Source organism: Myzus persicae, unplaced genomic scaffold (assembly GCF_001856785.1).
Source record: "Myzus persicae strain clone G006 unplaced genomic scaffold, MPER_G0061.0, whole genome shotgun sequence".
NCBI lineage: Eukaryota > Metazoa > Arthropoda > Insecta > Hemiptera > Aphididae > Myzus > Myzus persicae.
This window is the reverse complement of record NW_019101948.1, coordinates 274153-418331: the sequence shown is the minus strand read 5'-3', so window position 1 is coordinate 418331 and position 144179 is coordinate 274153. Positions and strand designations below refer to the sequence as shown.

Sequence of the window (144179 nt, the reverse complement as noted above, 5' to 3'; positions counted from 1 at the left end):
AAATGAATACGCATAATAAATATCAAATATTATCTAACAGTGAACGAATTAATAAAAGACTTGTGTATTGTGATTTTTTTCAAGTACAATTTTATTTTAAGTCAAATTATTCATAACGAAATCACTGTAGTTACCTAATGAAATTGAAAAATGTGAGTTCCGCTATGATTATCATCCATAATAATTTATGAGCGTATGTATAATCCACACTTCTTCCATTGCGAGTACCTACCTATTATAAGGTATTTAATCATCCATTCATAATAATATCCACTTTTATTTAATATGTAAGCAAAACATTTACAACAGCTTAGGCAATACTTTTAAAATCATAATCCTTGTTGGTGGTAGTATTTCACAAACTTTTTCTTTTGATACACGTTTGCTCATTTCATAGTGGTGTGTTTTTGTAGGTATACAACTGCCCGCAAAATGTATAAATGTGTAAATATTACATTTCGTCAGAGCCCTCGCTCAGATTAACTACACAAGCATATTATATTATCCTATTAAACGACATTATGAAAAAATGCGATGTCTATATCGTATAGGTAAGGACATTTAACCCTGGGACGATTCAAATTTACTTGATTTACTGATTAATTTATTTTATTTCGTCATGCACTCCGTGTTTGCTAAATCATATAGGCAGGTACGGCAGTTTTTAGTATTATAAAAAAGAATCTATCGTAAGGAAATAAATAATGATTATGAAAATATACGTTTTTATTTATCATACTACCGGGAACGATACGCGGGGTCTTTAATCCTCTGGGAATTACCGACTACGTTCCCAGGAACCTCCAGAGTTCCGATCATATTAAACACGATACGTACTTAAATGATACGGTAGTTTCTACAGAATTTCTAGAACCTTTTAAACTTCTAAACACACTACGGCGTGTAGGCGTATAGGTTTTTTTAAACAAAATAAACACAAATCAAATTTATCGAATCACTGTAGGTATATGTTGTGCAAACTTTGAGGAATGCGATACGTGAATTTGACACCAATAAAAAAAAACATCAAAACTTGGTTTGATTGCATGATCAAAAAAAAAGACAACACGCAATTGATGAAAAATTATTAAACGTAGGCACTCGAATCGAATCGAATATGTTAATTTATATTTTGTTCCTTCGTTGTGAAGTACATGTCATGTTTAAATGGATCGCTGTAGTTGAATTCAAAATAATATCCGGTTTAGCATAAAACAAAAAACTACTTACATTATTCAATACAACAGTGAAATATTGTTTTCGAATAAGTAGTGTCCAAGTGATACGGATACGCCGTATGCGAAGTAATAATATCGTTCTCCGGATTTACTTCCTTATACTTTCTATTTCAACGATATCGCAGTGCGTTCGCGATATTTTAATTTTTTAATTCTTCCCGCCAACGGGCGTGTGACAACTGACAAGACGGTATAAATAATTATCACGAAATTCGTCGTACCTACACATTCGTGCGTCGTCGTAATTCCCTTATAGTGTTACATATACACCCTGCAGGACGTGTACGAGACACACCGCGAATTCCCACCTAAATTAATATCGTTTATTTACGGCTGTCCTCGTCCTGGCTGTACATGTATACACAGGACATGCCATTCCGAAACACTCGGCAAAATGATTTCAATTGTTAAATTGACAACGGCGCGCGTTTTTTTTCTCCTTTTTAAATTTTTTAACTCGAACTTAGGAGAAAGTCTCTTTAAACTTATCGTTTAACTCGGTTTTATTCGTTTTGTTGTTGTTGTTGCTGTTTTTTTTTTTTTTTTTTGTATATATATTATTTCACTGCGACTACGCTACGCGCGGGCTCCGTGCGCGGCCTAAACGCCAGAGTTTGGGGATTTTTATTCTTTTTAAAGTTTGGCCGTTAAAAAATAACAGCGAAAACAAACAAACAAACAAACAAGTTTTTATACTTAGACGAAACGGAGTAATAATAAGGAGACGCGCGAATAGCAGCGTTTCGTCGGAGGTGCAGGCAGTGTTAACCACCGCCGCCACCCCACCAGGTCGTTTCGGGCGCATAATTTATTTGCAGTCGTTATAAATATAAACTGCGTATATTATGTACACAAATATAGTCATCATAAAAAATTATAATTATATTATACTCATAATTATAATATATTACGTAAACTGTGTGCACTTTAATGTACTATTATTATTATTATTATTGTTATATTATACAGACATATTAACTATTATTATTATAATAATATATAGTTACCTACTACTCGCGTTCTGTAGTAATAATAATGACGTCGACGGTGATGATGATAATAATAATACTCACAATATTGTGTACGACAGTCGTCGCGTCGGCCTCGCGAAACGCAAACGATAGCCGAAAACACACACACACACACACACACACACACACACACACACACACACACACACACACACACACACACACACACACACACGCACGCACGCACATCAGACGAAAGGGGACTTAAATAAATACGTCGTGGCCGGGGAAGCGCGAGCCCTAGCTGGCTTGTAAATAAACAATTCTTAATTAAAAAGAACCCTTTTCTCGGCGGCTTAAAAATGAAAAACATAATTTTACGCAGAGGTTGACCTACGACCGGGTAACCTGTCACACGCGACTCCGGAGCTCGTTGGTATATTATACCCAATACACGTATGACGCGGTGTATAATATGCGTATACTCATACACGTATATTATAATAAACATAATGCACTTAATTACCGGCCCAGAGCAAATTTTGTGCATATATATATATATATGGTTTATATACTACCGCGTATACCTATGATGGCACCTACGCACAGTAATTTACATGTATATAGATATACATTTGACTCGGGCCTGATTACCGGCGACCACGATATATTATTATTATATACGAGTATTACACGAGCCATGTATTTTATGTACCGCAAGCTCGGTAATCCGATATCGGTTTGTACTTAATAATAATAATGTGCGTTGTTCCTGAACATACTTAACGGTCTCCGAAAACACGCGAGCACAAGTTGTGGTTTTTTATCAATCGTGCTCACGACGACTTCGCGGTGTAAGTCGATTTTGATGATCATCGATCTCGGACGATAAATAAAATAAAAATAATATTTATTTGGGTACGTCGAAATGTATAGTAATAATATGATAATATTATACACGTTTTTTCTCTAAAAACGGTGTCGCCGTTCAATAGGGGTGCGCTACAATACGGTATCAAAATAGTATTATAATAGTGTTATAATGTCCTATTACTTTTCAATACAGTTGCGTATTGTGACCTTACGCGTTCGCACCTAATTAAATCGTATTAACGTTTATGAGTTGCACGCGAAGGGATGAAAACTAAACCGTCCCGAAAAGATAATAATTCTCATCAATATGTCTGAGATTCAAAGGTTGCCGCGAACGTGATTTCTACACCCTCTGTATTAATGAGTAACCCCGTCGTTGCGCCCAAGTTTCTTCAGTCTGCAAGCCGGAAACATTTGGCCACACACGCGCACACACACACGCACACACACACACACACACACACACGCGCGCGCAAAACACCATCGATGTGAGAATACGAACTTACGATTGGGTCTCATGTTCTGCTGTCATATAATATATCCGATGTTCGACGCAGTTGAGTTATCACATTACTATACTGCAGCACCTACCGGAATGGTTACGAATTCAATACCTCAAACATCATTAGGTGGTGTTCAGGTGTCGTAGCATCAACGGACGAGATGGCAAATACGGTACAAAATACACAGACTACTGTGTAAAATCAACTCAGTTTTGTTTTGTTTTGTTTTATCTCATTGTTGCGGTTTTCCGAGTGTATTGCAGTTTTTGTTGGTGATAAAAACTGATTTAATGTCGTATACATTAATTTAAATTAAATGGTAAGTTGCAATTGCATACAAAAAATGATTTTAAGCGGAGGGAGTCTGTCAATCTATTATTCAATTATTTTAAGGATATTTTATAACTAATTTATATTACTATTATTGAACTAATTTTGGCCAATTAATTGCGTAATATATTATTTTAAACTAAATTATTTCACATGATAATACTTTATTTCATTATCTTAACAGTAGATGATTTATAGTTTTTTTTTCTCTAAATTCCGATAAAACAAACTTATGAACAATCTTGTACTCAGTTTTTAATATGAACGGGTAGAAATCGAATACATTATGAATATTTTACATCAAAATGACATAAAATACACACATATTTGGTTGATTTCAACGAACTTTGTAAACATTTTAATTTTAAATCTCAATGTAGCTAAATTGTGTTCATTTTGATTACACAAATAATAATTATTAATACCGTTGAAAACATTGAATAATAATGATATTAGGCTTTAATATCAAATTTGTTTTATGCAGCTTGGCGAGGCGCTGTCCAACTGCGGAAACGCTCTGAGCGTACTTACCAGTCGACGTTGCTACCTCCCGGATGGGTGACCGCCCGGGTTTTTAGCAACACATCTTTGCCACACATAAGCGAAACACGTGTTACAATCATACCAAATAAAAACCTACTAAACCTATACAAAAAATACTCCCTACCGTACCAACCCACACCCAATGTGATCGATGTTGGCACGGGGTTCCCCTAATAAAAAAAAAAAAAAAACATTTAACATTTTACAAATGAGTAATCGTGCATTGAATAAAAATTGTGTAACGAAATTTAAAATATTATATCAAAGGCAATGTAGACAAAAACCGAACGGTGTTTGCACTTTTGTCGGCTTAGTCATCGTGCAATAATATTTAATTGCATTTTGACTGATCAGACAGTATCAATAAACAGTATTATATTGTCAAACATATAACCGTAATATTATGGCAGATAAAACGCTATTCAAAAAATAGTATATTAATAATATAATGATATAATAAATTGTAGCCTGTAGGCACATAAATCAAAAACAAAAATACTCACAATCTGACATCATAATTTTTCCAGAGAAAAAATGTTGATTCCTACATTGGCATTTATTATAAACGGACAGCTTTTAGTGTGTGTATGTGTGTGCATATTGTATAGATGTTTGCTACGATGTGGATATATTTTAATGTATTTTGCAGTAACGCGTAGACCACCGAGTCGTTTTTCTCAAACTCATTCTGATTTATAGGACGGTTTTTCCTCCCTTTTACTGCACTGGTAAAGCAAATGCCGCACAAGGTTTTCACTGGCCAACAATAAAGTGTTGCTATTTATGTACCCCTCGGTACAATAACTGTTGGATTTCACATTAAAAGGATCTGGAAAAATCTAGCAGACGGTTTTTCCTTCTTTTTTTTTATATCAAAATTATGTAAAATAGTTTTATGATTTTTGTACCGCCAAACGGGTGTTCCGACGGTAGTTATTTTAATTGTTTTTTTTTCCATCCACTGTGCGTCTGTAAGTCTCAAAACCTAAACGTTTGGATATTTAACTGCGGGCCAACGTTCAAGAAAAGTCACGTAACAACTACATGTACACTTGGACACCACAATTAAACATCATTGACTAATGACTTGTCCCACATAAATAATATTATGATACAACTTGTGAGACGGATGAATGTATAGTAATTCCATACACTACCATGTCTTAGAATGGTACAATGTTTATCATTTGTGCTCGTAACAGCCGAAAAAGTTAAAGTTTCACCAGAAAAATATATTTATAGAATATTATGTCGGAAATCAATGGATGGCGTCACCGATGAAGATTTTTCAGACCTCTCGAGTGTTGTATATTGTCGCAGAGTGCTAGTAGAAGACGAAACATTTTTTCTTTCTTTTTTAATGTAAGGAAAACGCTTGTCAAAATGGAAATATTAATCGATACAAAACTAGTAAAATAACTTGAGACCGTACAACAGTCGGCAATAGAAAACAGTTTGAAAACGTGTATTAACTTCTAACATTTATGTGATTAATAGACCAGCTGTGCCACCACCGCCACCACTCTCACCACTGCCAGTACCGCCACTATCGTTTTAATACCTAAACAGACATTTGGCATTTGGGTAGCGGAAACTAGTAAAAAAAATGTGTATTATTACGACAGTCGGTGGTTGCGTTAGATTTCAAACAAAATATAATTCCTGGTGGACGGTGGTATACAGACGACGTCATAGATTCACACAGACTGTGTACAAGCCTGAATTTCATAAATCATACTAATAGTAATAATATTTTCAATATTTTAAACATTGTATAACATGTATTATTAGTAATTTGTGTACTTTCAATTTGTGGTCAAATACTGGAATTATACTTTAACACGGCGATTTAGACAGGCAATTTAGCTACACCAATGTCTTGGGTTCTCATTTTTCAGTTACACAAAATCGTATATTTTTGTACTACACCTTACTATACTTTATCTGACGATTGTCGCAAAATAATTTAATTGAAAACTAAAAAATATGAAAAATGAAGAATTACAATGTTGTAGGTGCAAACGGGTTTGCATGGAAGTTTTAGTTACTAATCACCTTTCAATTCTAAAAGTTTTGGTAATTTAACCTCTCGCCCACCCACGCCCTCCTCGGTCCAACGGCAAGCACGAAACATGTACACGCACACATACACAAGCATACCAACAACAGTAATACGAACAAGTGTATAGTAAAAAATTAAAAATGTAAATATAATGTTATTATAATTATATTATTGAGCTCAAGTACCATGAGTCATGACACACATACCACGTCAAGACGTTCTCGCTCGACACTCCGTGAATCTGTTTCGCGGTGTACTGTTATTATTATTACTATTACCATTATTATTATTATTATTATTATCATATCTAGGAGGCTGTACGACCGAAACGATTCGTGCCGACGACGAACAACGTCTGAACAATTGTCCTGTCCCCCTCCCCGTCACCGTGATCGTGACCAAAATCCTAGATGCTATACGATAATATTTCTCCGCGGATAATCGGTGGCGTTTTGGCAAAAAGGGACGGCCGCGCCAAACGTGACTTGGCCCCGCGCATTAAATACCAACGCGTATACGTTTAAACATGCACACGTCCCACTGAAATAATAGTAATAGTACCACTACTACTACAGACGACTATTACTACTACTAATACTAACACTACTACTACTACTACTACTAATACTACTACTACCACTACTACTTGTACTACTACTAATAATAATAATAAAAACGTATAAACCGCATCGGGTCAAGACGTCCCGATGTGACCAGCAATAGCTGAAATTTAGTTGTAAATACCTGACTTGAATTGCCGACTGGGTGACCAAAGTGACCGCAATAATAGAAATTACTTATTTATGAAAAAAAAAAAATTAAAAAATAGTTTTATAATTAATTTCTTTATTCACGTATTTTGTTTACTAATGAGTAATGACCCAACTTCGTATTATTATTATTATTATTATTATTATTATTATTATTGCGTATTCGGGTGATGTAATATTTTTTTTTTTTTTTTAAGCCAACGAGTAAAAGGCTGGAAGAATTTATTACTTATCACTGGGAATTGGGTACGTGATAAATGTAAAGAAAATGGTAATAATAAGGAAATTATTATTAGAATTTACTTAGAATGGCTTTTAAAAACAAAGATATTGTCATAAGTGTTGATCACATAACTACAATCACAATAACAATATGTACTAAAAAATGTTTAACGTTTCGTGTCTTAAACAATTTTGATTTTATATTATACATTATAATTTGAAATCATACATTTTATTTTTACCAATTTAGTAAATTTCTTTTATTTATCTTTGTTGATTTAATATTTTTTGATTTGAAAAAATGATTTAAGTTCTGTATTATAATTAATACTAGTACACTGGTTTATGTTCTAAATAACACACCAGTGAAACTTCACATAAATATATATATATTTTTAATATTTGTTTTTTGATTTGTATTAAACAATATGCATTGATATCATTTATAGCAATAGTACAATCTAATTTTAACCAACCATCAATTAATTTTATGATTACCTAATAAATAGTATTTGATTCATGTTGATTTTAAAATTTTTCAGGAATATTCTCGGAAATACTCAAAATTACATTACCAGAAACTTCACTAACTAAAATCCCTCATTTAATCGAAAGAAAAGTTATATGCATATTTAAACATTTATTACGTTTGAAAAAAGTCATGCATTTTTTTTTTAATAGTAAAAGTTCAACATAATAAAAAATAGTCTTTTGTTCAATTTTCAAAATTAATACTACGAATCTAAAACAAAAAAAATATTGCAGAATTTCTCAAATTTTTAAGATTCTATATATTTTATCCCAAAAAGTTCAGCTCAAAGTTCATTCGAAAATGTTATCACTTCTGTGGAATACTTGAGTAAATAACTCATAAACATTCTTGGTTCAGGCTTATTTTTTATAACTTATTTTTATAACAAAAAAACTAAAAAATATTTTTGTACGAAAAGGTTTGCAGTAAATTTCAGTTTCTATTTCAGTTATGCTTCGAAATTTTTCTTAATATCTGTTTGTGAACAAATTATAATTTTAGTATGATATAATAAACACCTTATTGTACTTGTACCTTTGGATAACCTACTATAGTTTGATGTATTTATATTTGTTATAGTACCTAATATACTTTAATTTACCAAGGTACATTTAAGTGAACATTCAAAAATAAAATGAAATTAATAATTTAAAAATAAAATTGCACTAAAATATTATCATGTATGATAATATTAGATAATATCTCTGAGGAATTTTAAGACCAATATTTTATCGTTTCGCTCAATGTCTAATACATAACATACGAATCGCATTTAAATAGTTACACCACGTTATGTTTGAAAGTGACTTAACTGAATACCAACGATTTAATATATTACCAATGTCCAACTCTACCTAAATTGATAAATTTGAAATACGAATTTCCTATTGTATGGTTCAGAAAATTTTCGAAGCAACGTTTATAACGGTCGAATTCGATTGATTTTTATAAAATAGAAAAAGAAGTCAGAGAAAAATGTATGAAAAAACTAAATAATAAACACCACATCACACTGATGACATATTGTTTTTATTATTAATTTAACAACAGTATGCATTGTGTATAAGTTTATATGTTTGAGCAAATGTACTGTGGTTATATAATCGGTTATAATTTAAATATAAGATACTAAAAAAATAATGAATAATAATATAGTAACTCGTGAAGAATACGATTTTAATTGATATCCTGAACTTACAGGAAAACTGAAATAAATCCTTGTCAATATGAAATAATCGACATTGAGCAAAAAAAAAAAACTAATGGAAATGAATATACATAATACAGTAGGTAATCACATTATTGACTATAGTAGTTTTTATAAAAAAAACCTCCAGAGGTATACCTTCATATATTAAATAAATAATGATTAATTTGCTAAGTATCAAGGGACGTTTTCTTGTTATATTTACAAAAAATAAAATAAAATATTTCGTTGGGTTTTTAACTCCGGTTTCTCTATACACTCATTTTGAGCAAAACTGAAATAATGGTGAACACAATTTATTTGATTAAAAAGACCTTATTATAAACTGCCACCTAGGGACATTTTCTAACCCAGGAATTCATTACAATGAACATTGTTTATAAATGGAGTTTTACGCCATGGCATTTTCAGAGGAGAATTGACACTAATTTAAGAGTTAAAATTCGATTATTTTTTAATCATCAAATTATTGACCGACATTATCGAGAAAAAAACAAATTTAAATTGATCGTTTTACTATTTACATAAACAGTTCCTGTTATAAAGTATAATCATATTCAACATCATACTGTTCATTACATGGAAAATAAAAAATATATTATATTGAAATCGTGTAATTATGAGATAGAGAAAGAGGCGAGAGATACTTTTCTATACAAAAAACAATTGATTTTGCATATTTTCAATGGCTACAATTTTCATTTAATTTTGTTTTGGTTAATGCAGACATGCAGACGACCTAAATTGATTACTGTTTTGGGTAAGTTAATACCCAACAAATAACAATTTAATAATTTCGTACGTTGAATAGACCACTATTTTGGTTTGGCCTCAGAGACAGTTCTGTTATCAATGTACAATATAAACCGATTATAATCGTATTTAAAACAATATAAGGCAGTATTTTTATAGCATATTTTTTATAAATCGCGAAAAAAGATTACTAGCTAACCGCCTCATAAATATGAAATTTTAGTTGTGTATCGATGAATACATACTAAAAATTTTAATAATTAGAATAAGATGATATGAACAATACAAGTAAGTATGTGACTAAAATTTATATGCTTACGTTTTTAAAAAATAAATAAATATTTTCAATTATTTCAATATCAATATTAATAATTCTAATCGAGATTTCCTATAGGATAGGTGGCATAACTAAAATTTGAACACGTTATATTATCATATAAGCCTGCATCGTGCCCCCACAGATATTTGAAACGTCTACAACTCATTGACTCGTTTTGAGAACTTACCGTCTCGTCTGTACTCTTACTTGTCACTATATATTATAGAGATCGACTATGATAGTACAATGTGACGTGGTGTGTGTCTGCAGAAGCTACGGGTTTTGTTATTTTTATTTTAAACCCATTGTTTCAAAAAAAGCTTTTACAGTGGATAAAGTGTCGAGGTCATCGTTTTCAGCTCCAGAAAAAGAAATGTTGCTATTCATCAGGAAAACACGAACGCGCCCGAGTTCAAGGCGGCACGCCGTTTTCATTCCTCCTGTACGGCGATACGTTTTCGACGATAAAAACGAGACCAACAAGACAGCGTCAATAGTGTTGTAAACATCGTACCATAATGATCGACATGGACGGAAAATTCGAAAATCGGAGCAAAAATGTAAGTACATTTTATACCTCGCCGGTGCGCACATTAGTATCTCCGATGTTGTTACCATTATTATTACTATAATATTCGATCGTTATATGATCCATAACGATAAACCTAACGACAAGACTCTACACCGACTTACGTAGAGTGTTTACACAATGTCGTTGGATTGTTGGGTTGTTACAGTACGGCGGACGGACGCGATAATGTTTGAAATTCCTATGGGTGTAGATCGCGTTTTTTTTTTCAATCCCCAACCTCCGTTAATGTACGACATCTTGTATGACTACAAAATATTGTGTCGTTAAAAATATGAACACAATATTACGAAATTAAACGTACGCAACTAGAGAGCATAATAATTATGGTCGGGGGAAATAAAACACCAGCTCCCAATGTCGACAGAACATTATAATAATTATTACGTAGTATTATGTTCTAGATGCCAGCCAGGTAGCGGTAATAATGTAATATTAAACGTTTAAAAACATTCACAAAATTAATTATGTTCTGACCAAAAGTCTTAATTATTGCAATGTACACTCGTCTCTTTTCGCTCACATCGGCTCTGAGTGATGGTGGTGTGCCGTAATTATTAATTTGAGATGGTAATAATATTATATTGTTATGATCGTGAAAATATTATCACCGCATTCGCAACACAACTCAACTATGATGCCCGTGTAATGTAACATATCAATTTGGGGTAGGCGTGGACAAACTATGTACATAAAACTATTTACCTATTCCGTTTTTCAGTAAAATAGACATGAATTTTAGGCGGATCCACATAAACTTATGAAAATACATATAATATTTTTGTTGAGGTACAACTGATATTCGTCAAATATATACCTAACCTAACCTACCTACGGCCTATGGGCGCAGTAAACACCACTTTTAGAGTATTTGAATGGCAGACTTAACGAATAACGAATATTCACCTGCACAAACAAAATACACAATAACGCAATAAAATATATGGCCGTGATCAAATAGCGAATATTAATTTATAGAATTATGGAGTGCTTTAATTATTTTAAGACAAATGGTTGTCAGACACACGTTCCGTAAACCTTATTCGAGGAATTATTATTATTTTAATCGTTGCACAGCCGCGGTAGCCGTGCGGCATAATATTCTGGTCGGAAACGATTTGAGTGGTTATGTGGTTAAACCCTTGGAATTAGTTCAAAAATATTTTCCATAATCTGATTGAAATTAAATTCATTGAAAACTTAAACGTTTTGTTTTTAATACCTACCTCATGTTTACGGTGGGCAACGGGATGAATTGTACGAATCGTGATACACAAAACAAAATTGATAATCTCCAAGAGTAATTCAAAAGTATTAATTAATTCTGGATGTGCGTCTAAATAAATTAAATTTAAAAATGTACCTATTATAATACAATTGTACATGCACGTGAAAAAAAAATGTTTTAAAATCTGATAACGTAATGAGATTTTTAAGTGTCGTAATTTTCAGTGTCCCAACACACAAATTATACATTTAAACAATAAAAGAGTTGAATACATTGTCGTCATTACCTACTATGAGCTTGAGCTAAGCAGTTAGTTGTAATTAATACTTAGCGTGATGGACTGCTTGACATTCATTCAAAGACATAAAATCAACATGTTCAAACAACAACTATTTCTAAGACACGTTTCCTCGTTTATTTTTGTAATACCGCCAGAGTTATTATAATAAACAGAAGACTGTTTACCTTGCCAGATAATAATGTTAAGCTTCAACGCAATATTTAAATAATTTTATGTACTCCAACAATTATTTTAAATTATAGGATACGCGTTTGGGATAAATTCACATAAGCCCCTTTGGAATATAATAAATGCACATTGTTCAGTAAAATGTCAGGTCAACAGCCACTGGACTTAAAAAAAAGATTATTTTTCATGTTCCTATTATGTTTTGAAATGTCAACAAATTAATGCTTAGAGCAACCACAAACAAAAACATGGCTTTTTGGCGGAAAAAAATCAAAAAAAAAAAAATACAAAAACATTGTTTGCTTGATTTATATTGGATGGTATTTCAAATCAAAACTTAAGTTCAAGCTGATCCTACACGATTTTTTCACTAAAAGAAAAAACTTTTAAAGGGAATACAGGGTGATTCTATTTACGGTAGAAAAAAGTCTCAAAAATTAGTTTTATTTTGTTTTTATTATGTACAACAATTTATATTACGAAGTGTTATTTCAATTGAATTAATTACCGTATTCTTCTTAACAATATGTTATAATAACAGCTAACGAGAAAGAAACATTGGCCATTATATTATGAACATTATGTACTATGACATGCATCTCCTCAGTACTTAAATTAATATACAATTGTATTTGTATTATCAATGCGATAATATTATGGTGCAATAAATTAATAATAATTAGTTTAAGTTTTGTTTTATTTCTTGTTAATTTAATTAACATTTATGCTAATTAAATGTGCATGTGAGTGAGTTGGTAAAATAAATCACCTATCTAAAATCATTGTTCGCAATGTTAATAATTGTCGTGTAATTTACTATCTGTGAGGTTAGTTTAGTGTGAAATTAAGTGTGAAAAGTTGATATATTGGCCAATTCAATTGATATCCTGATGACACAGACTTAGACATTTTGACCACCCATCGGTGTGCTCTATAATTCTTCCCTCTCCCTATTGTGGGTATAATTGTGAAAATTCACAGTTATATTGAGTAATACGTATGTCTATAACATGGGGTTTCCTCCGTTTCGTTTTTATTTTTATCGAATACAGCACCGCAAAGGATGTTCAAATTAACATCGACCTTCAGAATAGCAGTGAAAGAGTTTATTTTATATAGTATAATTATTAGCCACTTCGAACGAACTTCAGCCTACACTCAACAATATCATAACGAATGATGGACGTTGATTGGAATTTTAAATTAAATGAATGACCGGCGAAGGACTTGCTTTTAATTAACCTGCGAGAATACAGACTCGCAGTAAGGATATATCTTCTAGAAAATATGCAAATACGTCGTAAGACTTCAATAGGAGCCACTCTCGAGAATTTCGTCAGAATAATTTGTACCTACATACCACAAAGGATGGCCCACAGTGTTTTCCCTATTTCTCATTTGACCCGACCTGACTGAAGGGAACGGGAAATTATGCTGAACCACCCTGTATACAATAAACTAAATTAGTAAACCTACCTATATAATATATTATATTTATGCTTAGGTACACAATATTATACTATATATACAATATACATAATAATATATACAAACTTTCTTGCCCTTCTTGATAATCTTCCTCCCGAACGGTCGTCGTGGTTCTGAGGTCAGAAAAGATAATTTGATACCCCCCTCCTCTCCTCCACCAACCACCTAACATCATGGTGGATGAGGAGCTATCGACAAAAACCACGCTAGAATTGTGGTGATAGCGGCGAAGTTCTGATATAGACATGTAGGTATGTAGGTATATAACACCCGTTCCTAAAATATATCTATTTTAAGCGGAACAAGTACAGATGAGAATAATAGTAAAAATAATAAATAATAAATCTTACTTTGCGGCGCACTGGTATTACGGTGAAAAAAATAAAATGCACTCTACGACACTAAAATGTGGAAAGGGTGTTAGTCGGAGTTATTGGTTTGTAAAGTTAGAAAATCACGATATTTTTTTTTTAAATTTTTTTGCACACCACGTGCGTATTATATATTTATCGTTTATATTTATTACAGGTTAGATGTAATTAGTTTATCGGCCTCACGGGTAGGTAAGTTGGTGTATAAATACGCAGTGGATATTTTATCGTATCAGACGTTTAACGGATAGTCGGAGCGTTTTACGTCGTTTTTATACCGTTTGCATATAAATCTTTGCTGCGGTTTTCGGCCGAGAGACGTATTTATTTTCCATTGTTTTTAATATTTATAATGCAATGTAAAATTAATATTATGTGGGTTTGATGGCGTTGGCTTTTAAATGTGTTTTCACGGATTCGTGTGTTATTCTGACGTCACGGATACGATTTAAGATAGGTTTTTATCGTAATCACAAGATAATGGTGTTTCATAAATAATATATAGGTATATAATATTACGTAGTCAATATTAATGTATACTTAAAAACTGGATGCTATTTTATCATAATATCCGTTGTAAAGTCTGTGTTTTTTGCTCACATTTTCTGCTTACTCAAAGTAGTAAATTTTATTTAATGGCCAACGTTTTCTATCGTGATCTTTGTCTCTGTGTTTGACTTGGCATTATTTCTTACGTTGTCTACGGATATCATATTATTTTCCGGAGTGTCGAGATTTTAAACTATAAACCTTTGAAAACGGGTCATAAGTGATTTATGTTTTATAGTGAAAATGTTGAACTGTTTTAGAACCAAATTCGATTAAAATTAATAAAAAGTATAATGCGATTAAATAGGTACTGCCTTTTTGCTATTATTAGAATATTATACATCCACTATTGCCGTTTTTCAAATTTCCTAGTGGAAGTTTTTGGAAGTTTACAATTTGCAAAACAAAGTTTTCGAGTTTATTTTATTTTGTGCTAAAATTTCAGAGCTTGATTGTATGGTTATTAATGATGATTTTACAGTACTCTAGTAGGTTTCACGACATTGGTTTGTTAGGTGAAGGTTTGGACAAGTGATCAATAATTTCTCAGAAACTATTGCACTTAAAATCAATCTCATAAAGAAAACTATGAAGTACCTATGCTTTTGGTTTTTCAGGAACTAAGCGAGTGTATGATAATTATATATGACGTATGATGTATATGTATAAATATATATAAACTTTCCAAACACTATCGTATCACTGGAAATAAACAAGTAACACATTCATAACAAATATTTGATTTGAATTACAATTTGAGTATGTTATTCTCAACAGAAAATTGTATTTTATTCGAGCTATTTCCAACTAAAATTAAAAAATACAAAATCTATACAAAATAGATGATTGTGAATGGATTAATAAGAAATGCTACCGAGTACTATTACACGTTACATGATACATGTATATCAATCATGCAAGTTTAATATTGTGTTTTAAATTAAAAAGGAAATTCCGAGAAAATTCCTAGATTTCTATCACCATAAAGTAGTAGGTACTATCCGACCCCAGCTGCGCAGTGAAAAAACCAATAGAAATCCGATGAATAATGTTTTTTAAATATTGCAATTGTATTAAAATAATTTAAACCTGCAATTATAATAGCGTTATTCGCGTATTCGTTTACGTATATTCGTTATTTGGAAGTACAATAGTCGTCGCCTAATCGGAAAAATAATCAAATGTGAAAGCTGTGACAAAAATATTTTATTACACTTCTTTCATAATGTAGACACTCGTCTGCAATTGCACGACTGATCTAATGCGCTTAAGGCTTATCCATGATGATGCACATGGTGTACATTATACACAACACGTGGATGTATAGTAATATTGGAACACAAAAAAGAGCCGTCGCGAGATAACGAAAAGTTACTCAACATTGATTTTATCCGTTGCCAATAAAGCTGTTTGGTTTCCGACCTGTTAAATTGAAAGCTGATGTCTAGCATATAGCATTATGCTCGTGTTGTTATTATGGATCTCGTCCAATTATTGTGTTCAAATAGTCTTATAATAATATTGTTTTGATGGTTGAACAAACATTAAGTAATATTTAACGATCCGTTTAAATGCACTGAAACACTAAATCAAAATAAATGTCTCTTGAAAATAAAAAATAAAAAAAAACATTCCCATTAATAATTATTATCATAGCCCAATAATCCAGATTAGAGTAAAACAATATTAATACATTGGATTTGTGCATGATTTTAAGCCTCCTTCGTTCAGTGGGCCAGCGAATTAGCAAAATATAATAAATAATAATATTAAGTCGAATAAAATCAGAAGACTGTCGGAGATAAAAACACGCTTCACACTGGCCATATTGTTGTAATATGGTGTATGCATCATCAGCGTCGATGCACTTTAAAATACTGAGTATCAACGACACATTTGACAAAAACCGGAATATAAAGAAATACTCGGTAGTTGATTATCGTAAGTCAATCATAGTATTAATAATTATCACAGTTTTATTTTTGTCAATCACGATGCGTGTTCAAAACTGTTATGTTTGACACACGATATTTGTAAAAACCATTTTGAACATTTTTATTGCGTTTCGTTTGAAACGTTTTATACAAATATTTTCAAACCAGGAAATAGTTTTTTTTTTTTTTGGTTAACAAAATTTTTCTATTTAATTAAACAAAAATAATAGTAAATAGTATTACTGGTAAGTTACTCAGAATCTGATTTATATCGCAATAGGAATTGCATTTAAATTGCATACAACACATACGGCACTATATGTCTGCATCTTCTATAAAACCTACGGCAAAAGGATGTGTGCTTTTGAAAATTAAAACATTTAATTCGTTCCAATACGTGTAGAAAAAAACAATAAGGAATAACTTTTCTAATGAGATTCTAATCATCAAATGTTTCATATTTAATCCCGAGATAGGTGCAGATGATCCGTCATTTATATTATATATTATGTATTTTAATATTAGATAAGTTAATTGATTGGCACTCACAACCATCACGAAATTATTTCCTAATCTTAATCGGTATTTTACAGTAGACAGTGTGGAATGGGGTGCAGCAAGTAGGATTCAAAATCTCATTTTTCAATATTCGTTCATAATCTTAGTTGGGTACTTATCATTCTTAAAACAAATAGTGATGCATGCAGACTATGAAGGAAAAACACGAGAGTGCAAAATGTATTTTTTAGGTGAGCTTTTCCGTACACCTTTCCAACACAAATAGTTACCGTCTAATGATTTGGTGTTAATAATCTTAATCTAATCATTTTATATGTTATGTTGTTTATATACTTATCGTAGTAGTCGATACACAGTGGCGGACTCAAGGAAAAATACCCAGTAATCAAAATATATTAGTTACTAACTGCTAATATATAAATCATAATATAAATATGTGTACTTTTATTGCAAATACTAAGGGGTCAATAAAATAATAACATACCGATTTTACTCAATGTCAGAGAAACGTTTTTGTTTTCCAATAAATATTTCCAATTAAATAATTACCTTGATTTATTATAACTAAACTAAATTGTATACGAATTAATTATGTAATATTGACTACCTACCTATAGAATGAACAATATCAAAATTATTGTAACTATGTATTTCTAATTTTTATTTTAAGTGAAATATTCATATTGAAAGAACACTTTTGGAAAACAATAGTAGATACTCAAACACGAATAAAAAAAAAATGTTATTTTTTCTTGGATGTAAGATTGGAAAGTTTTTCCTGGATTTCTATTCTTATTGTGAACTATCGGCCATCTATAATATTTGGTATTACAGATATGATATTATAATACATATATTCATTAAAAATAAATGCATGCATGCATAATGTATAACTCAGGTAGTCAATACGAGGGTACGCGCTTAAAACAAAGTAAGCCTTAGTAGCTTGTACCATAAAACAAAAATGGTGTTGCTCAAATAATTACCCCTCATAATACTATTATACCGACCTATAAAGTATCTTATTTTTCTTTTATCCATACTTACCAACCCACCCATGTTTAAGGTGTTGCCTGAGCAACACTTGGACCCTATGTTATACAAAGCTACTAAGTTTGGTAGCTACTAGTTATTACTTATTGGCACAGTAAATACACCATGCGCCAATAGACAAAAACGTTTTCCGTTGAAAAAAAAAGAAAGAAGGCTCAAGAAAAATAGTTTGAGGGCCCACATGGGGAAGGGTCAATTCGATGAATGACTATTTTATTATATTATTATTGATCTCTTAAATCCACCACTGGCGACGCACACACACAGTGTTACTAAAAACACCCTAAACACATGCATGAAGCAATTTGCACTCGTGTTCCAAAAGCAAAAACACGATATTTTCAGATTCCGGAACTCTGTCTGAAATAGTGACAGATAATAATGTAATATTATATAAGGTACTCACGTTCGCGTAAGACAGGCGCGGACTGCAGTTTGAACTGGTTTTCGATCTTCGCGTTGCAACCTGTAAAAATACAAAACATAAAACATTGGTAAAAATTTCGAACAAATTCAGAGAAATCAAAAACTAGTTCACCCCATGGAAATCCCTCCCACCATTAATCAGACACGAAAAATTAGTTATATTACAAGGACATGGATTGGACACTTTTGTTTCACACACCTGTAACCAATAACCAAAGAATAACGTCCAACCTGGGAACTATGTGATTCAACATTGACTATCAAACCTATTGTACTCAAATGTCCTAAGTATTTCCAGACGAACTCTCGGGAACCCAACCACTATGAAACAAACGCTTGGATTTTTGACGGACATATTATATCTATCAAATTTATTCTGAGACAATTTATACTATCGATTCCCTCAAAATGTTCAACATGATGTATCCCCAATGAAATTAAGATAACTGTAAATTGTAATGAAATATTGTGATTGTATTATGTACACTTTTTACGCCAAGAACCTATGTAATTATAATAATAACCAATAAAAATATATTGTGTGATCAATGTGGATTTTTAATTTCGAAACAGGGAAGACGACTCTGCAATCGTCTACCTAACCTACGAGACGTCGTCGGCGAGTGCGTCAAGTGTTGATGTAGTCAGTCGTGAGGAAATACGAAGATCACCGCAGTAAAGACAATAATATAATAATAATTTACATTATTTATATATATATACACATCGTAGGCACCTATATAGTAATTATATGCCGCTAAAACGGTCGATTATCTTTTAGTTTCCGGTTTCTCACAAATACCCGGAACGAATCTGTTTCCGGTCCGCGAGCGGAGACCGCGGCTGTAGCGGGTCTTAATTGAAATTCACTTTTGGTAAACGCACCGGAATAATACACTTTAAACGAATCTCTCTTATAAGTGCACTTCGACCGTCCGCCGCTTTTGCATAAAGACTGCACCGTTATTATGACGTATACACAAGAAAACATATAATATAATAATTGTAATATTATTGTGCAGCGGTAGATCGCATGCAGACGAGTAAGTGCATGTAAGTACACGATTGTACGCGTAAAGGCGACACAATAAATATTGGGACGTGTAAATTGTTATTGAATTATTATTTATTGCGTTATAGTATTTATGTTTCCACTGCTGCACCAGTCTCGAGACAATAAGACACTCAATTGTCTTTACTATTGTTGAAATTAAAATTCTTGGAAGGGGAAATACGCGAATGTTTTTTATTTATTTTTATTTTTGTTTTAGATTTAAATTTTATTTTTTTCTGGAGTTCTTTGTTTCCATATTATATGGCAGTGGTAGTATTGTGTGACCTCTCGTCCCCGAGTGGGTTTGGGGCAGGAAAAAAACACGAAAATGCAATAAGCTCACTTCGTTGACTACAACTACAACTGCGGTGAACTCGTCTGTACATATACATATATATATATATAGGTAGAGTATAATAATGATATATACATAGACACACGAGAAAATGCTGTCGGCGACGGTGACGGCGAAGGTGCAGGTAAATTTAATTTAAAGTACCCTCCCAAAAGGGCCCCGAGAAATGAATATAATAATAATAATAACACTAATACTTATCCACCGTAAACATTAATATTATCATCCCGGCGAAATAGATTTGAAGTTACCGGAAATTAATTCGACGAATAAAATAGTGTTTAGAATATTATTATTAATGTCAGTTGACTCATGACAATGCAGATGATCTACTTTTTTTTTTTTTCAAAAGTCTGCAAACAGTTTATTTCCATTTCATTACAAGAACTGACAATGTTTTTAAACTGCATATGTACATCGTTTGAAGAGTGAAGACATTTAATCTGTCCAGGGTGATAATAATATTCTAATTTATTAAAATAATTTATAATGTATGAAAGTACGGTTGTTTGGTTTAATTTAACTTCGTGAAGTCCATAAAAAAAAAAAAACTGTATAATTTTAATATGTATTGTGCACGATAAGTGTTTGTTTATGCATATTTTTAATGACTAATGAGTAATGTTTGTCCATTGAATAATATTATGCACTGATATATACATATACATACATTTGAAATACGCAAATTTTAATTTTTTATGGTTGGTTGAAAAAAAAAAATACTTTAGAAGTATGATTTTTTTAATTTTTCGTTTCATTCAACCGCGTGTATCATAGTACAGTGTACACCTATATTAAATATTAGACATACCAACGGATATAATGTATTACATTATATAATATTTCTTTACTGGGAATCAAAAAGTTTAGCTTTTAAGCAATATTATCTACTTCCGACGTTTTATTCAATGGATTTTTTTTTTTTTAACCGTGTGCATCATTCGACGGACATATTTAATTCGTTAAACTTCTTTCATTTTTTTCCCTTTTTTTTTTCATCACACACGACGGGGTAATAAGGTATATATGGTAAATATTATTTTTTCCAGTCCGTTTCACTTTATTATCATTACCGTCGAGGCGGTAAATATATATCCGAACGACCTTAGACTGACAGCCGCTTTCAGCCGAGCTGCAAAGCGAACATTTTACCAGTAGGTACCTATATCTACCTACCTACCCACCTACTTTCTGTAAACAAAATGTTCACGTACGTTTTAGTTTGTTCTTTTTTTTTTTGCACACGTAGTGTACATTTGAATATGTATATTATACGAATGCGCATGTTTTTATTATTATATTTTGTTTTGTTTTTTTCGTTCTACCCCGCCGGTGAAAAAATCTGGAGATTTAACCTTTTGTCCTGGGGGCGGCCGATAAAAACCGCCGTGTATACCTACCTGCCTGTCACGGCGTTCTCTAAATCAAATTATAATCATCGTGTAATCCGCGGACCATATTTTAAAACTGGAAACGGATTTGCAATATTTTTGTGTTCTGCGGACGGCCGATGCTGGGGAGGGTTAGGCTCCGGCGGCGGAGGGTGTGATGCGAATAAAAATTATATTATGCAACGCATGCCACAAAAACAGAACAAAACATTAACTGTACGTATATAATTATATTATGTACGTGTATAATGGGCTCGGGTGTGCGCGTGCGTGCAAGTGTCTGGGCGTGTGTACAGTGTTCACCCTTCGTTAAAAATTTGCGTGGGGCCCGAGGTACAAATACTTATAAATTATAATAATAATATTATCATTACTCCGTTATTATTATATACGGTTTATAAATGCACGCAATGTTGACGGACCTGTCGCCCGCCACCCGCCACCCCACGGTTAACGAGGGTAACATTGGACCGATATTCGACTTTATAATAATTACAATTAATCAGTACGAGTGTCAAATACGAAATGAAAAAATAAAAACAACCGTAACGCGTGGAAGAGAAGACCGAGTGCTCTCGGAGTTTCATAATAAATGAACATTTCTCGAGAGATCATTAGACAAAAACTGTGAATATTATAATATTATTAATGTTATGTGTGCATATTTGCAACAGTAAGAGTACTCCGGACGGCGGCTATTATACATGTATAAAATGTATACCTAACCCGTCCTGTCGAGACACGAACGTTTTAATAATTGCGAGAGTTAATCAATACATATAATGTTATTATATCATAGTCTGTTTAAACTTCGATCAATACTTTGGGTTAAAAACCTAGAAGACTGATAATAATTTGTACGGATAACGCCTTCGACTGACTACAAAACATTTTCTGCAATTTAAAAAAATAAAATAAAAAACGAGCATCTAAGTAACATTCTATTTTGAAACCTGATGATTGAACGAGTATTGGGAATCTTTAAATTTGTTGTCATTTTCATCCATTTAATATTTCACAAACACATGAAACATTATTTTTTTTTAACACAAATATTAATGACATCAATGCATTGAGTGCCGCAGTCAACATTATTTTCTTTGCGGTTTTTGTGACATTTGTTCAGTATTTTTGCATGTGAAGGACTTTTGTTGAATAATCTTTACATGGAAACTTTGTATACAATAATAGCGTTAAGATACCCCTAAGATCATTTATTGTGCTGTAATACCTATATGTCTTCATTGTTTTCGTCTAAAGCAATCCATTTAAAATGATTTTTGTACTATAAAACGTATTTAATTTATGGTTTAATAATTAGAATTTGATCGCTTACAAAATAACGATAGCACAGCATACTATTTTCTAATCCATTTAGTTTCCACTTTAACGCTATTCTTTAGTGTGCCAAACCACTATAAGAGTAATAATTATGGGTACTTTTTTTTTACGACATTACGTAACATTATTATGTTGTACATAAAGGTAAATTCGAGAACAATTTAATACTAATAACAAAGCTTATGGATTAGTTAACCTTCGTCGATCGTCATTGTTTCTGGAAAAGAACGTCAGAAACAGTTTAAAAATACTAGGACGAGTAATAAAAGTCGTTTGAGCGTCAATGTAGAACGCAAAAACAACACAAAACAACTCGGGTTTAATTAAGTAGATACCTAGGGTAAAAAAAGTAAGTGACTGTCATAAAATAACAAAGGACGTCGAGTAGTGTAAAAAACAGAAATCACAATGTTTTTTTTTTTTTTAATAAAACTGAATTACCTACATGAGGTTTAAAAATTAAGTATAGCGTGCAATTCGGACGTCCACTTCCGATATACCACCGATGAGCGTTGCATAACTGCCTAACCCGAGTTAAAGGAAACATAGTATTATATTAGAGGTATAACACCTACGGACCAAAATAATATTGTTAATGAAACGCAATAATAAGTATCGACAAGCGTATAATGTTATGTATAGTACGATTGTATGTGCGTACTTACATCTCGACCGCTGGAAAACGATAGATTTTCTACGTATGTACAGTATTATAGTTTGATTTTGTCAACAATATAATTAGGACTTGTGATTTTCTTTAGACTTTTCACAGGATTTAAAGGATTTAAAAACGCGGTGTGCGCACTAGTACGATACATAATAATATTATCTGATTACGTCATACAATTATTATAAAGGTTTTTGCTAATAGGTATTGGGTTTCCCCGACGACGATTATTACTATAGTAACAACAATCGATTAATTATCATAAGTAAACAAAGTATTACATTGGTAACGACTGCAGGCAGTGGTATAATAGGATAAATAGAGAATTTCTTTTCAACAATCGCAGCTTGAAGGTTCACTAGAAAATCCAATTTTTGAGACGACGTGTCCATTATTGAAAAACTGATGTTATTTTAGACATTTTTGTTTTTTTGATATACCTACACACTTATTTCGTTCAACAAATAAGTTTGTGTGCGAGAATATATTTTTAATACAAACAGCGATATTGTAGTTACAAAATGCACACGTCTTACGCGATGAGGGGCAATTGGTTTCAAATTTGTTTTTAAATGTATGGCTATCGTAACGTTTGCAGCTTATGGCAATTTTAGGGAGTTCATTAATGATTATCGTATAGACACAACAATTCCGATAACGAACACCAGTCAGTAAATCAGTATTCGTGGTGATGATTTAGACTGAAAATAAAAGCAACGTCCGGTCTCGGCAGCTATTATATGTATATCTACCCGCAATCTGTTGACGGGCAAGCATAGGTAGGTACTAAATGATGCATGCGACCATCCCATTATATTGGTAACATTTCGTGGGATATCCCTTTATTATTACATTTTAGCATCGATTCTGTTGTGTGGACGTGATTATATTATGTCGATGTAGATATTGTAGATTTCCATTAAACGTTTGGTTATTATGGTAACTAAACAAATCATTTAATTATTATATCGTTGTATCTGTTTTGGTATAACATTTTTTTTTTATAAGTAACGCCTTAATTTCACTGTTCTCCATTTGTTGAGAGGGTATTGCAATTCATTTAAAACATTATGTAGAGCGCCTATATGCATCCACCTCGTAGGTATAATGGCCCCCAACAGTCAACACATAAAATATGTAATATTAGTAGACAAAAACATTCATAGAATGAAATATTGAAAAACGATCACATATGAATGGTGTTTGTTATTGATGTACTTGTAAGGCATCTCTGCTTCATATTCTCTTTATATTAGTATCATCTTGTCGACTATCATCCTTTCGTTATTGGACTTCAGTGACACTGACTCCGTTTTGTTGACATGATTACATTTTCCAAATCGATGCACATACTTCAGATTGTCGTTAGACGTTTAAGACAAGACTCTAAGATATTTGGAGATTAAGGTCACCACTCAAATAGTTTTAATATTATCTGTTCTATTTTTTTTCATCAATGTTTAATCGTTTGTCGTCAACTGTTTAGCTCTTGACAGTTGACATTTTAAGAGTAATTTTCAATACTTTTAAAACAGTATAGAAACTTATATAGAGTATCTAGGTCTTATACACTTTTTTCACGTATTGGCCATCAACATTGAAACTCTGTAATATTGGGAGGCAAAATCTTAATACAATATCACTTACGATTGGTGCGTGTTGTTGAAGCACTTGAAAAGTATCTCCCCCCCCCTTCAATACACAACAAGATAATTACATATATTACTACACTATAAATTTAGTTATAACAAGGCGTTATACACAACCAATAGTATGAATTCATTAATGGCTTATATATTTATTACCATTAGAAAAATATGTTAAGAATGATTACAAAAAGAATTGACGTTTTTCTCATTTAATAAAATAGTTATATTCTGAAGTATAATGTGTTATCTTTATAATGTATGTATTATAATAATACTTCAATGGTTCAATGATAAATTTATATTTTCTATGTATAAAATATGTTGTGAGGTAACACAGTAAATTATCACTCATTATTATCAATCTGTGGATTTATAATAGTAACAATATGTAAGCAGAAATTATTCTTAGTCGTCTGTCATTGTCAAATTAATCACATATTATTATTATTATATCAAATAATTGTATTAATTAAATAAGTGTTCTTTGATTCATAAGAATCACAGCGATTTGTAAATATGTACCAAGGTAGTACGTACATTTCTCGCATGTGCATGAAGTGTACATGTGAATGAATTTCGTGTAAAATAAATACTTTTATAAATTTCAATCTTATTTAAATTTAATACTATGATAACGTTGTATGTATCAGACAGGTAACGAAATTAAAGTTTCCATTCCTGCGAGTAAAAGACAAAGTAAAATATAACATTTAACCAATCAACGTTACAATATTGTGTCAATTGCCATCAATTAGTGTCATATGCAACGATATTAATAACATATATTGATGGTACAAATGTATAATGTTCATTGTAATATGTATCGTATGTATATTATGTAAATGTATAATATACTCTATTACGAGTATAATTCTTTACAATTCATTTAAATCAACCCATGGACAATCAAGTGATGTTTCTGAAATGAACAAACTCTTACCGACGTTGATCGTATCCGATCGTACGCGATCGTATGTGATCGTTATATTATATGTTGTAGTAAATTGTATATTAAGTAATCGTGTTTCCAAAAAAAATCAATGATACCTTCAAATCATATATAAAACAATATTATGTATTACATTTTATAAACGGTGTAACTTTACGTAGGTACTTGGATAATAAAAATACAGCGTGAGACACTAAAATGGTCTGCACGCCATGCACGTACTTACCTATTATCTATGTGTCGAAAGAATTTAGTATTTTTTCGATATTGTCTTAATACGTCATAGTAAAATTGAAAGTTTAATTTGTTTGATATTTAGATACATCTAAAAAGAATTTTAAAATGTCAATATTTATTTAACATAGTTTGTATATTTATAAGCGTTATGCATAAACTATCACATTATAATATAATGGTATATCGCATGGGGCTGAAAATAAAGTCCATGGCATTACACAATACTAGATTAACGTGAAGTTGCGGTTTACGAGGAAAAAACGGAGAAATCGCTCTACAACATAATATGCAATTTAAAAGACGATCCTAGGCAAACTCAGTTTTATCCTATATTTAATTTAAATTGTTTTTGTATTGATTTTAATAGTTAATTTTTCTATTAATTAAACGTAAGGTTGACATATTTTTTTCCACATGTGTTATATTGTTATAACTTATGATATTATATTAATATCACATAAATAAACGAATATTTACAATTTATAATTATTGTTATTAAATTATAAGTCAATACCTAACAATTTTCATTTTTTTTTTTTCATTTTCATTTAATTCATTATTACTTTGATTCAATTCAGGAGTGTTTTATTTTATATTGCTCTAACCACGTTACCTAAAACATTCTGTGACAAAAAAAATAGACACTACCCTCGGGTATCATGAAATTTGACGAAAATATGTAATATTATAGTAATAGATTTGTTGTGATTATTTGATTTCTACCATCAAATAAATGCAAAAATTTGAATCTGGATCATAATATTATTATGTGGATTAAAAAAAACTCATTGGGTAAAGAAAAAAAATTGTAATAAAGGATCATTTAATAGTTGTTTTATTGTTTATTAATAAACTAACTATCACTTACTATCAATTACTCTCAAACGAAAATAATTATTATCGCATCGATACTACAACTGCAGTTTTATATTCACAAAAATAAAAACATTTTCTAATGTTTTTTTTACGGCATAGAATTTATTAAAAAAAAAATATATGTCATTATTTGTTTTATTATTGTACATAATGTAATTTAAATTTCCAAAATAATGTCCCTTTTTATTTTGATACATTTGGGGAAGATAAAAAAATCATTTCATATTTTGTTATTCGCGGAGCCATATTTGGCTTCTATATGGTAATATCACTAATATTTACTGTGATACTATGATAATATAGTCTCATCGAAATTATTTTCAAAATACTTTATAAAGTAATATAAAGATTGTCAATAGGAGGGTGTAATTATGAAGGTCCATAAACTTTTTAAATTGTGCGAGTATACAAAGGAGAACTAGAGGGTTTTATTCATAAAGAATTTAATAAATACTTATACAATATACATATATTGCTAATAATTAATTTCTCCTTTCATTTAACCTGGAACGTAATCGAAACGGAAGTTGAATAATTAACCTCAAACCAAATTTAATCATTAAGCAGATTCTGTTGTATAGTGATAAGTCTGAAAGAATGTGCATTAAACATACGTTAAATATGAAACATGAATATGATTACGACATTAAATATTCAAGTGTATAGATTGAGAAAGCTTTAAGTAGTAATCATGAAGGCATAAAGGCAGCAAATATCGTTGAAACTTCGTCCAAGCGCATCTCTGGTTCGGTTGTCTTGCATTATAAATGGTCCAAATTGTTTTATGACTGTAATATACGGGAATATTCATGAGTATAAAATGCACCGATTAGTACATATTTAAACAAGGAAAAATGTCAAACGGCTTAAGTAACGACTCGGTGACGGTCTCGGTTCGAGACGATGATGAGAAGTAATCCGATAAAAAGCAGAGCGTATATAAAATATGACGCGTACTTACAGCAGTCGTTTGAATAATAGACGTTATACCTGCCTACCTGCCTGCCTGTCTGCCTAACCCGCCGCACTGAACCCACTTTAAATCCGACCGACATATTTTATATTTTATGTTCCGCGACACAAAACCATACAATACGCCGACAACGGAAGTGTGAAACAGTGTACACGATTTAGATACTTTGGGGTACGCTGAATTGTCAATATTCTAAACAAGCTGCGGAATTTAAAGAGTTCATAGGTGAAGTTCTCAATTACGAGAAAATATGTGTTCACGAGTTATGCCTAAAACTAGAATCATTACTCGGTCACATTGACAACCGTTATTGTTTTCATTTGTTCTCGTATTCGATTTCGTTTTCGAAAAAAAAAAAAATGAAAAAATAGGAAAAAGATAAAATCAATAGAAATACTATTTGTTTTGTAAATTAATTACCGAAGCGAAGCACGGTGGTATCTTGTTGACCTAACAACATTATTTTTTTTATAAAAACTATTATAAAGAAGTCTTGCCAATGTCATCTTCTAATGTAATGCACACCTAATTTGAGTTTAATAACCAATTAATTACAATTTTAAGTTCTAACGCTAACGAACAATAATTAATGTAAACTATTTTTTAAGAAACTAAACCCGAGCTATGAGCTCGGTCACCGGGTACTTTTGCAATAATTATTGTATACGTTTTATTTAAAAAATGATTTTACCACGACTTTCTAGGTGCGTCTGATGATAATATTATCGTGTGGGTGGGCCGGATAAAATATTACAATAATTATAAATGTAAACGCGTCGGAATAACAATGCCAATTGGAGCGTGATTAGTTATACGATTCGGCCTCGGTGGTTGTTCGTTTAGTGGTGTATTATTTAATCTGCGAAAAGGGTCGTGCACTGACGAGTGAGTAGCTAATAAACTAGTTAGGTGTGTGCGTACCTGTATACACTCGCCTACTGCAAACGGCTCAGACACACAAAATTTACCAAAAACCAATGTCCTGTTAAACGCGTGGTCACCGGGTAGTACACGGTACACGGTACATGGTATACCCAGAGGCTCGGCATAAGCGGTGTATACGAGTGCATGATAATTATATCGTTTCGACCGTCGCGGTGTGTACACACAAACACCGACGGCCACAGCCACAATCGGCATAAATTGTTATACGTCATAATGAATAATATTACAACCTCGTCACACCGCACCGCCGCCGTCCGGTCTATACGGTTATAAAGACTTTTGTAGGATAATAATAATAATAATAATAATAATAATAATAATAATAATAATAATAACAATAATAATAATAACAATATATTATAATGTAGTGTGCTGTAGTTATAGTTGTAATGCGTACAAGTGGGCGGAATACGATGAATTCGATTATGTCGAAAAACACATTTAACTAAACATTGTTGGCGTTAGTATAGGGTGGTTTGGCCAAAAATTAATTAGGTCACCTACTAAATTTAGAAAAAAATAAAAACTTAAACATCTATCGATTGAAAAAATTATAATTCTATAATTAGTTGGTTATTTTTCAACTCATTTAACCAGTACCGTATTAATATGATAATATTATATTGTAGGTACTCGAGACTTGACGCCAATTATTCTTGAATGCATTCTTATTATTGTATTCGTAATTATTGGGATACAAATTTCAACTAAAAACATTATGGGATATATATTTTTTTTTTTTTAAGTTTTGAAAATATGTTTACTGTGGTTACGCCGCAATAACTTACCATTCGTTTTCCGCAACTTCGAAAGTCTGTTATTAGACATTTTTACTTGAAGTGTTTTCATGAGCACCGATTAGGTTTATTATTTATTTCATAACCGAATTTGATTACCTACTTCGTTTATTCTTAATTTAAATTTTTTATAAGGCTGGATTAATTTATTATTTTAATTTTCGTTTTATATGGTTCCAATATCTGATGTTTTTCATTGTATGAAAACCTCAAGAGACAACCTTAGAATACTAATATCGGGACTTTTTTAGTTTAAACTTATATAATCTCTATGACATATTTGGAATTTTTATCAGTGTGTTCAAATTTAGTTTTGTTTTTTGGTTAAAATAAAGCAACTGTATCAATAAATCATCACATAAAATGATAATATTCTCATCATGTTATATGAAAAAATTGAAAAACTGTAATAAGTTGTTTTCTTGGGCATAACTACTACCCACTGTATTATTGATGATTAAATCACTTAAAATCAGTCTTTATTTTATTAGTCATTTTGTTCATTCATTGACACTGTAATACAATTGTTTTTAAATTATTCTTGATAATCCAACAATAATTCAGTTCGACGAGGTCATGTTTTGATGTGTCCCGTAATTTAAAATGTTTTGCAAATTTCCTAATCCAAAGTTGTAATAAATTGTTATGTCGAATATACTTTAAATTATTAGGTTGAGAAACATACACATTTTAAATTGTTTGAAACTATTTGGAACTAAAAAAAATGTACATAACTTTATAAAACTCAATGAATGACGTAAACATAAAATAAATTAACGGCATTTTGATGAATTATAGTGATTTGGCTGACATCCAATGTATGAGTAAAAGACTACAACTATTGGCATCTACAGGAAAAATAATGGTAATATATTATTAAAAATAAAACGTAAATAACAAAACAAAGTCTAAGCCACAACATATAATATATATAAATATAGCTATATGAAGTAATCAAATGTATTTTTATGTATACATGATAGGTATGAAAATAGTAAACACTTTACCGAAGATGCACTATTCTTACTTGAATACATTTAAATCCATTAGCATGAGTAGAATTTGAAATGCATGGACAGACATTTGTCAGTAATATGATAAAATATTTCCAAAATATATTTTTTAAATGATATTAATAGATACCCGCTTAACTCAAGCTTTACGGTCTTTAAACATAGATTTATCTTATTTTATATTTATTAAAATTACTTGTGTTGTATTTTTTTTATGTAAGTACAGATACTCATTTTATTAATAAGAAAAATACCAATATTTGTATTTATTTAAAAAGTGTATTTCAATTTAATCACTCGAATTTTTATGAATGACCTTTGTATTTGTATTTTAAAGTAAAATGCTTTTTTCATTTTCTTATAATTGTCCTAATAAATAAAACATACTTCAAAGGTATAATATGATTAAGAATATAAAGAAAATAAGATGCTTAATTTTGTATTGAATTCTGGTCACAATAAAAATAAAAAATAGTTTTTAACTTAAAAATTATTTCTTCGAAGTACCTTCTAGATAAATATTGTACATTTAATGGCATCAATTTCCGATGAATACATTTTTTACGAATTATATTTCATTAATATTGCACTAAAGTAATTAATGTATCAGTGATACATATCTGGATGATTATATTATTTCTTTTGCTGTTCGATTCTATACTCAGGAAAAGTTAAACTTTTTTTCATTGGCACTTGAGTGAAATTTTTAATAACTAATTTAAAAAAAACGATTGCAGTTATTTAAATTGGTTGTAATATACGTAAATTTAAATATTCTCCAATAATTAAACTCAATATGTTTTTGATTTGAAATAAAATAGAGATAGATACTTAATATTATTAATAACAATACCTATTTAATATTTCGAGTTCTAGGTATTTAAGCTGGAAGTTATATAAAAAAAACTCACAATAACTTTAAAAATGACATGCAACAGCCATTATATATATTCAATATTGCATAGAATCCGTCTAGTCTTTATATCCTTATTTACCAAACGTCATCGAAAACATTTCATCCGAACACGCTTCAATATCGTGAGTCAAATGTTATAAAAGTACTACGATACTAATTATTACAGAACACCTACCAGTTGATACCCTAAGTATTGTGTACATGCGACTTTATAATAACTTTCGAGAATATCTGATTGGGAGTACCACTTTTCCGGATAAATATATAACAATTTACAAAATAAACTAGGTGTACATTATATATTTCTACGTGATTCATAGCACTCCAACCAATTGAGAACATTGCATTATTTGTTATATGACCTAATAATGGTTTACTTGTTATGGTATACCATTTGTCTAAGTCTCTATGACTAAAACCACTATTACTATGACTCTGGTAATTGAGTTATAAAAAAAAGCAAAGTAAAGGGGCGATGTCATCACATCACAACCATTTTCATTTTCCACTCTGTATAATTAAAAATTCCTCTATGTCATGATATATCAACTCAATCTATATTTATATTTTGCAACAAATTTCTAACCAATTATAATCTTTAAAATCATAGTTTGTAGGTAATTTATTAATTGTCGAACAGTTTTTTAAATTTATTTAGATTTTAACAAAAACGTAAATAATGTACATTGATAATTTTTTTTTTAATTAGTTGAATATTTACCTGTCTCTTACTTGGTAATGGTTTCAAAATGGTAGCTTGGTGGTTCATTACAAATTTATACAAATGACTTGCAAATTCACATAAGTGAAAGATTGAAATGTTTACTAAGTGTTTGAGGCTGAGTGTGGGCGACATCTCACTTGGGGTAGCTTGTAAAATGAGAGTTTGACGTCATATCTCACAAGTTCATAGAAATGTCATACTAAAGAGTTAAGATATTGCCAAAAACTATCGATTTTTAATATGAGTCGGGCAGCTTCACGTCTGACGTATGTCATTTTTTCGGTATCTCGTGAAGTATACATTTTTTTTCATAAATATCAATTTCAAAATCAAGACTTAACTTGGTTTTAAAAACAACATATTTGGGCATACCACAATGCAAATTTATATTTTCATGTAGCTATTAATCTATTGTTATGATATATTCACAATAGTTCAGTTCGACCATCATATGTATATTACACTTTTGCAATCTGAGAAGAAAGTCACAACAAACGTGCGCATGCGAGCACTGCGTTTTTTATCAAATGCAATGCATCATGTGGCTAATGAAGTATTCGATTCCAAACAAATACAAACTATAGGTACATACTTATACCTCCGACTCCGTTGACCTAACAACGTCACATTGACATAAAAAAAAAACAATCTGCATCCGAAGCGATGAACACCACCCGAATCATAGTGCAACGGATCTAATTTAATGTATAAAACAATTAGATGAAAACAAAAAATGAAACACAGCAAGAGCATGCAAGGAATATAGTAAAACAAGTACCTATCATTTTCAAAATAATAATATTTTATGCGATGTAAAAACGTGTTGCTTATTACATAGTTATTGAAATTATTTATAATACACTGCAATTTTCGTACTACGAACTTCCATATTCAATACAAAAATGTTCTGTTTAACGAAATATTTTTTAGAAATAAATTTATTTAATTTTGTTTAATGAATTTCACTATGTTACGATTTTTTTTTTCGTTGCCGACAAGACTTCCTAATACGAAAGTTTCACTGAACTACCTATGTTTAAAAACACTATTGTATATATGTGAGTTTAACGACATAATATAGTGATAAGTAATGACCAATTCTATAGGTTTTCCAAATACATTTATAATTATTTTTAAATCCTAAAATCGCACTTCGCAATATTATAAAGTGTTATAATATTATGTTTTAGATGTCATCCAATACCTACGTGACGGGTGTTCAAAGTTTGATTTTACTTAGCAGAAACGGCGAATAATTATTGGGTCAGAAAAAAGGACTGCTTATAAAATATATAAATTTGTGTAGAACAAACTAGATCGATAAATCGTTTGATGCATTACCTACCAATAAATCTACTAATTAAAATTGACTGCTGTTGGCTTCTCAACACTTTAGTGGCTTAGTGTAGAGCTTCTGAACTCGGTTTGATACATCTATAAGCATCAAACTTAATCGGCATTATAATAATTTGCTGAATCCTCAGGGTTCGCGTATACCAATCAACGCCATTTGAAGTGTGTTCGCCGTGTATAAATAGTAATTATTAAAAAAGATGTGAGCAAAAATATAAAATAATAATATACACATAGATTGACAAGTATGAATGTGTGTGTGTGTAGGTACATAGTAATATAGTATACTGACGTATAATAATTAGGTATAAAAAAAAATTATCTCAAGAGCAACCTAACCCACAACCTTGGCAAATTGCAAGCGGTAAACACGTGATAAAGTTTAATAACCGTATTATTTGTTGTTGTAGTGTTCGTGCGCGCGTGTGAATATGGCGACCATGAGAAACCGTACCGTGTTAAAAATTCAACAAAATATGAATATTTTAAACAAGCCGGCGTAAGGAAAAAACGTGGTTTTCCTAGCTAATGATTATAGTATTGGAAAATTCAATATATTTTCTAGAATGAAAAATAATATTTTGCACTACGTTTCAAAGTTAATTTCAAAAAATGGGCATCGGAATTCGGGAGCTGTAAGGACAACAGGTACTGTAAAAGTAAAATCTAATATAATATAATATGACAAACTTAGCAATAATCGTGTCTATTTAGATAATCATCAGTCATCAGACAAATCATGTGAAAAGTAAATCAGCTAAAATCTAAATTAAACTTGCTTAACTATTATAATGCAGTTTAAGTAGACGGGCATTATCATCTGATTATAAATATTAAAATAACTGAATAATTCACTTATTTTTGATAAATACAAACAAATTAAAATAAGCAAATTTAAGATATTTAATAACAAATAAAAATATTTTTTTATATTGTATAATATACTTAATGAACTTTATACATTATTTCCAAAAGTTAATTTTTATAATTTATTATGTAATAGATAAAGTTAAAAACGTTAATTAATAAATCAAAGTAATATTATTATAATCATTGAACCCAGTGTGATCCATGAACTTACAAAAAATATTATAATGCTAGAAAAATTAGTCTGATGAGTGTTGCTACTCTGGTGTAGAAAATTTAGTTTCTTTTTTAACATAGACATTTATTGTGCCACATGAATTATCGGTACCTATACTAAATGTCCAATTATGATCAAGTATAAATGCATAATACAGTTTTTGATTATTATGTAATTTTTAATTCTTAATGATAATAACTACTATCGACCGACTGTAAAATAAAAATAAAATCGTTGTTATGATTGAGTTTTATAACATGACGTCATGGATTATCTAATCTAATTGTAAAACAATGTATATTTTAATATATATCCAAAACATTTTTCAATTCCTAAATGGGTCTTAAATATTTTATGTAGAAACAATGATAATAAAATATATGATTATGAATAAAGGTATCTTTAATAATTAGGTAACGTGGTAGGTATTTATAATATATTGTGATTTGCGTACTTACCTAATATCTGTTAGTTTTTTAAAATGTAATACAATAAAGTTTTCCAAAGTGGATAAACAATGTAACCATAAATTGAATTTTGTGAATGATTTATTTGAACCTTATTATGAATAAATATATGAATATCAGTTTCTGGAAGCAATTCGATAAATTATTGATGCGGTTATTAGACATAACATGTTCAACAAAAACAAAGTACTATTAAATGATAATACATTTGCTCACATATTTACGAAACAAAATATATTGCGTCATAGAACTGTCTGTACAAATACATTTGAGAAAATCTAACCTTATCGACGACAATACAAATACAAACAGAATGAATAAAGAATAAAACAAAATCCATTTCAAACATTTATACCGACCGGATCTTAACAATTATGGTTGTGTTTGATATTACAATTATATATATAAACTCTAATAAGTTGTTTATATAGTTAATTGACGGGTAATGTATTTTATTTTTTTGGTTTTTTTTTTTGATGATAAACTTAATTTTAATTAATGGGTTTGTGTAAATTCAAAGTGGGAAAAGCGAACAAACACAGACAATTTGTCCTTAAATAGTAGAGCCATTATACCAATTTCTTATTATGAGAAACGTATATTGTTCCCAAACCAGTGATAACACTTTTAAACAGAAAGGCTGTCTTTAGTGTTTTAGTCGATACCTAATCAACGTCTTAACTTTTTTGATGCATACCTACCTACTGAAGCTACTACACGAAAGAGAAGTTTTTTTATACAGCTGACAACAGTATATAAATTTCAATTAAATGAATTTCAATTCGAAATGAAAATTGAAAGTTATCTTTATTATTACCAACCGGATCCAACGGCTGAAATAGTAATAGTAATAGTAAGTAATATTAATATATTTTCGTTTAAACGAATATTTTATTTTTTATTTGTTCTGTTTATTAATTTTTTTGACAACGAATTAAGATTTTAAAAATGTACGCGAAGTAGAGGATTTTTTGACAGTTGTTACGGCTATGGAAGCGGTAAATCTAAAAAACAGTAATGTAAGCGAAATTATTTTAAGTTAACATCGACGTATTATTTCGTCTTCGAGAATAACGAATTCTATAAATTACACTTATGTGGTAGTAACGTTAATTTAATTTATTAGAAATGGCAGGATTAATTGTGGAAAAATTAATAACTTTTTAGAAATCTTTTTTTATTCCATTAATTTGATAGTTATTACGTTTATTTTATATAATTATATGAACGATGTGATAATATGCTCACAGTCAGGCCGACGGGAAGAAGACAATCGTTATAATATGGCGTTTTTTTATACATATAATATTTTAATATAATATAATGCCATTAAAAAATATGACATAATGAACGAATCTACAACAATTTAATGGAGATTTTCAATAAAAGCGATCTTTAGATTTGAGATGGATAAAATATTTTAATCATTTATTTAAGTAATATCGCGTACTCCATGACACGTAATTATTGTCCCGTTGAAATCACATAAATTTCGTTTTGTCTGACAACTACTGCCCTCTTTCCCGTCGATTTTTTGGCAGGAGTAAATGTTCAATGTTAATACATTGTGTTTAATAGATAATGGTTGGTTATTTGTCTTAACGATCAACACCCTTTGTACCTACTTAAAAACATAATATTATATTATAAACTAGTTTTTACATTATCTTGTTATACAAATACGTAATAGTCCATAAACAATTTTCGCGAATGCACCATCGAATTTTAATTTTTTAAACGGAAACCAAAATTTTGAATTTCATATTTAAAAGTATCATATTTTTCTAAGTAAATAAATAAATGAAGTGTTGAATGTTGGTGTGAAGTATCTTACACTGAAAGCGTGTGATTTTAATTCAACTTAAAGTTAAGATAATTTTTATAGGCGGACACCAAAAGTTAATAAGCGTTAAAAATTAAAGTTTAAGAATCGATAATTCGTTTGTAAAATACAAATGTCTTTCGATAACATATAATTTCGTCAGGTTAACTCTACACTTACTTAAATAGAAGAAATAATGTCAAAAACTAATTTACTTGATATTATTGTGAGTATTGAGTTTTCAAATATTTATAAACAATTTGCCGTAGAAATTGGGTAATTCATAATACCTTTTGGTATACGTACTCAAAATTGTTATTCTATTCTATAGCTTATATATGTAGTGTTTACATACGAAATTAGATTGTTTCACTAATCCTAATTTAAAAAAAAGAAAAAACAATTGATACCTCAATGTATCTCGAAATAATTTTGTGTCAACATTGAAAAAAAGTTTTTTGAGATATTCTTGAGTTCTTTAATGGAAATCATAATATACTACGATTCGATGTAAAAAAAATGTCTCTCACGTACCCCACCGCAGGACATGATAGTATTCAAACCCGAAGAGAAGGATACACAAAGTATTCGATTCATCAAAGTTATAATTTAGGTAGTTTTTATATTATTTAAGAACTCAGGAGGTTGATGCATGAAACGAGTTTAAATCCTTTTAAAAAATAAACATCTTACATTTTATTGAACTTAATAACTTTTCTATAATTTACGAAGCCACTAAAAAAACATTCAGGAGACCTCTGCTTTATGAAATTATAATTTATGTATTTCAGAAATCAGAAAAATTAAGTGTCGACACTTTAAACTCATACGCCGGGTTGCATAAATGATCACTAAACATTTAATGAATCAATAGTGAACTAATGATCTCTTCAACATGATTTAGAAAATTAACCATTTTGTCAGGTAACCCAACCACAGACTGCTATTATTGTGTTGTGATAATTAAACAATTATACGTATTATTTAAAACGTGTAAAAAAATTCCGATATTATCTTCGAGTTATTTAGGTATCTAGGTTATTCTATTATACGACATGGACTCTCCTTATATTATTGTAGTATGATCATTTAACTATAGGAGAGTTAACATATTATCATTTAATGAAAAATAAATTAATCACTACAAAAAAAACCATTTTAAGTACAGTATTTTTGTTGTACCTATTTTTAATTTTTTATTATGTGTAATGATTTAAAGTAATATAAATTTTCAAATTTATATAGCATATTCCGAAAGTTTGCAAATAATTTTCTGTTCACCTACATGTCAATAATACATCGATTTAAATTTTAAATATCGTCAGACCTTTGGATTTTATTTTTTTTTATCGCCTTAATATTTCAAAATGTAATATCAATTTCACAAAAAATCAAAATTTTTAACCTATATTTTGCAATGTTAAAAATTATATTTTTCAAACTAGGTAGTTTCAGTTTAATGATTTTATTTATGATTACTAAAAATGACACAATATGCCTCGTAGTTTTTGAAAATGTTCTTAGAAACTGCTGAGAACTCCCAATTTTATTCGTTTAAAGTACTACATCTGTGTCCAGTTTACGATTGATTAAGGGTCATAACGAAACTTTTGTAGTGAGTATTTTATTGCTCCAAAAGTATTAAAAGAAAAAACATATGGTATTAAATATATGTACAGTTTCTTCAGTACCACTAGGAATTTACTTGAAACTTATTTTTCATTCTTACCCTTATTTAGTATACACCATATCAATGGAATGAGACGGTAAGTATTTTTATAAAGTATGCTCATAGTTTCAAAAATGTAGTCTATATTTTTTAAGCACAAAGGCATCGAGAGCTAATATATATATTTTAATGTTTCCTTTATTTTTAGAAGAGTTAAATTTTTTAAAATTCAAATTTCCAAATGTATTCTAAAAAATAAATAACATTTAACTTATTTGATAATTTTATTATTGTTGGTATTTTGAAAAAAAGGAAATTTGATTAGTTTTGATTTTGTGTAACAACTTTTTCTTGCCTGACCTACTCAACAACATATTATTCTATAATAATTACTATTATATTCTTAAAATTTGAACACCACTTGATATATCGCTAATACAATGCGAAATGTATATCTTATGAATAATATAAAAATATCCACACTATTGCATCATTTTATAAATTGATTAGTCTAGATTTATTGTTCTTATATAATTTATTGTTTGAAATTAATCGTATTGAAATAATATTATATATTATGTCTACCTATATCAATTGTTCTGTAATTTTCATTTTATTCAGCACAATACATAAAAAATAATTTCAATTGTTATCCATATTTTACTTTCGTCGAATGCATTTGCAGCTATTGTAAATGATTATTAATAGTGTTAAAATAAACACAGAACATTGTTTGAATTAAAAATAAATAATATAACAAATTTTTTTGAATTTCGCATACAGTTAAAATTGATTAAAAAGTATTAATTGCTCAGAACCTATATAATACAACTTGGCGATACTTATTGAAGTCGTGGAAAATATGATATTTTATCATTCAAATGAATAAATTATATTTACAATTTCATAATAATAAATTATTAACAAACTTTTGAAAAACTTTGTTCGAACAATAAGTGTAATTATAATTATTATAAGTAATATGTTAATACTTTAATTAAATTTATATCATATTTTATAATACAATAAAATCGTTAATAGACATACTATTACTGGTTTCTGAATGTATTGGTTTTACAATGATGTGTATTTATTTATTTTATTTTATTTAAGAGTTTTAGACTTTTTTATTTTTTAAAGATACCTGAAGCTTCTATTTCTTAAGACTGTATGGAAGTTTAATGTTTAAACTGATAATGACTTTATATATTAAGTAGTATAGTATGATTATTTTTATATCTGACACTGTCGACAAAAATAAGTTTCACAAATAAAATACCGCATTACTTCTGGAAAAATAGATTCCCTAGTAATAGTACTATATATAAATTATAAAAAAATATCCTTAGAAATTAAGACAGCCCCGCTGCAGACAGCACCCTATGATCTCCACACAGAATTGATTTTTGTATGCAACGATTCATCATTGAAATCAAATTCAACACATCCATGATTACAGTGACCTACTCAATTAAAAGTATTAATTTACCATTGCAGTTACTCAACACCTTCTATAATAGAGTGGATCAACTTCTATGTGTATTGTTTACGCAGTTTAATCATATTGTGTGCCGTTTTTATAGGTTTTTTATAATTGTTTTTTTTTCATGTATACTCGTAACAACATAATATGATAATAGAGGGTCGCCTTTACAGTTTAAATATATAACACCATTAGGGGATAACACTTGTCTTTAATACGGCTTGAGTGACTATTCGAATACAACATGACACGTGCATAATATAGTGCGCTCATATTAGTTTTAATGAATTCATCGGAAACAGTTTTATGTCTGCATAATAACGAAATATTTTGAGAAGAATTTTGAGCACCGATGTGGGTGATTTAAAAGCACATTAGAACACGAGTAGCAACTTGAACATTTTAAATGAACAATAATCGATCTTCCAAGTGCACCGTGCGCGCACGTATATTTTTAAATAATTAGTGAGAATTGGTCCCATTAAAATTAAAACTAAAATAGGAATGGCTCCGTAATAATACACGGATGAGCTATTCGATATAATAATACATTGAGGTACATTGTGCAGTATGTATATATTGTATATATATATAGGTTCGATTCGATGCAAGTTATTTATTATTTTTCTTTGTGCCGATTCTGAAAAAGAAAATAACGACGAACAGATGGTTGTTTTTTTAGAAATAACGTCTGCAGCAGTCTCGAAGGAAACACGATAGACGGTTTATATATATATATGTATAAATTGTTAATGTTTTTAATTCAAACACTTCACGTGATCCAACAAAAATAATCTAAATAATCTTACCTAATCTCCAACGCAGACAAGTATAATACGCGTGTATTAATAACTAGACAGGTATTTATTATTCGGTAATGGTAGGTGTTGGGTGTTCATATTATACTGAAATATTGTCGAATCTCATCATCGTCAATAACCATATAAACTCTCGAAGAACACATTATACGCTTTGATTCTATACCAAAATGTTATAACTGGTATATTGGATTCGTTTCATTGAAGCTTTATTTTATACGATTCCTTAACATTCGTACTTATTGTAAAATACGATCGAAAAATACATCGCGATTCGAGTATACAAAAAAAAAACAGAAAGGAAGAAAGAAAGAAAGAAAGAAAGTTTTTACTTCTTAAGAACTTATTGTGGTGTTTGGACACACTCTCTCTCTCTCTCTCTCTCTCTCTCTCTCTCTCTCTCTCTCTCTGTCTGTACAAATAACCCCTTTGATATATTTTATAATAGTTTTTCACGGCCGAAACACGGGGAACAACGTAGGCAATGAATTGTATATTTTTATAAGTTGCTATATTTCCGTGACAAATGTTTTCGGTTACCTATTTGTCTAAGTTCAGTTCTATCATCTTAAACCACCGGGTGTAATGCAGACTTGGTGGGTACGTGCAGGCTTTTTATCCTCTGATTCATTCGGTCGATTTATTTATGTTCTTTAAATTCGGTACTTTTTCATTTGGTCGCACAGACACTTTTATCACGACGTAAGTGCCTAAGCCGAAAATTGGACAAACGTTAAAAGTATCAATCAACTTGGATTTATTATTTTCGAAAACAGTTATCCCGTGGTGATGCTCTTCAGATCTGTGTCACATATAATAACAAAGTACTGTATCGCTTTGTGATACCGGCCGGATACCGCATACCCGGTCGAGAAGATAATATTACAAATGTTTCATGTTATCTATAATATGCCAGTGTCATCGAGTCGAAGTCAGACGTAGGTAAATGTAATGTCACAGATGCCAATGCCGCCGTAATTAGTATGGTCGGTGAATGATTAATTGCAACTCCATTGTCATGGTCCGTTTGATGTTACCTATCAAACTCCAGTTGTATTGCTAATAATATTTAATTATGACAGAGAAACGTTTATTTTTGATCATCCTATTTTGTTATTTAAATGGTTGTCTTCATTTGATACATTGGGTGTACATGAATTATTTTCAGGAGTTAACGATAGTTTTTCAAATTACTTAGGTAATAATTATAACACGACCAATTCAACAAAACATTAATCTGGAATTACAATCGTTATTTAAGTAGATGTATTATTTGAAAATTCCAAAAATCAGATTTTAAACAACTGCATATTTCAAGAAAAAATGTCGGGTGATCGTGCTTGATCACACTGTATATAAAATGTATGATATATATTTTTTTTTTCGTGATCATTAAAAGTTCCATTATTGGACTGCTTCTTTTCGTGTCATAAAAATGTTATATTATGTAATCAGCAATAACTTATTCTTAAATATTATATAAGCAAAGATTGTTATTATCCTAATAATGCAGTTTTCATAATTTTATTTAAAGACCTTTCATCGCAATCCAATTATTATTTATAATAAACGTGAGACGACTTTACAATAAAATAAAATGATAGAAATAAAATATTTTTATCTGGACAGAAATAGTAATATATACATTTATGTAAAATGTATGTCAGTTTTCGATTTCAAATTTAGGTTTATCGCTTGTGACTATAATATAGTCACAAGCGATTATGGTACATATTTTACTCTAATAAGATTTTTGGGCACATTGTCCATAGTGAAATTTAAAAACATTAGTTGATACAACATACATGTTTAACTATGTTGGTTTATTATCAAAGCACAGTAAATATATTTCATAAAGTAATATTTATATTAATATTAATATTTGTATTGCCACAATTTTTTTTTTACAAATTTGATTTTAATAAAATACTGTAAAATGACCCCCATATTATGATTTCATATAATTTATTTATATTTATTTTTTAGAAGTTATGAAAAAAATATCTAATATTATATTTTCTTTTTCAATGTTATTTTAATCAAATATTTTTAAATGGCCCCCATACTAAGCTTTTTCGTTATTATTTTTGCTTCATTTTTAAATATTATGACATAATAATATTTTACTACAATAAAATGCCACGCAATAGTCAGTAAATAATATTATTCCTCGATTTACACTTCGTCCGCAATATTATCTAATTTATAGTAAGAGCTATCGGTTTTACTTATCGAAAGCTTACGCCAAATGGTAATGTTGTATTGCAGTCACTGTTCACAGGTTATTAACATCTTGTAACTGGAAATGACATAGTATTGAGTATAATAATTTCTGTGATGACATATTATCTTAATGTAAGACTTTTATTTTTAAATAAATTGCCTACACAGTCACCTAATAGTGATTTTAAATAACCGAATATATTCGATTATATTATCAGTGCGCTGCCCGTTGAATGTAATATATTTTCATTCTACGTGCAATACGACTGTATTAACATTTAACGGTCGCGTGATAATAATATGAAGGAACATTGTGGTTCGTTTGAAAACCACCCACCGGTTTCACTGCAGATTTGCCCCCAAATGAATAGCGGCGGATCGCCAGCTATTATTCTGAATAATCGTGGCGAATCATTACGTTTCATACCAACGACCTCGCTGCAAGTTCACCGGCAGAGACGCTGATCTGGAAAACTAACATTGCATGCATAATGTACAACTACACTGCGCACAGCACCGGCCGCACTCTGCAGACGAGTCTTGACGAAAAATGTAAATCGTTGAGATCTCCGGGTCGGGCTCGAACAAACAAATGCGTTTACGGTCTGTGTGTATTGCTTTCGAAATTGCTCGCGGATTTATTCGACATCGATTTACATTAATCAGTTGTTCTGGTAAATAATTGCCATGTTTTCGCGGACCGCGTGACGGCGCGGCGTAGGCCTCCGACGAAACAATCCATAATATTATTGAGCAGCAGCCAGCAGCTATTGTTTGAACGCGAATCGACAGCCGAATCGTTTTCGTGCGTTAATTATATTGTTATTATTGTCGTTATTGTAAATATTACATCGATATAGTCGATATAGTAATATCACGACGGGACGTCCGTCGTTAATATTCGTTGTTGTTCAGCGTCCGTTAAATGATATTATAATTTAACAGTCGTTACCGCACTTTTTTCGTATTCCGCGCATCGTTACATAAGAATATCGTGATAACATTTTTTTTTTTCTTATCAGTGCGTATATTTCATAATGTGCTTGCGCTCGCACAAATATTACCGTATTCTCGACTCGCAACACCTCCGGGGTCACAGCGATTTTTATCATTTCGGTGCCAGGCCGCGTATCGAACACTATATAATGTCATTATATATATATACACACCTAACCCACCTATCTATGACAACAATGCGTAGTATAAAGTCGGACTGCGAGCGTGGAGGTAGGAGCAGATATACGAGTATGAGGACGGAACGATTTTATTTCTTCTGACGATTATATTGCGTATCATGGGCAAAATCGTGCTATACTTTATAGCTATATGTACATGTACCTGCAGTATGTACACATATGTTAACCCGTGACGTGCATACGTACATTATATATAGTTATACACATATTATATTATGCGTGTGTGTGTGCGCATACACCTATATAATATAATAAATACATATTGTATTATATACATTCGTTCTAACGCATAATTTATAATATATACGCACGCACGTATATAATATTGTATATGTGTGTATAGGAATTTATGTATTTACTTTGTGTATGTATGACTTTCAGATACAACGTTTTGTTTTTCACCCTTTGGGCTGTGTAATAAATTGTGCGTTCTCGCGTGAGCTTAAATTTTTCAAAACAAAACAAAAAATAAATAAAATAAAAATAACGAAACAAAACAAAAAAAAAACCACTAACTTACATTGTTTATAATCAGTCGATATAAATATCGAAGGAAACACAAACCACACACATCACAATATTTCGTATTCTCTATTCACCTGCAATACAAATTTGAATGTGACACGTTTGGCAACGGTAAACAGCGATATATTGTGTGCATGCGTGAAAACGTTACGATTTTTCGGTGACATAAAACTTGAATGCTACGTATACAGTATAAATGATACATAAAAGGACAAGGAAGGAGTTCACAATAATAATGAAAACGAAAACTTCGAACAATAATATCTAAAAAAAAAAAAAATACATATATATATATAAAATATAATCATCCATATAGGTCATAAACTCGTAACAATAAATTGATTCTATTCACCCGACTTATGTTGTATCGTATGCTTGGAAAAATATTTCCTACCGTTTAATAAAATATATTTTCACGAGAGTCACGCAAAGCAATGAAATAATAAAAATAAATCAAATCGTGACGTATTGTTGTTATTTCATTGGGCAGATGTCAATGAAATTGATTTACATTTTAGAAATCAAAGGCATCCATAAGGACAGCTCTAATGTTTAGTCAAGGAATAAAATTACTATATATAAAACAATTAATGACTATATTCAATAAAAATAACAATAACAATAACAATAATAAATTTAAAATTCCACACATGATTTAGAAACCTAATTGAAAATAAAAAAAATACTATTTTAGACATATCTCTACCAGTAGGTACAAGTTTATACATAAGTGCTAAATTTTTAATTATAAGTTTCCAAAATTAATTGATAGAACATATTTTTTATTCGTTTTTTATTTATCTACTATCGAAACAAATAATTCAATTTTTATTATTTTCTTTTTATTGAAATACGTTAAGTGCCTCTCCCTCGAAATGTAATATTTATGAAAACTATAAAACAAAATATCGTATATTTTAAAATTATTGTATATACAGGGTAATTCACCAAGACAATACTTTGAGGTACTTAACATTTTTATAGTCTGTGCCAATACAAACGTAAGTATTTTTTTAATATAGAACTATTTTTCATTTGCAATTGTTAAACAGATGACTTTTCGAAAATTTTGATACGTATAAATTTAATTTCAAACGAGTAGTTTTTGTTAACCACAAAGAATTAACGATACTAGTATAGTATTAGATATTAAATATTTCACACTTATTAAGTACATACTTATTATGCTTAGTAAATTTTCACAAATTATTAAAGGCCAACACATTATTATTAATAAAAGATTATTTTATCAAAATAGTCATAACAATCATACCTGTGTATAATGGATTAAAAACACCTTTAGACAAATAAGAGCAAAAATATTGAGTGACAAAGTGAAATTTTATTTTATTGAAAAAATATGTGGGATGTGCATTATTGGTTTATTGTTCCGCGAGGAAAATAGACAATTTTCGTTTAGCTACCTACGGTAAATACCTACTCTATACAGTATACATGTATACAATAAACTTGTTTTATCGCGGAAACCAATACTCCAAAAAGGAGTTAAACACAACATATTTATTGCATATTGTAGTCTGTCAGAGACATTTACAGATTTTAATTTTAACTAACGGTTTTCATCGAGAAAATAGATATTGTCGTTATAAAATGCTTTTTTTTTGTATTCTATGGTGCCTCGGTTATATATTTTTGCTTGTCGAGCTAAATAACCCCTTCTACCCTCCCTCCCAACGCCGAAGAAAGTTTAATAATACCCACTTAAAAAATATTTCGGAAACAATTTCAAACAAATAAAAGTTATAGTCGCTACCACGGCTATTAGCAGTTGTTTAATTTAATATTTATTATACCTATATTAATATACTATTCAACATGGCATCATATTAGAAAATTTGAATGTCAATATTAATTATTGCAAGTACTATATCTATAAAACCATTGATCAAGCCTTATAATCTGTTATGGACAGTTAATTATAGCTGTATAGTTATACTACATACCTAAATTTTAGTTTATTTTTCCAAATATCATAAGGTTATTACTTATTAAATATCACATAGTAGATCCTTCTTCTCCTTGTGTTGGAGCGAGTAAAAACATTTTTAGGNCCCCCCCCCCCCACTTTAACTTTTGAAATTAATTGCCGAGCCTACAACACCGTCACACGATGGTTCGTCAGTCGTCACCATGCGAGTCCACCAGTACCACAATCATATCAATGTTATATTGAAGTGAAGTACCTATATGCATCACACAAACGTAACAAAATAATAATAATAATAATAATAATAATAATAATAATAATAATAATAATAAAAAATTCATATTATATCAATCGGACGGGACTGCATGTAACGAGAGTGCTGCTGCACAGCAGGTTTGCCCAGGAGGTTTCGGAAAAAGGTATTAAATTATTAATAACAGGTTAGTTTAATATCTATTTCTGGCACGTCTCCGCGGCGTAGGTAATATACGAGCGGGTCAAGATACCCGGCACACAGCGGACCGGCGGGACTTAACTCACTCGTGTTTATAATGCACACGCACGCATATAATATAGGTACGACGTGTGTAGGTAAGTACCCTCCGGATATAAACGGATGCGTTTAAACGAGTTCAAATGGCCGGTGTCAAGCCCCCGTGTGCGCAGAGGTGTCTTCCCATATTTGTATTTGCTTAATCATTTTATTACGACGTTATATTATTATAACTATTATTATTATGACTATGTCACAGCGTTTTGATTACAGGTGTCGATCCATAGCAACACTCTTGTGGGAGGGGGGAGAACAAATTGTTTTTAATGTAAAATTACAATATCGGAATCACTGTCCGCCATGAAGTATAATAATATATAATTTTCTCAGACATATACATGTGATTTTAAATACAGTAACATCAGGATCGGTAGAATTATTAAAAAAATTTGAAAAATAATATGTCAGGGGGGGGGGCGCTGGGCCTGGGCCTGGATCCGTCCCTGAGGTGTCTCGAGTGTACGCACTGGAAAGGTATAACGCCTACGAGTGTCTCGCAAGTATTGCTCTAGCTTATTATAGTGAGTTTTGTACGATAACATGCGAAAGACGAAAAAAAATTATCGAGGAAGTAAATAAAAAATGTCCACAATAAAATCCTGATATTAGAACTCTGCACTGTGTATGCACTTTGCGGCAATCGTCTGTGGATCCAAGCTGTTATTGTAGTCTGTAGAAAATCAAAAATCATTTGGCCTATTACCTATTATGTAACACGTCTAATTTTTCTTTATTTTTAAAAGTTTTCCTGACATTATATCATCTAAATTCAGGTGTATAGATTTGCAATTTCTGACATTTGAGTATCACGTAAGGAAACGAAACAAAATCGGGACAAAATCGGTACAAACGATGACCGTTTTACAATTATTCTGGATTTCGTGTTTGATGAAAATAAAATAGAAAACAATTACTAAAGAAAATCGTTGTGTTCATATCTACTCGTGAAATCGTAGTCTGTACAAATGCCTGATAAAATACTGTTTGAATACCTAGTACAACAATCTATTGTAGTACATCCAAGGAAGCATTAAAATAATAGTAGAAGACTTAAGTTATTGACTGTTATTAAATCAATTATTTATTTATCAACGAAAGGAGTATATTTTCTAACTGCTAGTCTACATCGGCCCATGACATAAAATAATTTTTCTGCTAGTTATAAAACGGTAATAAATAAGAATAAACATGACTACAAATATCTAATAAATTTATTCGATTGATTAAAAATTGCATCTTTTATATCGTGGTGTTTTTTTTTTAAAATAATACAACAATAATTTTGTTTTATTTAGTATAGTCTTAGGAATCACAACATAATATGCAATAGATATCATAATATTACATAATTAAAGGTATATTATTTAATGTCTGGCTCAAAAAGCTATCATCACAATGAGGGGAATTGCTATGATATACATAATGTTCACTTGTAGACAGTCCCGGTTCCAGAGACTTGAAATTGTGGGGGGGGGGGGTTCGGGGACTAAATCATAATTTTTATAAACTTTCGATATTACAATAGGTTTTTTTTTTAAATTTTGTTTTTAACAGTAAACAATTTTTAGAAATAAGGGATCGGGAGGGGCTGGGGCCCTAGCCCCACTCCCTGCATCTTCCCTTGTGTTGTATTACAATTTTCAGTGGAATCCCAATAAATATGGTTTAAAAATGATTGAAAAGTGTCTAATAATGTAGAGAAATTCATCGAAGTTTCATCTGTTTGAAAAAAAAATGGTTTGTTTTAATTTAATTCAGATGGACATGACAATCGCATGGATTAATTAATTAAAATGAATCGGAGGTGAAATATTAATTATTGTATTTAAAATTATTTTGGTGATTTTGGATACATTTTTCTCTGAATGTGTTGTTGTTTAAAAATTAGCAAAAAAAGATTAAAATCTTAAAATAAAAAAAATGTCTATTATTATTTATTTTATAAATTAATATAAATTGTTCATTTGTAAACCCTGAAGTACCTAAGTACTAAAACTTAGATAGCTACTTCTAATTAGAATCATTCTTGATATTCATTTTTTAGTAATTTACAATTAAATTAAAATTCTAAAAAACATGTTATTTTGCGTTATTTCGGAATGTATTCAGCACACGTTTTATTATAAGGTTGGTATGTAAAAATATTAGCTTGTATGAACAATTGTTAGTCATTTTTATTTAAAATATTTAGATATTATACACTGTATTATGAGCTCAGTGTCATTTGGAGAGTCATAAAAAGACCTATAGTTGTTGTTATGTTCTACATAATTATATTTTTTCTCTTCTATAGTCTTTCCACTTAAGTTTAAAGATAATTTCAGCAGAAATAGTTGCAAGTAAATTATGATATATTTTTTTTTTTTTTTTTTGTATACCCGTATCCTTACAATGATTGTAAGCATTATTTTAATATCATTTATTATTTATACAGTTATTGCAAGATACTTCATCTCAGTGAACTTTATCGGAACTCTATATTATTAAAATTCAACAACTTCCTGCTGAGAAAAAATTTGTATTATGTAATATTTTTATCTTTTCCACACAATCAAAATAGAAAATGACTAGAACATCAAACACCCAAAACGATTCAGAATATGGTGTGCACTAATATCATATTTTTTTAAACAATAAGTTACAAATAAAATATAAGTAATGTACATTTACCATTAAGTTTCCTATTCTACTCTGATGCTACACGGATTTATTATATTGGTAGAAATAAAATATTAAAAATAATATGTTAATTGTTTACTGTTAAAAATAATACCATATTTAAAAAAAAAACTGTAATCGAAATATTTCCAAAGTAATTAATTTTTTACTTAATAATTATTTTACGTTTGATTCTCCTCGCAATGCACTGTCTTTCGAATAAATTAGATGAAATTTGTACCACAAATGTATATCATACTATAAGAATATATCCAAGTTTCAATAACCGGAATAATTAGCTTTTTAATAATTGATTTTAACTACTGTCCAGTTAAACATTGTATTTGTATTTCAATGATTTTAATTAGGTTAATTTAAGCTGTTGTATTTGTAAATATTAATCATACACATTATTTTTTATTCTAGCGATACTATAATATTATATTGTATTTTCTTTGCTATGACGTTTTAAAGTCGATTCAACCACTCTAAGTACGATTGTTGGATATATGCTGTTAGTAAAGAATTCTTCACAAAACTTTTAGATCACTTGAAATTTTAAAAATAATACCACTCGAAGTTAACATATTGAGGACAATGACTGCCAGTCTATCCCTTGAGTGTTTCCAGAGATACAGACGGCAATAGATAATTTTTAATTCAGCTAAGTGTAAAAAATAACCTTCCAGTCGTATATTTTGATACAAAATTATACAAGAACACAGTTTTAAAGTTTCATAGAAATAATATGTGAAAATTGTTAGCATTTGAGTTAATTTTAAATAAGTGTTTCGTCTCTTATTATAAGTTTTAAGAGGATTGCAATTTGATTTTAAGATACGTACTTCGTAAGAGTATATGCATCCGTTTTTGAAAAGTTTCGTTTAGATCTCCCTTATTTATTTCATCTTAAATTTTCGTACATTCATTTACTTTCGAGCAGTTGTGTTTCTATTCATTAACTTATCAAGAGAGAAATACTTTAAATCAACTTGTCATATTTCATTTTTCTACCATTAATTAGGTATTATACCTGTTACATAATTGTCAAAAATAACATACAAAATTAAAATGTATTAATTTTGAAATGTTGGCATTCGTCGAACACATTATCAAGTTCGGTTGATTTATATAAAGTATAACAAGTATAAACAATCCATAATATGCCATAATAATATCATGTTATAGGTTAGGTTTGGTCAAGAAACATTTATTGCACCTCACTAAACATAATATTATGTGTATTTACTTTGAAATTATATTTTCGATAGAAATAATCATTTGCCAACTACTTTAATTTGATTTTAAATATTATATTTCTTTTTTGTTCTCATAAATGATGATAATGTTAGAAGCAGTTTTAAAACAAATGTGTAGTATTAAATAATATGTTTGTAGCTTGGCCGTCTGCTAGTGTAATAAGGATAAAAAAAATACTACTTCATGAATATTCTAACCTAAATTACAATCAAATGAGCTTAAGCTTTCATAATTGGCTATCATGATGGCGGATAGTTTGTGTGTATCTATTTAATTTCTTGCGAATTTAAAATTATGATGAATACAATGTAGAAACATAATTATTTGAATATTTATAAGTACTCGTTATAACACAAATGCATTTCATTAAATTGAATACATATGACTTGTAAAGTAAAAACTTTTGTGTCACATATTATTTTCCTATATGCTAATAAATAATATTTTTAAATATTTAGGTTTTTATTTTATTAAGTTATGAATGATATAGGTATTAAAACTAAGAACTCGTAGTTAACAAACAACTTTATTTTCTATCACTATATTATATATATTTTTTTTATTATCGAGTTATCCGTAGCAATAATTTATTTTCATATTTAACATTCGGAAAATTAATTAAATATTTAAATATAATGTGACTTTTGTATACAAATCATTTTTGAGTACATTTGATTTGAAAGAGCATACATTTTTTAAAGAAGAAAAAATTTTCCTGAAAAATAATAAGTAGGTACATGTTTGTTATGAATAGATATTTTTAAGAGTAACATTCCTAAAAATACTTAGTAGGTACCATACATTTTACTGCATACTTAGAAAACATTTGTGTTTCATGTTGATAGTAATTGATACGTTTTTAAGGAAAAAATTTGTAATATTTATTGAATATTATACATATAAAACAGCCAGATGAATTCCCTTTTTACAAGTTTGATATTTATATGTTATTTTCTTATAAGCTTAAATATAATCGATCTGCATTATAAAAAAAAATCACAAATAAACTTCAAAACAGCTCTGGTAAAATTCATTTATAAAATGATTGCTATATAATAATAAAAAGGGAGAAAGATAATAACAGTCATAATAATAACAATAATAATAATAATGAATTATCAAGGGATGGGTATAATAAAATCATAAACATTAAACTCTTAAGAACTATGCAACTATAAAACGTATAATTATACTATAAATATATTATTATAACACACTATGCACTATAAATTATTCGTTGACCAGTAGGTAAAATATTTTATACTACTTTGTATGTATAATTTATTCCTCTGATAACAATATTTTTGAGACACGCAAAATATGTTCTCTTCATTGTCATAAAAATAAAACTAATCGATCGAACGTCGTTAGTCGAAATTTCACTCGAAATGGTTACACACGTCTGGGCGACGAAATAACATTTTAAAACACCGGGGAAAACGAAAACAACTGCAATAAAATCCGATCACAATAAGTCGTACAAAAATGACCGCTGCGATGAAATAAAAGTTAGGCGAATTAACATACCGTTCGGTAGGTATATTATTATCCTGCTATGAATAATTCGCACGACAACTATTTCACGCTGAGCTTTCGAGAGGTTTAAACAGCTTGACTAGATCGATGAACGAGTATTGCAAAGCTCGTAATCAGTAGGAAAACTTAACAGTATATGTCGTTATAAAATAATACCATCAGAAATCTAAAGTAGGTATTATGATCTTCAGTGTCAGTGGCGCCCAAGGGGGGGTCAAGGTGGTTCAATTGAACCAGGTATATTTAGGGTGGGGTGTCCTTAAGTTAGGAAACATCACAACATGTTTTAGCATGTGAAGTGAATATCATCGAGTACAATGTTGTGGTTATAAACTACAACACAGGCGACAGGCACAATGTGTTTACATTCTATAGTCGTTCTAAATAGTGGTACTGTAGAAGAGACGTAGAGTAAGTAGGTATTACAGCTAATAGCTATAGCCAATAGGGAATAGGATTATAGGAAATAGGAATAGGCTATAAGCATAAACCGTAAATCACAAACATTAATGGGAAATCAAGAAATAATATTTAAGAAGATAGGTACATTATTATGGTATAAAATATTATGCAGTTGCAGTTGCACGGTTAAATCAGTGTTTATGAAAAATAACATTTATCGGTGCACTGCTAAAGTACAATATTTTTAAGTATGAAATAAGTGCACCAGTGTTGAAGTCGATGTCCCTATAAGAGATAGTTAGTAACATAATATTTTATAAATAGGTCATAACATAATAACATAATTACATAATATTTTGTTTTATTTTTGAATTAACTATTATCTGGTATTTTTTTTTCATACATATATATATATACATTAATATACAAACAATAAACATGTAATATAAATATGTATTTTACTTATCATATTAGGTACACATATTACACTGGTTACTTTGTGCTTACTCATTATTCTATGCACATACGAGATTTGAGCTTTATACAATAAACACTTGTCATTCGTTTTCAAGATCCAAAACGTATTTAAATTAAACAAATGAGATCAAGGAGGAGGGCAATGAATTATAATTAATATTGTTTTAGTGAATTCCGGTTCACAGCGTATTATTTGAATCAAGTTTGTTCGGCACAAGTAGAACAATATTGTAGTTGGCAATTAAGAGAATTGTCACTATAATATTCGTACGGCACCATTATGCAAAAAACTATTCGCTTTTGAAAAACGTTAAGGGTACCTGATTTGATATTGATGTGAGTTGAATATCATATTTTAAATTATGTTTTGTTTCAAACATTGAACCTTCTCTCGGACACAGACAGTCATGAAAATAAAACAGAAATTCACAAACAATTTATTTATGTCGGCAGATGTTTAAATGGCAGATACTGAAAAAGTCCATTAAATCGTAGATTGTTTAAACAAAAAACATTTCAAATTTCACATGATGATTTATTAATTAACTAGCATTCCCTACCTAAGTCTTCATTTAATTTCAATACATCATTGTGTCAAAGTTTGACACATCAACTGGGTTTTTTTTTCATAACTAAATGTTAACTTTCAAACCTCTGTGTGAGCATTGTATTTTGAAAATATAGTAGGTACCTATAAGTGTACAATACATATAATATGTATAATATATATGCATAAAATGTATACTGCAGCACTATAGCAGATAATTCACTAAGCAAGCTCACACTCATTATGAGTTTATTTATCAATACTATTCTTTTAAAATAAAAAAAAAACTAATATTAAGATATTATTATTAAAAGTTTCCATGAAAATAATTTTGTAATTATTGCAAAATACGAAGATACTATTTTAACTGTTATTATTTTAATACCAGCTTGAAAAATTGTAATATCATATAACTGAACGTTTTCTGAATGAACAGATATTATGCTTAAAAATAGTTATTATTAAGTACGAAAGTTATTTTGATAGACGATAATAAATATTAGATTATCACAGAAATTATAAAATTCTATTTTTTTAAATTAATTATATTATATTTGTTCACAGTTACTATACACGTCATGTGGAAGCTAATTCCAATATTTGTATACATACCACCATATTGGTACGATGGACGTATTCCATCCTTTGACTTGTTTATTGAAAATAAGTGGAAAACGGATAGTAACTTTAATTACTGATTTTATTGGATTACCAGCAGTATTCATTAATATAAATTTATGTTACTGTAGGTATTCGAAAAAGAGGTCTACCGCCTTTGCAATATGTATTACATTTTTTTTTAATTTTTGAAAAATTACTTGAAACTGATAATCTGAATTATAAACATAATAAGTAAACAAAATTATGAACACAATATATTATTTTATTACAAACATAACATAGAAGTACATTCTACGAGGATCAACATCATGTAATCGAACACTTTAAAACAGAATTTTTAATTCAGTAAATTAGTTTAAGAAGTGACGGCACCAGTGCCTTATAAGACAACGTGGTGGGTCATCAGAAGTGAGCTTGGTGACGGATAAAAGACTAGAGAGTTAGGATGTGGTGGGAGTTTTGAGTGAATAATTCAAGTGTCGCTTGTTCGACAGTTTCTATTTATTCGGTATTAGTGTAAATATTCATTGGTTACATACTAGGAGCTATAATTTGAAAACTGATTTACTAGAAAGCTTGGATAGTCCGGGCTTGGTATGGAGTGGCGAAAATCCCGATTTGCATACCAAACCCAAATGTGCCTCAGGAAAAATGTGTAAGCTGTGGATTTTGTGTGGATCGATAGCTTGAATCTAAACATTAGACGAAATAGATGAAAGTAGGTAGTTATTAGAAATTTTGCATTTGACTTTAGGTGAGGACCCCAAGAAATTCGTTTGTCCAGTATAATTCCTAAATATTTTTTCTAAAACTAACACCGTTCAATGATTTGTATTGAAACTAAAGTTGTATGTGGGCTATTACATTTTGTATTGTATAATTTGCATAATATTATCTTTAAAGGATTAATGTTTTAAATATTTCTTTTAAAACTGGCCGTTCACTAAATAGGTTTATAACTATGTAGGATGGTGGTGAGTGTTTCAGTGTATATGTAAGTATTATTACTATGGACATTTTCCAAATTAAAGGATATCAAGAAAGCCTCAGAATAAAGTTTTAGACAAATATGAGAAGTACTAGAATTATATTAGGTAAGTGTTTAAGTATCTTGTTTGTAATAAGATCGTATCAAGGCGATTTCTCTACTTTAGTTTGTTGATTATGTGTCTTAGTTTAGTCGGGGCTGTGTGTTTTGCGAAAAGACATTGCTAATGTTTCCTGGTGGTTGGCAGAAATGTTTACTAAGGAAGCTACTAGTTATATTATTGAGGTGTTCTGATTCGGGACTTATATTTGAATGTGGCATATATATATTTTTGATAGGCGCTTCCCGAAATGATCAACTTTATCCTTGTCATAGACAGTGAATAATCCTTTTGGTTTAGATCTTTAACCATGAGAATATGTTTAACTGTTTTCAATTGCTTTAATTATTTGAGTGCTGTATACTTCGTTTTTTATCACACTATACTCAATAATTTGTGAAAATTACATTTTTATTCTTTGTCTAAAAATAATATTTTGCCATTTAAACGTTTGAAATTATTAAAATACAAACAATCAATTGTTTTTAATTACACTTTAAATTGTATTAATCAAATTAAACAATGCAATTAACTTAACTCAACTTTTTTGAATCTATGATTTAAAATACATGTAATGTATAAAATATGCTGTGTTAGGTCTATGTACAGAAAAGGGACTTTTATCATTTTCCCAACTACATTTTAAAGCAAAAAATATTATAAACAACGACATACACAAATATGGATTTCCACGAACTTACCTTCCTACATAAAATTATTCAAAAGCATTTTTGAAAAGGTCTTTTTAATTATGATCAACTACCCTGTAATAATTTGTTGTACTTCGCCTGTACCCATTTTAAAATTATTTTTGACAAGTAAACAAGAAATAAAATGAAATTTATTAATATAAAATAAAAATAAATGAATATATATATATATATTGGAGTGAAAACATACCTAAGTAGTAAGTAAGTATATATAAATAAGTGCCTAAAATGTTCATGGGTGTAATACATAACAAACTAATCATACTTATATAAATGGTGAAGTAATTATTGTTACGATTGTCGCCTAAAACAAATAATGGGATCTTAAAATAGTACCATAGGACAAATATTGGATAGTAGAAAGAATCTTGCATGTAGCGTGGTGCCGGTCTTGCTTTTAAAATTTTCTGTAATTGTTTACAATTTAAAATTTATATTTTATATCTTAGTTACCATCTTAGCTATGATACTTTTCCACTAGTCTATTGCCCGATACATTTCTTAGAGGGAAGGGTGAGTGGGTGGTATGTTATGTTGAAAGAAATTACTTCTCAGGAATAATTTGCAGGCATTGTTGAATTGTTTGATTTTGTTAACTATTATTTTGCCCGAAATAAGCAGACTTCCCCTACTGAGAAATCGGAGTTCAATGAGGCATGTAGTACATCACCCTCTATTAGTTAAAGAAGACAACTATTAAAATTGGTTGATTTAACAAAGCAGGATCATTATTCCCACAGAGAGTATTTCTGTGAACAAAATTACACTATCTACAGGCGGCTTTAGGTAAAACATAATACCTACCCAGTTCTTATATATATTTCATTATATCATACAATTAAAATCACGTTTCAGTGTTAAAACCAAATCTCAAAATAATTCAGTGTGAAATATATGTCCATTATAATATTAATACAGTATATGCTATGTATTGTATATTAGTGGCTATAAATAATTTCATATTTTTTATTGAATTAAAATCGTTGGTTTATTATTCAGGTCGTCGTTAACTTTTTTTATTCAGCGTGCTGCGTACAAACAACTTGATTTTATTTTCCCTGAGCCTCCAATAAATCTTGTTTCGTTCATTATTGCATGATAATTAAGGTATAACATACGTGTTATGAAAAAAAAAAAAAAATTAAATAAAATAAAAATTCCCAATCAACCCGTAACACATATAACACCATTTAATAATAATTTATTCATCAACAACCATTTGATTTGAGTAATGAGTTTTACGTGCAAAAAATATAATTATAAAAAAAAAAAATACACACCTATAGGTACATTTATTACTCTATGACACATTGCATCGACTATTGTGCTCTAGGTTATCTCAGATTTCTCCTGTAATTTTTTATGTACCTACTCGATCGTAATATTATGTGAATGGAAAAATTAAATTAAAAAAACATACAATCAAATTTTCTACCTACGTTGTATTATATACTTTTCATAAAATATATTTCTTTGTTGCATTCACGTTGCACTCACACAAAACGTATTGTTTAACCATTACACTTGTGTCGAAAAGTTATTAAAAACGAAAAACATATTTTTACGTTAAATTATAAATGTCACCGAATAAACCAATACAAAATAAAATTAATATAGATCCTACCGCAACGTATCATTATAATATAATATCCTCATCATTGTTAAAACACGCATTATAAAACATTTGATGCGTTTACTATTTTTACGATACATTATTTTCGTGAACTTATTAATAAATAATTGCTTACCTCTGGGGCAATAATTGTTGTTCCTCGTTTTAGCATACATTTTCGGCTCCCCGCTATCTTATATCATCATTTGCTCAGGTCAAAAGTGGCAACATAATTTCCACCCTATTGGGGTATATGTGTGTGTGTGTGTGTGTGTGTGTGTGTGTGTGTGTGTGTGTGTGTGTGTGTGTGTGTGTGTGTGTGTGTTATGGTATATTGCTGAACTATGACACGCGATGGCTAGTAATGGCCATGCGGTTGTTGTTGTGTTATCATATTATTTAAAATATTCTATCGATTNTGTGTGTGTGTGTGTGTGTGTGTGTGTGTGTGTGTGTGTGTGTGTGTGTGTGTGTGTGTGTGTGTGTAAGTTATGGTATATTGCTGAACTATGACACGCGATGGCTAGTAATGGCCATGCGGTTGTTGTTGTGTTATCATATTATTTAAAATATTCTATCGATTAATTTAACAGTTGAACCAAAAATTAAAACGGCATGAAATTATTGTTTTGAAACATTGAAAATGGTCGAATTCAAAAAAAATTCTAAAATGGAAAATACGTTTAAAATTTAAAGATTTATTCATGGCCACTGACTACAACTGTCAATGTTTACATCATGTAAGCTGCAGGGCTATAAATAGTAAAATATTTCCTAAACGTGTAATAGACTTTTACAGTCGACTATATCCGTATGAGAACAAACGGTATGAAATTATGGAACAGTAAGTGTTTAAAATCGGTTCATGATCCGAAGGGAAAACATCATCGACTTTTGGTAATCGTCGCATCATGCGAGTTGAACGTTTGTACAGTAGTTGTAGTAGATATACTTATTTTACTAACCGACTTAAAATCGATACTGCGCTAAATCTAAATATTATAATATAAATTATGATCGTTTAGTGCAAAGTCAGTTTTCAATATATTATTTTCTCCTGAAAAATAAACCGGCGCGGCATCAGCTAGTAAATGTCTCGTGTGGAAAATTCCACGTATTTCTTGTCATTTCCCTACGGCATTGTATTACGTTTTCCATTTTACTTATCCCGTGATAAATCCGTGTACAGCCGTCGCCCCCGTCGGAAGGGTGATCGTTTGTGTGTGTGTGTGTGCGTGGGTAAAAAAAAGTAAAAAAAATTGTCGACACGTCAAAACGTTTTTTTCACTTTTAATATCACGTTTTGACAGCGTTATCGATATTGACGTCAACGCCACAGTCCTGGGGGCTAAACATTTGTAAATTACCATAATAACGCGAATGCAAAATGTCAATAAAAGTCTCACGCAAGCGACAGATATATATATATGTGTATATTATATACATCGGAGTTACTACCTATCGCTTGTGGTGAAAAACTCTGATGTATATATAATATATAGGTTTTAGGTATATACGGATACAGGAAGGTCGCGTTGTTAAATGTGTGATATGTTCGATGTATGACAAGTGTTTTTTTTATTTTTATTGTTATTTAAAAACGACTCCTCCATGGCGAGAAGGTAGTGTGACATTTTTGTTTTAAGATTTGTCTGAGCGACGTTGAATATGTATTATTATTTTTATTGCGTGGAAACTATTGTCTCCACGACCTAACCGTTTATTATAAAATATGTAGGTACCCATACAGTATACATGTGTGAGTTACTGCTGGGGGTGTGTGTGTGTGTGTGTGTGTGTGTGTGTGTGTGTGTGTGTGTGTGTGTGTGTCTTTCTCAAATGCTAATATCAAGAGTTCGAAAAGAATCGCGCCCCCGGCATTACGACTGCAGCTGAGATCGTGTAAGAGAAGTGACAAACGATATAATATACATATTATATATATACACTCAAATTCTCGATCCGCTATAATATAATATGTAACTGCCACAGCGGCGGCGGAGACAATTGAAATATACTCGTCAATCTGGGATAAGACAATCGACTGGGATGTCAAAATAGATGCGATTTTCTACAACGCTATACGAGGTAATGCTACCAGCTATTGCAGTAATATTGTATTGATTACAGTAATAAAAATTCATGAAAAAAAAAAAGCCCAATAACGAGAGCAATTATTTTTATTGAATTGAATTAAAATGCCATACCTGACTTGCATGTAAGCGACTTTTGTACCTATGTATTCCTACATGCACATATAGGAAGAAAATATTATAATTTCGACTATAGATTGACGCTCAACAGTTCTCGTGATTAGTCATCAAGCCTTACATTTACATACAAGGACGTATGCACGAATAAAATCAACTTAACATAATATGATAATACAAATAAATTTACCTTCATAATATTATAACGCATGATATATTTATACAATAGTTGGTCCAGATAGGAAAAGTTAAACATATTATTATTATTGGCTATTGACGTCATCCTCATTATAGAGGAGCTTTTTTTTCGCTAAGTACGTTCGACTTCCCGGGAACATGAATGTCGAGTTGTTTCAACAAACGGGTGAGGTATGCGTCAAGGGTTGGTATAATTAGTGCATATTAATAAAAGGACATTTCTAGACATTACGGCGGTGACTTTCAGACAATAAATCCGAATATTATATCGCTAGTAGGGCTGTAATAATAATAATAATAATAATAATAATAATAATAATATATTTATACAACCACGTGCAACGAAATCATAATTATTAGTCGAATTCTACAGTTTCCTTTCTAGCACTCGGAGTACGCATCTTCGGTATTATGCAATAAATAAACTTTTCGTATCGCCTCCGTTGAGATGTCTTATAAGACGAGTAAAATTTCCGAGCGTTTCGCGAGTCGTTATTAATCATTTGCTTTAATGAAATTTCATACGTCTCGAACGACTGTTGCGTTTTTAATCACTCCGTACTGTAATAATATATAACATTATATTATGTCGCACATTATGAGAACAATTTATTATTTTACATGCTCCGGTGGTGATTTTTACGATAACAGTTATTCGGTTAAAAAATTATTAGCACGTGAAATTGAACATAATATATGGGTTAGAGAAAAACTTAGTAATCATACCCAATGTGCAGGATAAATATTATTATGTACCTACTACATATTATCAAACTGTTTCCAATACTTCATAATATGGGTTTCGACCAATTATTGTTTATGTATATTTTAAGCAGTGGGTTTATGAAAACATAAATGAAATGGAATATTTCCTGTGTTGACTTATTAGAACAACAAAATAATATTATGCTTGCAACACAACATCTAAACACATGTGAATGCTTTTTTAGCAGTGGCAAAAAAGTTGTACGAAAGATAGGATGGGAATATCAAAACAAATTATTCAAATATTATTCATCAAAAAACAATATAATAATGCAGGTGTAGCAACAATAGTGAGGAAAATTATTTATAGAAAACGATACTGTCGTGAAAAAATGTATGACGAACCTGCAGTTGGTAAAAAATGAAGGTTTCGGTGATATTCAGCATAATGTTATGTTGTGTCGGAGATTAACTGAGTTTATTACCTAATATATGCCCATTTATTAATGGTTGCCAAGTTTTATTTTAAGAAAATGAAAAAAATGATTGAATTAAACGATTGTATTTTTCCAACAAAAAAAACCACCGCAGTAATATAACAATGTTTGCATATTATTTTTCCCGTAGTCAATCACAAATAATTTGAACAAAGGATTACACATAAGAGTAAAATAAAGTTGTCTTTAATAACATAATAAGCTATGTTCGTGTATCGCTTAAATATTTGATATTTTCTATCACATAACATAACTATATAAATTATAATATTGTTATTAATTCGTTTACGAATGCAGTTCTTGTTTTGTACTCATTAAAAGGATGCTGACAGCATGCGCTGTCTTCTTCTTCCAAGTGTGTAACACACAGCAAATTTATGTTCAGCAGTTCTCGTTAAGCTTCATTAGTCTTAATACGAGAGTATATTAACCTAATGTCACTGCATTTTCTATAATTGGAAGAGTATTTGGATATTTTAATTTTGAAATAATTTAAATTTTAAATGTGTAAAATGTTACAATTTGAAAACACTCATAATATTTTCGCATCGATATCGAATATTCGAAAGAAAAAAAACACCCTACCGAACCACTGTAAATGTTATTACTTTTAATGACTGCAGGTAATTTCACTCTAAATATTAAAACTAACGAAGCTAAAATTAAAATAATCGTTGGGAGGGACATTCTATTAATGTTAAAACGATAAATTGTGTTTGGTTTTATAATAAATAAATTTGCGCGAAAATGTTTCAATTTTGTTAATTGATATTATCCCCAGTAATAATAGTAATCGCTTGCATTAAATTATTTAATGCTCTGTGATTGATCACAAATTGCGGTATTTACATTAATTATTTGATATACTTCATTAGTATTTTAGTGATTTCGATTTAATACTCGTAACGTTGCAATGTACAAACAAGAGTTTTAAAATACCAAAATAATTGCTCATCTGAACTACATTGAATAAAATTAATTAAATGAGAATTTATTTTGTTCTCAACTAACCATTATTATTTGGTTCTTAACTCGAACATTTTAGTCTCCTTCTGTATTTATCAAACGCAAAACGCACAGTGCGCAATATAATGTATATACATAAATATTATAATTTGGAACGACAAGATGAAACTTATATATACTATTGAGCCCTTGTATTCCGGCCAAAAACACGCCTTTTCCCATAGAGCCCCTAAAGTGGATTTTAATTATCTCCTATTTATCTTGGTCCCTCAATTTCGGTCAAATCATACGGATGCTCGATTTTTGACAACACTGACTTGATATCGTTTGTCTAAAATATATTCAAGGAGACATCCCTTTTTGACTCACATAAAACAACGGCCGCAGTGTGCACCTATGTGTAATTATAAATTTTAAGTCTCGAATATTTTAGTATACGTAATTACAAACCTTCGTCAACAACGATAACAGTGTGTCGAGAATATAATGTACGACCTGCGATTGCGACGGATACATTTTTTCTTTTTTCAATGAATTCCGTACGAAGTGGGTTCCTAGGTATTCGATTGCGCGGAATACCTGCGACGAGTGTATTAGGCAATACATTATTACTTATTACTTATTACATATTATAATACTTGATGACTTTAAACCTTTATTATTTTGGTAGGTACCTTACCCAGGTTATATTTACAAAAATGGTCCCAGAATCGACACAGCCTCGTAAACAACCACACTATATTATCATCATAGTACAAAAGCACCAGCACCAAAGTATTGATTAAAACCGTTTATTAATTTTGTAATATCTCCAAACATAGTTCAAAGGAGTTGTCAAACACAATTTTGAATTTAAAATAATTTTAATATTATAATTTATTTTACTGCCAGTGTTATATTTTTTACTGTACCATGCCATTTATAAATATTACCCACACTGTGCTATCTGATTTTTAAACACGAATACAATTAAAACTTCGTCCAAAATTAGGTTTTCCTTAGAATACACTTTACGTTAAGACAATTATATATTATCCGATACCTTGTATATTTCAAGTCACTACAACTCACTGCTCGTAGTATTTTGTGTCGATAATCAATTTACATTGTCAATAATGACAAAAAAAACCTCCCCACGGAGATACAATACATTGTTTTTGTTCGAAACAAATACTATATATTTTGACGAACCACAATATTTAACTTGTTGTACAAAACAGTAATCGATGCCGGTACATTTCAACAACAGAAAAGCACTAAAAACCTACATTGAATCAATTTATATTGAAACAACAGTCCGCCCTTATATCAGTGCCGATGACGATGTCATAAATTGCGTCATGTCTCTTTTATTCATTACCCGTTTAAAATGCAGCGTATTTCTATGAAATCCATTACCATTGTGTATACTTAAGGGTCGACGCGATTTTTAGCACAAACTCGATTCATGGGAAAACCTCTCACGCTTAAATGAAATAATCAGATGGTTTTTTTTTCGAAAGACGAAAACAATGATGTCCAGGTCAAGTTTGGACCATTAAAAACTCCGTTGGTAATAATGACAATATTATCTCAATGAGCACTCGAACAATTATGCGTTTTGATGAGTTTTTGTCTAAAACGGTTTCATTTTATTTTTAAACCAGCGTAGTTGTATTCCCACTGCTTGCCATAACTAGAAATTGCCCGTATTTATTCCCGTAAAAATAATATAGATGCACATATAATAATACCCACAAAAAGCTCATATAATTATAAGACCGATGCAATAATGTCGTCAACTGTTGTAACTACCAAAATATATTGTTATAATTCCTTTTAACAATTAAAATACATAGTACTCTAAAATCACAGCTAGGACGGTACTTCAAATTCCAAAACAATTAAAGTAGTTTAAAATCAAATCTGCGTCTGGTTTTTCCCTGACAGTTAACGGACAAAACGAGACATTGAAAAATAATCAACAAATGGTGGTTTACTTTCAGCTAAATGTAACCAGACATTCAGGAGAATTAAATAATTCAATGTTTTCTTGTAATCCAATCACTGTTAACTCGTGTGTATCCTACTAAGTGCAAGGTGTTACTCACGTCGGACTCAATGTTTCGGTATTTCATACGAAAAAAAGTAAATACTTAGTTTCCCAATGTGTTTTGTGGTTTGAACAATCTAAATAGTTACAAGAATTAAAGAAATATTAAAAATAAATTGTTTTATTCAAATGCCAATCAATAGAAATTCGTGACGACATTTTCTGAAATTTCACATAGGTAACTGTTTGAGTTGCAGTTGTTTACGTACATATTTTTCACTCCTACACAATGTATACCTATAACAATATGATGTATTCCCTTTTAAATTGACATAGTCAACAGTGCCGTATCGGCAGTTGGTATTTTCAAAACAGTAATGATTTTCTATTCTGAAGTATTTCTGTCGCATTTATCCTATCTGCTAGTTTTGTCATCCAACACCTATGTGTAAATGCCATTTTTTCAAAGTGTAGTTGCTTGTATTCAATTGGCTTGATTGTCAGTAAAAAATGTGAGTTGGAAAGTTCTGTGAAATATCTATAAAAGCCACCTAACAGCAATAGAATATACTTACAAATAGGTATTTCACTATAGGCAACAATTCTAAAATACCTACTTTTATATGTTGTGAGAAGGTATAAATATAAAAATCATAAAATATTTCAAATTTAACTATATAGGTATGTATAACTATTTCATAATATTATAATATTTTATTGAGTTCGATTTGCTATAGCAAAATAGACGAATTTATTATTTATTTATTTTGATACAAATTCAACATATTACATAGTGTATAATAAAATAAAGTGTATAACGTATAATGGTTCCCATTGAGAAAACTCGTGTGGGCGGACAGAATAAGATTTTCTTTCTGTTTTGACAGTGTAGATAATTAGGTAGATGAATGCTTTTAAAGAAACTTAAAGATTATTTGGTTAATTAATTTTTGAGTCATACTTATGTAGACTACCCCTATCTACATCAAGTGAGCTTTGATATTCAGGCACCTGTGACTGTACCGAACAATCAACCAACCCAACAATATAATAATTATTTAGGTCTAGACGCACGGGAAAGCGTTTATCAAGATTCAATGGTTTTCCTAATAACATTTATCTTCACATCGAAGGTATTTTTTTTCATCAAACAGTAAATACATTTATTGTTGTTTGACATTCAGTGTAATCGTTTGTCAATAAAAATGTGTAAACATATACACTCGTATAATATTTTATATGATTTATTATTTAGCGTTCATAATTTCTATCATTAACAACCTGAACAACAATAACAATAACAATAAAAAAGAGTTAACCAAGTGACACAAAATTAAATAGGATGATAAATGTATTGGCTGAACAATTATCTATGTGTGTTTTTCAGCAGCTTCGATTTCGAATTAATGAATAAAATTGAGTCTAGAAGTTTTGGTATTTTAAATGTGCCGTGTCTCTTATCCATCAGCAGTTTTCCTGATTTAAGAGAAAATCTACTAATGTACAATTATTATAATACATTACATAACAAATCAACAATGACAGTTTTTACTGAGCGTTGACACTTCTGGATTTAAGATTTAAAGACTTATAGTTTCTTCTAATTAATGTATTACGCTATTTAAACACACTATTACAATAGAAGGGGAGGGTGATGAGAAGTAAAACAAAAAAGCTACCAACACGTTCGGCTCTGTATTTCATAATCAGGTATAGTAGACCTGGTATACATTTCAAAATATTTAAATAACATTTTTTGGTTTAAACACTAGAAAATATAATGCGAAATTATTTATGTTATACTATTTTAACTATTTCTAAAAAATTGCTGAATATTATTTTAATAACAATATAGGTAACTCAAAAATCTAGAAACCGTTTTATTGACAATTTAAAAATATTTGAAGTCGTAACAACAGAGCATTTTGTCATGTTTCAAATTTCTTAAAAATATATTTTAGATGTGTGCATTATTAAAATGTTCAATGTTCATGCAATGGTTTATATAAATCATTTTATCCTATTTTTTTTCTACAAAAAAAAAAACCTCAATGAACAAAAACAGATTTATTGTTTATAATCTATTTTTTTATTTTGAAAATTTAAATACGGTAAAGTTTAAATATTTCTACATTGAGTTCAATTTTATTCTCTGGATTTAATTTTATAGTGCACTATATTTTATGATTAACTTTGTACATTATAGCACATGATATTATAATTTGAAATTAGAATACGGGGTTATTAATGTAATTATATGACCGTGTAAACCATATTCGGTATACACTTTGAACATTATTAATAATAAAATCATTAATGCCAATAATACTAAATGTGCTCTCTCAATATTCAAAAAAATATATTTTACAATGTTGATAAGGCCCCTAGCTTCTATAGTAAATACTTATATTTTTGAATTCTATAATCAATCGTACATTAGTTCACAGATCTTCCTCAATGCTTAGTCAACTGATTCGTGCATCTAAATCTCACTTTTTATACTAAGACACAGCTTACACGAATAAAAGTTGTTAAATTTTTGTATTTTATAGATAAGAATTAAAAAATTGTTGTTTTATTTTAGAAAACAGTTTTATATTTAAGATAATTATATAGGTACATTATTTTTAAAATTAAAATTGAAACACTTATTATTTACTTTTTGTCCATTCTATCTCTTTTGAGATTAGCATAGACAAATTGATATAACGTGGCAGTCGGAATTCAAAATTAATGGTCTTACATGCATATATTAGTATGCATAAGTAAATAATCTTAATTTAACTAATGGTTCCAAGTTTAATAGTCTGAATTTAATTATTAAAGCGGTATACCATGCTATGGGTATAAAATGTATAAAATGTACACATATAAGGTATCAGTCTTTAGTATGCACATTTAAATAATATATCAATCGATCAAGCAAAATAAATGTATCTATTCAATATGGGTACTAAAAAATGTTCGTCATTTCCGGCGGTAGTAATAAGTCGTAATAACTATATCATTTATATTATTCATTCATTTTTTTTTTATATTTCGTTTTACGTTAGTCAATTTCAGAGTAAATGGCCCTTCTCCAGTGTACGGAATCCAAATTGTTCTTATATAATATTATATAAGAGAAAAAAATAAACGTTTATCCAAACTCATACAACCTTATTCAAGTGGCTCTTATATTACCCATCAGTTCAGTCAACCATGAACATTTGTTTTTCTCTACACAAACCTATAAAAACATGGGCAACACAAAGATATTGATCTATTTATAAATCTCTTTAAATTTATCGCAAGTATTAAAGCAAATGGATTTGGTAGAGTTCATAAATGAAGAGGTCAGATGTTCTATAAATCAACATTTATCGAGGTTATATAATACAGGTTATCCAAGGGGATTATTTGGCATTGCCCAGGTTTAATTTAATTATTTCAAGCAATAATAATTGGTTGTTAGGCCATAATGATATTATACTGTGTGCTCGAAAAATCTTCGTTCCTTTACATTTAGGTGACTTTTAAAATATACATTTTTTAAAGCCATTCTGACAAATGAATAACAAATGGCATACTAATAACCCAAGGAATTTCATTTTACGCGTTATACCTAGAAACTAAAATAAATTTAAAGCTGTCCCAATTAACTAACAGTAACCGATTTCAAATTTGTGTAGTGGATATGCAACCAAATTCTGACCTAGGGTTCATTACATTTTTTAGATGTTTTCAAGAAGAAGTCAAAATCAACTAATGAAATGTCCATTATGCAATCTTGCTTTAATTTTTTTCAAAGACTTTTTTTATAACTTATAATATTATGTTCCAATTGTAATTCAATTATATTTTGAGATGTTAGTTTTTATAGGTTACTTTTGATTTTATTTGAAGTTTTCTAACGATAAGGGAACATCGGATAAAAACATTAAATCCTAAATTATTATTTCTCTCAACAAGTGGGATTTTAGTTGAGTAGCTAAACGCAATGATGTTCATTGTGTTAACAATTTTTCACCCTTAACATTGTATTTTTGAAAGCAGTTATTCATCATGATATTTCAAACTTATGATTTCAATACAATAATATTTTATTCTAGTCAAGTTAAACGAGACGGATGCCAAATACACAATACGGAACACTGTGTATTCTCGTATTCAATATGACGTTTTGTATTTAGTAATATTTTAACTTACTGTTGAATTATGATTAACTACCTTTAATGGTTGATGTAAAAGGAAAAATAAAATAAAATCGTTATCGCTTAAATCAATTTAGTTACCTAGTTTAATTTATTTTTATAGTATTTAAAATACATATACTAAAACTATACGTATTTTGAATAACAAAAGATAATATTATAACTATACTATTTTTCTCACTAAGAATAATCTAAAAAGTCTACATTGTTCTCAGCAACCACGTAACTGAAAGGATTCCAAATAAAATAAAATAAAATGAAGCATTTTATGCATTGATCATTTAATTTTTCTATTAATGTCTGATTTTGAGCTCGCTTTTAAAATGATAAAAAGTCAAAACTATTGAGATAATGTATAATTTATTAGATATTCATTTATTCGTAATTCGTATGATTGAATATTTAACTTTTTTTCTTTAAATAACCCAGAATTATCAATGATTTTTTCCTAATTTTATCTCAAATATAAACAAATAATAATAATAATAATAAATATTATCCATAATTTTTTTTTTTGAGATAGTTGAACTGTTTTCTCCGAATTTTTACACCAATCGTATGAACCAATGAGAGATTTGCTTATTTTGAAAAATAAATGATATTCTTATAATTCTTTAATTATATTGAGCGCTTATGACGTGTAGTAATACGTTTTGATGATAAACATTATTTTTCTATCATGAAAGTTTTACAGTAAATTGTTTAGGTAGGTAGGTATAGGTAGTGTATCTTTATAGTATTATCAACAAACTATGTAACATTATAAGTATGTATAAAAGTGTTGTTTACTTCAAAATATCGGGAAAATGATATCAACGATATTAAAGTAACTTTCTACCCTTTTAAAATCCATTAACTATACAAATTTGCTGTAAATACTCGTATTATATTGTAAGCTACCTACTTCAATTTATTTATATGCCAGTATTGTTCCTAACTCTAAAATATTTCTACTTAAATGTAAGTGGTAGGTACGTTTAGTAGTTAAGTAACCATTTATTTTTTAATATCTTTTTGAACGTTAATATTGATATTTTCAATTACATACTACACAATAAATAAAGCCAATTTAAATTATTTTAAATGACTTATTATGTATGTAATTAGTATACAACTGTCGGGCTCGGTAAAATTATTTGTCATCGTACTGGCACGATCAAACGTCAGATCATAATTAATGACGTTATATAACACATAAGAAAAAATAAATTGAAAATAATTATAACTTAAGTGCCAATACATATTACTGAATGGGCGCTGTTGAACTAAGGTGAATAACGAGTACGTTACCTAGCCCGGTTTTTAGTTCAAAGTATCATTAATATCCTTTTAAACTTTTTATTATTATTATTATTACTAATAAAAAATGAAATGATTGTTACTATTGTTAGCTAACACGTTATTTCAAACAATCAAACTTATAGTTTCTTTATTCAAAGTTGTACATGTTTTTTTCGAAGCAATTACCATCATCGACGAATTTATGTAGTACCTAATAATGATATTTTTATTGTATAACATAAGGAAGAAACATTTTTTTATATTTGTTAGTAAACGATACCTAACTGAATGAACACTACATGTATAAGTATGAGTAAGTACCGTATTCAAAATATAAAGGATTACATTCCCAGTAAAGAATTTATCCAAGTGAAATATTTAAAAACTTGATTAAAATACTTATATAATATAGTATTATTATGTGAGTTATACAAAACATGTTATGTTCAATAAGTACATACAAAGCAAAAATAAAATACTTTATAAGGATAATAATATTCAAGACATTAAAAAATTAAGATTCTTAAATCTAAATGTAATAATAGTATGATCATTTTTTCATGTTCCGTAAATCTGTAAAAATGAAAATGATCTTAATTTAAATAAACAAATGCTTTCTCACGAAAGAATTTGTTTCATTGTTTTTATATTTAGTACGAATTTCATTGTGTTAATACGATTTTGATGTACGGTAGAGATGTAGTTAATGTTAGTTCTCAAAGATTTTTTTTAAACTTATGTACCGAATTAAGAGTGTATACGAATTAAACTCAACAAAAAAAATCAAACGGTTTATTCGTGTTTTCTGTTTACTGTTTATTCACTGTTAATTTGTCATAAATGTATGTAACCAAACGTAAAAAAATAAGCAAATTACAATTTGCAATAAATTCATTAAAATTAGGACTTTAAAAAATAGTTTAAAAGTAATATTTTATTTATATTATGAACATATTATTTTTACATATCGATTTAAAATTCACAATATTTATGATACCTACACTATTTTTTATAGAGTAATTCATATTATACTAGTTCACCTTTACGTCCTATACAACTAACAATAATGGTTAATTTTACCCGACGTCGAAGTATGTCCACTAAATCCTGTAAAATATGTCTAAGTTCTTATCACACAAATAACACACTTGCATAATAATTTTGTAATATTATTGTACACTGTAAAATAATATTATGTAAGCATTATTTTTTTGTTTTAAGAGAACGTCATTCCTGCAAGTCTTCACTGCGAACGCATTATATGATTGACCAATTTTATGTTCAAAATAATACATTTTACTTTGATATTTTTCATATCTCAATGAATTGAACTGATTTCAAATTATAAACAAAAAATATTAATATCTAGGGTCTAAATTAAAGGGGTTTTGTGTTTAAACATTGAAGCAAGTTATAAGTATTTGAACATTTACAACTTATGAATACTCAATAAGTACCTGTTTGCTTCAATATTTAAAAAAATATATCAAACACATCGGGCCCCATACAAAATTTCACCTTTAAAGTCAACACCAAAAGAAAAATTCGAAAACTCGAATGATGAGTTATAACTTTTCAAATGTTTATTATGACAGATTTTGTTCTAAAATTTGTTTGATTTGTATAACGCAGGTATATATATATTTTTTTTTTTTCAATGTAAATTGTTATTAACAATCAAATTTTTGTTGGATATAGTTAGATCAACATTTTTATCTTTGAATCACTATTCTAAGTTAATTAAAAAATTCACAGAACCAAGAAAAAATACGATAGTGTTAGCATACGCTAATACGATACCAATCATGATACAGAACATGTCGCGATTCCGACGACAGGTTAAATTTGATAATTTATTAATTCATCTTAATATTAAAATAGCAGAAAAATGGATTATTGAAATTGTCTATTTTATTCATTCGCGAGACAGATGACGGTGACAGTGTGTTAACTTGAGAGTGTGACGTTATCTTAAAGTCATTAATAAAAACAAATATTTAATATCATAAATATAAATATTAACAAATGCTAGGAGCAGGTATAGTTGTTGCATGCAATATTTACTGGTAAATAATATAAAAATTAATTAGCCGCTTTATTTGCATGCAATTTAACGTTTTATATATTTATTTACTTTAAACATTTTTAAAAGGAACTATAATTTGTTTGTAATTTAAATGTATTATTTACCAAGTGATATGATAAAAAATGTTCATGTTCTTACTTTAAATTATACATTTTTGTTTTCAATCAATTCTAATTTTTAATTTAAAAAATCATAAAAGTTAATACTGCTAATAACAAACAATATTTCAGAATCACAATATTTTAAAACATTATTTCACTTTGTAAAAATACATTTTAAATACAAATAATAGAATAATTTTTAAGTGTAAAATAATTTCATCGATCTTTCAAAAAAGAAGTTCTATGGACAAAAAAAAAATACTTCTTTTTGAAAGAAATAAGCCAAATACTACTATTTCATGTATTACGTGATATTATATTTAGAATTACTAATGTTATATATATTTAACGAGTGAGTGAAACTTATATTTTACATATTACTATACATTGTGCTTTAGGAATTTAAATCAAAACAGTTTTAAAATATAATTTTTAATTTATTTAAAACACCGGTGAATCATTAAAATGTATAAAAAAGAATTCAGAAATTATGGATTAGTTTTAAGCTATAGGGTTTAAACAAAATTGAAGAAAACATTATATTATTTATATTAATCAAATATTATATGATAAACTTAATCCGAAACAATTTATATATTGTATATTTAATTAATTGTAGTATTAAACTATTAACCTGTGAAAATTAAACGATAACATCAACTTGTAGGTGTATATATTATAAATTAGACAATTTAAGGCTAATTTTTTTTCAAACAAACTTAATAAGCAAAATATGCATTTAAATCAGTTTTTCTTAACCTGTTGGTCAAACCCATTTTTTGAACTATTAAAGTAAAATGTAAAAGTTTAATTTAGTTATACAATTATTATTCAGTTGACCACATGCGTTCATAACTTTGAACCATTACAGAATTAAAAAACTTATGAAAGCTCTTTGTTCTATTTTGTTCTAAAATCTAAAAACTGAGAAAAAAGCGATCCTTTTTTTCGAGGAAAAAAAGGTTGAGAAACACTGATTTAAATATTATTACCTATAACAATGGGATATTTCAAAAACAAACTCGTGCGTTCAACAAAAAACTTTAAATGAAAAATAATTCAATACTCACGCTAACCCGATGGTCAGATATTATAATGTCTAAAATTCACCCGATAAAATATTGTATTGGTAAAATAAGTGAAAATCAAAAAATTACTTTCACCACTAGACGGAACAACAAATGTGGGCTTATTCGAACTGTGAAGATTTTCATCCGCAAACGGTCGAGGGTTTGCGCTGTGTTCCTTACCTACGTGTGAGTTCGCGACGAAAATTATTTCCAAGGAAAATTCAAGAGAGCCGGATAATGATGTCCACCGTTAATTATAAAAATTATTATGATAATAACAATAATTAAATTACTGCTTTTGTACTTACCGACTGCGAAGAAAAACGGCCACATCAGAGCGAGATGGTTGCACGCGATTAGAGCCAACACGATTTTCCACGTCCAACCGGTCAGTCTCAAGAAGGTGATCCCATGTGGAGCCATTTTCTGTATTTTTTTTTACCGGCGTGAAGTGATCAAGCGGTTGTTGGTTTTAACAAACGGTTTTATTTTTTATCTTTCGTCTGAACTTTTATCTGGTATCGGAGAAAAAAAAATTGCCTCCGTTCGCGCGGCAGACGACCACTCGGCGAGTGGCGGGTTAATGTTTGTTGACAACTGCGGTATTATCAATACGTGTAATTTATTATTTTAACTGACCATTCGATCGGATTTCACAGGGTCTTGGTAATAATTATTATTGCTGCAGGATCGCGCTCGCTGTCGTCCCGTCGATAATAATGATATTATATTTGAATATTATTGCGATGAAACGACATCCTTACGATCGCTAACGCCGAGCAACTGGTGCTCGAAAATAATGATAACAATTATTATTGTTGCGATAAAAAGTGCGCACTCCGTCTCATGGCAGGTACGTAATAAAAATATATCACGACACAGCGGTGTGCGGCCTCGTCGTTCTCGATCGGTGGACGATATACGGGGGCGGTTTTTTTTCGAAAAAAACTATTAACACGACGGCGGTGACCGCGACGGAGAAGACGACAATGTTTTTTTGGGACGATCAAATGATATTATTATCTTCGACGGGCGCACACCGGCGTTCAGACCAACGGCGGACAGTCCACTGAAAAGCCGAGTCGCGTGCTTCGGCGAGAAAACGCGGGCCGTCTGTCCGCTCGGCGGGCGAGAAAACGCGGCGGCGCACGAACCCCCGAATCGTCGGCGGGTGGCGCTATGCACTCGCCCGCCCCTCAAACCGGCAGTGCCATCTGTGGTTCGAGACGCGCGAGTCGTAATATTATAATGTTATACGCTCGTCTGCACCGCCGTCGCGGACGACAACAATGCGGGCACGCGGACGTTTGTTTTCGGATGGGGAGGGTCTTGAACATTTAGTGTCAGTAGCGAGAACAATGACAGTTGCAAGCGTACGAAACGAATTTCGATTTGTATGGATTTTAAACCGATATTCGAATTCGAACACACCGTTTAACCACACGAACCACCTGACCTATCCGCCGACGAACACGAAGGGCAAACCGGACCCGAGCGGACTGATTCGTGCAAACGAGACTTTCGTGTGGCACAGACAGTCGACAGTCTTAACTATTATACCATTCCTTGTAGAAGATCAAAGGCGACAGTTGAAGATCCAAAGAAATCACTATTTAGAATACGGTGTAGGCTATAATTAATATGAGTTCCTACGTCTTTCTGTATACTGTATTACATATTGTATCGCATTAGCAGTAATATTTATTACTAACTAATACATATATCATATAAACAGAAGTATTCATGATTATCGTTCTCAGTTATCGACTAGAGGCGTACAATAATTTTATCGAACTAATTTGTATTTTCTTACGATTAATATTAATTGTAGGTGGGCGAATCTTCAGAAATATCTTCAGTATTTATTTGAGAACAGTTGCCACTGTTTCTTACAACAACAAAAATAAGTAGGTCGTTAGGTACTCATCTCAAGAATGAGGTAATATTTTTTTTGTGAGATGATAATATGAGTCGTTGGATTCAGTTTTTTATTGGCTGGTCAGAGCATAATAGGGAATGCCGATGCGCCTTGAATTTGTGCTTTTTTGACAGTATACTCTCCTTAACGTGTTAAGTACGATCATTATAATCATTAATTTTGTTTCATAAAGATCTTCATGATTGATTTTATTGAAAGTATAATGGTTAATACATTTTATAAGATTAAAACGAGTTACATATAAATTGCATCATATTATTGTTATAGTAAATGTGGGTAGGTACATCACGCTATCATGCATCACTATAACAGGGTCATAAGGTCACTTATATGTAAAGCCGACCAAATGTACTCGGTGATTACTGCATTATGTTATTGCCCATGTGTCGGTCGTGTTTATCTCACATAGTGCTTACATTGCTATAATAGACAATTTACTTTTCGTACTCAGATAATAAATATAAGCTGGGTATACTGAAATATTAATTATTACAGTTGCAACTAATTGTGTTGTTAATTTTATCTTTAACTTGTCGGTCCACATTATAATCTTTTTTCGACAGACTTGACTTTACCTCAAGAAATGCGACGTAGTTTTTTAATTTATTATTTTTTAAAAAGTCTAAAAACAAACTGTCACTCATATTCTGTTTTTGCACCTAACATTGTCCATACGATTGAAAAATTAATAAATATCATTTGTATTCCCAAAATAATGACTGGTTTATTCTGAGAGTATCGCTCCATCAATGCGTAGGTTAGGTTATATATAGGTAATTTAACTAATTATAAATTAGTTTATATTTACAGTTTTTCTCATATTTTAAGACAATAATTTTTTCACCATTTCTACAATAAAGTACACCGATATTCGTCCAGTCCGGTGAAGAGCGACACGTTCTTACAATTTCATAGTTATTATGAAATATAAAACTTATACTCTCTTACTTAATTGGACTGGGCATAAATTAACAAACAGTTTTGACGTTTATTGAGACGTATTTATTTGACGTATATTATTTTTTAGGTATATTGTACAATAATGTACACGTCTTGGATGTGAAAAGTCTTTTAATTAGTTTCGATTCCAATATTTATCCGTCTTATACATTTAAAATATAAAATATTGATCTACATAAATAACGAAATTATATTTAATGTACAAACGTCATTCTCGTTCAAGTTCTTTGGAAGATGTAATAACAATTTGGCGCTAGTCTTCTTCACACTTCTAAAATTGTACCTACCCAATAAAATTATCGACGGCTCAATAGTTGACCTCCGATTGTAGCGTGGACCACCACATGTAGGTGACGTACAATGATATCACATTTTATCTCATTTCCCAATTTAAAAAAAAAAAACGATTTTATCATAGGTATACACTATTTCATTGCGATTAGACAATTCAATTTTGTTTTAGGCATATATCAACAGCAATATCTATGAACACAAAATATTACAATATTATAACAGGCTAATAGCTAATATATATTATAATATAGGTATATATTGTACATTATACAATAAAGTGGTAATAATATTTAAAAATTGTATTTTCTTGAAAATTGTATTTAATTGTTTTAAATCAATAAATATTACAGTATCTAACTTTATCACAAAATCAAGCCTGTTGAATTAGTTTTCCTCCGTCGCCACAAAACGGATCAATTTCTACTCTACCAACTTAACACTATATCTTCATGAATGTACTTCAGGACATTGAGTACAAACGCACATATTTTATCTCATCTTTAATAGTAATCAATGGTAAATATTTAAAAACGAAAAAAAATGAATTCTACAATGAATCTCAAAATCTTTTTGTAAATATCTATTTAAAATTCAAATTTTGGGAAATCCTTTCTCAGTGCACCATTTACATGGTGATAAGCGTGACTACCGTCAAAATGTAAATTCTCTACGACTATAGTAGCTTTGCTCTATGTTAATCAGTCAATCAGGACACCTTCGATTATAATATTTAGATATTATATAAGGTATAAGTTAACGTACCCCACACTTACACGTCGATCATTAGGCCCTCGTTGTGCTCATCAGGCACACGGAATATTATTCCTTCGTTGACGGGCAACATCATATAATTCCTAGGAGTCACTAGACGATTTTTAAAAATAAAGATTCAGAGATTGGGCAAATATTTAAAAACTTTTTCGGATTATTTTCATTGCCACCTGATATAATACAAAGCGTTGATGTTGAGTTAATGAAATCTGAACTCTGAGGTATGTGACACACTTGATGTGATTTTGGATTATATAATTTTAAGTCATATCGATGACATGAGCAGAATGTTCAGAAACATCAGAACGAACTATAGTAGGTTTGTATGCAAACTGTTGGGAATCGCTTCATAGAAAACTAAATTCACCACTTTGTTCAGCCTACAAAATATGTTTTTTTATTGATTGAACAATTAAAAGAAATTTAAAAAAAATCGAAACGTAAATGTGATAAAAAAAAGCTCACATAAATTAAAATCAAAAACAAATTACTAAAAAGGAAAAGTTTATTGGCTCATGGATTTTAGTTTGTTATAACACCGCATTATTATGAATGTAAGAAAAAAAAATATAAAAAACCTATTATATTATTATTATTAGCACAAGTATTACTATTGACGATTACATAATATAAAGCGTACATATAATGTATACAGCTAACTGAACTGGGAAGGAAGTTGTAGCCGAGTGAACATATCATAATAATTTGAAAAGTTAATTTAACATAGTTGTATCATCATGGAAGCTCACATATTTGAACCATTTCGAATGTTACCCGTAAACAACCCGGGAACCAATTCAACAATTAGGAACCAACTATCGTAGTCTTCCGGTCTTGTGACAGACAAAGGTTGTGCGTTTAAATATTACTTGTCAAGCTGCTGCAAATCCGGAAACAATACAGATTCAGTGTTGAATTAGTGATGATTATAAGTAAACTCACCGTGTAACGTACTGCTGTGATGGTAGGTAATGCTGGATAATTAATTGACTGAGATGAGTTGACTTAGGGGTAAGAGTATTGGGTGCTTATTCCATCTTGATTTAAAGATGAATACTTTAATCGATGATCCGCTCTAATGACATTCCCTTTGTCCAAAAGCGGAGCGAATCGTATGACTGTGGTCGGTGTGACAACTAATTTTGAAGTCACGAGTTCATGATAAAATTCAGCGAAATGGACTAGTTGAGAGCACTGGACTGCCGTCAGCAGAGCACGTTCAAACTCTCAATAATCTCGAGAGTGTGATGCCCTAATAGTATTTACTTGAAATTTATACCATTTGTTTATTTAATCAATTCATATACTTGAAAAAGTGTTAAAAATATATTGACTTGTTTTAAGCTGTTGACGGACGTTTTCTATTGTCTATTTTCGTTTTTTTTTTTTCTATAAATGTCAATAAAATCTTATTTGGTTGGGTCAAAAAACATGAAAAATGTACACAAGGCTCCTGATATATATTCACAATATCAGTTGAAAAATATCAAAAATACATAGACCCGATTTTTTTTATAAATATTTTTTAGTTCAAATGTTGACAAGATTCATAACGATAAACATTTACAAATAATTGTGTTGTTAACATTTTTTTAAATTTCAACTTTTATAGCTATGGGTTGAAAAATTAAAACAATGTTCCGCCCAAGTAGGTTATTTTGTATTTAAAAAATCTTAAAATATATTAGGTAGTACAGTTTTATTAATTTTATGTTCAAATGTTGACGAAATTACATATTAAATAACCAAGAATAATGATCTATGTTAGCTTTTTGTAAATTAAAACTATTATTCCTGGGTGCTTGAAACTTTTAAAGTATATTGGTATATTTTATACTCACAATGACATTTTATATCTATTTTCTTGGCAAAAATCGATTTAATCTGCTGTAGTACTAATGTTTGCTACCTAGACACCTAGTAGAACAAATTATTTAAATTACAATAATATCATCAAATATTTTAAATTAGTGAGTATTATGATAGACTGGCAGACCAACTTCGATCAGAATCGTTTTCCGTATAGGTACAATAATTTAATACCATTGAACTCAAATTTAACGCCACCCATTACAGTGACCGATTGGTAACCTACTGTACTGCAGAGCGACATCCACTGAGGTACCCACTTTTTAATTATTGTAAGTTAAATTTTGACGATATTGGACATTTAAACGATTCTAGTTATTTCGTTGCGTTTCAAAAATATTATTTGGAGGTACTCAAAACTTTTTCGTTTATTATATATCTCAGTATTTTAATACCTAAACACGATACTATTTAAAAAAAATTTAGGCACATCGCGTCGTTCTTACAGGAAGTTGGTATTGACGCAAACTAATTTTGTGTAAGTATCTACTACTACTGTTGTAATAATTAACAATATAAAGTCAAATACAATGCTTAAATAGATATTATGTTTTTAATAAATGTCCTGATAAAATTATATATTAAAACGTAAAGAATTTCCGTTCCAAACGAATATTGTTATTTCAAAAAATGAAGCTTTGAAAATACAAATTACGTGTACTCGTAAGCCATATTTCTTTAAAGTTGAATAATAACATGAGAATATATTTGAAACAAAAGTTATTTGTACAAGTAAAATGTGTCAAAAACTTAGAATGTATATACATATACATTTCTGTTTTTTCTTTATAAATGACAGTTTAATTATACACAAAATAACGGTCACAGAAGAAAGTTATTTGGTTGTAAATATGTATATCCAAAAAACATTTTTCAGGTTTATATAATTAATGTGTAGACTTCGAGAATACTATTATTATTATATACATGATATTTCTTCTTCCATTTCATTCAAATGCATTTTATCTTGAAATTAAATTGTAAGACAAATCTTCTTCGAAAGTAGAGCTGATATTAACCTGTTATTTAAATGTGTCGATTTAATTGTAATTGAACTTGTGATTGAACTTGGGATTTTTTAACGATTGTGGATCGATGAAATATGACTTCGGAAAATTAAAATTATTTTAACATCATTTTTTTACATAATTTTTTATAATATGTTTCAAGTGGTGGGGCACTGAAACAGTCGATTTTCAAAGATTAATTATAAAGTAAAAAACCAAATAAAAATTAATTATTATTTATTATAATTAAGTTTATAACATGTCATTTATTTTTTAAAAATTATTTTCTCAAGGCGATGGCCTTCTCTTCTCAAACACTCTTCTAGCCTACTTCGTATATTTTCCACCTACACGGTGTATCACGTCCAAAGGCTTATTGGCGATTTCATCCATTATTTTGTTTTTTAGTTCATCAATATTTCGAGGTTTCTGTGCATAGACTTTACTTTTTGAATACCAACACAAAAAAATGTCACATGCTGATAAATCAGGGGATCGAGGTGGCCAATGAAATGAACGCTGTGGGCATACGTAACTGTCATAATTTTTGTAAAATGATTTTATCGCATAAGTGCGTAATTTACCACACCACTATTCCATGTTTACTAAATGGCATATTGTCTTTGAACTAATAATATTTAGTGAGAATTCTTAGTTTCGACTGAGAAAATCTATTTCTGTAGTCTTATACTCTTATAATAGGTATTCAATTATATAATCAATAGAAATGGTAAAAATTTTATAGCTCGGTATGTTTGAATTATACTTTTACACATCATTTTTTAATTTCAAATATTCGAATAAACATTTAAAATTTAAAGATAAACACAGTTGTATACAAAAATATTAGTCATTTCGCATTCGTATATATAATGAACTTATAAGATGTATTTATTTCATAAAAAAACTTATAAGTTGCTCAATATAATATAATATATTATACACAATGTTGTGATCAAACACATCATTATTGAACTGAACTCTACGTAAGTATTTTCATAGTATTTCTTATGATTTAAATACCGTATTAGATATCACTATAATATTATAAGAAATAATTTTTCTGATAATAGTATTAAAATATTTTATGTCTTAGTGTATTATTTCGGAATTAAGAAATGTCATTATGTTATTTCTGATTCTTCTTATTCCTCTTAAGTGCTTACCCTTATCGTCGACTTAAGTGATTTCCCTCTGCCCTTATTTATAATAACATGAGTTTGTTACTATTTTCATATATTTCTCTGTCCCACTTAACAACTATACCTTAATAATCTTCGTACAGTTTGTTGTGGGTTCATCGTCAATGCTAAATTATCTGCACAACTGCACTTCCTATTCAGTTTAATCGTATTTTGATCATTTGTTTTCCAGAATGTTTTTTTGATGTCTATGAACTTCTTGAATGTGTGAAACACTTCTGCGAACATATTTTGTCGAGTAAGATGTATTTGGCTTAGTTATGAGAATATTATTTGTCATTCGGATGGATGACTTTCTTTTTTAATAACAAATTTTAATGAGATTTTTTATGGATGGTTCTCCTGTCTACATAATATACTGCCGACAAAGTATTTTCGTAGTTATATTTCTTACCTGGATTATTTTTACAACTTTTCATATTTTTGATTTTTGGTTTTTGTAGATATGATTATTAATAATTTAATAGCCTCTTTTTGCAACTTTTTGTCTCGTTGTGACTTATATACTTCTCCAATTTTTTATATCATTTTTTGTTTACACAGTGTCTTTTAAATATTACAAATTAAAATACATATCTTTGGTTTTTAATGTTTCTGTCGATGAAAACTACTCTTGCTCATGTATTGTTTGTACTTACCTTCATCTCTGATATGTTCTATACATTTTTAAAAAATATTTTAAACATTGCACCATAAAATGTTTATGTTTTGCATCAACAATTGCACAACAAAGATTATTTTTCAGAAAATCTACTATTTCTATTGATTTATTAGCATTCAGGTATATTTAATTTTGTAAAAACTACAAAACAATTAATAATGTAATACTAACTTATATCATGGTACCAGAAGCATTAAAACAATAATAAAATAAGTATGTTTAAAACTACTTAGTAACTTACTTATTGGAAAAAAAAAATTAAAAAAATTCCCACTTGTGAGAGTATATAATGAACGATGTATATTATATATCACATAAATTACATCTCATTTGACTCTCTAATTGCCACTTATGAATTTTATTTTTTAAAGGTTTACTTGAATTGCCTTCCAATTTTAAAAATATCATTCTACTGAATTACTTCCTATTTTATGCAGTTGGCACTCTTAGCCTGAATTTGACTCCGATGGATGAATTAATTTTTTTATTGTTTGAATCCCAAATATTGATTAAGCGCACACGCGGTGGTTAACCCAGTATGGTTTAAATCTGCCTTCGCATAAAAAGAAAAATTATTAAATTTTCTAATATTATCCACTATCAATGTGAGATGGTTTTAGCCGTTAGGCGAGTGTATCCAATTTGGTTTATTCTTTTCTATTGAGTACTTTGGGAGTAGCCTACCATTTATTGATTATGTGAGGGATAATTTAGTTAGGTTAGGTTATTTCACGTCTTTGTATGTGATGCTATTTAAAGTTGAGGATGGTATTGAGGTGATTTCATTAAGTGCTTCGAGATCAGCTCTTTTATTTAAGGGAATGCTTGTTTATCCAGAAATATATAATAAGCTTTGTGATTAGCTCAGTTAAATAGCTCAGTTGGATTTTCTGTATTTGTGATAGGTTAGGTTTAGAAGTTAAGATTAATTATTGAATTTTGAACTTTTTGATCGAGTTCGAGTTCCACAACTACCTCCGTAGTATATATCTTTGTACAATATATTTTCAATTATCAAGTTAGAATATTGAAAATTGAATGCATTTTTTCTCGTAATATAAATTTTAAATTGAAACACTTGAAACACTTGTAAATGTATATGTTGACTGTGTAATTTTAATATGTTTTAATAAATATATGAACTACTTATAAAGATACTCAAATTACATTTTCAAGCTATTTGGAAAAGCATAAATATTCTATGACGTTTAGTAGAAAAAAAAACCTATTTCAAGTATCTATAATTACTTCAAAAAAGGTTTAAGTATGATGGCACAACATAGTATTGACAGAGTTGGGTCGAACTCAAATATATAGTCTCAAACCGAACTTTTCATATGCCAGACCGAACTCGAACCGAACACGAACCAATAAATTCAGTGTTTATGTCGAGTTATTTTGGGGTTCGGGTTAATTATATAAAATTTGAAACTTTTTGTTTGAGATTGGTTTGGTTCGATGTTTTGAATTTCAAATAATTTGACCGAGGTCGATAATTTTTGGATATAAATACTTCACGTTTTCCTTCAATTAATAATGACAAATTGACAAATACTATTTGTTTAAGATATTACGATGGTTAATGCACATATTTTGTTTTTGCATTGTGCCATGTCAAGTAAATATTTACACTCAATCAAAGAGATAAATACTTTTTTAGTATAATATCCTAGATCTGGGATGGCAAACCTTTTGAACACAGCGAAATTAGTAATAACCTTTTTTTTAGAGCGTTCCATGAAAAAAATATTATATTTTGTTAAACTATAATTCGATTGTATAATTAATGTGTTAGTATAAAAAGGTTAGCTTAAGTTATTATAGGTCCTATAATATTATATATTATGTAATAGTAAATTTTCGCCTGCCCACAAAAGCTTTTCGCGTCACCTCAGGCACGCGTGCCATGGATTTGCCATCCCTGTCCTAGATACACATAGGTAAATAAACACTGTACCAATTTAATTAAACCTCCATTCAAGTGTGCATAATATTGTGATGACAAGCGTCCACCTCAATTTAGCTATAATAACAACTATATGAAACATTACTATCGAAATCCAATTATTTATTTATGTGGATTTTTAAATTGAAAATATTGAATTGGTTTTAGTATATAATATTTATAGATGTGTGAATGTGCTAGAACGTATTAATAATATTACGAATATCCGCGGATTTAAATTTTAAATATCATCACACATTTTATCGAAAATAACATTTCAGGTGTTGGAGTAAGTACCTAACGTACACCATAGGAGTGAGATAAAGGAACCGTATAACAAACTGGCATTTAAAATAATATGTATATATTATATTGTAGTTTTAAAATAATTATTTATTTTTTTTCAAAGTATACAACTTTATTTACGTTTGTAAAATGTAGATTTAAATATTAAATTAAAATCTGTAACTTTTCACAACTTTTAGTTGGAATATAATACGGTACACATATTATATCTTTACTAAATTATAATCATAACAAGATGAGTAGTAGAAAAGTACTCAATTTCACATTAAACTGTGTCTTTTAATTTAAAGTAATGCAACATTTGCAATTTCGTACATTGCATTATATTTAATTCTTTGTTTAAAATCAAAATATATGAAATAACTTAATCTTAACAAATTACTACTTAAAAAGACTATCCATTAAAAACAATTTGTTGTAGATAAAATTATGGATTTCTCTCACGAATTAAAATACCTCACCTGATACAATGATACAAATATACAATTAATATACATTTATATAGGTAAAATGTAAACATGACAATACAAAGAATAACTTAAACTCGAAATCATCCAAAAATATTAGGCTATTAAATTGTATTTTCAAATATACTATCTGACACTGTTTCTACTAACTAGTAAACTATATTAATAATAATTCATTAAATCTATAATTTTTTTTTTAAATTGTACATTGTTACACAATATGACTTTATATCATTAATAATAACAATTAAAATAATGTTTATTCGTACAGACATTTCTATCAGTTATTAAATTAATTGATAATAAACTGATAACATATACTCAATTCGATAATCCAAATCCATAGCATAATGTGTTAAGTCATTACTAAATTATTGTAAATGAAAAACTATTTCCAATATTGATACTGTTCACCGACATGTGCTCGAGATAAAAATACATAACATCTTTAATATTATAGCAGTTAAATGTTTTGTTTCGGAACTTCTGGTTCTTCGTCTGTGTTTTAGTTTTCGTCGTATACTTTATTTCAGCACAAGAGACAATCGTTTTATTAACAATAACATTTGCAGACCGCTAGTACAGTTAATTTATGCTTAGCGTGTATGGTAAACTTAAATCATACGTTTAAAATAGCAATAGGCGGAGAGCGGAGCGATAGACGTCGTCGTTGTGTCGTATACGCTGCACGGAAATAACTTCCGCATCGCCTTGTAGCACATTATTTTAATGTGTCGACGCCTAATTAAAGTGCGCGACTAAAAAAAAAAAAAATTCTATGTTCAGTCACACATAATGCCTTTATTGTTGTGTACTTACATTGTCATTCGCGACCAATCGTGTTTACAATAATATTGTACTCACGTTCGCGTGACACAATGTTTTCGTATCGCCGTGCCTGGTCACTATGGTGTTTTGGATGGACCCACCTAAAATTTGTATGCCTTTTGTTTCAGTATCGCCAAGCGTCGACCGGTTTTGTGTGGACGTAACTCGTTTTCTAAACCTTGTTAATCATACTGTAGACTGTAGAGCGCGAAACAACACGCGCCGCCAGTACGGTAAAAAACACTGTACTGTCGTGGCATGAATTCTTAATCAATTCCCGATGTGACTCGTAGTATAAAATATAATATGACACAATTAGTTAATTAATTTTTTGTGGGTGATTAACCGATCAATTTCCTTCAAAATCAAGTCACCGTCAGCTACGACTTACCGTCAACTCGATAAACGACGTGAGTACTTTGATTTTTTGTTATATTATTTTCCCTATTTTTACTTGACATTAAATTATTGATAAGCCAAATTTCCAAAGGGTGCACCATGCGCGTCACGAGCAAAGTAAACGTTTATTTTAATGGTGGGCGTTTAAAGCACCTATGCTAGGCCCGAATTACGAGGACCGGTTGTGAGTGCTTAGTCGTAATTTTGTGTTTAAACAATGATCAGAAATTAGTTGTACAGGTTAGGTTGAATCCAACTATCAAACCGTACATATTTTTTTAGCTGTACCTAGCTGCAATCATGCGTCACAATTCCTTAACATCGGTAGTACCTTGTCTATTTAGGCACTGCCTGCTGCCCGATTTCGATGAAAAATGTTTGAAATAGCCAGCCTGGACTATAAGGAATTGCCTAGTTCATGCCACAGGAAAATGTAAGCTACCTAGACTCCCTACGTTTCTTAGAAAAACTTAATTTTTTTAATATGCACATATAACATTCAATTTTCCAACACAGTTTTTATTTTATTTTTAATAATGCTCATACATTTTAGTTTTATAATTTATTTAATTTAATACATTTATATAATATATTATATTTTACAAATATAATAATAATATTATCAATGTATTACATAAAATAAATACAAATTGTTTTAAATAAAAATTAATTTCAAAAGATTATTAACTCGATGGCATTTAAAAAAATATAACGTCATTATATCATATATTACGTATTCATCATCGTATAGTATTAGCGTCATTTAAATTATACGTGTATACCTATAGAAAGTAATGATATGTTTAAACACAGGTTCCTAGATTCTTTAATATTCATTGGCTATTTTAAAAATATTAGAATTGCTAATTCACATGAATAAGTCGAAAGATTAAAAAGTATAATGTAATGTCAACAAATGGCTTTAGATTGCACATAGACTCATTGTAATATCAGAAAAACACACATACTCGTATTATGTGTTTGAGATTTTAAATCTTTAGAAAATTTAAATTCTAAGTTGTTTTTTTTTTTAATTTAAAATGCTATTACAACATAAACTACATTGTTTTTAACTACATTTTATATAAAAATACTGAAATACATATCAAAAATTACGTAGAAATAAAAATAATAATATCAAATTATGAAATAAGTAGCAAATGAATTAGATATTTATTTTTAGTCTTTACTTTTTTTAAGTGTGTGTATTGATGCATATTTTACAATAAAATACTATCTCTTTCGTAATTAGTGCGTTTGTTAACGTACCTATATAATTACGTGGCTAATACAGGCCCTCCTGTACATAAAACTATGGGCGCCTGTACTAAATATTTTTTCGGGCCCTGTACAAATAAACTTGCAATAATAAAAATATAAAATACAACCCATTACAAGTATTACGAAATTCCCATACACTATAATCTATAGGTAATCACTTATCAACACAACATAAAATATCATTCGGTATAAGATCATACACATTCATACATATGCAAATTTCAAGGATTCCGTGAAATTAATAAGATAATAAAATTAAATAATGTCATTGTAATTACCTACTATTGAATTTTAATTGAAGAATTATTGTTTTTCATAATAATACATATGAGTACAACATGTTCAACTTAAGGTTCAGATTAAAAGACTTATCTTAATAAAAAAAAAAGTACTTATATAGGTAACTTCAAAACTGACCAAATATTTTTTTTACGAGAGTCTATGATGCAATCAATCACATAAATAAATAAACAATTTGACTACTTTAGCTTTTGAAGAACGCAAGGTTTCACCATTGGATAATGATGATTAATAGTTGTATACCTATTATACTACTGCGACAATATATTTTGAATTAAACGACTATATAACTATATTATGCCTTTGATCACTTTTAATTTTATTTTTATTTCAGTACACTTGGTTAAAAACATTAAATCATCAACCACATAGGTGCATATAGTCAATATAGCTCAACAGTTATAACTATTATAGAATACGGATAATTTAATATTATGCTTATTTATATAATAATAGTGGAACATAATATACGTAATAATATATCAGAGGTCGATTAAAAATGTACATTAAAGTAAATACAGATTTCTGCGAGCAATGACATAATCTTCGATCTCTGAAATAGTTAAATCTGTAATTTTAAAATTTTGTAACACACTTGCAAATAGTGTATTATCTTAGTTAATAAGGGTGCAATTTAAAATGGAATATAGTCCCGGTTTTGAGCATCGTATCATCTTGTCAGAACACACTTCAAACAGGACATTTTCTGTCCTGTTTGTAAAAAAAAATCTCGTTTTAATCCCTTTATCTCCACATTACACAGTAATACGCGAGTATAAAGGAAAACAATCAATACACGGGACGAACACAAAACAACTTTTTAAAAGTTTAACATGAAATCATTAAAACCAAAGTTAATACATTTTATCAACAACTGTGTTTGCATAACGACCGTAGAACAATAATTATGAGCATGAGAGTATGAGACATCTCGTTCTATATCTTATGGCGTATTTCACAGTGTAATAATTATTATGAAAGAAGACGATACAACAGCTCACCTTAATTAGTAATTACTAACAGGAAAACTTCATCTCAACAATGCCTTTAAAATTTTAAACAATTATTTTTAGGTCTACTTTATTAAGAACCAAGCCAAAATTGTCTGCGGCGTTTTTTTTTTTCGCCAATACATATTAAGCAATACGAATTTTTTCCCTATACCTACTAGTTTTTTTTACAAAATCGATTGCATCGTTTGGTTGTAATTAAAAAAACGAATAACCTTATGGATACTTGAACTTTTCCGAAAATATGTTGTAATATTTTGATTATTTTTGAGCTATTTATAAGCATTTTACATTTTTTATACTTCATTTCATTTTCATAAACATCGATACGACGATTTTTACACAAAAAGTTCGACAATCGTTGTGCAATACCTTACCCAATCCTATACACCCAAAGTACGAATGCGCAAAAACTATTGCGCTATTATTGTATTACTAATATTAATATAAATATGTAGATTACTGTATAGTATCATAAAATATATTTAGTAATATGTGAGTAAATAAAATACGTTATTATTTTATCACGAATTCGAGCCTAATATTCGATCAGTCCCAGATTGTTCATTTTCAAAAAAAGCTGGATATCACTAAAAACTACAAAAGTAATTAAACTTCATACTTCGCACGTACTTGCACCCACACACCCACACACACACACTTGTTTTTTTTATATGATATTGACATTCTACATTAGTATATTATAAAATTAATATCAATCGTGTATGAATAACATTTATTTTGTTCAGGACATATTTTTATTCGGGACACTTTGCACCACAAAATATATTCATGATTGGGTCATTCAAACTTTATTTTTTTACTAGAATATCGATAAAATTTAAATCTATTTTCTAGTTATAGAACAGTCAACTCAGAATTAAATCATATTTATACGTTTTTTTTTTTTTTTTATTAGACTTGAAATTTAACAATTTCTGCTTCGGCAACTAAAGGCCATTGGCATTACATTTGTACAGGTAAACATTAAAAAGAAAAAAAAGAAGACAACTAAATGATTAAATAAAATATACAGTTTTAAAATACTGTTTAGTTATTTACGTACAAAAGGGTGATTTGTTGTTTTTATAGGTGTCAGATGATTCACTCTCAGTTTCCATTTTGTTTGTTTCGGCTTTCTTGAACATTTTATTCGTTGTTCTTGTGATATTATTTTTATTTCGGGTCTAATTAATTCTAAAGTTGCGATGTTAGTTAGCATGTCGTCGATACCGTATTGTGTTATGACTTCTAGTGGGGATGGATGGCCTTGGACATTTTCGATGAGGTGTTTAAATTGCTCAAACGTCAGTAATATTTTCTTTTGATTATATTGTGCTGCTCTTGCTGGTTTTAGTAGTTCTTCGGCTATATAATATCGGTAAATTTACTATTTCTTTTTTCTTTGTGCCCCTTATTATCATCGATTGTTTGTCCGTCTTCATAATCAGTTGGTGTATTATGATTTGTTATTTTCCTGTTGTTATGTAACTCAGATATTGTGTGGACTGACGATTTGGCTTTCCTCTTAAGCTATTCCCAGTTGTTCAAGAAGGTTGTTATTTTTTCATGTTCTACTTGTATTCTACCCTGTTTACCTGAAGTTTGACAAATTTGGCCAGTTGCAGGAAAGGTGTCGTTATTATCATGAGCGATATCTGATACATAATTATTATCATAATGGGTGTGTTCATTATTTATATAAGTCTTATATTGTGAATCATCTGCTTGTGGGATATTATTAATTGTTTTGGTGACATCCTTAGCATTTATTTTTACATTTTTCGTATTGTTGGAGGATTCATTTGAAGGACGCTGTTAATTGAACATCGGTTATAAATATTTGATATTTCGTGTTTTCATGAGTGATGAAAGAACTGGGTAGTTTATCTAAGTCACCCGGTATTATATATATATATATGTCTACAAAAGCCGAGAATATGCTAGAATTCTACTTAATATATTCTGGCTAATAGATTAGTGATAAAGAAGACGAGGGTGTTATGTTGACTGAAAATATTGCTCGCAATGTTATTTTGCTGGGAATCGTTTTGCATACATTGGATAGTATAATCCATTTATTTGGATTACGATGTCTTCGTATTTTAACTGGTTCATCATGTATGCATTTGGTTTCATGTTTGTTTATTAATTTATCGACTCAATATTTGTTTGATAGAAAAATACAGAGTCTGTCTTTCGATATGCGAGATATAAACATTATATTTTTTGGTGAAATAATTTTAGTTATGGCCATTATGTTATCTTTCTATGAAATTGTGTTTGCGTAGTCATGTTAATGACTATTTCTTGGTCTTTTTTTGGGAATGTTGTATGTTAAAGTCGCTGTGGCAAGTGTCTGTGTTATTTCTGGTTGACTTGTATTAATTTATGTAGTCTTTGCGTTGAGTATTGGTTTATTGGTCTCTTTAACCGTTTCATTTATTGAATTCAATCATTTCAAATTTATATTGCTCAGTTGTATTTTATTTTGGGTAGTTTTTGAATTGACAGGTGATATGTTAGTTATTTTATGATTAGGTTTTATGGCTAGGTAATTAGTGTTATTTTTAATTGGTGTTTTAGGTGATTGAGTATTTCGACGGCCCATAATTTGTTTATGGGTTATCCCTTTCAGGTTTTTTGAAGATTTTGGAGAACTCATTTTCCTCCCCTTTCCCGATTATTTTATACTTCGCATAGTTTAAGAGTCTATACCTAGTTCTCATGGGTTCACTGCTATGTGATATAAAAAGCTTTTGTAAATGCACGCTCCCGATAAGCGGTTGAAATGGTGAACACAAGTGTATCGTCTACGGGAGTTAAACACTTACTGTATAAGTTTTTATTACCTTCATTACCTTCGTATTAATAACTTAGTAGTTAAATTTGTTATTTTTTGAAATTACAATAACTATTATATTATCAAATATTGTATTACGTCCTGCTATCTAGTGGTTATTTCATGTACTTATTATTTACAAACCAAATAATTTTAAAATATTAAATACAGGTAAATAATAGATTAGGATTCTCGATCTTAATCACGTAGCAGTATACAGCATTCGATTGTATTTACCATCTTAATTTCAATCCTGACATTTATTTTTGTTTTCAGTTTTTCAGTAATGAGTTAGATTATATTATTACAGAGCCTCTATCATATATTATTTAAAATGTACATAAGTAGTAAGAACACTACAGTTTAAATATTTTATAACTTAACACAAATTAAAACTAAACGTAATGTTTAAATTGTATCATTGGCCAGGGCACACATTACTCACAGATCAAGCAATTAGAAAAATAGGACCCCTCGGCCCTCACTAAAATAAAGAATTACTTAACAAACTATGATAACATATTACTTTTGCATCACCTAGAATAGGATACTATACGTTCTTTGATTAAATTTAAATGAAATTATACCTAAAAAATGTATTCTACAAAGCGATGTTGAGCCGTTAAACATTTTTTTCACCACATGTAGGACACACAGTTTTCAATCTGAGTTTTTGATAATATACTTCTTAGCTTCTTCGCTTTTCTCCGAATCCAAATTCCCACATAGTTTTACTACAGTAGAATTGTAATATGGTTGCTTATGGTCTTTGATAACAAACCACTAAAACAGTAATATATATTACATATATTATAATATACAGGTTGCATCATAGCTAAATAGCTAATACTATATCAGTGTTGCAAGCGTTGTAAACTGTGATAAAAGATTTGACGATAAGCCTATATTTTATATTTTCACGCGGATCGTGTGATGTCTAAAAAATTATTATATATTTTTTGAATATTATAAAAGATATTATCAAAAACAATGCATTGGTATGATAATAATTTAATTTTAAAATACTATATTAACACTATACTTAATTCATTTTTTTTTTTAAACCAAAACATTAAAATGTGTACATAATTATTACAGTAAGAAGAAAAATGTAAACGAAATTAGGCAAACCATTTAATAAATGTTATACAAAATAATTTTTTTTTTTTTTAAGCTTCGGCAATTGAGGCCATTAGCTGTAGGTTTGTGGTACTGTAGGGTTTTGGAACACGTGTGTGTTTGTTTGGCAGAATTTCTAGCGGCACCCGTAGATTTCTGCCATGCCCGGTTGAGGGATGGTGGCACAAAATTACGTATATTCATTACTAAAGGACTTTTGTAGTCGATAATATTTAATGATAATGATTGTAATAATATCGCTATGCTATGCACTGTTAATACTGTATTGTATTATACAATCTTATTTTTTTTTCAGACAAAGCTTCAGAGATGTTTATTAACTGCAACAAGAGAAAGTAAGTGATCAGATAAAACTAACACAATAATGACTAATAATAAATTGTCAAATATATACTATTGTTTTAATTCCCATAAAATATGAACATACAAAAATGTTCAACCTATTGATAAAAAAAATAGTGAGATAATTGTTTTTAATTGGTTGCATTTCCTCAATGAGTTACGCATATTATACTGTATTATAATTTGTATAAATACATAACACGTTATTACAAGTTACAACACATGTTCGAACATTTTTAATCATTGTAATTATGTCATACAATTAATATTAATGTAGTTTTGTTTTAAAACCCGTATAGGGGGGTTTACGCCATACCATGCAGTGTCATATATTATGATTATATTGTGAGTTCGTGCCAAAATGCGAGACCAGTGATTTTTGCCATGAAATTATTATTTTTGTAAAGTTCATATCAATCATATAAAAATATAAATCAATATTGTACTTGAATTTGTTGAGTTATAATTTTTCTGCGGGGCTGTTATAAAAATAAATGTAACCACATAATCAAAAGTTGAATAATGTTTTCAACTCTGTGATAACGTCGGTATCAAGTGATAAAATGGTATATTTTATTTGAATGTGGTTCAGACAATTAAAGACGGTTATTTTACATGATATGATACGGCACGATGTACAGTGATCCTTCCTTTAGTCTTTATTTGTTGTCTTGTATTTTAATACATTGTCGGATTAAAATAATCACATTTTTAAATTTCTATGTTGTATTTATATATTTAAAAAAAAATTCTATCTACCGTATAATCAATATTGAACACAACATAAGTTTTAGTATTTTCGTGGAAAACATATTCTTTACATAGATTTGAAGAAAAATAAATTGTTATTCAATCAGGACTCCATGATAATATGAAACGAGTTGTGTAAATTAATTATGTATTCTTAAATGTATATTATAATTATTACTGTAGTCATAATTACAATATTTTATGTTATTTATCAAACCAATTGAGAAAATAATTACGTTTTAAACTATTTTTAGTCTATTATCATTATAAAGTTTTTCAAACCGTTATTTAAAAATTAAATGAATTATAGTTCTATTAGTCCACCACTTAACACAGTAAAAAACATTAACATAGAATAATTAACAGCCTACACTCATAACAATTTTTCATTAGTAAAATCATTTGCTTAAAGTGAACGTTTCGTTTGTAAAATTGGATATTCATCCTATGGATAACAATTTTAATCAAATATTTATGTAAAATGGCTCATAGTAATTATTGCAAATTGTATTGCTTTAGGGCGTGTAGCACGGCGGTGGGCTTTTTCGGTATCGCATTTGTCATCATTTTCTTACTCATACCTGCTATTTGGCGTTATTCACCTTCAATTCAAAAGAGTATGATATTCCTGAATCATGGTAATTATGAAAAAAAAAATTATTTAAATGCAATATTGTTATAATATTAGTATACATTTCAAATACAACAAAAGCACCGGGTACAGTATGTGGATTATTTTGTACCTAATTATAAAAAAATTACATACATTTATTAATTATTAATTTTACTTAAAGACAAATTGTACATACTTACCTCCATTTTTGAAATGACGGAGGAGTTGGAGCTATATTTGATTTTTGGACTCAATGAAAACAATGTTGTACATATTATTTTTTTGAAACGAACGATAATGTCCACGGGGCACTATATACACTAGGACTACCTAAGTATTGTTACAACAACATGTTTCGAGTGGCTTAAAACAAACATTTAACACGTTACAAAAATGTCTAAAAAAAAATACACGTCGGTTGTGTTATCAAAAATCAAATATTTTCTAATACTGTCACAATAAACAAAAATCAAATATCGCACTATAGTTATACTATCCACGGTGCCTACAATTAATGAAAAAAGTGTACATGGTGTTCAAACCATTATTGTCATTATTATTTTACAACAAAGAGGCAGCATGCTTTCTACTATTTTAGTCTCGTATTTTGTGTTATAATTTATTATATAAGTTATTACGTAGGTACTGTATGCTTACATAAATGATATTATAATCTTTTCCAAGTCACTAAAAGTGAGTTGCAAATATTATAGTGTTTTAATACTCATTGCGAGCACCTTACGTACTTTTTATTTTATTTTAGACTTTATGCCTGACATACAGAATTATAGTCATCCGGAAGCTTACGGCTTGGATGGAACGAGAAATTTTTACATTGATACAAAGGACAATGTAACGTTAGGAGTGTGGTAAGCAATTATTTAATAACCAGAAAACAATGAAACGGAATAGCTTAATATAAAGTGTAATAACGCAAAAATAAAAAGAATAAAATAATTTAAAAGAATAAAATAAATTATAGAAATCAATCGTAAATGTTAGTACGACGCCTGCCGACACTAATATTCAAGATGATCTAAATTTACGTTACTACCTTCCTCCTGATCGTCGGAGGGTTCTCGAGATCGTGTGTTCGAGAATTTGATCAAATACACTTCTATGGTGTAGATGTAGATGCATGCACATATAATTTAATATAATGCAGTCAACAATACTATATTTTATATTTTAATATGTATTATGTCTTACCTGACTCGCAGCTGTCTCTGGGTTATGCAGTAGGAGTTTTAGGTGACACAAATTAATTATTTAAAATACTCGAATAAAAATAAAGAAACACACTGATTATTGCTCGTCAAAAGGAGTCCAGTTGTCGCTCGTAGAATTCGGTATAGAGAGGTTGTTAATCTGTTTTCGCGGTGCGCCTGCACTCGCGAGAGGCTGTTTCACTCGAGGAAGGTGCTCATGCACTGCCGAAGGGACGATCCGGTTGTGCCGGCCAGAGAGTGATAGGCGGCTTCATCAAAAGGTTGTTTTGTACATCCGATTTCTCTTCTGTGACAAGGACCTTTTTTACCATACCTTTTCTCCGGCGGCATGTAAGAAAGCCACACGTCCTACGCTCTACAGTTGCAAACATAGGTACGTGTCGATTTCTTAATCCCTGATCGTATAATATAATTAGACAATTTTGTCTGTGACAATAATTTATTGGGGTCTAGAGATTTCCGATTTCTACGTGTGACAGTCTGGCCGTTATTTATTTATTTGCTATATCTTAAATAATTGTTACAATGATGTGTGAGCATATCATTACAAAAGTAATACTATGTTTACAACAGGCCATCTATACCTACGTCAACTAATTCAGAATTGTGATTGTTAAACGACTTTGAAGCTTATTAGAATTAAAACATGCATGATCATTAAAACGCTCGAAATTCTGAACTCTTCAAAATTATATAAATTAACTAATACATTTCGATTTAAGTGTTAACATTTTCAATCTTGAAAATGAAGCACCAAATATTATAAAATGGGATTTTACCGAAATTTCAATGACCGATTGGTTTTGTCGTGATTACAAATCAATTGTGTTATAGGCACTTTAAATTATAGAATGTAAACACCGTTGTATTCAATTTAAACTGTCGACGATTTTTTTCTGTTAATTGTTTTAATTCAGAATAACATTCGTCGGAATATAAAATGAACAAACAAAAGTGCTGGTTTTTAGAGTATTTTTTAAAACTCGTTAAACCAATTAGTTTATTTTAGCATATAAGAGCATTTTTACGAAACAATCTTAAATTAATTCACATTGCAATTAGTACTTTGGCGTATAGTCGATAACCTATTATGTTATTACTAAATTTTCGTAAATATACATATTTTTTACAAAGTAGTCACTTATAAGTTATAATAACACCGTTATACCAACTCGTCCTATTATTATTTTACCAATGTCAAATAACATCATCACAGACATTATAATATAATATCCAGCAACTTGGTTGTATTATACGGAGTAATCGAATCTAGTTACGAACGACTTTTGAGTCGCAGAGAACATATTATCAACCATTTATCAAACAGACAAAAGTGCTGGTTATTTAAAGCATTTTTTAAACTAGTGACATAAATTAGTTTATTTTGTATAATATAACAGCCATTTGCTTGAAACAACCTTAAACAAATTCACACTCCAGTTATTAATACTCTGGCGTATTACCCATCATCTACCATAGTATTACAATTTCATAATAACATTTATTTTTCTCGCGTAATAATATAGCCATTTCTAATCACTATCGATCATATTGTTATTTTATCAATACGATATTACAGGCATATATTACCGCGTAATTTGTTCACAAAATACGGAGCAAACGAATCCAATTACGAACAACTCTTGGGCCATGGGGAACCGATTATCATATACATGCATGGCAACTCTGGTGCCCGCCCGAACAATCAACGGATAGAATTGTATCGCAAACTCCGGGATATCAACTGTCACGTTATAGCCGTAGACTACAGAAGTACAGTACATTCATTACTTTTGCCTCGTTTCGTCGGCGCATTTTGTTTGATTTTAATGAAAACCGATTCGTTACAGGTTATGCCGATTCTACAGACGTCGAAATCGACGAGACCGGCTTAGTATCGGATGCGATGGAGACATTTAAATGGGTTTACAAACGCGCGCACGGAACGCCGATCTTTGGCTGGGGACACTCTCTGGGCACTGGGTAATGTACCTGGCTATTCAATACCGTTTTGTCGAGGAAAAAACAAAAAAATAAAATATGAGGAATAATAGTAATATTATTATAAAAGTATACGATAAACATTAAACGCAGTATAAGGTGAGCTTCTGTTACACAGACCCTCTCAGAGAGAGAGAGAGAGAGAGAGAGAGAGAGAGAGAGAGACAGCTCAACAAAAAAATATAAAAACATTTTAAAAAAAAGATAGCATACGCCTTAGGCAGCCAGGTCCCGTTATATTACACGTGTATTGACTATCTTTCTCTAACCATGTTGGCACATAACACCATATGGTAAGGTATGCGGTAAGCGCGATCCATATATTAAAAAGTCTATGTAGAACAATTGTGAGCAATGATCATGAGAGTATGAGACATCTCGTTCTATATCGTATGGCGTATTTCACAGTGTAATAATTATTATGAAAAAAGACGATACGACAGCTCACCTTAATTAGTAATTACTAACATTATAACTTTATCTCAGCAATGCCTTTAAAATGTTTAACAATTATTTTTAGGTTTACTTTATTCAGAACCAAGCCAAAATTGTCTGAGCCTGAGGCGTTTTTTTTTTACGCCAATACACATATTAGGCAATACGAATGTTTTCCTTATACCTACTAGTTTTTTTTACAAAATCGATTGGTTATAATTAAAAAAACGAATAACCTTATGGATACTTGAACTTTTCAGAAAATATATTGTAATATTTTGATTATTTTTCATTTTCAAAAAAAGCTGGATATCGCTAAAAAAATATAAAAACATTTTTAGAGAAAAATAGCATACGCCTTAGGCAGGCAGGTCCCGTTATATTACACGTGTATTGACTATCTTTCTCTAACAATGTTGGCGCATAACAACATATTATGATAAGGTATGCGGTAAGCGCGGTCCATATATTATAAAGTCTATGTTCTGTTCGTTAGTAAATATTTGTCACTTTGGAATTATTGTGGAGTCGTATCACTATATGCACTCACGTAACTACAATATACAATAGTGCAGGCTGAAAATATGTTGTATGAATAACAGCAATGCAATGGGTAAATATTTAGAAGAAAAAAACCATCGATAATATGCAAGAGATTTATTGCATACGTTCACTGAGTGTTCACCGTGTTTGTCACCGTATTATTTTAAAAACGAATTCTTTTTTTTTTCTCGAAAACACCAGTGAACATTTTACAGCCATGCGACATGAAACGGCCACTCCTTATCCATCATAATCTAATTATTTTTTTTTAGGCGAGTTAAATAGTATTAAATTAATAAAGATTATATACAATTAACTTTAAATCTCACTATTTTTATATTGCAATTAAATAATTAAAATTAATACCAACCTAATTATGGTCAATCTTAGATTCTAAGTGTAGCGTAAATATTTATATTAGCATTATATTATATAGACTTGATATCATTTTAAAAATATCTTAGCACATTTTTGTTCTACTATTTCTAGGCATTTGAACTGTTAATTTGTTTTTTAAATGTGTGCCTGTAATATTTTTTATTCTCGTGGAGTCAATTAGTTTGACAATTCAAACTGGGTTCCTCTATTCATCATAAGTTGTTTTTGAAGTATTTAATAAATATAAAAATTCATATCACAATTTTAAAGAAATTTGAAAAATTTAAGAAAACTTGCAAATTAGTTTGTAGTTCAAAATTTGTAAGCATTTTTAATTGAATACCTAAATTAGAAGACCTAAGTTTTGAATATATATTTCAAAATTGTTCATGTATTAAGGTCACTGGAATAAGAAACCACAGTGTAGCGTTAGCCACATTATTATTTATTTATGAGAGTTTGAAGTTTAAATTTGTGTGTAATTTAGTACTAAAAAAATTTTAAAAAAAAAGACTTTACCACAAATGATTTTTATTTTTGGTCGTAATTCAAAAACTAAATTTCCACTTAAAACTAATGATATAACTCTACATATATTTAAGACAATATAGCTGTAGACCGAAGTCTTTTTTTACTGACAATAATTTAGGAATTAGAGAATTCAGTTTAATTACTCTGACTAGTATTTTATCAGGATTTTATCTGGATACTACCTACAGAGAATACACGTAAAAGATGATATAGTAGGTAACTACCTATTAGTAAGTAGTAAGTACCCATTATTAAATTATTTCACGGTTAACGACATTTCTTTTTTTTAACATTTTCATAACTTTTTTATATGCTTATAATATTTTAGGATAACTCTTTACCATACTTCACTGTTAAACTATTAGCCATGTACCACGTCGAATTTTTAAAGGTTAGTTGAGAGTAAACTCTTTGGCTCTACAATTGTGAATTGATTTTCATCCATACTTTTTGTATTCTTAGAAAGGCTTGACATTTTTCATACATCATATTTATAGGACGAGGTACTATAATACAGCTGATATACAAAGTCTCATAAGAAAATAAAAAAAAACGAATGAAAATGGTTATAATATATTATTAAAATGAATTACAAAACATGACATTTGTATTTTCTAAATATTTATAATTTTAAATTATTTCCACAATTTCTTCCAAAAAACTTTTTCTAATTTTGCTTGTATGGTTCACACAATACTGTCCACCATTTAAAATGTCGGTTTTTTTATTATCTTATGCACTATTTCATGTTTATTATTAATGGCGTATTAGTTGCAACAAATATTTAGTGAGCATAACTATCTTAAATCATAATCGAAAAATCCTTATTTTAAAAACCGGTTGTTTTTAAATCTGTTTCATGCTGTATTTAGAACACAAATACTTTTCTACAACTTACAAGTAACTATTTGAATTTTCTAAATTAATTTCAGAAAGTCACAAAGATTATAACCAAATTATTGGAAATATAAATTGTACAAATTTTTAAATGTTGCGCACTTATTAATTATTAAAAATATACCGTCTATTTTTAATAGAATAACCTTGAACTCTACTCAGAATCTTTCTTAAACTAAAAAACACAGAAAATGTAACTTAAAATGGTATAATAATAGTATTAAGTAGAGGTACAACGTGACATTGTTTCATTATATTGGATTCAAATCTGCTGTGGGGCTTATCCATGCAAACTAAAATTATGTAAATATATTCCTAATATACCATTCCATTTAAGTTAGATGATTTTGTCAAACTCTTAAGCAGTTCCGACAGCGTAGTCTATGCCACAAAAAAAGATAACTGTGTCAGGATAGCTTGAAAAAAAAAAAAAATTAAAAACTATTCCACATATTATTTTTTAACGTAGATATTATATTTTCAATTCTTCAGATTAATTTTATAATATTGCGTTTAATGAATTGGTTCTAGTAGGCATGTGGTTTGAATACGAACTTATATAATATTTCTCGTAAAACAATAACAAAACACATCATATTGTATGCAATATTCATGGTTCGTAATCAGTCACAGAACATACTTAATTACTGAATAATTGTTAATTGCTGTGGCCGAGCAAACGTTAACGTCTTAAATCATTGGCTATGTCTATAAAGTGATAGTTTATAATACGAACAACCTAATGCGTCTCAATAATAAACACATGCAACAAATATCGTTATAATTTATTAAGCAACTTCCCACACCTGAGTGATATACATTTCAAAGGATTCATTAGGCTGTCTATAATAATTCAATTATCATGTTTCATTCGCTTTTTAGGATTGGAGCACATGCGTTTTCGTTATTGGAAAAAGAAAACATCTATCCCAATGGACTTATTTTAGAAGCACCGTTCAATAAAATGAGTGAAGCAATTAGAGAATATTCAACTACTACGGTGATTTGAATTCAAGCATATTTATTAAAAATTACCTTGCTTAGCCTAATATATTTACTTAACTGTCACAAATCTATTTTGTTCTTCCATTATTATATGTTTGATGTGACACTATGAAATTGATGTTTTAATGAGAGATGACGTGTTTTTATTAGGTTCTTCGATATTTCCCTTGGTTTGATTTTTTCATTATTGACCCAGTCATTGCAAATGGAATTGTTTTTGATACCGAACAAAACTTGAAAAATGCGAAAGTTCCTGTGCTAATATTACATGCTCGAGATGATATAATAATACCGTACCAGCTCAGTGAAAACGTAAGTGTAAAAAATACTATGTTAGAATATTCGACAATATTATTTTATGCACCTACATAATACATGGATTAAATGTAAAATGTGGATCATGTATTTTTGTAATGATTTTTAATTACATTAATTTTAAAACTACCAAAATATCATTTACTTAGAGTTAGAAATCACATGTAATTGATAGTACTGCACACATTTCTAACTCTGTCATTGATTATTTTCTTTTCCTCATTTTTGCATAAACTATTAGTATTGTACAGTGTATTATCCTGTTCTAATATACGCCGAAACTCTTCTAAAGAAAGTATAAACATTGTTTGGTTAAATATTTTTCTTGATGTTCTAGTTTTTTATTTTTTCTCTGGGATTGCCACCACAAACCTGGAAAACTGATTCATCTGAATTTAATTTAATCTCGCGTCGTTACGTTACCCATGAAAATGTCCAAGGTGCTTGATCATTCTGACTCCTGTAGAAAATAATAATATTTATACTTGTTAATTATTGTAACAAATGGTTTTAATGTTGGTTTTCAATAAGTTCAGCAGAAATAACTAAGTCATGTCACCTGTCTATCAGTTATAGTATATGCTCGTTCGATAGTATCTCATTGTTACAAATATTTTTTATTAATAAAATATTTTGTGTTTGATCATCACCTTTGTTTTTACAGTGGAATATTTATTCTATATTTTTGCTATAGCCATTCTCTCTGGTATGTTGGTAGGTAACTAAATATAAATATTAAAAACAATTCAGACAAAAACCTGACTTGCATTATTTTCCACAGCCTGAGATTCAAGAAGTAAATATTTCTGCTTATTTAATCGGTTTACTGGTCACAGTTCGTATATGGACTTGACATTATTGGTTTTTATACTGGCATCTTGATTTATTTTTGTCCTGAGCAATATTGTAATAATATTTTATTTTACAATTACTTGACAACATGTTTCAACTTCACAATTCATACTGGAATTAATACATTCAAATTTGTAATTGATGTAGTTTTATATGGAACTTCACAATAATTTGTTCACTTTTAGGGTATCATGTTTATTTATACCCATATATGTATTATTAAAATTAATAGTTAAACCATTTTTAGGTTGGAGTTCATTTTTCAGGAATAACTATTTAGAATAATTAATATATTTTATTACAAATACATTTACAAAATAAAATTAATAATCATTTTATTTTTATTATCTATTCACATTTGTACTAATTCATATTAATCACCTTCGGCCATTTGAACATTTTTCTTCAGATTATTTTCCCAATAAATTATAAATTAGCGTAAGATAAATTAGATAAATTATGTTCCCTACAATACGTAGTAATACACTGTATTAGAATAAAATATAAAATAGGTAACCAATTAAGTATCAAAAACCAGAAATAACTAATGAGAAGGTATTAATAGCTGCAATGAATATGCTAGGTAGTGCCTATAAGGGTTCTATATCTACAAGATGATGACATGTACAACTCGTTCGATCAACCATAACATAGTAACATGTACAGTGGTTATAAGTGTTATAACTTTATAAGCGTTTAGAAAGATACAACTGGTTGTCAGAGCACCTGTTGAGGTTAACTCATTGTGGCTAATTAAATTACTATGAACAATAGCTTTTTTATACTCCTTAGATTTGATATGTTTGGTTTGGTTCTTAATTTTTATAATAATACCCACTGTTTATTATGATGTCCAAATATGACGTGTTACATTGATTTGTTAATGCTTTATGCCCGAATTAAACTCTGTTCGAAAATTATTTCTTAAAACATGGGGATTGATTTTGAAATATTATAATATATATTTTTTATCTTTGAATCCGTTTCAATTTGTTATGCACACATATTTAGTTTATCGTAAATTATGATGGTAATATTACAAGAGTATCGATTAATATTCAATAATTAAATAAATGTACATATCAGGTGTATATATTTTATGTTAGTGACACAGCATGAAAAAGATTAAGTATATCTACGTTTGTTGAATGATCTCGTTAGTGGTTTATTTTCCTTCATCGTCGGCACGTAGGTATACGTCATGTATAGTTATTCGTATGATGTTTATTATAAACATATTGTAATATCTAAAATGCATTTATATACCTTGGTTGTGATAATTATTGCTACTATCTGCGATACGATGTTATCATGTATGTTATGATGTTTTGATAGTATCAGAGCATTAGTTCGTTGACGTATAATATTCTGACAAATCTATGTATTATGCTGTATCGTAAAATATCCCGTGTAATCGTATTGGACTAGAGAGCCTTAATTATTGAAATTGATTTAACCTATTAGCAAGGCTCCCAATATTGAATTGGCTATAAAATATCATTTCATCTATTTATTTAAATGTTAAACATATCGTGCAAATATTTTATACTACACTTATTTATGAAACTAACCAATGTATAAAATATAATAATATAATATTTTCTTGTTGTACGTCTCCAAGTCAACTTACCGCTTTTCGCATCTAACTAGGACATCCTCGTTTATTTTCATATGCTATAAAGTATAGTGTGATGTGTCTCATCAGAATGATGTCCTCTTTGCCCACATTTGTAAAAATGCATTGTTCTGTCTGAATCACGCTTTTTTATTATATGTATCATTCGTTAAGTTTATTTTTATTGTGTGATGAAAATATGAGATAACACGAACAATTATTTCTTTCAATTTCTTCAAAATGTATTATGTACAATTAATATCATCTTTGTACATATTTTTTATTCAACTGTCCACGTTTATATTTGCTATAAAGCTCATTATATATTCTATTTTTCATTGATGTCTACTCTCTAATTTAGATTTAACAATTGTAATGTAACCAATTGGTTGAAAATCGTCGAGAAATATCTGTATAATATGAGACGACGTCTAATCAATGAATTCGTCATTAAGTTCGCCAAGAATATAATAATAGCTGTAAGTTTTAGGAATAAAAATACAAATTGTTCTTTATTTTTATCGTTCCTTTACTTTCTAGTATTTTGTAAAATAGTTACGCACATCATATTCTAAGGAAAAAGTTTCTGCTTTTATCATTAAATTATGTTTGATATTTGCGTGAATGCCATTGCACTGCTCTAGTAACAATCTTGAACAGCGCACCCGTGGCAAGCTAAGTATTTATTTATGGCCCTCCCGAATATATTGTACTGATAACATTTGGTTGAAATTATTCATAAAAGTATTTGTGTCCGGCATCCTCAGAACGATAACTACATACAATAAACTTTTAAAATTCTACAGTAGATATACACTGACGGATCGCAATAAATGTGTAGGTACTAATACGAAAAATAATAATCTGTAATGAATTTGTATTAATTATTTTTTTTTTTAATTTTGCTGACTAATATAACCGAATATTTACTTACATTGAATTTATAAATTTACCCTATCGCTAAAAAAAGGTATGAGCCTACTGATCAGGAGGAATTATACCTTCTAATTTTGATGTTAGCCACTTAGCCAGAATATGAACTGTGAACAGTTATATTTGTTCTAATAATTTTAAATGTATTTTTTTTTTCAAAAATCTGTTTTATCTCTTCTAGAGTTAAATTGCATGTACAATAATAACATAACAGTTACAATAATGAGAGACTGGACCTACCTGAACCTATCTTCGGCATTGGTGTACCTAAATCACCTATCCAAAACGCCGTGTTATCATAACGTGTTTTTCATTATTTTACATAGGTACCTAATTTAAGTTACCTACATTGAGTGTGTTTACTGTTGAATATTATGCAACAGTGAATAGATATCTGGAGTATCTGAGGTGTTCACCATAACTTCTGCAACCATATTTGTATTATCGAAATATGCCATTGTATTAAATATATAAAATGTAATATTAGCATATTTAATTTTAAAAAATGCACAAAACGCTAAATAAGTTGACAAAATTCAATTTCCAGATAAACAAACGTGCCGGTAATATTATTTGTATAAATAGTTAATAACTCATAGAGTTCACGGTTTATTACATTTCCATAATAATTGAATTTATTGAATATTGTAAAATATTATCCTTTGAAAAAAATAAAGCAATTTAAATGACACAAAAATTGATTATTTTAATACGAAATAAAATAACTAAGAGTGCTTCCTTTAACCTACACTACAAACATTTTGACGTCATGCAAATAATAGAAAAATAAAAAATGTATATTTACATTTTTTTTTTGTATTTACAGTTGTATAATTACATAACGGCCAGTCGGAAGAGTGAACTGACTGAACTTGTTTTATATGACGCCGAGTTCGGGTTTGGCCATCAGTTTATTTGTCGGGATAAGGAAATTGAAAAAAAGATTCAGTGAGTATCACCTGCACTACTTTGATTTAAAACAGTCACTCATCAACTTTTTATAGCATTGCGTGACAGTTTTTAATCGTCTCATATCATGCAATATTTAAGAGATATTTTATAGAGCAAACCATTCAAACTAATTATTCGGGTTTTGGGTGCTGTGTATATGATTTGAGGGTATTTAAATATTTAAATTAAATACAAATGTTATCAAACATTTGGGTGCTCGTTATCGATATTATTCATAGGTTGGTACAAGCGTTAATTAGTACATGAACAACTTCCCCTGAAAACTAAGTAAGTATAAAATTCAAAGGATTTGTTTTCGAATGTTATTTTGAACCATAAAATGTTTTGTGAACAATGATTGTTGTTATTGCAATATGTCCATTTAGATAGTTTTCTAGTCGCGTCAAATATTCAATAATGTATTATTATTGAAAACCAACTACAACTAAAAAATCGAATTAACCACCCAAAACACATAAAAAAAGGCATCATATAAAATCTAATGACATTTTTATAATAAACAATGTTAACGGATTTGGGTCAGCCCGAATGTTTTTTTGGTTTGAGTTAACTCGGGTGCTTGGAAAAAAAAATCATTCACGGGTTATGATGTACGGGTTTTGGGTGTACTATAGCTGTTCTCTAAGCGTTATTGTGGGTGTTAGGGCTCCAGTAAATTCAGACACTATACATCATTGGTATTTTATCTCTCTTGCAATAATTTAACACGTACTTTTACGTTTTTATTATTTTCAGGAAATTTATACAGAATTGTCTAAAAATAACATCTTGATCGGCGAAAATACAATATAAGCTCGTCAAAATTGCTAAGTGTCACGTATACATAGTTATTACAACATAATATACAAAATATTATATGTACACTGTAATACAAACGTCTCAGTTTTGTATCGGATTATTGAGATTATGAGATTATTTATTATCTTTTTTGTAAATTGTATCGTTGTTAAATATTCTTTATTGTAAGACATTTCAACAACGTATTTTTATAAGAACTCAATTTTAACTATTATCATATTTATAATAATATGTTATGCTCATTGTGGCCAATAGTTATAATATCATAGTTGTTTTGTTCTTAAAAATATATCTCGTTGAATACATTAATTATAAGTGAATGCTTAAGAAAATGGGGAAAAAATGTTCGAATTGTGTATTTGAATTTATCCCCAGTGTTATATTAATGTAACAAAAATTACACCAACACTTTGTACTACCTACTCTTGGAAATCAGATCAGGATATAATACAATAACAGTTATTATTATTACTTTACAGTTTTAATTGAGTTTCTCAAGTAGCGAAATGTTGTAACTGCAGACGACATTAATAATAATAATAATAACGATTGTTATTATTATTATTATTACTATTGATTACCTGTTTATTGTAAATTACCTACAACTTGTTTTATATAGAATAAACTAATTTAGATAACACAAATTGTAATAAATTCTACACAAAAGTTTAAACAAAATAGGTCTAAGTGTAGAAGTTTAAACGTGTTATTGAAAACTCTAATGTCAATTTATTAACCTGGGACACGGTGTCAATCAAACGGAGCTCACATTCCTTTAATCTCCTATGCGGTATAATATTAATTGGTCTGAGTTGGCAGACGGTGGTGTATTGCTTGGATTTTTTATTATGTTTGTTATATATTTACATATTATTAATTAATGTGTAAATATAAATATGGATACATGTTATAATGAAAATTACACACACACGTTTAAATATAGGATTTGCACTCAAGGGAACGTAAAAAATTAAAACGTGCATTTTTATGTAATTTGTTATGTTACTAGGTTGGTACTTTATAATTTAAAAAAAAAACAATTTTATTACAATAGAGTTACGGTGTCCATGCTCAGGTTAAAATTACCCTATATATTATCAATTAAAATATAATATGAACCGTTCCAATGTAATATGTTATACGTAGTTTAACTATTAGCAATATTCAAATTGATTATAGGTAACAAATTATACATACAGGTACAAAGCAAATAATGAATGGGCCTCACGCCTTTTAATATAGGCAATAGGTCGTAGTTACAATAATGTGTCATTGTATTATTCTACCGTCACCGTATAAGAATAATATGCGATCGCTGTGATCTTCGAGCGAGTGTTAAAATGATTGATATCAAACAAACCTAATATGCCAAAAATAAGCATTCATATCATCACTGAACATGCGGTTTTTGGTCAAGAAACTAACATACTATTTTAATCAGGTGCGAAAAGAGATGCAAGATATTGAGGTGAACAATATGGTGTCTACCAGCCGTGTTGGTCCATCGGATTTTTCGTTCAATTCCGAATCCACAAGTATAATGTCAATGGTTAAAATAACGAACCTGCTGCAGTTGACGCAATATTGGCTTCCAATTTTTTTCACGTTTCAATTCAATGTATTTACATATATTCAAAAAATTATACACACGTGACGGTTGTATGCATTTCCCATTGTTTTATAACGCCGTTCAGAAGTATCTCTGCGTACCTATACTTTGATATAGTGTACTCGTAACTAGTAAGTATGAGCTGTTACATCAACCGTGTCGAAAACATTGTGTGTAACTATATATTTTATGTCCACAAAATTACTATTAAAATAAGACGTTACAAACTAACATCTAATCATTTAACAGGAGGACGCTTTTTTAAGAATCCATCAGCAACAATAAAATTGTAGGATAGGTATTAAAAGTCTTATTAATATTATAGCTACTGTAATTATTTTATCCCCATAATACATTTGATCATTTTAAACACTGTCAGTCTATAGCTACCTACTACACGTCATGATATTGGCAGAACCCCAACATGTACGAATACCTCGTTATAGCCATGATTATCAAAACCATTCACCTACATGATACTAGAGTGATTTCACATCGATAAATATGGCGAAAATAGCCATGTAAAATGACATCGTACCGGAGAACAACGGAACAGTTTCGTTGTCATAATGTTGTCACAAATCGTGATGAAGGCAAATCACGATGATATTATAATATAAATGTTTTTTTTTTTATATTGTAATTTCAACTTAATTTCGACTTTTTGACTTTTATTTTCGAAAAGTTTGACATTTAAAATGTAAATATTCACAGAATTATAAATTTTTCGCACAGCATGGCAGAATCGAATAAATGCTTTAAATTGCTAAAAATGCTTGTAGTTTGGGAAGAGGGTGCTCCACACCCCATAATTTATTCAGTCAACCTTAGCGCCATATTTTTCTTTTATTATTCAATTGTTTAGCTATTAATTTAGTTTTTACTTTTACAAATGAAAAACGATTAACAATATAGATATAGATCCTCTTAAAATACCAGAAAGAAGACATTTATGACCTGTAGGAGGCGCTGGCTTAATAAAATCTTCGAACTATTTGTAAACTTATACTAAAACACGAAAATGTGGTTATAGACATAAAAAATACTCATTTTTGTAAAACCAATACATTTAACTCTTCGCTCAAAATCTTAAAATATTATTTATATTACATAAAATATTTTGAAAAAAAATTTAAAAAATTTAAAAAATAAAAAAAAATAATAATTTTGCGGGAAAAAATGTGAATAAAAAAAAAAATTTTAAAAATTTAAAAAAATATTTTGAAAATAATTTTAGAGTTTTTTTAAATCTCACCAATTTAATATTTTGATATTTCATAATATACTTTCTACTTAGAAACTATTTAAATAACAAACCTAAGATGCGTTGATGTGTTAAACAATTAAAGTATTGATAGTACTGATAATTTCCTCATTAGAAATTATTACACGTTTATAACTTATTATAATAATAATATTTACTATTACTTAAGCGTATATTATACTGTTATACGTATTATTTACATAATATAATACACTAATACACTATAATATAGTGACTATATATTATATATTATATTTTAACAGAACATTTAATGAAACAATTTCCACATCATAATAAACTTCAAATTATTAACAAAACATTTTCTTGACTAGTAATATAATAAAGAGGCAAAGCTCGCATGTTGGTCTGTAGATTAAGTAATCTTTAGAACTACCTAATGAACCAAATTCTAACATTTTTTTCACCAGTAGAAAGCTACGTGATTCCTAAGTGGTATAGGCTACCTGTTGTCACGGAAACTAAACTTTAAAAGGATGAGATCGGGGTAAAATGGTAATAAACTGGTGGCGCCATCTGTTGGATTAAGTGAAAACGACAAACTTGGTATAACTTTGATACTTTTGTAACTTGTACATTTACGTACTCACCTCGCAGGGTCCTCAATCTACCACGTGTAGATTTCCTATCTGATAACATACTGCTCGCATAATCACAAGCGAGTCTCACTTGCAACACCTGGCGAAGATGGCCACGATTTAAAATATGACGATTTATACTTGAAAATACATTGTTTCCATGGCGAGTTACACTCAAGAGAAGTTGGACGACCACAATTTTTTCTGTGCAGGTCGGAGGAGATAGCTAGTATAATATAAGTATTTCAATTTTGAAAACGTTATTTACGGACAACGTTATTATGTGCAACTTGCAAGATGTCAAAATAAATTCCTAAGAATTAAAATAAAATAAAGGAGAATAAACCATATATGCTAACCACTATGTTTTCAATTGTCATTACAATTTATTGTAGGTATACAAAAATCAACTTATACCTTCTACCAAAAGATTAGTTGTCACGAGTGCAACCAAAAATCATTGTTGTGGGAAGGCGGTAGTCATATTCTGGTTAAAAGAACCAAACATTTTTTTCTGTGAATGTAAATCACAAAGTATTGCAATAAATTTAAACAATCAATGATTCACTCTTTATTGCTTTTACAAGTACTTTTATTTTCGTTGTTCGTTTATGGAATTGTCACTATCCTCTAATAAGTTCGATTACTATGACAGTATATAATCACCGTAGGCGTCGTTGTTGTTCTCTGGAATCATATTCATAAGCTTTTTAATTTAGGCCATTTGGTAGCAAAATCAATAAGTTTATCGGTTCTGTTTCCCATAAGTTAGACTAGAAACAAATGTGTTTAAATGAAAATGAATTTGGTAAGTTGCTCTGATATATTAACTAAATTAAAATGATTAAAATGTTGAATTGAAGCAAAATTCGATGCATATAAATTTTCATAAATTACATATATTTTTATAATTACGAACATTATTATCAATATCAACCTGAACAAAGCTACTGACCATAGCTAATATCATAAGACATAAGAATTATTCTTATATTGTGTATGATTGCAACCCATAGAGCAATGATGTATTGATGTTTATGATGCGACCGCTAGCAGATGGAAGAACGTGTAAATTTTATGTTAATTATTATCATATCAAATGAATAATAATAATCTATTTTTACAAAACCGTTAGTGGCCTAAAACATAAAAATAAGCAGGTGGCCCATTGGCCTGGCTCGATATTCTGCCAGCCCAATCTGGGCCTGTTAGTACTCAATTAATATTTATGCAATTACATATAATTACAAATAATATCCTAAATCTCAATTCACAACTATAAGGAACTGTGCATTTGCACTAACGGACTAAATATTACTAAACAGCATTTGTTTTTTAATGGAAGGTATTAATTACTAAACATATGTGAACATAACTCTCAAATAATGACATACACATTGGAATATTCACTCTTATAGATTTATTCAATAATATTTATCAATTATATCATAATAATATTATAGGTTAAGGGCTACCCTTTAATAGCCTTAAATATTAATATTTTACTACTAAGTAGGTAGGTAACTATTATTTACACTTTACCTACTTCTATTTTATTTTACTATCCACTAGATATACTTAAAAATTAATAATTAAAACTAATAATAATAATTATAATGATAAAAAAAATACATATTATAATAATAAAAGAAGTAGCAGTAATAGTATTACATTATTAACAACAAAAAGTCTTTAGGTACACATAGATAAAAAAAAAAATAATTATTATTATTATTATTATATCTACTTATAATTTTTTTTATTATGATATTATTCAAAAGGTCCATAAATGTAAATAATAAAAAAGTAAAATACACATGTATAACAATCGGAATCGTTTTCATAATATTAAAATAAGTATATTATATAAAATTAAAATTAAAAAACTACAAACGACTCATGAAGAATTTATTTTTTAACGAGAAATACATAGGAGGGGGATAAATAGTTGAATAAAAAAACAATTAATATGTCCTTAATTCTAATATTTAGACATAATATATTTTTTCTTTTACAGTAGAATATAATATAATATTATGCTTCTATTACTATGGATGACACGGACAATTTAATAAAATATTATGTCCATATTTACTTTAATTGTACAAGTATTTGGATATAATAAAGATTATTTATTATGCAACTTTCTTTATACTGTTTCATAATCATGTTTTACATTCATTTTATAGATTTTAAAAAAAGGTGTGAATTGTATTCTGCCAGTTGATTTAAAAAACAGAACTATATGAGAAATGCATTATTATATTGATTTTAATGTAGCTTTTTTGAATTGCGATTTATTGTTAAACATAAAAATTCAAATATTATTCTGGAAAAGGTAGCTATGAGTGTCTTGACATTTATAAGTATTATGAAGTATAATATTCTACTTTAACGTAATATTATAATTTAATGTTTAATTTAATTATAAGAATAACATTCATAATAATAATGTGTATAATATACTCATAATAATTATATAATTTAACATTTAAAACATCAACACACTAATTATATTTCAAAATTGATTAAGTTTAATTTACGAAACTATTGTAACATATAATATTAATGACTTATATAATCGTAACAACTTAAATATCATTTAACATACTCTAATATAAGGTGATACAAAACCCCCTCCAAACATCTCACAAATATCGTTTTTAACCAATACTTAAAAAAAAAATGCAAATGATGATAACGTTATTATCATTAAAAACAATATTTTAGTAGGCCGTATTATTTTTATTTGAGAGTAATATGTTTGGGACAATTCAATTTATACTCGCATATGAAAAGCAATATGTTCTGATGAGTTTCAAATAATGTGTTTGAGCTAGTATATTATTGGGTAAGGAGACATTTTAATTTATGACCAACTGGAAATATTGAACAATTGAACTTTTGAGTACATATTATATATTATTAAAACGTCAAGGCAAGACAATATTATAATAAAACATTTTATAGCACAATTTTTAATACGTGATTTTTAATTTAAACAAAAATCAATTATTGAATTAATAATAATTTAAATGATACGGTTTGCTAAACTCAATCATACCAGAAGAATCTATGGCCAGTCCCAAGTAGGGTAAAATGAGAAGAAAAATAAATTAATAAAATATTGCTCAAACACATTATAGCTTAATATTATTAAAAAAAGACCGCCCAGATACATTACAATAATAATTTAAACTATTCCATCAAACACATTGCAATTTTCATAAACTCGCCCAATTTTAAATCAGCCATCAATTCATTTTCGATTTTTATCAAACCATTTCGTTTGACAATATTTCATATTTCATTTATTTTAAATTATAATTGCAAATCATATTATACATATTATAGTAATTCAATTTCTTTAAAATTATTATCAATGCCGATTAAAGACACCACTCGATCCTTACGTTATCTATGACAATTATAGTTTAGCACAAAGCTCATATTTTATTCAAGTTTATTCATGAAAATTGCCCATGTCTATATTGTGGCAAACATTTACAATTAAGTGTTTAAATTAATGTGGCCAACATTCCATTTAAGTAGTGTCGGTAGGTACCAGTAAAAAGTCGATTACAGATCATACACTTTTTCGCTACAAATTTAATGTGTCCTCTATGCAGTATAATATTCATAAACTTATGTTGTTGGTGGTCGTTACGACATGAGTACTATGTTCCTATGCTTATTTATAAAATAACTAAAGCTCTAGTTTAGACTACTGCCATCTATATAATCCTATAATAATACTTATGTGATAATGATGATCATATGTATAGTATATCCGTGAACAATAATATGTGTACTTAAAATACTGTTCGTGAAGTGCGATTCCTTAAAACTAATTTAAATACATAAAACAGTTATGTGTATAATAATAATATTATTGTGTTGGAAATAATTTTATGAGAAATATATTTTAAAGTACATCAAATGGCATTCTAAATATGTCATCTAAAATCATGAACCTCGGGAGTTATGGGAATAATATTAGTACATTTACTTCAAAATCCAGTTATTTAAGGTAGGGTACTAAAAAATAATAATTTCTTAACCATATTCAATATATATGTATATTATTAGGTAGGTACGCGTGTCAAATAAAAATATTGTTTTTTATTGAAAACAAGCGCTAGAAATAACATATTTCAGTGTTTATATAATATATTTGAAAAGCAATTTAAAATTATAATTATATTTTCAAGACAGCGAAATATCTAAACTCTATATTGAATGGCCAGAGAATAAAAACCGCTATCACTCATGTACATTTATAAATTTAAACTGCTACATTTTTTAAATTATTTAGGATAGAATATTTAAGAACATTCACATTAAATATATTAAAAATATTGATGAAGACAAAGAATGAATATTGTATTATGTTTATTCAACACCTTTAGTTTGTGGATAATTTGGCACGTTTTTCTGATATTTTTTCGACTTTTTATTATCATATAAAAAACACAATTAATCTGAGAAAGTTACATTTTTAAGTAACCCTCTTCTATAGAAAACCGTATTTATAACAGTTTATAGGTGTTAAGAAATAACTTGAAACCATGCTACTACGGAAGTTGGCTTTAAATATTGTGTCATATCGGTGTAACAGTTAGTACTTAAATGCATATTATTTACACATTGTGTATCTTATTTTTAATTAAAAATAACGTAATCACTAACAAGAAAAATACTACGGGGATTTGTTTTACCGATAAAATTGAAAATTTTAGTTTGTTTCTCAATTATTTTGTAGTGGGTCTATATAATATATAAATATAATATATGACGCGCACATCATCGCTACACTAAAGTGGACATACATTCATAATATAGGTAAGCAAACTAAGTAATTGTACAGAAAAAAACATGTTTATTGTTTTTATGTGATTGGAAACCAATATTATTGAAGGTTATCGTGAATAAAAATTTGAAAATTAGGTTGGGACATTCAATAGTAATTGAAAAATGTCTTCTAACACTAAATTTCTTTGGCAGAAAGAAACTGTGGCATTTAACACATAGTATATAATTTTATCGACTCCACTGAAATGTTTGACGTTAGGTCACTTAACTATTTATAAACTCTAATGAGAAAATCATACTAAAGATACTAGAAATAGGTGTCTGTGTACATTATCTGATTATCATAGTTTAAAAATTAAATAATTTTTTTTCCAATAATGCCCATTTATTTTTACTGAATAGATTGTTATATATTCTAATCTATGATGCGTGTTTGTTTTTCTAAGTTTAAATTAAAATGTGTGTTTGTTTTTTTTATAATTCTTAACTTTGGGATTGAATCTAATTCATTGGGAGTTTCAAAAGTATAGATTTAGATTGGAAGGTTAATTATTGTTCTAAATTATGTGTTTTTTTTTATTTCTGTGGATGATAAATTATTATTTACCTAGTTTATACTATCCAATCGCAGTGGTAAAAGCAGTGGCATATTCACTCATTCTCTCCCCTCCTATTGTTTCATTTAAAGTAAAATTTTCAAATTTATAGAGATGAATTTTAAGCAAATAATAGTTAAATAGTTAAATTTAAAAACTGCAATACCCCCCTGGTTGATTTTTTGCTTGCCCTGAATTACAGTATATTCATGCCACTGCTTTGATAATGATTGTAGGCTTTTAGGGGATTTAAACAATGGTGTTAAATGCGAAGTACAGGGTGGTGAAGAAGACGAATATGATGACGTTGTAACTGCGTTTGGTGAATCCGTTGTATGAAGAAGTTGAGCCAAGATCACGAGCTTCGGCATCTGAAAAATAAACGTATATCACTGCTGTGAGTAATGTGGCTCAATATATACAATACACCTATTTATACATCATTATAATATAAGGTGTTAAGGATAAAATGACACGGGGCAAACACCATACGGAATATAAACAATTTCAGGGTGCATAATATGCGTTCACACAAATCACTTTGTTTCTATCAGTAAAACGCTGGTCGGGTGGGTAGTGAACAAAAAAAAAATATATATAATATGATAACAATAATCGTAATAATAATAATAATAAAAATACAATATAATATAAGAAATACACACTTGATGTCATTGAAATACCATAGGATGCTTGATATTTTGGATTCGATTCTACTCATGCCAGCCAATGAAAAAAAAAAATAATAATAATAAAAACCATGCAAAGATGAAAAAATAAAAAATAAAATAAAATACAAATATATCCTGTGTTTGTGTATATAATATAATAATATTAAAGTCAGTGTTAGAGGAGTGAATTGGTTGTGAGTAATATGCTGCCATTTGAATAATTCGGTTATGTCATGAGTTATGTGTTCTTTATCTCAGACCCATCGGTCGGCCGCCGTAATAGTGCTCGGTAATTAAACAATTAATACACGTCAAACATTTTTTTTAATTTTATTTTTCGTATATGTGTGGTATTGCATAAAATCAAGCAATTAGTAGTTTTTCATGCAAACACGCCATATTATACATATATGTTTGTGTGTATTATTTTTTTAACTACCTAATAAATTAAAAAATAAATAAACACACATTCACAAACATAGGTAGGTAGGTACATTCAAAACGCTTATATAGCATGCAATTGTGTTACGCATCATAAACTAAAAACTGAGAGTTTGAATAATTATTAATCCAAATAAAATTATATGCGAAATATTATTAGAAAATTTCTAGAACATCTGAATCGATGTAATGACAATTAATATAGAGTTCGCAATATTAAGTGAATACTAACATATTGATTTTTATTTATTCATAGGAAATAAAAAAATAATTGTTGATATAGTAAAATATAACTCTAAAGTATTTGCCAAAAATAATATGAAAAGCGTTTGTTCGAATGTTTTGTACGAATATCACATATTTTTACAATCGGTACCTAATAAAATACGTAGTTATATTTAAGGGTCGAGTTCAATTTATTTTTGTTTCATTAACATGACTATATTTTACGACTCTAATTCAAAACACGACATTTCTATATTATATTATAAAATACGTGAGCATCCTAGGTCAAAAAACATCAAATGAAAAAAAAAAATATATCCTTCCCTTTAGTTGTTCTGTAATGTAAGCAATTTTATCCGAGCAAAAGACTTCGAGGCAGTAATAATATTGTTACACGAGAAGAAGTTTTTGAATCGTCTTTCTACCTCCGACCGAATGTATTCTCCCTAGACGTGCAGTATTACTCTCTACAATATGGAGATCAGTCACCCCACAGAATATGCAGGGCGCTCTGGTGGTGAATTTTTACGCACACCCTTAGCCGAGATATACTGTCTTATGCACACAGAGTGCGCAAGAAGGAACATTTAAAAATGGCGAGATATTTTTTGAGTAGAAAACCCGGTGTCGAAATATTTGTTGAACTCGACAATTACAATACTCTGACAGTTGCCATCTCAATTCGGGTAGTTCCTAACTGAATTTTGCAACTGAATCGCGTATGGGTGGCAAAGGTAATATTCGTCTATAGAAATTAGTACACGATGCATAATATTTTCAATTGAAAAAAAATTAAAATTGTCTACTACCTGCATTTTAATTGTCAACGCGTTAGGGTGAAATATGAATCGAATTTGATTTTTTTTTTTTTGTTGTTGATCGATCTTATAGCAGTCATGATTGTATTTAAACAGTGGTCGGCGTCAGAATAATAATTACGTTCAAAATAATATAACAATTACACGAGCTCGCATTTACTACATACTTGTACGCACTGTTGAATTGTTCACTATTGAATTCAACACTACGGTGAACAGTGGTGATGTTTTTCTGTTTCGTTTGATTTTTTTTTTTTTTTTTAATAAAATAAAAAGTAGGTATTTATTAGTCGCCGAGAATGACTTGTGCTCTTACCGATTTCTGGAGTGGCGGAGGTGACGAATTTGAATACATCGGACATCGGGGTCCAGCCGAATCGGTTTTTGGCCATGACTTTGGCCTCGTATTCAGAGGCGGTGTCCAATCCACGGATATTGTATGACATGCGGTGGGTGAATTGTTCGCTGGGAACGGCCGGAAGGATCACATCGTTCCACTCGTTGCGCATGCTGTTGTAGCCGTAAATCGGACTGTTGCCGTATCCCTCGTTGTCCTGAAAACGCACCGAGTTTACAACATGGTCGACGACGGCGATCGATTTCGCGGCATTTTATCATGACGCGAAAACATAATCTATAATAGTTCCGATTTCGGTTTTACGACACTGTCGTTTCACTCACGTTTCGAGTGGGCGGCTTCTTCGGCCACTGGTATTGGGTTCGAGTGTCGGCGGGGGACTCGTCCGGAAGCGGAACTTTCCTGTAGAACAATTTGAACTCTTCGATGGGAGTGTAGCTGTCCACCGACCACGATATGTTGTAATTGTTCTGGTGCCGTCCGTTTTTGCTGCTGTTTATCTTCACGGGATTTGGTTTTCCTACATTGACACCCAAATGTACATGTTAATATAATAGCACACGATATTTTGGTATAGACATTTATTTATATTAGAAATACCCTTAGGTAGACACTTATTTAGGAGCAAACAACATATTAATATATACATCGAAAACAATAGTAACACGTATTATCTTACTTATATGTTTTGCATTGGTTCACACCTGGGTATATTTTTAGACAATAAAAATAATACAACTATGTTTTAATCGGTTATTTGTGTTCACCTGAAAGTTCGACGTAAGCCCTGCTCTTTCCGACGACGTTGTCAGCCACGCAGCTGTAATTTCCGAAATCACTTGCCTGCACTTTTCTCACTATTAAGGTGTGTCTGCTTCCTCTAACTTCAGTAATGCGACGTTCGTTCGTGTCTAACTTCAATGTATCTCTATACCAAGACACCTGTGAAAAAACGTACACAATTAAACGTCAAAATTACAACTAAAATCGCAACAAAACATCGTAAGTCTTAATTTAATTTTTTTTTAAATTTAATCGCAATGGTAATACAGTAATTCAAAAGGCAGCCATTGTTACTGATACCCGTAAATTTTTAACGTAATAAAAAAACATTTTATACCGTACGTATGTAATGCAATACATAGTATATAATTTACTTTTAATCGTATCATTACAAAAATAAAGCTTAAAATACACACTAACCAGAACTCGTATTAATATTCGCAACAACTAATTTGTATTTACAAACCGTGGTACATAAGTTATATATAATTATGTACTATATATTCAGTGTAATAATAATATATTATGCTTGCATTTTTGACCATGTCAAACAAATTGTTTTTCCGCGCCCGCTTGGCCACGAGGAAAAAGTAAGGATGGTCTGTCCTCTCAACCAAACACTTAAAGAGCACAGAATGCAAGTACGTTTGCAGTCAGCTTTCGACACACTCGCTATCATTAGTAATTAAAATTTCATAACCCAACCCCATGTTACTTTTTTCTCGTCTCAGTTACACCTTAGCTGACATAAAAACAAACATTCAGAAATCACATCGTGAACCATGTAAGAAAACCATCACCCGTAGAGGGTACAGAACACTTCACCCATCTGTCATCCACGTCGACAGCGACTTAATCGCTATTCCATGCGTTTTCGTTCAATATAATTAATTTAATGTCGATCAACTTATTTCAAATATACGTATAGTAGGTACCTATATATAATCCAACCGACCATACTTATTATCTCGGGCCCAACGCATATAATATAAATTCGAAATTTGATATTCAGTTGAGCTCGATCGTAGAATACTACAAATCACGTACTAAGCATATTCTCAGTGCTTCGAGATTTATTCATTCGATAAACACTCAGCTTTATCTCAATTTCAATTTCAATATTATATTTCTGAGTAAGACGAACTATTAAAATATTTTAGCATTTGAATATCAAGTGATTATCGAGGCTTTACAGATTAATTTATGTTGTTTGTAAAGTGGCATGTATCAATAAGTTACGGTGCCTTTGACTCCTCGCTAAAACCAGGTTTCTCGTTATCGTGGCCCATACACTTAATTTGTTTTATACATGTTATTACAATCACTACAACTACCTCTTAAGATTAATTGTTTTAATCATCAAAGTACATTTTAACGAATAAAAACCAATTGTAGGAGTAACACATATTATTATGTCAAAGTAGAAACATCGATGATCGATTTAAATCCGATATAGACATAAATCCCTAGGAAGCAGTAAAAAAGCAAGTAACTATAAACATAATATTGTTCATAAAAAAAAAATTCAAATTATATTATACGTGTGCCTTCAAAACATATAAATATATCTACACATATCATAAATCGCACTACAAATATAATAGTATAATATAAAAATATTACCCTAATGATGCCTACATTAGCTACTACCATAAAATTGGTCAGAACAGAAGACCGCCAGGTTCCTCGTCGTTTTCGGACGTTTAGTGTTGGACGTCAGACCTTTCCGGTTACACATACCTACCCGTATTTAACACGCACCAATCATTGGAATATCACAAAAAAATAAAAACTGTATTATTCGTTTCTGTCCCTCTCATAATAATTATCATATTATTTTCCCCGTCTAAGCTTTTACTTTACTAACACAAAAATCGATCCACACAAAAAAATATTCTTTTAAAATAATATGTATTATGACTCACAGAAGTTGATTAGTATATTATTCTAAAAAAAAAAAAAACATAAATTCACGACGAAGGCCCGGTATTCACGAATGACGCGTTTGAAAATAATTATGACTAGACTGTAGGTAAGCATTAAAAAAAGGTTGAAAAATGTCAGCAAATGTATAAATAGTGTGTGTGTGTGTGTGTGTGTGTGTGTGTGTGTGTGTGTGTGTGTGTGAACAGTATATATAGATACCTGATATGAAATATACTATGCGGTTCTCTTGTTGACGTCATAATTAATGTTCACAAGATAAACTACTGTCGTTTTTTCCCGGGGCTTTTTGTTCGCGAGAAAGTTTCCCGTGCATACGACGACAAACAGTGACAAATACCCGACGCGTGGTGATTTTCGACGACAAAATTCGTAATTTAAAGGTGGCCGGAAGGGACCAATTCACAATTTCCGAAAGTGAAGACGTACGGAAGACTGCTGTGCGCAACAATGAACGGCCGAGCAGAACTACTATGCGGCCGAGCACCGGCCTGTCAACACGCTAAATCCCCCTGAGGTATGTTGCAGTTATAGTATAGTTCGTTCGCTCTCTAATTGTCCTGCGAGTTTCGTCGAAAGTTTTCGACTTACGAGTTATAATACAAAGTAAAAAGCAGGTCCGTTTAACAATAATAATATTAAACGTGTACGATTATACGAATGTAAACAATTGCGGTAAATAAGTAGCGTGTGTGTGTGTGTGTGTGTGTGTCCAAGTCGTATAGGTTTTATTTTAAGTACACTGCAATAACAACAGCGAGACCAAACTGCATCTGAAAATCAATATTTTGACTTTTAATTTTTTTTTTTTTTTTCGATTGTAATAAATACAGGACTCTAATGGGTTTGCTAGAAAAATATCTGTTCTCGGTGATTAAACAGTATGATATAACGTAATAATAATACGTCGATGTGTTCGTGTCTGTCAGCTTTTTGTTGGCTGCGCACGTTAGATAATATTATATTAATTATTTCGGTGGCAGTAAAATCCTCGAGGTCAGACAAGTTCTAACGGGAAGTACAACGTCCAAGCGTCCAACTATCTAAACCGACGTCTACAATATACAAACCTCGGCTTGTCGCTCAAAATACTTTCGACATCGAGAGGTGTTGGATTGGTAAGGCACACAATGGACATTTCGTATTTGTCAACCAACCACAGAAATATATTAGTGAGTGATTTGAATAATATCAAACAGGGAGGGCAGTTTAATTATCAGCTGAAATGCCCTTTTACGACAAATGATATCGAGTGTTACATACCTGCTGAAAGTTAATTTCGATTATTTGCAAACAACGTTGTGCGTTTGTGTGTCTGGCTGACAAAGTGCTGTACCCCACTCAAAGTTTTAGAACTTATTTTTAAACACATATCGCCATGTTTGTCGTGGCCAGGTAACCACAAGTACATATTATTATCATCCGCCCACCCGGGTCTCCCACTTAAACTCTAAAACTAACATAACACTATTTGAATGGCCAATGCAAATTACTAATTGCACACTTAAAATAGTTGAATCCACGTAATAATACGCTTTAAATTGGATACATTGTAGCATTTTAATGGAGCTCACAAATAAAATTGATTTTTTGTTTTTTTGATTACCGACAATAGGTATAATTAATTATCAATATTTAAAAATTATACAATAATGAGGTAAACAAGACGGCAAAAAACTTTGCTGTACAAAAAAATATGGTAATTTAATCGTGTATAGGTACAATATATACGTTGCACGTATAAAGACAACATTTCAACAATTTTTTTTGGTTAACTGATTTTTATGATTCATACTAAAACTTAATCCATCTTTAATGACATCGCTGCGTATAGTTACATAGATATTAAAAATATAATATATTAACGTTTCAATTAAAATCTTTTAACTGAAATCATATTACGAGCTCCGTTATTAGTGTAAAAAAAAGATTCAAGCATCTAGTGTTAAATAAAATTCGATATCGTATGATTTCGTTCCAATATTATGGTATAATTATTTACCTCGGCATGTGGTTCAGCGTTGACAATGCAAACTAGAAGTGCTTCGTTTCCTTCGCCAGAATGAACCCATACGCGTTCAACTTCAATCTCCGGAGGATCTATAAATCGATTATGATTAATTTTCATACATTTTTAATGAACAGTTCACTGAATATTAATATTTGGTTCTTAAAAACCAATTGCAGTAGACACATCATAATAATATGGTTCAACAGCTATTAGTATTTTTATGATACTAAATGTATACGAGTATGACGATAATAGCGGTTTTAAAAATTAAATTTTGTTCCACAAGAGTTCACTGGTTTTCTTTTTTTTTTTTATCTCCGTAGTTTTATAATAATAACTTAAGCTGGAGTATAAACTATTTTCGTAGCGCAAGTGCCATCAAAAGTTGTCAGCTTATAATTGGATTTATTAAACAATAGGACTAGAAGATTCAGTATACTTATCTTTAATTGAGGACTATTTCAGAACAGGGACTCTTCGGGATGAGGATTTGTAATTAGATTCTTTTATGAACCGAACAATAATAATGTGTGTATTTGTGTGTGATGAAAAATAAAAGATAACAAAATAAAGTACCCTATCCCTTCGGGCTCTGCATCTAGGCCGTTCGAAATGTATAAATACTTTTACGGTGAAGGTGTAATCCTTTGCTTTTGCAGTAATAATAATACACACTTCATGCTCTCGTATTATTATTAAATTTGATATTTTTCAATATTATCATTGAGTATGATTAAAAGGAAATCGGGCTAGGTCGCTGCAGACGGTATACCTACACTGCCAATATCACGATACTAATGTAAATCATTATTTTTTTTTCTTATTCTTAAGTAGGCAGAAGGTTAAGTGCACGTGCATGGTGGATAATTAATTAATTCATCATTTTTACTACCTAGGCGTTTAATATATATATATATATATACACCTATACAACACATATATGAGCTAAACTAATGTCGATGATAATATTCAATGAACGAGTGGTATTAATATACGTATGCGTCATTATTTAGACGTACACGAGGGGAATGTGCACGGGAGTGGAATGTGCACAACCCTTATCATGTGCTTAGACAATGGTAATTTAATAAAATATGAGAATAAAGTGTATTCAACAGTCTGCGAATAATGAAAAATAAATAAAACGTACCATAATAATGATAATAATAATAATATGACTGCGTGTATATATAGACTATAATCTATCAACGCAACATTATCCTCGTATAATATGTTTTGTACGTCGATCGGGCTTAAGTCCGAAGAGTACTTGATTTATTTTATTGGTGCAAAATGTGAATTTTTAATAAATAATACTAGACATTTTTGAACCGACGTATTTATAAATTATTATAATTTATCGGTTGCAACGCTTTTTCAAAAATATTTATTCGCCAGTATATTATAATACAGACGAAAGTTCGGTAGGTACTTGCAGGTCATTACTTGCATTAACCTTATCGGTTATTATACTTATAACTTATAAGGTACCAACAAAATAATTTGTTTAGTCATAATTTAACAGCGCGTATATTGTGTAGGTATACCATTTTTATATAGCGAAAACGAAATAATGACAATAATGTAATTTATTTATATTGATATTATATATTATCTCGAATAGGTCGTACCCATATTTTATTGATTTTTCTCCTTCAAACTTATAAGTCTTTTAACAATTTTTATTTTAGTGAACGTCCAAACTTTAAGTGTTGCAATTTTTTTTTCTTTTCGTCTATATACAGATTGACAGAATAATAATATAATAATGTGTCAAGTACCCTACCTATTACGTAACAATAATGCGCGTTGTTACATTCGCGACAGTAGCTGGTACCTACGTATTTATTATGTAATGCTATGGGGGTTTTTTTTTAAATTTCGGAAAATCGAAAGTTTCTAGGTGTCAATAATTATAGCACCAAACGATAGGCACAGTTATAGTTATGTTTCGGGAAAAATGTCATATGTATAATATACTCACATAGAATGTTGACTGTAATAGTTTGTTCAGCAGGTTGTCCGACGTCGTTATAAGCCGTACATATGTACAATCCGGCATCGTGACGTGTGGCCGATTGAATTATGTATGTATCACCAGTTGCGTTTCTCTCGCCATTTGGAAGTACGTTGTTCTAAAGTGTTGAAACGGACATTAATGGATTACGATGGATATTTAGTAAAATATGAGAGACGTGTGGGGGAAAAAAACGATGACTATTGAAATGGATCTACGCCGGACAGTTTTATTGCGTGGTAGATATTTCTACGTTCAGTAAAATCAACGACATTTTATAAATAATGTTTCTCGAATCAGCAGAGAAGTATAATTTCGTTTATAATTTAATATCGAGCTCGCCGGTTTTATTTATGATAAATTCACTCAAAATTAATTGAGAGGAGCTTTAAATAATTATTCTCCAACGGATTTTACTGTTGTTAAAAACTTTTTAAACATTTCGATTTATATTGTGTTCAATCTGTACAATGCTTTTGTCATTATAACTATAGATCAATAATAAACTAACACAGTTTACAAATAATGATTGTTACTTTTATTAGTGCACTTATTCTTAAGTGTCTGTCTAGAGTGTCGACTATTCTGGAGAGAAATAATAACATTTTCAATTCATACGGAATAGTTATTGTTGAGTTAGAACTAGAGTTTTAACAATTATTGACATTTATAGTTCTATAATAAAAATTATAGTTGTATTAATTGTTAACTGAATCCAATATGCCATACCATAAAATATGTGTTGCCTAATCGTAATAATTAGTAATGTTAATAAATACTCAACTGATTATAATTATACAAGAATATGATATATTACCTTTCTTGTCCATGTTATATTAGGAACGGGGTTTCCGTCAGCTTCGCAGTTCAATTTGATCATGGAGTCCTTTTTAGTGTCAATATTTCCTCCTGACGTCACCGATTTAATTCGTGATGGAACTGTAACATGAACAATAAACATACATCAATATTGTTCGTTTAACATAACAATTTCCATAACAATATTATATAACCATAAGCAAACAAATACACCTCGAGACGTGTATGTAATACACGAATGTTTTTGAACAACTAAATTATTGCACACGAATGTGGTTAATTGGATCCGAAAAATCGTAGTCTTCTACAATTTAAGACCTACATTAGAACATGATTCGACAACAAATTAAGGAATAATTAGGCACTATCGACAAAATCACGTGTAACAGAAAAACCTTGTAATACGGTGTTTTTATGGGCTGCATTTTGTTTAATATTGTCCGAATAATATTGCTGTATGAAAAAATCAGGCTTTATAAAAAAAACAATGTAGATTCAATAATGATTCAAATAATTGGTCTGACCTAAATCGATGCTCAATAATTGTGAGACAGTCATAAAAACTGAGAAAAAAAATAGTGGAACATATTAGAAAATGACAAGATTTTGTAGAGATACCAAAGTGTTTCATTTTTTTATGTTATTTTATTTAATCCAACGCTTGTCAGTTGTTGTGTACTTGATTTTCTAGAGTAAAATTCTTTGAGCTTAAATTTTAATATGAAAAAGAATAAAAATAATTATTAAAAAAAAATTAGATTTTGACACAAGAAGTGTATAGTGTCACAATGATGTGTTTTTGTAATACAAAAATATAGGTCAGTTAAAATGTTCTAAAAGTTTCACAAATGTGCTTTTTTAGCTGTAAATGAATATAAATGGTGCATGGGCGTATCCAAAGTTTTATTTTGTTGGTGAACGAGAAGGGATAGGGGAGCTGATAAAAATAATGAAAATATACAACATAAGACATGAAATACCTATCGAAAAAAATCGACTTATAAAAAGGATATAATATTATATTTAATATATATATATTTATATATATATACCTAAAGGCATCGCAAGGTTAGAAACAAATGTCTTACTTCAGATTTTTAGAAAAATTTCGAATTTTATGAATTTTTTTTATTTTCCACTTTCTATATGATAAAACATAATTGTACCACTTCAACGTAGCTTAAATTCTAACCTAAATTCGATTGTCATATAATTTTTGTAATATTTTCGTCACCGACATTATTGTGGTTAGTAGTGTTGAGAATGTTAACATAATGTTACATTATGCTTGACAGATCATTTTAGTAAACCATTTTTTTTTTAGTGAACGAGTACATTATTTCGGTAAAACTATAATTAAATTCACTATAGGTTTAAAATGCAAGTAAAATATTTACGAATTTATAGTTTACATAATGTCTTTCTTGATACTTCAGAATTTGTATAAATATTTCAAACATACATTAAATTAAAATATGGTTTGACACTTAAATATACATTAAAAAGTAATGTTATGTTCTGAACATATATTATTGTTAACGGCATTTTATTGTCTGTTAGCCACACAGTACGTATTGATGAGAAATTTGATATTTCGTTTACTGAATACCTTAAATACGCAAGCTTTTATTTGCAAGAAATATATTTTGAGGAAAAAAATTAGCTCCTTCACGCACTCAAAAAAAAAGTACATAACCATTTAAATTATTATGTTCTTCTGAATAATTTAAAAAACAAAATTGTTTTGATCAGTCGGGTTTTAATTTATAATAAACTCATTATGGGTTCCACCAACAGAAGTTTAAAAACGGAGACTTATTTGTAATTTTGTTGAGTTAAATTAGAACGTATAACGAACGAATTTAATGATATGGTTTCTTAAAATATCTTATACAATATCATTACACGCTATCACTCATGAAAAGTCCACCGATCAGTACTATCGCCGTTTGTAGACTTATATTGTGGCGATAATCTGTGTTAGATTTTTTTACTTATTAGTTATTATGGAACATTAAAAAAAATTCAAACAACTCAATCAGCGAGTGTCAGTGTCCGGTATAACGCTGCGTCGGAGTTTTTGTACAACGCTTCGTTATTGTTACCACTTATTGTTACCGCGGTTGAGTTTTTCCCGTACAAAATTCAATATTTATTAAGCACACATTATAATAGAGGGACATTGTCGTATCGGAGCTATATAATAATTATCGAGTACTTACTTCGGATTTTTAAAGGCAAACGCTTTTGACGAAATATTTTCGGTTTTTGCAAGAAACAGAACCGTCCAGAACAACTATTCGTGTTATCGTGAAGTAATATTACGATCAAGGGCCCGCCGAAGTGTCGCAAAAAAAAATCTATATATTATCGAACGTGTGTAAGCCATTAGGGGCAAAACCAAGTTATATTATCTGCAGTGAATAGTGCGTTTCTCTATTCTGACTTAAGCGATTTAAACTTTCCTAAACTCGACTAAACGTGCTACCTATACCGAATGTGCGTACGAATAAGGCGATTGTAATATATTATTAACATTAATTGCGTTATCCGAGCGTTACGATATAGTATTCGGTATGAAAAAGGATCGCTCGGAGATCCGAAATCATAGATATTAGATGGAAACGATGTTAACAGTTTATTTCACCTAAATAATATATAAAACGTACCGATCGAAACCGTGGCATACACGAGTGTGCGATACAAAGGCAAATAAATCGAAATGAAATTAAAGTGAATAATATTAATTCATACGGTGATAATATGTATGCACATTTAGCATATTTTATTTGTCATTGTACATAAGTCGAGGCCGAGCAAACGTTGTTTTACTTGCAATGTGTCAATAGTTTTACCATCACGGTATATTCTCGAGTACAACAATTTAGGTTCTATTTTCCATACTACAATATTATGTACTTATTAATTAAATAAAATTGGCTTGCGCGAGCAAAGCAGATTGATTTGACGCTATATTTCGATGGTAACGCACACAATGGCGCCGAAGTCCTGGGGGCCCCATATATGTTGTACTAATTTTGGCGAAAATGAATTGTGAACCTATTTTTTATATATATATTTGACATTGATTTACACTCCAAATTAGGGCTCAATGACAGTTCGTATTGCACGGGGTACCTACTCAACTGCGGTGGAGCATATTGCGATTTTCAACTTTTGCTTTACAATCGTGCATATCTATCAATATTAAAGATCATTTTTCCGCCCTTGGAAGAACCTTCTCTCATCGAAGCTACTTCAGCCATTAATACAATATTACGACTAAACAAATTATATTCTTAGTTGTATATTACACATACCTAGGTCCAATAATTTAACAGATTTAATGGTGTCCATGTCGATTGTCCAGATACAAAAGTTTTATGTCGAAATCTCAATAAATATAGGAAAACAAAATATATAATATTAATCTACACACATTTAGTCTGTTATCGCATCTCGTCTTAACGTCAGAACTATATATTATATTCATTAAGTCGTAGACCATGTTACTTTTAGGTAAGTACTCGAGAGTACTGTAATGTGTATTATGTGTATTTTACGATCGCGACTTCAATTACTTAATATTTCGTCGATGACCTCTCGCACCGTCACCACTCCTTAAGTTTAGCATATTTTCCAAACATGACGACCCTCCTGCGACGGGTGTGTGTACTGTATAATATAATATGTAACGGAATATGGCTAGTTTCTTTTTTTTTTTTTTATATAAATAGCCGACGAACACTTGTAGATATTGTTATATTTAGAGAGTTTTAAAACGTGGGTCGGCCTAGCTCAAATCGTGCAGTGTCTGTGGGCACGTGTAATATATGTATATATATATATAAGTAAGTAATAAGTATATACGCGAGTGTATAAACTTTACGTGTTATTCGGTTGTCGGGACGACTAAGACAAAGACGCAGCCGCTGCCCCGCCACCTCCGCCGTCGGAGCCGCAACAACGTTTATCGTTAATTTTTCTCTGGAAAACTGCCAACAATGCCCCCTAAGGGATTATTATTTGAATAATGGTCTGTTGCACACGGGAGACGCGGTGTTTCAAAAGTGCTTTTCGTCTATCTCTTTTATTTTTGCCCCAAAGTCTGTGTGTGTGTGTGTGTTTTTGGTCCGTTCGGCCTGTTCGCTAACCACCGACATCACCCCGTTGACAAGATAGTCACTTTCGGCGGCGATTTGTTACCGAACAGACCTCTTGGCATTCGCGTCCGATTTATCTTTTAGTGACACACAATTTTTCTTCATCAAATTACCTCTACCGGCCTGCAGAAGTGCGGACCACCGAGCGCCACCATAGTTACATCCAACACGATATTATATAGGTGGGTACCTACTCACCTGCCTACCTATACCTACTGCGACGTAATAAATAATAATATCATATTGTTTGATACTAGAATATAATATTTTATAAATTATATAAATTATTATTTTTACGACCGCGTCAGCAGATGAAATATTTGATACCCGCGTAGCAAACGGCAATCGGTAACCGCACTAACCCAAGGCCCATTAGTCCCGTTATGCTTCCTAACAACGATCCGTTGTTATCGCGCCGACACCTTTTAACGCCCATATTGGAACGTTACCTATGTTATTCTCCGAGATAAATGTCGTAATGGAAACGTTATTTTTCTTCTAGTTAAAATTAAACGTAGTCGATTGAACCGTATACGAGAATGGCGGTAATATCGTATATAAGACATAAAAACCACCAAGACAAATAATAAACAATCATTTATTTTCTAAGACCAGCACATATTTTATATTTATCGTCGTCCATACTTCATAATGTGTATTGCCAAAAAAATTCGGGACAATATTTTTTTATGGGCATTTAAAATTCTGAATACATTTACTACAGCAGATCGAGCTACGCCATGACAATGGTATAGTTATTTAAAACGTGTTGATCGGAGCTTAATTTTCAGCACGTATAATAACAGTAATTGATTCGGATGAAAAAAATCATGATAAGTTTGATAAGCGAAATAAACGTTGCCTGATTTCCGTTACTTGGCTGAAATTGATATTAGTTTATGAAACAAAATCATGATAGATTTATCCTATGAATTTTGACGCCATATAAAGTTGAGAACAAATGCATTTAAAAAATATATGTTAATAAATTGTATACAATTCAAAAAAGTGTACACCCACATAATATATAGACATTTATTAAGTATTGGAAGTATTTCGTTTTGATATTTTTATGCTCTAAATGTCAAATACAAAAACAACAAAATAAAAAAAATTAACAAAGTAAAATAATCGTATAAAAGTAACCGGTATCACCAAACATATAATATATATATATATATATTTGTTAGAACTTCATAGCATTAGTATGTCCCCAAAAAATATAAAAAGCAACAACACTTCAGACCTTATGAGTCTTTTGGTTTTTAGTTATAAAAATGTAAATCGAACAATGACTATATTTGTTTTAATAATAATACATGATTTGTTTTTAGCGTTATAATAATATGTAAGGTTATTGATTAAAGAAAAGTTTCAGTGTTTTAACTATAGTATAGTTCTTTTATTTTATATATTATTATTATTATTATTATTATTTTACGTAAGTTTCACGGTATATATAATAATAATTATTTAAAAGTGTTTTTACCGAACATAGAATAAAAGTCTCATTACTCGTTGGTACATTAATTTCGAAATTAATTAAAAACTATGCTTTTAGATTTTAGTCTCGTCATCATTATGGTTGCCATGTAATCGCCGTACCCGCACCTGACAAACTGTAGAACGTTTTTAGAAATGAAACTAAATTGTTATTCCTCACAACGTACCCATCGTAAGCTACACCGCCACGTATTTCAACCCCGAGGAAAAGAAAGCAACTTAAAATAATCGTTAGCAAAGGATGGGCTTTTAAGTTGACAACTTGCCGACGCCGGGAACCACACAGCCGCGTTATAGGAAAGCAATCAATTTCACAGATTACGTCCACGTTTTGGTTACCGTCGTCGAATTTCGGAAGATTTCCACGTGTTTCGGGGGTAATGCGGCCATCGTTCGGCACACTGAACTTTTTTATTTTTAATTACAAACCGCCTGCCCATACTACTTAGACAGCAGCTGTCATGACGAATGACCACAGGTATTAAATATTTTAATTCGTATACTGCACACTACCACAGAATAGATTAAATCAATTGTTTTCGTCCCGAAATCGTTCGTCATATATATATATATACGTAAGTACCTGTGATCATATTATTATGAACATTTCGACCACCATAAAAATATTCCTAGATCCGTAATCACACTGGTACGACACATATGGGTACCTAACGAACGCATCGACGATGTGAATGAATTGTAACAACAGTGCGACCTCATAAATTATCCGACAAGTTTGTCATACCAAACTTAATCTTGTCCGGTTACTGTTTGAACGGAGTTATGGAGTACAACAATCGAAGTATGTGATGATTCATCATAGGCAAGCTACCTACGCCATTTCGTCGTTGCAGTTTGTAATGCCTATTGTACAGTTAAACAAATTAATGTTTTCCGGTTGCATTTGGCGGCGGTGAGGCAACAATGCTCATATTGTGATTATAGTTATGTACGATGAAAATACGTATTACGCCACCGTCGCTTGTTGAATATTATATTGTGTACATTGAAGTGCATGTTTGTTTGAATTTGACTTCGAACGATTCTTTGGACTGCAGAAATGTAATAAAATTTAAAAAAAAATAGTTAACTGCGGCAGTGAAAAAATTGGAAAATCTTTGAAAAAGAAAATTGAGTCTTTTCTATGCATCCCTTACTAGAAAATGTCCACGCAACTCGTTTCTCGGGATACATAATCTGTCCAGTGCATAGATAACGTGATTTTTAATTTGAGATTAAAATAATTTTTTTTGTCATAGCTCTCAAAACCCTCCAAAATCCCTAAATAGCAATACATATTATTTTATATCTCAAATGTATCAAATCAAACTCAAAATAATTTATCAAAATTATGATAAATTATTTATCATTATGAAAAAGAAATTTTCTCAAAAAAAATATTTATTCAGAGTTAAAAGTCAAAAACGATGTCCCAGTCCTTAAAAATGTCCAACAAGTTCAAATTTTGAATTACCTTAGAAATATACATCATTGCATAAAACAAAGGTATATCATTATTTCAACGTTTTATACTTTACAATATGATAAGAACACACATTTTTTCAAGGTTATCTATTAAATGGTTTTTTTTAAAGTTTGGAATGATTTGAGGTTTTTGGCCATAGGTTAGCAGGTTAGCTATTTTTGAAATTACTACATCATAGTTAACATGTTCATATTAAAATTATATTATAGGTCTATGTTTACGGTGAATTATGGTGTTCAGTATTTCCCGATTCCTGATCTATTGACTACTATTTTTGAATTTGTCATTTGTCATTTAGTATTTACGGCTGCAGCAGACAGGGTTTTCTCACAAAAATAGTACTTGTTAATTGTTATCTGGTATTGAAAAATGATATTTTATTATATTAACACCATTATAAGAAAATATACGTCGTCTATCAAAACCGAAATAAAATTGCAAAAAATAATTTAGTTTTATAAAAAATATTATAGTTAAAATTAAATACTTTAGATAAAAAAATATACAGTATAGGTAGTAAAAAATCTATCAAGTGGGAAACCTGTCTACCTATAATCCTCTCCCGAAAGCATGGTTATAATAATATTATATTATCGTTGGGATACGTATTATTTATTTATGCTAAAATTAAACTGCTTTCAGATTTTTTTTACTATTATATTCAAATCGAAAACAAAATAGAAGAGAAAATCGGATCTGTGAACAGTATAATGGGACACAAATGGTATCTTTTTAAATTTTGTTACACAAAATGTTGACCGCTACGTCCCATAACGCTGAAATAAGCGAAAATCCCGTAGGTACCTATCTATGCGACTTTGTGTCAGCTTAAACTCGTAGAGAACCCAAACCTCATCTCGTCGGCGGCGATAACGTAAGTGTTTTTAAAAAATGTTCCAGCCATTTCGTATATGCTGTTGCAGTTTACGTCATGGACACAAACAAACACGCCCGTGTTGTTTTTAGAGTTATTTCGGAAAGACTTAGAGCGCGCGTGTGTGTAAACGTATATAAATATACACTACATACCCACCTCGAACCGTTTCGGCCCTCCTCCTCCTCCTCCTCCCCCTCCCCATCCTCATTTATACGGTTCCATTACCCCTAATAAATCGTAAATAAACAAATAGTTCGCCTCGTGCCTCGTATAAACAGCGGTGAAACTATATATAATATGTACGAGGTCCTTACACGCCACCGGAGTCAACTTAATGCCGCCCTTCTCACCGATCCAACCCTTTACGCGCTATCGAAAAACTTGGCTCCATACCTGTCTTATAGGTTAGTGCATGTAGTTCCGAATCCGAAGTTTATATGTCGCGAGCACACAACAACAAAACGTGATAACACCTCTCCCCGTCCACCGCAGAAATGGATAAACAATAGCGATGAATGTGTGTGTGAGTGTGTGTACAGTGTACACATAAGAGTATAGTATAATAGTACCTACCTAACTGTATTATGTATATAATATGTGGGGACCCCGACACGTGATAGAAGCATGTATTATCATTGTTCAAGAATATAACCGGAGGAATATCTAATTTATCTGAAATCGGCCTTAGTTGTACTCGGCCGGTTGTACTTAAAGGGTGACTGCTGGGTGATTCGCCGAGCATATGCTCACACCGCCTTTTTTTTTTGTATTTGGTGACAATGAATTTGTTCTAATTTCGAATTTTTGATTTTCAAGTATACTAACGGACCACATTGTTTTCAAATAATTATACCTCTTACGCCGATTCAAGGACTGACGATATAGAGATTTACGTTTTCTTCTCGAGGACCACCCATTTACACAGTTATAATTGTTGAGCGTTGTATTTAAAAATGCATGTATTTAACAACGTAAATCAAAAATCAAAAGAGAAGGTAGTTTCCGAGTCATTGAGCTCTATTATGTGTTAGGAATAATACTCCACAGCAATAGGTTTAAATAGATGAACATATAATGTTATTAGTAACATTTTATTATGATTTGAAAATTATAGTAATATTAATTATAATAGCATTTTATGCTAGGAAAAATTATCAAAGTACAATAAGTAGATACCTCTACTTGGCTGATTATTAGATGCATTTTATAGATGATGTATCTTTAACCCTATAGGTACTCTTGGTACGTGTAGTTTTAAGTATCTTAGAAACTCCTTGACTTCATTTCACAATATATGCATTAAGACTTTCAAAAAATTATCTATTCAGCATTAAATTTAAATTAGAAGATAATGATTTTTCTTTGTAAAAATGTAGTACATACAAGATGCCCGAGGCCCTTCTTAAATGGTTTAAACAATCTAAAAATATGGTATTTTCACATATTAAACAATATTCCAAAAACAAAATGACTGCATTATAAAAGTGTAGGAGGTGGGTTAGCATGATGCTTGGTGAATCACTTTCTGTGTATAATTTGTGTTATGCTGTGCCCATAAAGCAATCGATCAACTGTTACTGCACATAACGGTTTACCTATATTATACAATATAATAATATATCATGATCAAGAAAATAATATAACGTATTGATTGTGTTGTGATTGTAATTTAATTTCGAATGTTTGGGAAAGTATAATGTTTATAGTTGTCGTATTTTTTTTTCTCTGAATTTATACGAATTTTCAACGATACAGTATTTACGCAAAAGATTAATATCGTGTGACACGAATTCATAATAATTTCTAATATCGTACGATGAATCGGTATCTATCGGAGAAAAAAGTCTTATCAATAATACTGCTATGCGAACACTGAATATATTGACGTAATGCGCTACACCTACACAATAATATAATACACGGTACAAACGCTCCAAACGAAAAATCGGGGAGGTGCTCCAGCATCGTTTCGAGACGGTTTAAGCTCAATATTTCGTCTTCGCCCCCCTCCCGCGAACGACGGAAAACGCAAAACCGTGGAAAATCAAGACTATAATATTGAACGTCCTCGTGATTGTCCACCGGAATACACCTGCAGATGCACCGCCGGCGGAGGGTACCTGTGTGTACGCAGCTGCAGGTTAAATAAATGCACGGACCGGCGGCGAACTCGGATTGCCGTTAATTAATAATGTTTTAATAGATATTGCGAAGACGCCGCCGCCGTCGTGTTTTAGGTCACGTGGCCGCATTAAAATTATCCCGAATTGGACCACTGTCAATACGAAAATCTTATTATTGTGTGCGCCATTGTGTTTGAGTGCCTCGGGGTTTGTCGTCCAGTGTACCTATGTACATATTATTATTGTACGTATTATACACAAGCTCGTGTCACGGCTCTCCGTTGATAATGGCGCCCTAAATAAGTTATGCGGTTTCGGAATGGATGTTATAGCATCAGACCGTGTTCGGTCTTTCGAGATAAATATTGTCTATGACGTATCGCGTGTATATAGAGGTACTTATTCGTCAGGCATCGTTATTAGATTGATAACGACGAAAACCGACGCACAATATTCGAAAACACGCATAATATCGTATGCCGCTGATAATAATACCGTGCGCGTAAACAGTAAAGGCAAAAAGATAAATATTATTAACAGAAAAAAACAAATGATCGGTCTACGAAGAAAATGTGGTCTGTCCATTTCACAAAAACACACATTATAATAATATATATTATACGTCGGATTGCATGGATATAAAACGCAGCGCATCTCGTTGTTCTTATTTTTTCGATTTTGGATTCGACTGCTCCTTTAAGTGTTTTTAATTTTACACGTTAAACGAATATTGATTGGTCATTTAAAATTGATTCGCTTCATTATAACCATTGTGGAGGCCGGAAAATGTAAGCTTCAAAAACGCGTATTATAGAACACAATTTATGAACGATATATTATATTTGACAAGTAAAAAGGTGCTCTACTCTAAAGAAATAATACGCGTGAGAGCCTACTGTTCGTATTTATCAATTTTTTTTACTTGGATTCGATGACTACGAATTACGATTTAATTATTTGAAACTTTAAACAATGACTATACGTACCTAGTGGTTTAACGGACTCAGATCCAACGGTTATAGATTAATTAAAATTTCTCCGTCGACACTACGGGACAATGCTGCAGCTATTGGTAACTATACGTATTCATCGGTTTAAGATTTTTTCGACCATTTTGCAGCGGTATCGTTGCGTGACACGATTCACCGCCGTCGCAGTCGTAAATCGTCCTGAAATTGTTCGCAAAGAAAACGTCCAGTTTCCGCACACTATACGTCATTATAATGTTTATTGTAGATAACGTTACATTTGGTATTAACCGCGAATACCTTAGAGCGTTTCGCTCTGCTCAACACCAACCGTATGATTGATTGTGCCGGGCACCTATATAATCGCGCCGGAAGAGCTTAATCATAAACGCAATTAGCATTTTTGTGTTACGGCTCGCGTTTTTCGTTTTCTCGAACACGCGGTACTGATGCAGCGACTGGTGGCTTACACAACAACTATACAGACGATAATATATAGATCTATGTCCGGTGCGTTTTTCCCAAAACTGTAGTTGTCAACGGAGTTGTCGACGAATAGAGCATCTGACGAAATAAATTAGTCGAGTAAGAATTGCGTGTGCTACGTGGTTTTTAATATCATGGAAAATACGGTAGAGTACGGTGCAGCAAATTTCGGAGTAAAAAACAAAATCTACCCACTCCGCGGGTTAAAAAATTAAACACAAATACTGCAAAACATATTATTTGTGGTAACAACGCGATTACGTTCGAGCACCACGACGCACGCGCTGTATCTATATTACATTATTTCAGAGTTTTTCGGAATTTTCCAAAACGCATCTTTGTTAGGCGGGAAATCCCACATATTGTAACATCGCGGAGAAAAGCAGTTCTCGACTTGTGGTCGTGAGTTATATGACATATTTTCCAACGAGCGAGGCGCAGGTGGTAACGTGATAATGTCGTGTTCTGTTGTAGACGCGATGAAGTGCGGGAAACTGCGCCGCGGAATTTCGGAACGAAATATGTCTAGTTCGTCGTCGTCTGAGAAAACCGACGAAGAAGATTTTCCCGGAAACGATGCCATTTCTTATATAATATCACAACAACTCAAATCCATCTATCATACGATATATGGAGAACGACAAAAAAACATTTGCGGTCACTTCCGCGAATAGGAAAAGGCACGAGCGACAGAAATTCGCTTTGATGTTTATTTTTGTAGGATCGCAGAAAAAGCAATAACGAATGTTCATTCTCGTAACATTCAAAATTCTCTTCTTAGACATGTTTGGTTTGGATATTTTTCCAGCCGATGCTTAAGCGAACTAAAGGAAAACGTGACGATTTAATTATGAATTAAACACAAAATAATAGTTCAAGCAATTCGCGTTACAACAGCTTCCAAGACGTAATAATTTTTATTCCATACGCCACAACTCGTTTATTGGTCCACCAGGAGCTGGTTCCAGAGAAAAAAATATACCTATATGTGTGGCGGCCTAGTGTTATGGTCATGACCAAGGCCTAAAGGATAAGTTAAAGAGGGCTTAGACTTTAATAGCGTATATCAGTTTTTTTTTTTTAAAGGGTTTCTGCTGTATTCATTAATTATGTAAGAACACTAAAACCGTCTATATGGTCGTGTGAATTTTCGATGATTTCCTCTTTCTTTCGTTCCCTCTCACCATCTCTCTATTATCTCTCATCCTCTCGCGCTGTAGCTCTTTTTCTCTCCATCTATCCACCTACCACTCCCCCCCCCTCTCTCCCTCTGTCTATCGTATTATCCGAAAGCTCTATGGGGAATCATCGCGAAATATAGTGCTCCGGCAACTACGGGGGAGGGAACTGCTCTCGGCCAGAAGCTTCGCATAAATATTAAACGCCGGCGGGGTGGGTACTCGCGTGTCAAATAATTATTCGTACACTCGCCAATTGTTCTATTCGTCCCTACTGCAATACACGGACGAAACGCTAAGTGTTCAGAGATCGCTCGCTCCCAGAGGATTACTTTTGCTTTTTAATCGGCGTTCGCTTTTAATGCGATTGAGCAGGACGTATCACGACGTAATACGAACGTGTTCATAATATATTATCATCATTATTATTATTATTATTATTATTATTATTATATACGGCGGCCGATAAGATTTAGGTGAGTAGAAAACGCGTTTAGTATACAAACAGTTGCAGTTTTGAATTCGTCGTGTGTATTATGTAAAAAACCCTATTACAGCGAATATTTAATGTTTTTGTTTTCCAACTTAAACTTTGACTTTTCGCAACCGCTACCACGACGATATTTGGGTATTTTGATTGGTTGGCTTATCGTGTGTAGTATTCACATTTTTGTTTAATAATGACGTACCCGTATGCGCTGTGCTTTTGATGTATTCAATGATAATATGTGCACACTTACGTATTATTTGTTATGTATATTCAATGTATACAGGTGTATACAAACATACATGTGTTATGCAGTATATAAAATAATATAAAAACGACATTAGATCGTACCGGCTGTATAAGTATGTGTATATTTTATGTTTACTGAGACATATATAGCTTACCCAATATCTCGACGGTATGTGATATCTCCCTGGGTTTCATAGTTGCTATTTGGCACACGTAATTTCCTGCGTCGTTTGTTTGAATATCACGGATTTCCAGGTTATTGCCGTCCACTAGACGTATCCTTTCGTCTGGAGACACCTTAGTGCTTCCTGCTGTTAGCACAGCAATTCCTTTTTTCCACGCTAAAATGTATACTCCTGAAAAAAACACAACCAATGTAAATATATGTATGTATACGATACCATTATGGTTAATTCTTGGCAAACACAAATACGATAAAATAATATTACATAAGTACGTTGCGTTTTAATGGGCGTTATTTTCTATCAAATGCCAACATTTCATACATTTGAGCACTTTTGAAAGTTGATGTTATTATGTAAAAATGCTTTTATAAATCTGCCGGTTATACGTATCTCCATACGTATAATAATATTATACATAAATATTTATTTGAAATAATTTCCTTCGATTTAATTTCAACTATAATAATATTATCATTTAATGTATTACAATAATTACATACTATATTTTGATAATACATATGTCATATCAGCTATGATCATTATTTTTTTTTTTTTATCAAAAGTTTTTATTTGTCCTTAATTTATGTTTGTTTATATTATTTTATGAATTAACGATTTTTATCCGAACCTATACATCTTGGTTTTAATGTTTAACCGTAAATGAATAACGCAGAAATCGTATTCAATTAAAATAAATACAACTTTTATTGGATCGTATAAAAACGCAGACTCAATGAAAATTCCAGTTTATGATGGCGACAAAAACTATTATTTTGAAAAAATAAACAGAACATTAATAATAAAATTCAAAACACTGATGTTGGTGGTTTATTTTTATACACTAGGAAAAAAATTGTTCATATAATTAGAATGTGGAAAACTAGAAAGAGTTCAAACTGTTCAGTTTAGTTGATTGATGGTAGTTATTCGTTTAATAAAAATGGGTCAGCCAGGTTTTGGGACGGAAGTATAATTAATTACAGATGTTCGCGGTCCAAACAGATTTTATTATTGCTCTCAATCCGTCAACGAATTATGGAGAAAAAAATGTTTGGTTAGATGTAATACTAAACAATACAAATAGAGTTTAATTAACGTTTGTGTGACAATATTGATAATAATTTGTTGACTTGCGATTACCTAGTCATCGTTTCGATTAATGTTTCCCTTCACAAAAGTAATTTATGATCATGCAATCAAAACATTTACTGAATATATAAATCCGAGTTCTTTTTATTTATTTAAAGCAGAGCTTGCACCTAAGAAAACGAATTTAATTAATAGAATGTTTTTTTAACACACATATAGTCTAAAAAACAGTTTGGATGTCAATAAAAACTAAAAAAATCCTTAAAAAATTTAACTTCTGTCTTTTCATAAATGTTTTATAGTTATTGCATGTTTAGGCACTTAAATAAAATAACGCATTTTAGAACAATAAAAATAATCCAAAAATTAAAATATTCAACAGTTTTTACTGGGATAAACAAAAATATAAAAAAAATTTTATACAAATTTAACTCTATTAAATAATAAAACAAATATTTAGGGATATTATATTTTAAATTAAAATACAGCATCTGTTTAGCTAATGGCGTATGTACGTAAATATTTTGTAATTTAACAATAATTTTTTTTTACGAATAAAAATCTGGCAAAAAAAAAAATAATAATAATGAACAGAGTATCAACTACGTGAAATTTCCAATCGATATATTATGAAAAATATAAAACTTAAGAGTATTTCAGACTATTTTTACAAAAAAAATGTAAAAACTTATTTAAATTACTATAGATAACATTTTTTTTCTTTTCCGTTTAACCGGCAGCAGAAGAGGCTCTGTGTGAACAATCTCCTCTTCTGCCATATTATAGATACCAAACTAACCTAAAGTAGCCTTAATAATTATTAATTCCTATAGATGCCAAAAAAAATTGAAAACTAATATAAGTAACAAAACTATTTCTAGTAAGCACATTTTACTATGTATTATCATCGATCTGCAAAAATGATCAAAAAAAGTCTCATTGATAAATTCGGGTTATTCTTAATACCCCCCCCCCCCCATGTAGACGTCCCAGAGATAGCTTTAAAAATATATTTTATCAAGTTTTTGACACCCCATAATAATAAAATTATAATGTGTATGTATAATATCCATTATCCGTTCACTTATTATTATGTAATGGATATGGTTTTTGACTAGAATGTACTACGCAGTTTGCAGCATAAAAAATTGTGATGTACGTGCTGTGGTTGAATAAGCATAGGTGTATGGTTATTTTATTATTGAAAGCGAATCTTCATCGAAGTACTTTGCTGTAATGGTTATTATGCTACCTACGCCTAATTAACATTTTTATTGAGAGAATAATAACGCGCTAAGTTGGAAACGTGTGACAAAATAGTTATACTAACAGTTGGTATAAAAGGGTTCAATCGTCGAGTAGCTAATATTTTCCAAGTAGGTATGTTATATAGTTAATTTCCAAATTAAAAGGCTTAATATATTATTATTCTAACAACAGAGTATCGATTAATAATACCATAAAACTTTGGACTGCATATTAACGAGAAAAAATCGACTCACTCATTTCGGTTATAAAATGTATTACTCGTCTAGACATAAATGTATAATAGTCCATTTTATTTGTTTGATGTAGGTACTTGTGGACAGTCCGAACCTGGCTGTCGGATTCTTTGCATTCACCTGAATTTTCAGGATACCGCTTTTCAATCTAACTTCAATGAGACTGCCCAGCAAGACAATGTATAGTAAACCGTCAAATTTATTTTTAATCTATTCACTTTGTAAATATTGTGACAACCAACGAAACGAAGAATTATTGTTCCAAAAATATTCATATCACCTATCGGATATCATAATATAATATAATGTTATGTGTAACTATTAACAGCAGAATATCATATATTATTCATGATTCGGAGTCGAATATCTAAATACATATCTCATCTAGAATATAATTATCGACGAAATGTTTAAGAAATACCAGTGTCTATATAAATAAATGAGTTGTAGGCCGAGCGCGTTCGAAACTTGCAATTTACAAAAGGTAATAAAAATTGTGAGATTTACTCAATAGCTGCTGCTGCTGTTGCCTACGATCAATATCCGCCAGTCTTCGACGCCACGAGCTGATCGTACGACGTAAGTACACATAATAAATACGAAGCGTACTTCGTGAGTACCTATATTATATACACGTACAATGTGTTTATGAGACATGCAGAATGCAGATATATACCGGAAACCGGAAGTGTTCCGGGTAATAAGATTTTCTAATTAAGTGCATCCATATCGACTGCCATTCGCCGCTGTGCATAGAGCATACTGCAGTGACAATAATGATGAGGGACGAAAATATGACGAATATTGAAAATATGCAGTTGACTTTATAATAGTGGGCACCGTAAATTGTCGTGGATTTTAAAACACGATGAATGAATACGAAAATTGCACTTTTGATGGATGGGTTTTTGATTCACCTCCGCCCGCAATGGAGCGAAATAGTATAGTGGAAAGTATGCATAAATTCGTATAACATTACAGGGGAAGCCTCACTATTATACTACCCCTCCCCCCGCGTGCCACACCATTCCGTCTCGCGTTTTCATACACTTATACATTATATATAATATATATATATATTAATATATTACGTATGTATATACGACGGATAGCTCTCGAAATGAAATATACTTTTTTTTCTTCTTCTTCAAGTCATCATTGTGTAAATACCATAGAGGCAGTGCGCAACGCCGAGCGACGCAGTAATATCTTGCGGGGGCGAAGACGTTTTATCGTGCCGTGGGAGGAGTGGTGGAGGTTTT

The 144179-nt window shown here is 30.1% G+C and overlaps 2 protein-coding genes across 4 annotated transcripts in view; one reads left to right on the top strand and one right to left on the bottom strand.

The window, feature by feature from the left end:
- The first annotated feature begins 34593 nt into the window (after positions 1-34593).
- LOC111030840 (monoacylglycerol lipase ABHD12-like) lies at positions 34594-108128 on the top strand. Of its 2 annotated transcripts, none has more exons than XM_022310533.1 (10): positions 34594-34837; positions 93744-93783; positions 95060-95178; positions 95917-96022; positions 97962-98155; positions 98233-98365; positions 102050-102167; positions 102323-102484; positions 106714-106835; positions 107595-108128. In XM_022310533.1, exons 1-10 carry the CDS (start codon positions 34756-34758, stop codon positions 107629-107631), a joined length of 1113 nt encoding a protein of 370 aa, XP_022166225.1. In that variant the 5' UTR covers positions 34594-34755; the 3' UTR covers positions 107632-108128. The 2 variants fall into 2 exon arrangements, with proteins under 2 accessions (XP_022166225.1, XP_022166226.1); XM_022310534.1 differs by lacking the exon at positions 34594-34837 and adding an exon at positions 86613-86886.
- An 8300-nt stretch (positions 108129-116428) lies between these two features.
- LOC111030842 (neural cell adhesion molecule 1-like) overlaps positions 116429-144179 on the bottom strand; it is a 195087-nt gene continuing 167336 nt past the window's right edge. Inside the window, exons 3-11 of one of the 2 annotated variants that reach the window (XM_022310538.1) lie at positions 140297-140497; positions 126620-126741; positions 125770-125920; positions 123777-123874; positions 119815-119989; positions 119371-119567; positions 119006-119243; positions 117200-117247; positions 116429-116905 (exon numbers count right to left, since the gene is read on the bottom strand). In XM_022310538.1, coding sequence (XP_022166230.1) covers positions 116784-116905; positions 117200-117247; positions 119006-119243; positions 119371-119567; positions 119815-119989; positions 123777-123874; positions 125770-125920; positions 126620-126741; positions 140297-140497 — 1352 coding nt within the window. In that variant the 3' untranslated portion in view covers positions 116429-116783. The remainder of the gene's footprint in view (positions 116906-117199; positions 117248-119005; positions 119244-119370; positions 119568-119814; positions 119990-123776; positions 123875-125769; positions 125921-126619; positions 126742-140296; positions 140498-144179) is intronic. The other variant, XM_022310539.1, reaches the window with a different exon arrangement.

Coding starts and splice junctions, on each gene's coding strand:
- LOC111030840 (XM_022310533.1), top strand. CDS start 34,756: ATGAAAAATAATATTTTGCACTACGTTTCAAAGTTAATTTCAAAAAAT. Junction 95,179..95,916: donor TATGATATTCCTGAATCATG/GTAATTATGAAA, acceptor ATTTTATTTTAG/ACTTTATGCCTGACATACAG. Junction 98,366..102,049: donor GGACACTCTCTGGGCACTGG/GTAATGTACCTG, acceptor TTCGCTTTTTAG/GATTGGAGCACATGCGTTTT.